Source organism: Ictalurus furcatus, chromosome 14 (genome assembly GCF_023375685.1).
Source record: "Ictalurus furcatus strain D&B chromosome 14, Billie_1.0, whole genome shotgun sequence".
In the NCBI taxonomy this organism is placed as follows: domain Eukaryota; kingdom Metazoa; phylum Chordata; class Actinopteri; order Siluriformes; family Ictaluridae; genus Ictalurus; species Ictalurus furcatus.
In genome coordinates, this window is record NC_071268.1 from 25,094,724 (window position 1) to 25,238,902 (window position 144,179).

The 144,179-nt window shown below is 42.0% G+C and overlaps 1 protein-coding gene and 20 gene segments (V, D, J or C); 9 read left to right on the plus strand and 12 right to left on the minus strand.

Annotated features, from left to right (window-relative positions):
- Positions 1 to 448: 448 nt before the first annotated feature.
- LOC128617754 (Ig kappa-b4 chain C region-like) lies at positions 449 to 4,205 on the minus strand. The segment is given in 3 exon segments: positions 449 to 1,060; positions 3,413 to 3,479; positions 4,147 to 4,205. Coding segments are annotated over 3 exon segments (498 nt in total).
- A 1,890-nt stretch (positions 4,206 to 6,095) lies between these two features.
- LOC128617755 (probable non-functional immunoglobulin kappa variable 6D-41) lies at positions 6,096 to 6,640 on the plus strand. The segment is given in 2 exon segments: positions 6,096 to 6,150; positions 6,273 to 6,640. Coding segments are annotated over 2 exon segments (417 nt in total).
- Positions 6,641 to 13,920: 7,280 nt separating this feature from the next.
- LOC128618632 (immunoglobulin kappa constant-like) lies at positions 13,921 to 16,112 on the minus strand. The segment is given in 2 exon segments: positions 13,921 to 15,233; positions 15,924 to 16,112. Coding segments are annotated over 2 exon segments (330 nt in total).
- A 706-nt stretch (positions 16,113 to 16,818) lies between these two features.
- LOC128617756 (probable non-functional immunoglobulin kappa variable 6D-41) lies at positions 16,819 to 17,373 on the plus strand. The segment is given in 2 exon segments: positions 16,819 to 16,882; positions 17,003 to 17,373. Coding segments are annotated over 2 exon segments (420 nt in total).
- A 9,190-nt stretch (positions 17,374 to 26,563) lies between these two features.
- On the minus strand, positions 26,564 to 27,117 carry LOC128618542 (Ig kappa-b4 chain C region-like). The segment is given in 1 exon segment: positions 26,564 to 27,117. A coding segment is annotated over 1 exon segment (240 nt).
- Positions 27,118 to 29,267: 2,150 nt separating this feature from the next.
- LOC128617757 (probable non-functional immunoglobulin kappa variable 6D-41) lies at positions 29,268 to 29,821 on the plus strand. The segment is given in 2 exon segments: positions 29,268 to 29,322; positions 29,439 to 29,821. Coding segments are annotated over 2 exon segments (432 nt in total).
- A 5,138-nt stretch (positions 29,822 to 34,959) lies between these two features.
- LOC128617759 (probable non-functional immunoglobulin kappa variable 6D-41) lies at positions 34,960 to 35,501 on the plus strand. The segment is given in 2 exon segments: positions 34,960 to 35,008; positions 35,131 to 35,501. Coding segments are annotated over 2 exon segments (420 nt in total).
- A 9,076-nt stretch (positions 35,502 to 44,577) lies between these two features.
- Positions 44,578 to 45,131, minus strand: LOC128618540 (Ig kappa-b4 chain C region-like). The segment is given in 1 exon segment: positions 44,578 to 45,131. A coding segment is annotated over 1 exon segment (240 nt).
- A 2,150-nt stretch (positions 45,132 to 47,281) lies between these two features.
- Positions 47,282 to 47,835, plus strand: LOC128617760 (probable non-functional immunoglobulin kappa variable 6D-41). The segment is given in 2 exon segments: positions 47,282 to 47,336; positions 47,459 to 47,835. Coding segments are annotated over 2 exon segments (426 nt in total).
- Positions 47,836 to 55,525: 7,690 nt separating this feature from the next.
- Positions 55,526 to 58,185, minus strand: LOC128618444 (Ig kappa chain C region, B allele-like). The segment is given in 3 exon segments: positions 55,526 to 56,805; positions 57,495 to 57,529; positions 58,037 to 58,185. Coding segments are annotated over 3 exon segments (435 nt in total).
- Positions 58,186 to 58,404: 219 nt separating this feature from the next.
- LOC128618370 (probable non-functional immunoglobulin kappa variable 6D-41) lies at positions 58,405 to 59,014 on the plus strand. The segment is given in 2 exon segments: positions 58,405 to 58,453; positions 58,578 to 59,014. Coding segments are annotated over 2 exon segments (423 nt in total).
- Positions 59,015 to 66,631: 7,617 nt separating this feature from the next.
- Positions 66,632 to 67,953, minus strand: LOC128617761 (Ig kappa-b4 chain C region-like). The segment is given in 2 exon segments: positions 66,632 to 67,173; positions 67,949 to 67,953. Coding segments are annotated over 2 exon segments (351 nt in total).
- Positions 67,954 to 69,024: 1,071 nt separating this feature from the next.
- Positions 69,025 to 69,574, plus strand: LOC128617762 (Ig kappa chain V region 3381-like). The segment is given in 2 exon segments: positions 69,025 to 69,079; positions 69,201 to 69,574. Coding segments are annotated over 2 exon segments (423 nt in total).
- A 5,451-nt stretch (positions 69,575 to 75,025) lies between these two features.
- Positions 75,026 to 78,069, minus strand: LOC128617763 (Ig kappa-b4 chain C region-like). The segment is given in 4 exon segments: positions 75,026 to 75,570; positions 76,269 to 76,303; positions 77,729 to 77,790; positions 78,064 to 78,069. Coding segments are annotated over 4 exon segments (414 nt in total).
- Positions 78,070 to 80,963: 2,894 nt separating this feature from the next.
- On the plus strand, positions 80,964 to 81,514 carry LOC128617764 (probable non-functional immunoglobulin kappa variable 6D-41). The segment is given in 2 exon segments: positions 80,964 to 81,027; positions 81,150 to 81,514. Coding segments are annotated over 2 exon segments (414 nt in total).
- An 8,519-nt stretch (positions 81,515 to 90,033) lies between these two features.
- LOC128617765 (uncharacterized) lies at positions 90,034 to 97,728 on the minus strand. The gene is made up of 3 exons (XM_053640921.1): positions 97,510 to 97,728; positions 93,076 to 93,137; positions 90,034 to 90,639 (listed from the first exon to the last, which is right to left on the minus strand). The coding sequence occupies exons 1-3, from the start codon at positions 97,726 to 97,728 to the stop codon at positions 90,267 to 90,269; spliced, it is 654 nt and encodes a 217-aa protein (XP_053496896.1). The 3' UTR covers positions 90,034 to 90,266.
- A 3,470-nt stretch (positions 97,729 to 101,198) lies between these two features.
- Positions 101,199 to 103,039, minus strand: LOC128618193 (immunoglobulin kappa constant-like). The segment is given in 3 exon segments: positions 101,199 to 101,661; positions 102,349 to 102,372; positions 102,888 to 103,039. Coding segments are annotated over 2 exon segments (330 nt in total).
- Positions 103,040 to 110,034: 6,995 nt separating this feature from the next.
- On the minus strand, positions 110,035 to 112,225 carry LOC128617766 (Ig kappa-b4 chain C region-like). The segment is given in 3 exon segments: positions 110,035 to 110,587; positions 111,295 to 111,379; positions 112,046 to 112,225. Coding segments are annotated over 3 exon segments (576 nt in total).
- Positions 112,226 to 120,836: 8,611 nt separating this feature from the next.
- Positions 120,837 to 125,281, minus strand: LOC128617767 (immunoglobulin kappa constant-like). The segment is given in 3 exon segments: positions 120,837 to 121,159; positions 122,649 to 122,747; positions 125,275 to 125,281. Coding segments are annotated over 3 exon segments (429 nt in total).
- Positions 125,282 to 133,944: 8,663 nt separating this feature from the next.
- Positions 133,945 to 135,804, minus strand: LOC128617768 (Ig kappa-b4 chain C region-like). The segment is given in 3 exon segments: positions 133,945 to 134,495; positions 135,234 to 135,318; positions 135,775 to 135,804. Coding segments are annotated over 3 exon segments (426 nt in total).
- A 332-nt stretch (positions 135,805 to 136,136) lies between these two features.
- LOC128618442 (probable non-functional immunoglobulin kappa variable 6D-41) lies at positions 136,137 to 136,774 on the plus strand. The segment is given in 2 exon segments: positions 136,137 to 136,191; positions 136,314 to 136,774. Coding segments are annotated over 2 exon segments (426 nt in total).
- Positions 136,775 to 144,179: the final 7,405 nt, after the last annotated feature.

The window sequence follows — 144,179 nt, forward strand, 5'->3', positions numbered from 1 at the left end:
CCAGAGTCCCTGCACTGGCTCCCGGACCGGTTCCGTGTCGATTTTAAAATTATGATGTTGACATACGAGGCATTACATGGCTTGGCTCCTCATTACATATCTGCTTTAAAATTCCTTACACGCAGACTGCACTCCTCACAGTGTAATCTGTTAACTGTTCCACTAACGAGCTTAAAATCTATGGGTGACAGGGCTTTTTCTGTTTATGCTGCTTCCCTTTGGAACGCTCTTCCACTGGAACTTAGTGAAGCTCAGACCTTTGGCATTTTTAAACTTCAATGTAAGACACACTTTTTAAACGTGCATTTGACTGTTGATGCCTACTTTTTTATTATTATTATTATTATTATTATTATTATTATTATTATTATGTATTTTTCATATACTGAGAGAGATGCATTGGTGATTTGTGTATGATGTGCATGATCAATAATGTGCAGCAAAAGTGTTTACTGATTCAAAAGGCTTTTATTAATAATTCAAAGCAGGACATTGCAGTGATACACACACTTAACACATATTTAGGTGATAAGAAGAAGAGCTGAGTTAAAGTGAGGAGTGTGTGAGCTCACATGTCAATAACTCAGATGAAATGATGAAAGTGGGACATTTGAGCAGTAAAGGCCACATGGAACACACTGAAGCAGTAGAAGGTGAGCTGAGTAACGTGTGTGTGAGCTCACAGCTCTCAGCACTGCTCTGTGTTCACTGTGCTCACCACAGGTGGTTGGTTGTCCTTGGAGGCCTCACAGGTCACCACCTTGTTCCTCCACTGCTCCGGGTGGAGGCTCAGCGTGCTGCTCCAGCTGTAGAGGCCGTCCGCGTTCAGAACTGCGGTGCTGCGGCTCTCCCCCGAGCTCCAGCTGCTCCCATCAACCTTCCAGCTCAGCCTCCAGTCCGAGGGGAAGCCCTTGTAGGCCACGCACACGAGTGTGACCTTCTCCTGCTGCAGCTCCACACTGGAGGGGGGCAACACCGTCACACTGGGCTGGGTGAGGCCTACACACACACACACACACACACACACACACACACACACAGTTGAGAAAGGAACGGACAGCTGTCAGTCACTCAGGCTTCCTTTCAGCTCGCTATGTGTGTTTCACTTCCCTTTATATCTTACAGAGCAGAACTGAGTTCAGTGGAGCATCACAAACGTTTCACATTCAATTCAAATACTTTTACATCTTAAATCTATAATGATTTATATTACTGTGATCACTGGAAGTTCAAATCTAACTGTACAGAATATTCAATAATCTGAAATATTACAATTATTTTATAATATGAATAAACGGCATTTAAAATACAACTTATTTATTATTTAAGTAAATTCAGTTTATGCTTCCACATTTAACTCGGTTTATGGACTCACAGTCTCTGAGATATTAAATATAGTTAAATATAGTTAGTGTAATTCAACAAAAAAAAGTCAGTAATATACACAAACAACAAATTCTATTGTGTTTGTAGATTTAAATTAAAATGAGCTACTCGCACTAAAGTCAGATACATTTTCTCAAACTTCTAAAATAAGAGAAATGAGAAACAAAATGAACACAATTTAATTTAGTCATTAATCTGAACACACTCCATTTCAGTCATTAATCTGAACACACTACATTTCGGTCATTAATCTGAACACACTCCGTTTCAGTCATTAATCTGAACACACTCTATTTCAGTCATTAATCTGAACACACTGCATTTCAGTCATTAATCTGAACACACTCCATTTCAGTCATTAATCTGAACACACTGCATTTCAGTCATTAATCTGAACACACTCTATTTCAGTCATTAATCTGAACACACTGCATTTCAGTCATTAATCTGAACACACTCCATTTCAGTCATTAATCTGAACACACTCTATTTCAGTCATTAATCTGAACACACTGCATTTCAGTCATTAATCTGAACACACTTCATTTCAGTCATTAATAAACAGATTACTTACGGCCCACAGACAGTTTGGTTCCTCCACCGAAAGTCCACCACAGTGATACAAACAGGTTTAGTGGCCGTACAAAAACCCTGCTGCTCTAAACTCACTGCTCTCTCCATCCATTTAAACCTCTTATTACAAAACAGCTACAAAACACCAACTTCTGTTCACATCAGCTGATTAATACACTAACTCTCTGACTGTTTTTATTACGTTTTAGTGTTTTTTCTCTTTTTAAACATCAAGATTGTCAGTCTAAACTGAGGATGCAGCTAGTGAGTAATTCACACAAATAAATTACACAAACTAAAAGCTGAAAATTCACAAAATGGAGATCTGCAATTGCACAGGTTTTACCCATAATGCCTCACTGAGTAAAAATGCTGACGTACTAATGATAACTTTGCAATATACGACTGAATGTGTGGAGCTAAAGTGAAAATAATTCTCCACTCCTTCTGTAGACTGATAGAAAGTTATGACATGATGTTTAAGTCCTACAATAATCTAATCATGAATTTACAGTCAACATATTACTGTGTATTTACTCACTGCCAACATTGATTCTGCTTCTTCCAACATAAATCCACTACAGTGAGAAACTCATTAACATTCAGTACAAACACCATCCAGTGAAAGTTTAAGCTTCTCTCTCTAATTCACTTATTTATGCATCTTAGACCTAAAAGTGTTTTCCAGAAAATCTCCATCTGACCCCAGAAGCTAAATTCACACAGTAACTCTGCAGTAGTGTGAGATTTACAGTAAGATTGGGGGAATGTGGTAAAGGCGTCTCCATACTTAGATGACACTTTGCATTGGCAGCACATGCTTCAGTGCTCTGGGAGTGTTTATAGCGCTGTGACTTTAACACTTCATGACTGAGAGCTGCTGCTACAGCAACTTCACCCACAGCTACCATGACTTTGATCCCCGTCTTCATCTGGACACTGATCCTCTGGACTCAAGGTCTGACACTGCTTCAGATTTTATCTCTACAATGATCTGTTCATACAAATACACTCATTGTTTCTATTATAATATTTCACTTACTTATATTATAAGGTGTATTATTATACATTTTTTTCAGAATGCAGAGGTCAAGTCACAGTAACCCAGACTCCTGCAGTGAAATCTGCTCTTCCAGGAGAAACAGTTACCATCAACTGTAGAACCAATCCGGCAGTGTATTATCACAGTTCATACGGCCACTTTTTACACTGGTATCAGCAGAAACCGGGAGAAGCTCCTAAACTCCTGATTAAGCTTGCGAATCAGCTACAGTCGGGTTTTCCAGCTCGTTTCAGTGGCAGTGGATCTGGATCTGATTTCACTCTGACCATCAGTGGAGTCCAGACTGAAGATGCAGGAGATTATTACTGTCAGAGTGACCACAGTGGTGGTGTGTTCACACAGTGTTATAGAGTCGTACAAAAACCTCCCTCAGTCAGATTGTAGAGAGACTGCACTGCTGCAGCTGGGAGCGACTGCAGGTGCTGAGTTGGAGGATGTGATACGACACAATGACACTCTGTGGAGGAGAGGAACCACACCACACTAACACACAACTCACATTAGAAATCTCTCAATAATCATCACACCACACTGCACACAGTCCATCACGTCCACTACTGTCAGATAAATAGTTTAGTAGTTTTCTAGATTGTTATTTGTGATAACTGAAACTGTTTGGATAATTTTCATTTTTTACAGACTCTGTCAGTAATCCTGCCCCCATTACAGTCTCTTATTCTGACCTGATATCAGCTAGAGGATTCAGTGATACTGTCTGTTCTGTCTTATTCCTCTGTTTTCTCTCATACACCTCTTGTACTGTCTCATCTTAACATTTCATTCTTTGAATGATGTTCCTGTCTAAAATGAATCTTCATATTGTTATTATCCAACAATCATCCTGCTTACTCCAGATACCTCCTCACTTACTCTCCTTTTAGACTGTAGCCCCCCTTCAGACAAGCCTCCAGTCCTCCTGCACCTTCTCCCTCTCTTTCACTCCTCTAACATGACCTTCTGCAACTGCCTTCCAACACACAATAGTTTAAACTTTTTCGGACTTGGTCTTCATCCATCCTTCATCAGCTTTAGGTATCAGCGTTACCCCACACTACTTTTCAGATTTTCACTTTGTATCCTGCACTCTTGTTCACCCTGCCCTGCCTGTCACCATCTATTCATACCTTTCCCCCACTTCCTGAAACCTCCACTCTTTCTCTTCTTCCTCCATGGATTCCAGCATTCTATGTTTCTGCACAGACCTCAGAATGTTTTGCAGACATCTCGTCATGGAAGTTTAGCTCATCAGCAGAAACTAAAATGCAGCAAGACTGAGCTGCTGTATATCCCTGGAGATGCATCCATATGATTTATGTGAACTCTATGGAGAACTCTTATGTCACACCATCTAACCAGACATGTGAACTCTGGGTAGATCTAGTAAAGGAACTCACTTTCCTCATATTGCATCACGACTCTTCTGTGTCCTGCCCACAGGTGGTAGAATGAACTCTAACGTGGTATGATTTCTCCAGCTGATGACCCAGCTTTGTCCAGGCCCCCTTACCATTTTTTTCTACCTGTTCCTGTCATTACAGACATTTTATGTCCAGTTTGTCTGACCTGCATCTTGCTCTGTTGTAATCCTAGTTTACTTTGCAGTTCGTCTATACACTCGTGTATGTGATATTAAGAATCTGAACCTTTAGGAGGAAAAATAATTTGATTACCTTCACTTTTATATTAGTGGTGTTGTAAGAAGAGGTATGAACACTCACCTGCACCTAATCCTAACCATAAACACCTTTGTTTTTGTTTGTTTGTTTTTTTTTTTTGGAGATTGTATGAGATGAAATTGAAACAATACATGTACCAGCTTCTGATTTTAATTCAAATCATTCACCTTTTATTTTTACACACTTGTGCACATTTAAGTATGGACACACTGTGACTATGAATAGCTACATCCACATTCAGTTCAGTAAGAGGTAGCACAATTCATTCTATGAATTTTGCATGATCAGGACCTTCAGAATGAGCTGAAAGTCATAAACTACGTTCCTGTAACTATCTGCTTACTAGTTCAGTCATGATTAACTCAGAGCAGTCTGTTGTCTCTGGGCCATGATGATGCTGACAGACCCATCACTACATCAGCAAGACAAAATAAAGATTCAATATGAATTACAGCTCTTTCTTCTCCCACTGTTATAAAGAGAGGAGAGTGAGAACTTCAGTAAAGGTCATCAGGAGATTTGAGTGACAGATACAAAGAAAAAATAAGGAGTGAAAAATGTCCTCCTCACTCAATAGTACATAAAGAGGCAGGTTTACTCAGTGAAACACACACACACACACACACACACACACACTTGCATGAACAGCTCGGAGTCCTAGAATAGATCAGCACTTCCAGCAGATGTTCATGGTTCTTCAGCCAAACTCACTCAAGCACAACACACAGTGCTGCACTCGACCTGCTGTTAAAGTTGCTGTTCATACCTGATATTAACATGATTAACATGATATTTACAAACATTTTTGCAATGAATAGATATTTTCTGGCTAGCGCTGTCAATTAGTTGGTCCTTTGTTGCTGTCCTGGACGCTTCAGGACACATTAGAGTTCACACTACAAATGTGATGTGGCCATATGCATCCCAGACCACCTCCGAATGTGGTTTGAGTGAACGAATCACAATGCGTCTTCAATATACATTCGACCCCGTTCATACCTATACTTAGCGCTGTCCACAGCTACACCACTGACATCACCTCAGACTGATAAGCGTGTTTTAAAGTGGACTACTGAATTCTTTTGGACTGAAACAAAATGAAAATAAAAAGGAATCTCTCATGATTTTTGACCATTTAGATTGTAACATTATCTCTATAATTCACTAAAAACTATTTTCCAGAAAATCTCCATCTGATCCCAGAAGCTAAATTCACACAGTAACTCTGTAGTAGTGTGAGATTTACAGTAAGATTGGGGGAATGTGGTAAAGGCGTCTCCATACTTAGAGGACACTTTGCATTGGCAGCACATGCTTCAGTGCTCTGAGAGTGTTTATAGCGCTGTGACTTTAACACTTCATGACTGAGAGCTGCTGCTACAGCAACTTCACCCACAGCTACCATGACTTTGATCCCGGTCTTCATCTGGACGCTGATCCTCTGGACTCAAGGTCAGACACTGCTTCAGATTTTATCTCTACAATGATCTGTTCATACAAATACACTCATTGTTTCTATTATAATATTTCACTAACTTAAAATTTATGTTACATTAAAAAAATTTTTTTTTCAGAATGCAGAGGTCAAGTCACAGTAACTCAGACTCCTGCAGTGAAATCTGCTCTTCCAGGAGAAACAGTCACCATCAACTGTAGAACCAATCCGGCAGTGCATTATCACAGTTCATACGGCCACTTTTTACACTGGTATCAGCAGAAACCTGGAGAAGCTCCTAAACTCCTGATTAAGTATGCGAATCAGCTACAGTCGGGATTTCCAGCTCGTTTCAGTGGCAGTGGATCTGGATCTGATTTCACTCTGACCATCACTGGAGTCCAGACTGAAGATACCGGAGATTATTACTGTCAGAGTTACCACAGTGGTGGTGTGTTCACACAGTGTTATAGCATCGTACAAAAACCTCCCTCAGTCAGATTGTAGAGAGACTGTACTGCTGCAGCTGGGAGCGACTGCAGGTGCTGAGTTGGAGGATGTGATACGACACAATGGCACTCTGTGGAGGAGAGGAACCACACCACACTAACTCACAACTCACATTAGAAATCTCTCAAAAATCATGATATGAATACTGAGTATTTAGTGTTATATTCAATTAAACATTCAATTAAATACCTTCAGCAAAGAAAGATTTAGGATTAGATCCGAAGGCCTTTTATCAGTCTTTACAAGGAATAGATTATATTAATATACATATGAATTTACCTTCTACCTCATTTGCTTGTATTATTTCTCTTTCTGGCCGCTTGCCGATAGAAAACCAGTAATGCCCCAAGTACCGCAATAGAATAATGGTGATGAATTCATCCAAATCTGGCTACCAGAACACAGACACAGCTCAATCATGGTGAGGCAGTATCTCGTGCAGGAACCACGGCTTAGAGTTGGTCTCCTTTGAGCCCAAAATTGAAATGGTGCACAAGCAATACATATGGTTAATTGTCTCCTAGGCATTGTTCTAAAAAATACTTCAATGAAGAATGTACTTTTCAGGTTTTCTAGATGGTTGTGGTTCTAGTTATCATAACTGAAACTGTTTGGTAGATTTCTTTTTTAGTCTCTATCACTTATCCTGCCGCCATTACTATCTCTGATATAAGTCACTGTTATTAATCTATTCTCAGCCTTAGTTTCTGTCTCTATGACATGACCTTCTTCAATTGCCTTCTGACACAAAATACTTTAACCATTTTGGCCCTCGTCCTCATCCATCCTTCCTCATCTCTAGGTATCAGCGTTACCCTGCTGTATTTTTCTGATTTTCATTTTGTATCCTGCACTCTTGCTCTCCCTGCCCTGCATATCACCCTCTATTTGTACTGTACCTCTCCCCCACTTCCTGAACCCTCCACTCTTTCTCTTCTTCCTCCATAAATTCCAACACCCTAGGTTTCTGCACAGATCTCAGCATGTCTAGCAGACATCTCGTCATGAATGACAGCTCATCAGCTGAAACGTCGGGATTACGCATGTAACCCTGTTCCCTGAGAAGGGAATGAGACGTTGCATTTAGCATAACAGTATGGGAATGCCCTTGCACGCATGACTGGTATCTGAAGCTTGGGTAAAATCATGCCTCTACTTATAGGCCTGCCATGATCAGGTGACATGGCAAATAAGCGCGTTGCATGATATATATATAGCACCTGTGAACCACTCTGCCAGCCTCTATTATCTGAAGGGAAGACGCAATTCACAGGCCTGCCCTGGTATGACAAAGCTATGCAACGTCTCGTTCCCTTCTCAGGGAACAGGGTTACATGCGTAACCCTGATGTTGCCTTTCAAAGGGAACTTCGACGTTGCATTTAGCATAACAGTATGGGAACGTAAATACCCACTCTGTCATACATAGGGTACGGCCTGTTCAATAGGACCCAAGCCCGAGGGTCACTGCAAGACACTCGAGCCCGGGGTGGAATGAATATCCAGGCTGTAATAACAAGTGAACGTGTGTGGTGTAGACCATCCCGCAGCAGCACACACATCCTGTAAGGATACCCCTTTGGAGAAAGCCTTCGAGGAGGCGACCGCCCTAGTGGAATGAGCTCTTATGCCCAGAGGTGTGGCGAGACCTCGTAAGCCATAGAGATTGCTTCCACTATCCAATTAGAGATGCGCTGCTTTGACACAGCATCACCTTTACTATCGCCGCCAAAGCAGACCAGCAGCTGCTCTGACTTACGCCACTGGCCGGAGCGGTGGACGTAAGTACAGAGAGCCCTTACTGGACAGAGCAGGTGCATCCTCTCTTGTTCCGGTGTGAGGAACAGAGGAGGGCAGAAGGCCTGCAACACCACAGGGTGGGCAGCCGATGTAGGCACTAGGCTATCCTAGGCCGGAATATAATCCGGTCTACAGGAAGGCCTTGGCTAGTCCAGGGGCAAAGTCAATGCAGGAACGGGCAACAGAGAGAGCTTTTAGATCTCACACTCATTTGAGAGATGTCAGGGCCAGTAGAAGAGCTAACTCTAGAGTCAGAAGCTTCACAGAGACTGACTCTAAGGGCTCGAATGAGGCCCCTGACAGACCTTCCAAGACCACAGAATGGTCCCAGGAAGGTATTTTCAGCCTGCAGATGGGCCTCAGCCGTCTGACACCACGCATGAACCTCGGAGTTAGAGGTTGTTGCCCCACAGAGGCTCCATCAACAGGGGCGTGGTTGGCCGAAATGGCGGCCACGTAAACCCTGATTGTAGAAGTAGCCAACCCTGCTGAGAAACGTTCTTGTAAGAACTCCAGGACTGTAGCTATTGCACAGTTCACTGGGTCTAGCTAACGTTCCTCACACCACAAGACAAAAAGCCGCCACTTGAGCGCATACAGGTTCCTTGTGGATGGTGCTGTAGCGTTTAACAACCTCAGTTATGAGACCAGAATCTATGAGTTGGTGCCCCTCAGGGGCCATGCCCACAGTTTCCATAGTTCTGGCCGAGGGTGATAAATCAGCCCTCCGGCTTGAGACAGTAGATCCCTGCGGATGGGAATCTCCCAAGGAGTGCCATCGAGCAGGGAAATTATCTCTGAGAACCATATTCGAGCTGGCCAATAAGGTGCTACTAGCAGCAGACGTAGACGGTCTTGGCGAACTCTCGCTAGAACTTGTGGGAACAGAGAGATAGGGGAGAAAGCATATAGACGTGACCTTGGCCACAAGTGCACCATGGCGTCCAGCCCCAGTGGTGCAGGAGGAGTGAGGGCGAACCACAGCGGGCAGTGTGTTGTCTCATCGGAGGTGAACACATCCACTTCCGCTTGTCCGAACCTCCGCCATATGGACTCCACCACTTGTTTAGGGAGCCTCCAACCACCGGGCCTCAGTCCCTGCCTCGACAGGATGTCTGCCCCTACATTCCGGCTACCCGGAATGTACATTGCACTCACTGACAAGAACTTTCCATCTGCCCAGAGAAGGATTAGCTGCGCCTGCCTGAACAGGGGGTGTGAACCTAACCCTCCCTAGTGGTTGATATATGAGACCACCGCTGTGTTGTCTGACACAACTAGCACATGGTGGCCTGTCAACTGAGGAAGAAAGAATTTCAGTGCTAGGAATACGGTCCGCATCTCTAGGTGATTTATATGCCACTCCAGATGAGGGCCGCTCCAACGACCGTGAGCTGGACAGCCATTTAAGACTGCACCCCAGCCTGTGAGGCACGTGTCTGTAATTACCGTCTTGCGGTAAGGAGACGCCCCTAGAGTGTGACCCGAGGCTAGAAACTATGGGCACCTCCAAATACTCAGAGCACGTAGGCATCGCCGCGTGACACTGATTACTCTCAGAGGTTTCATCCTCGGATGAAACCCCCGACTTTTCAGCCACCACTGAAACGGTCTCATGTGCAATAGGCCAATGGTATGATGTTGGCTGCTGCTGCCATAAGGCCCAACAGCCTCTCGTAAAGACTGGAGGGGATGCCCAGACCTAGCTTTATCTTGCTCAAAGTTGATAGGATCGATTGTACGCGTGTTGGGGATAGAAACGCCCTCATCATAGTAGAATCCCATATAACCCCTAGAAAAGTTGCCCTCTGCACTGGAGAAAGCATACTTTTCTTGAGGTTCAACCTGAGCCCCAAGCTCCTCATGTGGGCAAGAACAACATCTCAATTTTGAACTGCCTGTTCCCTGGATCGTGCTAGAATTAACCAGTCGTCCAGGTAGTTTAGTACGCGGATGCCCTGGAGTCGCAAGGGAGCCAGAGCAGCATCCATGCACTTTGTGAAGGTGTGAGGGGATAAAGCTAGCCCGAAGGGAACAACCCAAAATTGGTATGTGTTTTCTCCAAATGCAAACCTCAGGAACTTCCTGTGACTGGGCGATATTCCTATGTGGAAATATGCATCTTCCAGATCTATCGTCACAAACCAGTCCTCGGACTGAATATGTGGCACGATAAGTTTGAGCGTCAGCATCTTGAAACTTTATGTCCAAAGAGTACAGTTCAGATTATGCAGATCTAAAATTGGCCACATACTCCCATCTTCTCCCATCAGGAAATAATGGCTGTAAGAACCTCCTTCCCTTAGGGAACGGGTTACATGTTCTATGGCCCCTTTGTCCAAAAGGAAACTTACTTCCTGCGCTAACAGAGGGCTCTGCTCTGTGCTGACACCTGTGGTGAGCACACCTCTGAACCGGGGGGGTCAAGCTCTGAAGTGGACCTGGTAACCCTTTTCTATGGTAGACAGAACCCATGGGGACACATTTGGCAGTATTTTCCACGCTACCAAATGGTCTTTCAGTGATGTTAGCTTCCTTGCCTGCTTTGCTTTTATGATCATTCTTAGATCAGGCCTCTTAGCAGGCTGTGGCTGTGACCGCCCGGTCCCCCTGGCTTTCTGCGGGGGGAGGCGGGCCACCACACTCGTTTTCTGCATCTTCCTCGCACCAGCGCTGGCCCAGGCTCCACTCATAGAGGCCCGTGCGAACTCGACACGACGGGGAAGGAACTGGCAGAACGCTGGCGTTTGCTTTTTTGCTTCGCGAAACCTGTCGGCGATGGCATTAACCGCGTCGCCAGACAGGCCGGAAGGTTTAACAGGGGCATTCAGCAAGGAGACGTTATCTTTGTCCCCCATCCCTAGGAGGTTGAACCATAGGTGCCTCTCCGCCACAACCAGGCTACCCATTGAACGGCCGATATGACGGACCGTTTGTTTGGTCTCGCGGAGAGATAAATCTGTGGCATGGCGCAGCTCTGCAATGGCACCCTCTACCAACTCCTTGGAGTCAGCAAGGGTGTTTTGGCTTTCCATAGGGGAAGGAGGAGTCGCGACGCGACCTCTAAAGTCAGGCGGAGAGCCGGACCCGGAAGACAGCAAGAGATAGAGCAGCGCTTGTCTCCGGCTCCTCTTCCAAATCCATACAAGAACCGCACGACTTTAGCCGGCTGGCTGCCTTGGCAGCGGCCGGCCCAGATCCGCGAGGCTCTGAAACCCAACTCCCTTCCGACAAGAAGAGAGCGAGCCGAGAGCGTAGCTGCCTAATCGGGAAATGCACGCAATGCTGACAGTCAGACCCCTTGAGGGCTGCTGTAGCATGCTCTACGCCCAAACACTTCACACAGAAAGCGTGTCCGTCTCCTCCTATGATGAAATGGGAGCAAGGCGTAACACACTTCCTGAAATCCCTCTCGCTCATTATTTCACTCTCTTTTCTTTTCTTTTCTTTTTCTAAAAAAGGGATAGAAAAGTTTAGATATTGAGAAATACAGAGTAGAAATGAAGCGTTTCTTTTTTTTTTCTTTGTCACACGAACCACAGACGTGCAGTCTCACCGAAGATAATAAGGCTGGCAGCGTGGTTCACAGGTGCCATATATATATCATGCGACGCGCTTAATTTCCACATCACCTGATCATGGCAGTCCTATAAGTAGAGGCATGATTTTACACAAGCTTCAGATACCGGTCACGCGCGCAAGGGCATTCCCATACTGTTATGCTAAATGCAACGTCGAAGTTCCCTTTGAAAGGGAACCTCGAGGTTACGCATGTAACCCTGTTCCATGAGTAGGAAATGAGATGTTGCATACTGTTATGCTAAATGCTTTGAAAGGGAACTAAGTCTCAGACACACTGAGCTGCTGTATTTCCCTGGAGATCCTTCTCCATGTCAAGATTTTTTGATTTCCCAGAAGAACTATTGGATCACACCATCTGACAACACAGGAAACCTTGAGCTAGTTCTGAACAGCCGTTTAAACTTCTCTCCATATATTCCTAACCTGATTCGGACATGCAGGTTTCTCATTTACATCAGGAGGATCTGGTCAGTTCTATCCAAAGAGATCATTCAAGATCTTGTTCAGTCCTTTATTATCTTGATATTAGTCTACTGCAGTAAACACAAGTTTATACCTCTTGTATTTCTACTTAGAACAGCTGAACACAAATATATAGTTTGTAACCAGATCTTATATATATGCACTTAACATGTATGTATTATATTTACCTTAAGAACATACTATTTACAGGTACTGTGTGCTCACCTACACAAACACCATAATAAACTTCTACTCCTTAGTGCAGTTGCAGGCCCAATGCACGACTCATGTTTATTGTGGCCTAAAAACAAATTCGGTCTAAGAGCTAAATGAAGTAAAACTCACTCACGGGTTAGGAGTAACTGGCTGCACTCCGGTCACGGTGGCACAATGTCTTTGTTGTCAGTGTGAGGATTTCCAGTATTGCCAGAGGAAGTCTGAACTTCATGGCAACTCGACCACTGTATGTGAGATCCTTGGAGTCTCTGTGGCCTAGCCACAGCTTTTAAACTCACTTTGGTTTGCTGGGAGAGCTCGCCTCCGTTAATGTCTGTGTCACTCCGTGTGAGAAATGCTAATGGATACTGAGCTAACGAGGAGGCTGGATACCCGTTAGCTCAGTATCCATTAGCATTTCTGATTCAGTGTTAGATGTTTTGGATGGAAAGTCCAATGTCCTCCACTTTTGTCAAGTACAGTTAATCTCAAGTCATTGAACTAACAACCGCTATCTATACATGACGCAACTTTCAACACACTGTTAACCACAACTCTCTTGTTTTCTCTCTCTTCATGCCGTTCTCTCTCATTCTATCCTCCACATTACCAGCTTATTCCAGTCCTGATGAAGACCTTGACCTGAATGAAATTACGCATACAACAGAAATAAAATGAAAATATAAATGAAGTACTGCCCTGTCATAACCAAGCACAAACAAATACTAAATATAATAACATTTTCCATAACACCACAAACTGAGAACATCATACCCAACAGAAATGAAAGAGAATATATTATCTTTCCTCTCCTACTGGGCTACACTGAGATTCTGAGCTTTATTTGAGGAAAAATAACTCAATTTCAATCAGTTTTAATTTAATGATGTGGTTAGAAAAGGTATGAACACTAGTCTGTCCCTAATCCAACAGTAAATACTAATTTGAGTGACATGTTCAGACCACACTGAAAAAATACATATCCTGCCTTCTAATTTTAGTTCAAATCATTCACCTTTTATTTTTACACACTTTTGTACATTTAAGTATCGACACAGTGTAACTGTTTTTTACTCATTCAGCATGAGCTGAAAGTCATAAACTACATTCCTGTAAGTATCTGCTTACTAGTTCAGTCATGATTAACTCAGAGCAGTCTGTTGTCTCTGGGCCATGATGGTGCTGACAGACCCATCACTACATGAGCAAGACCAAATAAAGATTAAATACCAATTAGAGCTCTTTCTTCTCCTGCTGTTATAAAGAGAGGAGAGTGAGAACTTCAGTAAAGGTCATCAGGAGATTTGAGAGACAGCTGTAATTTCCACTGTTTTCTGGAGATTTCACAGTCGTGTCTTCATGCACTGGGTGTAACAACCTCATTCATTTCTGTGATTAACAGCCTACAAATCTGTCTGACAGACAGCCCTGTGTTCTCAACACACAGCAAGTGTTAAGAAGTGATGAGGGTGCGTGTAGTACATTACCTGCTCTGCTCATACATTACAGCGGAAGACTCCTTTCAGGACTTTCAAATTCAGGACATTTCCTAGAATATGTGCGTCATCTCAGAGAGAAAGATCAAGTCCTGTAGGAGCCTGATCTGACTGTGTGAACATGAACAATGAACAAGATTTCGGTCTTGAATAGGACTCTATTACTGCCTTAATATGTGTTTCCTTGTTTTTTTTAGCACTTTACTTTCTGGGTCGTTCTTCTTTTATATTTTTTTTAAAACTTGTTTTCCTTGTCCAGGTTATAATAGTTTAAATTCTTGTTTTGCCCTGTGCCTACCTGTGTTTATAACTTGAGTATGGATCTGAGAGAGGTTTCATCCTGATCAAGGTTGGTATTTCCTTTTAAAAACACAGAGAAAATATTTTTTTATGTTTTCTCTTGACTCAGTTTGTTCTTTAATGTATTTTATTGGATTGTGTTAAAATGTTTAAAAGGTTTATGCAAATTCTCACCAATCACAGAAATAAGAAATGAAAGTTCCATTGCATGAACACCTCTGAGTCCCAGAATAGATCAACACTTTCAGCAGATGTTCATGGTTCTTCAGCCAAACTCAGTCAAGCACAGCACAAGACACTTCACTAGTGAAAAAGGAGACATGCTTTCCACATTGAAGCTTTATTTCAGCATACCTACACCACTGACACCACCTCAGACTGCTAAGCGTGTTTTAAAGTGTACACTTGAATTCTAGTGGACTTCACAGCGGCTCTTTCGGAACGAGGCGATCTGAGTGGTGTCGTGGTGGGACACGGTACAGCCGAACACCTCGGCCTCTTCCCAGCGTTCTTTGCTGAGGGTCAGGGTGCTGCTGCGGCTGTAGATGCCGTTCTTCTGTTCTTCTGTACTGGTCAGAACCCCCTCGTTCACCTCGGCACCGTCTACGGTCCAGCTCAGCAGCGCCCCCTGTGGAGAATAGGCCGAGAGCAGGCAGAGCAGCGAGGCCGATCCTTCAGAGAGCTGCAGAGAGGAGGGAGGGAGCAGAGACACGGAGGGCTTCACCACCGGACCAGCTGCAGAACACACACACACACACACACACACACACACACACACAAAGATATTAATGTTAATGTGAACTCTATCATAATGAACATGGTGATATTTGGTCATTCAGTTTAATGGCTGTAGAACAGATGCAGTAGTTTATCTGCACATCGTACAACAGAACACAATTCTGATAACGTCATCCAACCAAACTGCAGCCGAACAAAACAATCTCCATCTTCTGATCAAAACACACTGTGCTAAAAATAACCATCACACCAGGGTAAAGTTATCTTTATCCAGTAAAGTTATCTTTGTTCAATTTTTTAGATTATCTTAATAATTATTTATGGCTTATCATTAATGGGAAATTAGCAATAAACGATTATTGTTCATTCTTCACTGTTACACAAATTTCCATTGTGATGATGAATTAGAGTAACGCAAAGCAACAATTACATCAACTAAAAGCTAACATTTCACCTGAATCTTAAAAAGAGATGAAGTGAATTTTACAAAATGACACGAAAGCAGAGTGTTTATAGAAGCAGCTCTCTCCTCTTCACATCACATTTCTCTATTTTATAGAAAAGATCTACAGTATGTGTTTTTATAAATGTCACATCATTTATTTTTAGTAAATCTATACATTTCATTGAATTGTGTAAATAAACTATTAAATCGATGAGGTTTTAGGAAAAAAAAAAGGCACTTACTTTTCATAATGAGTTTAGTTCCTCCACCGAAAGTGTTCCACAGTGATACAAACAGGTTTAGTGGCCGTACAAAAACCCTGCTGCTCTAAACTCACTGCTCTCTCCATCCATTTAAACCTCTTATTACAAAACAGCTACAAAACACCAACTTCTGTTCACATCAGCTGATTAATACACTAACTCTCTGACTGTTTTTATTACGTTTTAGTGTTTTTTCTCTTTTTAAACATCAAGATTGTCAGTCTAAACTGATGATGCAGCTAGTGAGTAATTCACACAAATAAATTACACAAACTAAAAGCTGAAAATTCACAAAATGGAGATCTGCAAATGGACAGGTTTTTTACCCATAATGCATCACTGAGTAAAACTGCTGATGTACTAATGATAAATTTGCAATATACGACTGAATGTGTGGAGCTAAAGTGAGAATAATTCTCCACTCCTTCTGTAGACTGATAGAAAGTTATGATATGATGTTCAAGTCCTACAATAATCTGATCATTAATTTACAGTCAACATATTAGTGTGTATTTACTCACTGCCAACATTGATGCTGCTTCTTCCACCATAAATCCACTACAGTGAGAAACTCATTAACATTCAGTACAAACACCATCCAGTGAAAGTTTAAGCTTCTCTCTCTAATTCACTTATTTATGCATCTTAGACCTAAAAGTATTTTCCAGAAAATCTCCATCTGACCCCAGAAGCTAAATTCACACAGTAACTCTGTAGTAGTGTGAGATTTACAGTAAGATTGGGGGAATGTGGTAAAGGCGTCTCCATACTTAGAGGACACTTTGCATTGGCAGCACATGCTTCAGTGCTCTGGGAGTGTTTATAGCGCTGTGACTTTAACACTTCATGACTGAGAGCTGCTGCTACAGCAACTTCACCCACAGCTACCATGACTTTGATCCCCGTCTTCATCTGGACACTGATCCTCTGGACTCAAGGTCAGACACTGCTTCAGATTTTATCTCTACAATGATCTGTTCATACAAATACACTCATTGTTTCTATTATAATATTTCACTAACTTAAAATTTATGTTACATTAAAAAATTTTTTTTCAGAATGCAGCGGTCAAGCCACAGTAACTCAGACTCCTGCAGTGAAATCTGCTCTTCCAGGAGAAACAGTCACCATCAACTGTAGAACCAGTCAGACAGTGAGCAAGGGCTCATCTGGTGACTATTTATTCTGGTATCAGCAGAAACCTGGAGAAGCTCCTAAACTCCTGATTAAGTATGCGAATCAGCTACAGTCGGGATTTCCAGCTCGTTTCAGTGGCAGTGGATCTGGATCTGATTTCACTCTGACCATCAGTGGAGTCCAGACTGAAGATGCAGGAGATTATTACTGTCAGAGTCACCATTCCATCACTGGCTACTGGTTCACACAGTGTTATAGAGTCGTACAAAAACCTCCCTCAGTCAGATTGTAGAGAGACTGCACTACTGCAGCTGGGAGCGACTGCAGGTGCTGAGTTGGAGGATGTGATACGACACAATGACACTCTGTGGAGGAGAGGAACCACACCACACTAACTCACAACTCACATTAGAAATCTCTCAATAATCATCACACCACACGGCACACAGTCCATCACGTCCACTACTGTAAGATAAATAGTTTAGTAGTTTTCTAGATTGTTATTTGTGATAACTGAAACTGTTTGGTGGATAATTTTCATTTCTTCCAGACTCTGTCACTAATCCTGCCCCCATTACAGTCTCTTATTCTGACCTGATATCAGCTAGAGGATTCAGTGATACTGTCTGTTCTGTCTTATTCCTCTGTTTTCTCTCATACACCTCTTGTACTGTCTCATCTTAACATTTCATTCTTTGAATGATGTTCCTGTCTAAAATGAATCTTCATATTGTTATTTTCCAACAATCATCCTGCTTAGTCCTGATACCTCCTCACTTACTCTCCTTTTAGACTGTAGGCTCCCTTCAGACAAGCCTCCAGTCCTCCTGCACCTTCTCCCTCTCTTTCACTCCTCTAACATGACCTTCTGCAACTGCCTTCCAACACACAATAGTTTAAACTTTTTCGGACTTGGTCTTCATCCATCCTTCATCAGATTTTGGCATCAGCGTTACCCCACTCTACTTTTCAGATTTTCACTTTGTATCCTGCACTCTTGTTCTCGCTGCCCTGCCTATCACCATCTATTTATACTTCTCCCCCACTTCCTGAAACCTCCACTCTTTCTCTTCTTCCTCCATGGCATCCAGCATTCTATGTTTCTGCACAGACCTCAGAATGTTTTGCAGACATCTCGTCATGGAAGTTTAGCTCATCAGCAGAAACTAAAATGCAGCAAGACTGAGCTGCTGTATATCCCTGGAGATGCATCCGTATGATTTATGTGAACTCTACGGAGAACTCTTATGTCACACCATCTGACCAGACACGTAAACTCTGGGTAGTTCTAGTAAAGTAACTCACTTTCCTCATATTGCATCACGACTCTTCTGTGTCCTGTCCCCAGGTGGTGGAATGAACTCTAACATGGTGTGATTTCTCCAGCTGATGACCCAGCTTTGTCCAGGCCCCCTTATCATTTTTTTCTACCTGTTCCTGTCATTACAGACATTTTATGTCCAGTTTGTCTGACCTGCCCTTTGCTCTGTTGTAATTCTAGTTTACTTTGCAGTTCGTCTATACACCCGTGTATGTGATATTAAGAATCTGAACCTTTCGGAGGAAAAATAATTTGATTACCTTCACTTTTATATTAGTGGTGTTGTAAGAAGAGGTATGAACACTCACCTGCACCTAATCCTAACCATAAACACCTTTGTTTTTGTTTGTTTTTTGGAGATTGTATGAGATGAAATTGAAACAATACATGTACCTGCTTCTGATTTTAATTCAAATCATTCACCTTTTAGGTGTACACACTTGTGCACATTTAAGTATGCACACACAGTGACTATGAATAGCTACATCCACATTCAGTTCAGTAAGAGGTAGCACAATTCATTCTATGAATGTTGCACGATCAGGACCTTCAGAATGAGCTGAAAGTCATAAACAACATTCCTGTAACTATCTGCTTACTGGTTCAGTCATGATTAACTCAGAGCAGTCTGTTGTCTCTGGGCTATGATGATGCTGACAGACCCATCACTACATGAGCAAGAATAAATAAAGATTCAGTATGAATTACAGCTCTTTTATCTCCCGCTGTTATAAAGAGAGGAGAGTGAGAACTTCAGTAAAGGTCATCAGGAGATTTGAGTGACAGATACAAAGAAAAAATAAGAAGTGAAAAATTACCTCCTCACTCAATAGTACATAAAGAGGTAGATTTACTCAGTGAAACACACACACACACACACACACACACACACACACACACACACACACACACACACAAACACACACACATTTGCATGAACAGCTCGGAGTCCTAGAATAGATCAGCACTTTCAGCAGATGTTCATGGTTCTTCAGCCAAACTCACTCAAGCACAACACACAGTGCTGCACTCGACCTGCTGTTAAAGTTGCTGTTCATACCTGATATTAACATGATTAACATGATATTTACAAACATTTTTGCAATGAATAGATATTTTCTGGCTAGCGCTGTCAATTAGTTGGTCCTTCGTTGCCGTCCTGGATGCTTCAGGACACATTAGAGTTCACACTACAAATGTGATGTGGCCATATGCATCCCAGACCACCTCCGAATGTGGTTTGAGTGAACGAATCACAATGCGTCTTCAATATACATTCGACCCCGTTCATACCTGTACTTAGCGCTGTCCACTTATAATCCAATCACCCAGGATGCGTGTTAATGCCAGGTGTTAACTGGACAAAAGGCAATTCACTAAAAGGAGACACGCTTTCCACATTGAAGCTTTATTCAGCACAGCTACACCACTGAGGATGTGATACGACACAATGACACTCTGTAGAGGAGAGGAACCACACCACACTAACTCACACCTCACATTAGAAATCTCTCAATAATCATCACACCACACGGCACACAGTCCATCACGTCCACTACTGTCAGATAAATAGTTTCCTCATGTTTTAAACTGTCATGGTGCAAACTGTGAAAAATAGTTCTATGTGCTATTAGTCTGTCTATATTCACTCCCTTTATATAAACACACTCTTCATCTAATATCCTGTAGATAGACGTGATCCCACCAGTCAGACACTCACACACACACACATAGCCGGTTCTAGACATTTGGAGGCCCCCCGCACTCCTCCTATGACAACATGTTTTTTCCCATTACTTTAAAATGTTAACTTAACTTGATTCAACTTTTTTTGCCATGATTTGTTCAGTAATTTATTTACAGTAACACACAAATCCACTATTTGAGATAACAAACAGTTTTGCCAACTCTATACAGTAACATGGAAAAAAAAAATACAAAACACCATTACATTGCCAACAAATAATAACAGATGAACACTTCCTGCACACCACTTCAGTAAATGAACATCAGTGCCTTTATGGTTTTTTCCTAGCTGGGTATGGACAGGATTTCCCCCTCCTATTGACCCAATATAGACTATAGATATAGTCATATTATGTGTTGTAGTGCAATACCTTAAATATGCACTATATACACAAATCAACTGCTAGTGGAAGTGAAAGAGACAAACTACTACACAGAAAGAATAGTTCATTTCTACATAAAATTGTATGCTTATTTTTTATTAAATATAACAATAATATTTATGATTTGAAAACTAAATGAAGTATTATGTTAGAGCAGTAATGTAAACATCAGCACAATTTAGTGCGCCGTCTTCTCTTCTATGAAGTTCTCCGCTGCTCCGGAGTCGATGAGTGCTGAAAGAACAAAAGAACGGCCTGAATGTTCTATCACAACTGGTACAAAAAATACGTGAGATGTACATGACTGTTTAGGACTCACCAGGGCATAACAAGGTGGGTTGTCAGTGCACCTCCCGTTCCCTCGGCGCCTCCTGTGCGGGCATTGGTGGACGGCGTGGGTGTCCTCACCGCAGTAGAAGCACCGGGACTCGTTACGTCTTCTCTCCCTCTCCTCCTCGCGGGTCCGTGCCCTTCCGAGCTGCATGGGTTCGCTCGCTGCGCCCGGCTCAGCTGGCAGTAAACCGTGCGGTATGGGACGGTTGGTACGGCGCAGACGATCCAGCCTTATAGTCAGATCCACGAGGTCATCAAAAGTTAGCTGTTCACCCCGACAGGCCAACTCTTGCAGTAACTCCGGATTGAGGCCACGGCGAAACGCGGTCTTAAGGGCTGGTTCGTTCCAGCCACTTCGGGCAGCGATAGTGCGAAATTCTAGCGCGTACTCTCTTGCGGTACGAGAGCCCTGTTTGAGTTGCATGAGCTCATCACCAGTCTCCCAGCCATCAGGAGAATGGTCAAAGGCGCGCTGGAACCAGGCGAGGAAGTCACCTAATGAGGGTCTGACACCGCCTAATCGCTCGCACTCCACTGTGGCCCACGCCAGGGCTGCACAATTTAGAAGATACACAGACAGTTGAGGAACTTTTTTTTTAATACTCTAGTGTGTTTGCTCTTTGATTTTGATTAAAACTTCTTTACTTTTACTTTAGTATTTTGCTCCCGATCCTGACACAATGTCATTGTACGTATGAATTCAGTGTCTGACAGTCTCGACGCGTCCACGGCGCTCACGCTCTTTTGAACTCAGAATAAACCAGCAAATGATCTATCCTGAAATGACTCTGATCGACAGAACAAGGCCCAGTTCATTTTTAGAGTACAGTACAATCACTCCAAAATAGATGATGATAACTCACACACCTGCATCACGAGCTGCACTTTCTTTGCGTGCCTGTTTAGCCTTTCGCTCAGCAGCCCCTGAAGGATGTGTTCGTTTCTGCGCCATCATAAGTCACTGACTTAAAGTCAGTCAGCTGCAGAAAAGTTTTTTGTACTAAAGTACTAAAGCCTGCTGCTGTTACACCAGTACCAAAGAAGGAAAATGCTGCCGTGGATGATTTTAACAATTTTCATCCCATCTCAAATCTTCCGGTTTTTTTATGCAAAACCGCAAAAATGCAAAAAACATACTTGAGCGTGTTGTTGCCTCTCAATTGTGTAATCATTTTGTAGGTACCTTCCAAAATACAGCTAAATAAATAAAGTGCTTAATACATATCTGGGTAAATTCAATGGAAACTACATTTCACATAATCCTTTTTTTGGGGGTGAATTGTAATTTGTTTTCCGTAGAGTAGTCTAAGCCAATATGTTTTCTGTGTAGTTACACTCTTAGCCAATCAGAGATCACCTTTGTTGGGGAGTGGAGAAAAGAGAGGAAGGAGTGGGGAAGAGATGTGAAGAGCACATGGAGGGAATGACACGCAGGAGCAGAGCAGGAAAAGAAACTGAGTTTAACGCCGAGGTGACGATTTGCAGATTTGTATTTGTAGACTAAAGTACTGTTACAGTAGTGGCACAAATATTATTTTGCAGCTAAGAGTCTTGTGCCACTCGCAGTTTGGTGACTTTGTGACCTGTAGTTTTAAGTGAAGTGCAGCTAGGTTATCAGCGTTTGTTGTTCTCTCTAGCTTTGAGCAAGTGCTAAGTATAAACTGTAACCCGTGGACATTTAAGCTAGTGCCTTTGTGAGAGACGGGCAGCTGTAAACGCCAGCCACATTTTTCACCGTGTTACTGGAGAAACGAGGACTGTGGAGGACTGTATTAGCTAGCAACTGTAACTACGGCCATGTAAGGAGGGACTCCACCGTCAGACCTGCGTTGCTGAACAGACTATTATCTGTTGAACCTTGCTTACAACTGCTGCATTCACCTAGCTCGTTACCTCTAACTCCGCAAATTTTCCTCTTCGAGATGCATGAGTAATGGAGAGTTTTGAGTAGCAGTTCATTATAGGAGCCAAGGAGTTTTTTTTTGCATTTGCACCATCTCATGGGCCGCAAAAAAAACCCCCAACAAACCCAAGCGCTTGGTAAAGTTTTGAACATTTACAAAAGTTTGAAAAGTTTAAATCCAAAACTATACTGTTAATTGTGTCAAAATTAGAAATTACATTCAACTGTAACCTGTTTAATGTTTGTTTAGCCAAAACCAGCTGAGGCATTGGTTAACTCTGGTATGTTCTTGTGAGAGGAAGCAATGTGTATTTGCATTTTTGAGACTAAGTCATGAGGTGATATCTTAAGAAAACATAAAAAGAGAAAAGATTGAATACAGCACAGAAGAAAAAAAAAACAGAATATAGGAAAATAAATGTATTTTTGTTATACATATTACTTGGCTGCTTTGAACTTTTCACTTTAATAAGGTTTGTAGATATTTGACATTCTTGACATTTGTTTCTGGGGAATACCCATACAGCTCATAGTGTGTGAGTGAAGTAGTTCCTCAGTGGAGGCACAGTGCTGTTATTTCTTGATTATTCCTTTGTAGTTACTTATGCCTGTGATATTACCATCTACTGGTAAAGAGAATTTAAGCCAATTCACGATCAACTGCTAAGGACTCAGGATCCTGTTAAGTAAAACCTATTAAAGTAGTAATCTCATCTAATATTACACTTCCAGTGCCAAGAAGGAGTTACAATCTTACAATTAATAAGCTCTTACAACCCCTTCAGTCAGGTTTTCGTAAATTTCACAGCACTGAAACGGCGTTGGTCAAAGTTACCAATGACTGGTTGTTGGCCTCTGATTCTGGAGGTACTTCTGTTCTTATTGTTCTTGATCGTAGAGCCGCCTTCGATACTGTGGATCATGGTCTTTTACTTACCTACCTTGAAAGTGTTTTTGGTGTGTCTGGGACAGTTTTAAAATGGTTTAAATCCTATTTTACTGACCATTCTCAGTTTATTTCTGTGGGTGGTTACAGGTATGACATTAGCTCTGTGCTCATTGGTGTTCCTCAGGGATCAGTTTTAGGCCCTTTACTTTTCAATATTTCTCTATCACCACTTGGGCATCTGCTGCGATCGCTCGGCCTCCATTATCACTTTTATGCTGATGATACCCAAATCTACATTCACTCAAAATCTGGTGAAAACATTGATGTTTGTTTTCTTTCTGATTGTATATCTGGGATAAAAACGTGGATAAATAATAATTTTCTGTGCCTGAATAGCGGGAAAACCGAAGTTATGCTTGTAGGTTCCCGTCATCAAATTCTCAAAGCTGGTCCACTGTCTCTGTTTGTTGATGGCTCTGTTCTAGAGACCCAAAGTAAAATGAGGAACCTTGGAGTAATTTTTGATACAAGCGTTACATTTGATTCTTTTGTTCAGAGCAAAAAAGCAGTTAAAGCATCCTTTTTTCACCTCAGAAATATAGCTCGACTGCGGCCTATGCTAAACTTCTCTGTGGCTGAAAAGCTGATTAACTCATTTGTTGTCACTCGGCTAGATTACTATAACGCCGTGATATAGAGGGAGTGTCTAAATCCACAATCAATAAACTGCAATACGTACAAAAGTCTGCTGCCAGGATCTGGGACCAGGAAATGCGATCATTTTACTCCTGTTCCAGAGTCCTTGCACTGGCTCCTGGACAGGTTCCGTGTCGATTTTAAAATTATGATGTTGACATACAAGGCATTACATGGCTTGGCTCCTCATTACATATCTACTTTAAAATTCCTTACACACTGACTGCGCTCCTCACAGTGTAATCTGTTAACTGTTCCACTAATGAGCTTAAAATCTGTGGGTGACAGGGCTTTTTCTGTTTATGCTGCTTCCCTTTGGAACGCTCTTCCACCGGAACTTAGTGAAGCTCAGACCTTTGGCATTTTTAAACCTCGACTTACGACACACTTTTTAAAACTTGCATTTGACTGTTGATGCCTACTTTTATTATTATTATTATTATTATTATTATTATTATTAACTTTTGTAATGTTTTTTTTACCGTGTACAGCTTATTTTGTGTACCGCTTCCAATCCCGAGGCTCTAGGCAATTGCCTACTCTGCCTTTAGGTAGTGCCGGCCTTGCACACACCTACCTATTCAATTGACACAACTCTTTTACATCGGTCTGTGTCTGTGTGTGTGATCTGTTGGTTTCCAGAAGTTTTGGGGCCCAAAACAAAACCATCCTCATCAAACACTCGTGTGCAGACTACCACTAATTATATTCACCATCTTGCTTGTGTAGTCAGAAACATCAACTGAACTCAATAAGATCAGCTGTGACTCTCTCAGGCAGGGTTTATCACCTTGTTATTTGTTTTAATCGTTTGAACATATAGCATGGGGTGCACGGTGGTTCAGTGGTTAACATGTTTGGATCACGCCACCAGGGTTGGGGGTTTGATTCCCACCGCTGCCCTGTGTGTGGAGTTTCCTCCGAGTACTCCGGTTTCCTCCCCCAGTCCAAAGACATGCATGGTAGGTTGATTGGCATGTCCAAAGTGTCTGTAGTGTATGAATGGGTGTGTGAATGTGTTCTGCAATGGATTGGTAAGCTGTCCTGGGTGTACCCCGCCTTGTGCTCCCTGGGATAGTCTCCAGGTTCCCTCTGACCCTGTGTGATAAGTGGTATAGATAATGGATCGACGGATGGATTAGCTACACTAGCATTTTTCTCAGTAGAGGGAGATTTCAGACTGGAGGATGAAATCTGAGTAAGGATCAGCTGTGAGACTCAGGGAATGTTACCTGCTCCCTGGTTTTGTTTTCCCTGGATCACATGAACCTATTTCAACAACAAAGATATTAGTGTTCCTCCTCACTTCTGTGTAATTTCTTGCTGTTTGAGGTACCATGTGCTTGATCAGTGTTCATGGTGTACTGATAGTGGCTGATTCACAGGTTCCTAACCCTGGTCTACCCATTGTCCACCCCAGTAACCCCAGTCCTGCACATTTCAGCGCTTCACTGTGTTACTGCAGACAAAAGACTCAAATGTGCAGGACAGGGAACACTCTAGGACCAGGGATTGGAAGCTGTGGGCTAACTAATACATTCTAGGTACATACTGATGTTTAAAGTGTAACGTGTCTCTTGGTATGGGGAAATTCACTATATAAGGAATACTTATGATTTTTTGTAACTGAATATTTATTTCACTTCAGTGTGAGTAACATACAGGGGAACAATCGTGATTAATACAGTAGGTGTAACAGCATTTCCAACACCATCACACCAGTCCCCAACTAGCAGTTGGGTGAAAGTAACATGAAATTTCCCACAAGCTCTTTTAAACAAAAATGCTTTACAACTTTAATCTCACTCAACCACATCCTCAGTGTAGATGCTTTCTCTCGATTAGTTCAGGCTGAAGACAATTCAGAATACAGGACACTTAGAAAATTATACAGCCAAAGGTTATATATATATATATATATATATATATATATATATATATATATATATATATATATATATATATATATGTGTGTGTGTGTGTGTGTGTGTGTGTGTGTGTATATATATATATATATATATATATATATATATATGTATGTATATGGTGTAAAACCAAGTGTTGTTATTATTATTATTATTATTATTATTATTATTATTATTATTATTATTATTATTATTATTATGTATTTTTTCATATACTGAGAGATGCATTGGTGATTTGTGTACGATGTGCATAATCAATAATGTGCAGCAAAAGTGTTTACTGATTCAAAAGGCTTTTATTAATAATTCAAAGCAGGACATTGCAGTGATACACACACTTAACACATATTTAGGTGATGAGAAGAAGATCTGAGTTAAAGTGAGGAGTGTGTGAGCTCACATGTCAATAACTCAGATGAAATGATGAAAGTGGGACATTTGAGCAGTAAAGGCCACATGGAACACACAGTGAAGCAGTAGAAGGTGAGCTGAGTAACGTGTGTGTGAGCTCACAGCTCTCAGCACTGCTCTGTGTTCACTGTGCTCACCACAGGTGGTTGGTTGTCCTTGGAGGCCTCACAGGTCACCACCTTGTTCCTCCACTGCTCGGGATGGAGGCTCAGTGTGCTACTCCAGCTGTAGAGGCCGTCCGCCTGCAGAACTGCGGTGCTGCGGCTCTCCCCCGAGCTCCAGCTGCTCCCATCAACCTTCCAGCTCAGCCTCCAGTCCGAGGGGAAGCCCTTGTAGGCCACACACATGAGTGTGACCTTCTCCTGCTGCAGCTGCACATTGGAGGGGGGCAACACTGTCACACTGGGCTGGGTGAGGCCTACACACACACACACACACACACACACACATACACACACACACACACACATACACACACACACACACAGTTGAGAAAGCAATGTCAGTCACAGGCTTCGTTTCATCTCGCTGTGTGTGTTTCACTTCCCTTTATATCTTACAGAGCAGAACTGAGTTCAGTGGAGCATCACAAAAGTTTCACATTCAATTCAAATACTTTTACATCTTAAATCTATAATGATTTATTTTACTGTGATCACTGGAAGTTCAAATCTAACTGTACAGAATATTCAATAATCGGAAATATTACAATTATTTTATAATATGAATAAACGGTATTTAAAATACAGCTTATTTATTATTTAAGTAAATTCAGTTTATGCTTCCACATTTAACTCTGTTTATGGACTCACAGTCTCTGAGATATTGAATATAGTTAAATATAGTTAATGTAACTCAACAAAAAAAGTCAGTAATATACACAAACAACAAATTCTATTTTGTTTGTAGATTTAAATTAAAATGAGCTACTCGAACTAAAGTCAGATACATTTTCTCAAACTTCTAAAATAAGAGAAATGAGAAACAAAATGAACACAATTTAATTTAGTCAATAATCTGAACACACTCCATTTCAGACATTAATCTGAACACACTGCATTTCAGTCATTAATCTGAACACACTCCATTTCAGTCAATAATCTGAACACACTCCATTTCAGTCAATAATCTGAACACACTCCATTTCAGTCATTAAACTGAACACACTCCATTTCAGTCAATAATCTGAACACACTCCATTTCAGTCAATAATCTGAACACACTCCATTTCAGTCAATAATCTGAACACACTCCATTTCAGTCAATAATCTGAACACACTCCATTTCAGTCATTAAACTGAACACACTCCATTTCAGTCAATAATCTGAACACACTCCATTTCAGTCAATAATCTGAACACACTCCATTTCAGTCATTAAACTGAACACACTCCATTTCAGTCAATAATCTGAACACACTCCATTTCAGTCAATAATCTGAACACACTGCATTTTAGTCATTAATCTGAACACACTCCATTTCAGTCATTAATCTGAACACACTCCATTTCAGTCATTAATCTGAACACACTCCATTTCCGTCATTAATCTGAACACACTCCATTTCCGTCATTAATCTGAACACACTCCATTTCAGTCATTAATCTGAACACACTCTATTTCGGTCATTAATCTGAACACACTCTATTCCGGTCATTAATAAACAGGTTACTTACGGCCCACAGACAGTTTGGTTCCTCCACCGAAAGTGTACCACAGTGATACAAACAGGTTTAGTGGCCGTACAAAAACCCTGCTGCTCTAAACTCACTGCTCTCTCCATCCATTTAAACCTCTTATTACAAAACAGCTACAAAACACCAACTTCTGTTCACATCAGCTGATTAATACACTAACTCTCTGACTGTTTTTATTAAGTTTTAGTGTTTTTTCTCTTTTTAAACATCAAGATTGTCAGTCTAAACTGAGGATGCAGCTAGTGAGTAATTCACACAAATAAATTACACAAACTAAAAGCTGAAAATTCACAAAATGTAGATCAGCAATTGCACAGGTTTTACCCATAATGCATCACTGAGTGAAAATGCTGATGTACTAATGATAAATTTGCAATATACGACTGAATGTGTGGAGCTAAAGTGAGAATAATTCTCCACTCCTTCTGTAGACTGATAGAAAGTTATGATATGATGTTTAAGTCCTACAATAATCTAAACATTAATTTACAGTCCAAAATATTAGTGTGTATTTACTCACTGCCAACACTGATGCTGCTTCTTCCACCATAAATCCACTACAGTGAGAAACTCATTAACATTCAGTACAAACACCATCCAGTGAAAGTTTAAGCTTCTCTCTCTAATTCACTTATTTATGCATCTTAGACCTAAAAGTGTTTTCCAGAAAATCTCCATCTGACCCCAGAAGCTAAATTCACACAGTAACTCTGTAGTAGTGTGAGATTTACAGTAAGATTGGGGGAATGTGGTAAAGGCATCTCCATACTTAGAGGACACTTTGCATTGGCAGCACATGCTTCAGTGCTCTGGGAGTGTTTATAGCGCTGTGACTTTAACACTTCATGACTGAGAGCTGCTGCTACAGCAACTTCACCCACAGCTACAATGACTTTGATCCCCGTCTTCATCTGGACACTGATCCTCTGGACTCAAGGTCAGACACTGCTTCATATTTTATCTCTACAATGATCTGTTCATACAAATACACTCAATGTCATAATATTTCATCTGCTTATATTATAAGGTGTATTATTATAATTTTTTTTTCAGAATGCAGAGGTCAAGCCACAGTAACTCAGACTCCTGCAGTGAAATCTGCTCTTCCAGGAGAAACAGTCACCATCAACTGTAGAACCAGTCAGACAGTGTATTATCACTCGGCCGGTTCATACAGCAATTATTTACACTGGTATCAGCAGAAACCTGGAGAAGCTCCTAAACTCCTGATTAAACTCGCAAATCAGCTACAGTCGGGTTTTCCAGCTCGTTTCAGTGGCAGTGGATCTGGATCTGATTTCACTCTGACCATCAGTGGAGTCCAGACTGAAGATGCAGGAGATTATTACTGTCAGAGTTACCATTATATCAGTAGCACCCAAGTGTTCACACAGTGTTATAGAGTCGTACAAAAACCTCCCCCAGTTAGATTGTAGAGAGACTGCACTGCTGCAGCTGGGAGCGACTGCAGGTGCTGAGTTGGAGGATGTGATACGACACAATGACACTCTGTGGAGGAGAGGAACCACACCACACTAACTCACAACCCACATTAGAAATCTCTCAATAATCATGAAATGAATACTGAGTATTTAGTATGTTATATTTCAGTTAAATACCTTCAAGATTTAGGATTAGATCTGAATACCTTTATCAGTATTTACAAGCAATAGATTATATTAATATACATATGAATTTATGTTCTACCTCATTTGCTTGTATTATTTCTCTTTCTTGCCGATAGAAAACCAGTAATGCCCCAAGCACCGCCATGGAATAATGGTGATGAACTCATCCAAATCTGGCTACCAGAACACAGACACAGCTCAGTCATGGTGAGGCATTATCTCGAGCAGGAACCACGGCTTAGAGTTGGTCTCCTTTGAGCCCAAAATTGAAATGGTGCACAAGCAATACATATGGTTAATTGTCTCCTAGGCATTGTTCTAAAAAATACTTCAATGAAGAATGTACTTTTGAGGTTTTCTAGATGGTTGTGGTTCTAGTTATCATAACTGAAACTGTTTGGTGGATTTCTTTTTTAGTCTCTATCACTTATCCTGCCGCCATTACTATCTCTGATATCAGTCACTGTTATTAATCTATTCTCAGCCTTAGTTTCTGTCTCTATAACATGACCTTCTTGAATTGCCTTCTGACACAAAATACTTTAACCATTTTGGCCCTCGTCCTCATCCATCCTTCCTCATCTCTAGGTATCAGCGTTACCCTGCTGTATTTTTCAGATGTATCCTGCACTCTTGCTCACCCTGCCCTGCATATCACCCTCTATTTGTACTGTATCTCTCCCCCACTTCCTGGACACTCCACTCTTTCTCTTCTTCCTCCATAAATTCCAACACCCTAGGTTTCTGCACAGATCTCAGCATGTCTAGCAGACATCTCATCATGATTGACAGCTCATCAGCTGAAACTGAGTCTCAGAAGCACTGAGCTGCTGTATTTCCCAGGAGATCCTTCCCCATGTCAAGATTTTTTGATCTGACAACACAGGAAACCTTGAGCTAGTTCTGAACAACCGTTTAAAACTCTCTCCTCATATTCCTAACCTGATTCGGTCATGCAGGTTAGATGTTAGATGTTTTGGATAGAAAGTCCAATGACTTCCACTTTTGTCAAGAATATTTCAACCCAATTTATTGAGCTAACAATTGCTCTCTATACATGATCCAACTTTCAACACACTGATAACCACAACGTCGTTGTTTTTTCTCTCTCTTCATGCCGTTCTCCCTCGTTCTCTCCTCCACATGACCAGCTTCTTCCAGTCCTGATGAAGACCTTGACCTGGATGAAACTATGCATTCAACATCACAATTAGTAATTTGTTGTTCCTCCTCTGGCTTTTATGATGGTCTGAATTCTTTGAGGCAGGGCCTTCACTAACGAAAAAATATTTTTTCCATCGAGCTGGTTTCAACTTTCTCGAAAGCAGTTGAAAGATGGATTGATATCCAGACTGTTTGCTGTCCATGTCATTTAGTTGAACTGAATGGGCTGAAATTCCCACAGCCATGCTCTAAAATCTATGGAAGGCCTTCCCAGAAGAGTGGAGGTTATTATAACAGCAAAGGTGGGGAACAATTGTGAGAATGTTACATATACATTACAGCGCAGTGAAATTCTTTTCTTTACATATCCCAAGAAGTTGCTGCCATACTCGCCTTCTGTGTCTCCCTCGCACTAGTGCTGGCCCGGGCTCCACTCGTGGATCCCTGGGTGAACTCGAGACAACAGGGAAGGAACTGGCTGAATGCTGCCATATGTCGAGCTCACTCAGCGGGTCTGCTTGGTAAGCCTGCAACACTGTCATTGTCTGCGGTGACCCACAAGCAAGACTACTACTGCATAGGCCTTGCCCACGAATGCCACGGTTGCCTTACAAGGTGGCTTGGATGGCAAAGCCAGCCCCACTAATTACCTGCCGTCAACAGAGAGAGGTATCTCGCAAGCGCCTCCTCCACCTTCAGCATAGCTAAATAGCCATGCCGTTCATTCCCCACAATGGCAGAATAATCCAACATCGTGGGGTTATAAATACAGCTTATGTGTGGTTTTCCCCCAGAAGCCTGATATTTTGTAATGCACTTCTGGAAGTAAGGGGAGTTTCTGCAGTGTGAGGGATTTACTTTCACTGGGGAAAAAAAAGGCTCATCCAGCCTTAGTAATTACTTCAAGCAGCTCTTTATATGCTGCTCTCAGTTTTTGGCACATCCTTCTGGCTCCTCGGTGTCAGAGAGAAATTATTACTATTATTTTTGTGTGTGTGTTTTTTTCCCTTTTGACTTTCCATAGCGGAAGGAGGAGTTGCAACACGAGCTCCAAAATCCAGCGGAGAGCTGGACCCGGAAGACAGAGCAAGAGATAGAGCAGCACTCGTCTCCGGCTCCTCTTCTGGATCCATAAGAGATCCCCCGAACCTTAGACGGCTAGCTGCCTCGGCAGCGGCCCACCCAGATCCGCGAGGCTTTGAAACCCAACTCGCTTCGGCTTCCGAGAAGAGTGCGAGTCGCGAGCCCAGCTGCTTAATGTAGGCGCTACCATGCGCAGCCTCTCGAGGCTGCCATCGCATGCTCCAACCCTAGACACTTCACCCAGAAAATGTGCACTATTCCTCGTGATGAAACAGGAGCAAGCCATAACACACTTCCTGAATTCTCTCACTCATGTTTCTCTCTCGCTCATTCCTTTTTTTCTTCTCTTTTTTTTAAAGGGATAGAAAAGTTCTGAGATTTTGAGAAAACATAGCGAGGAAATGAAGCGTCTTTTTGTTTCTTTACACAAACAACTGACATGCAGTCTATTGCTGAAAATAATAGAGGCTGATGACGCGGTTCACAGGTGCCATATTTATATCACGCGACGTGCTTAATTGCGTCGTCACCTGATCATGGCAGGCCTATAAATAGGCATGATTTTACACAAGCTTCAGATGCCGGTCGCGCGCGAGAGGCGCTCCCATAGTGTTATACTAAACGCAACGTCGAGTTCCCTTTGAAAGGGAACAAGGATTTATTTGGACAGTTATCTCGGATTTGGTTTCATTGAAGCAATGGACAAAGTGAGAACTGAGTGTGTAATCTGTGGTGAGAGACTAGCAAATGAAAGCATGAAGCCCTGCAAACTGAGGAGGCATCAGCGCACCAAACACCCAGAGATCGGTGGACAGGGTGCCAATCGGATGGATGCTTGTCACTGTTTAAATACTCTCTGTCGCAGTGAATTGAGCAGTCATCACAATAGTTCCTTCAGGAGCATTCAGGCTTGTAGTGTCTTGTCTTTTCCTTTCTTTCTTTCTTTTTGTTTTTCAGTATGTACATATGTGAGTTTGATGTTAATTGTGCACATGAGGAAAAAATGCTTTCTTTTTGTCTTTTTTATTTATTATTTATTTTTTTTACCCCGTCACCTAGAATAAAACTTGTTTGTAGCCTACAGTAAAATTTAAAGTTGTTCTTGTGTTTTTCTTTTCTTTTCTTTTTTTTCACATGGTCTCTCTCTCCTTTCTAACAGAGTTTTGAAATTTTACCTCACTAGCACAAGTCAGTATTGATGACACATTACTAATAATTTGGTATTATTGGAATGGAAACCTGTGTAGTAGGGGTAACGATACATCACGATGCAGCAATGTGCATTGCGGAAATGTGCGATTTATTTTGTGTAAATTATCCCTCTATTAGTTATGTATCGAGTGCAGTTGCACTGTTTGGACATCCATAAAATGAAAATGTATGGAGCATGCTGGTCACATGATCTCATGTTTCACCATTGCGAATCATCTGCGGTTGTGAAGTGACCGATAGCGCCTGATCACAACTCCCAACACTCATTATTTGTCAGTCCCTGCAGGATTTTGCGATCATAGAAATGAGCCCAAAATCACGGAAACTCCACAATATTCGGAGGAGGTTGCGACAAAATTTCCACAGATTTTCTGCAGATTTGGGCCAAGACACGTCATGTGACGACATCACAACACACATTCAGTCAAAGCCATCATCGATTCACATGCATCAGACAATATCGCAGCAAAAAGGTCTCATTTAACAACAAACATCACTGTGAAAGGCCGTGCAAAACAATTTTTTTGCAAGTATTTTTCTGCAAAAAAGCACAAACACTCCACAAATAAATTTTTTAAAAACCAGCAGCAAAATCGAGCATTTTTGGCCACAACAATCACGAAAAAAACTGCGAAATCCTGTTCAGACTGATGTGTGTTACACAACCAGGTTATAAGAGTTAAACAGAGCTCTTAAGTAGCCTTCAGACAACACCATCGACTCACCGTGCCCAAAGAAGAGGCTGCACTTTAGCCACCTTTGGAGCTCTGTCTCCGGGGTAAGATAACGCCTCAGGCGCTGCTACGGAGAGAATTTATCAGTTTATTTATTTTTAAGATAACCTGTAGTGCATTTTGCTTACCATATTAAACCTCTGTTCCTAGTCATTTTTGATTCATTTCGTTTCATCCAGACAAAAATGCACATTGTTTTGCCTTCTTTATTATTCAGAATTTAAAAAAAAAGGAATCTTTTAAGTCAGTTTTTTTCTTCATTAAAGTTTTGTTAGAAATCAAATTTAATCGAATCTTGGAGAATGTATCGTTACACCCCTACTTCCTAGTGTTGTTATTTTACAAGCCAGCAGCCAGGGAATTGTGAGAGATTTTTAAATAGTGTTGAGATTTCTAATTGAAATAAAAACAAGAGTGAACACCTTCCACAAAGAGAAGTGGTTATGTTGACAGATTTTGTGCAAACAGGAAACAGTTCATATGAAGTTGTTTTGATAAAGTATAAAGCATATAGTGTTGTACCTCTATTTAAAATGCTTGATTTAACAAGGAAAGCACCGTAAATACAAATTCTGAGAAATTAGGGGTTTTTTTTGTCGTACTGGTTTCAGTTCTGTGTGTATCATGTCCGTTGTGAAAATGATTTCTGCATTCAAATCCCATGCTTCAGTGCTCTGGGAGTGTTTATAGCGCTGTGACTTTAACACTTCATGACTGAGAGCTGCTGCTACAGCAACTTCACCCACAGCTACCATGACTTTGATCCCCGTCTTCATCTGGACGCTGATCCTCTGGACTCAAGGTCAGACACTGCTTCAGATTTTATCTCTACAATGATCTGTTCATACAAATACACTCATTGTTTCTATTATAATATTTCACTAACTTAAAATTTATGTTACATTAAAAAAATTTTTTTTTCAGAATGCAGCGGTCAAGCCACAGTAACTCAGACTCCTGCAGTGAAATCTGCTCTTCCAGGAGAAACAGTCACCATCAACTGTAGAACCAGTCAGACAGTGAGCAAGGGCTCATCTGGTGACTATTTATTCTGGTATCAGCAGAAACCTGGAGAAGCTCCTAAACTCCTGATTAAGTATGCGAATCAGCTACAGTCGGGTTTTCCAGCTCGTTTCAGTGGCAGTGGATCTGGATCTGATTTCACTCTGACCATCAGTGGAGTCCAGACTGAAGATGCAGGAGATTATTACTGTCAGAGTCGGCATGAAATCTCTGGCTACTGGTTCACACAGTGTTATAGAGTCGTACAAAAACCTCCCTCAGTCAGATTGTAGAGAGACTGCACTGCTGCAGCTGGGAGCGACTGCAGGTGCTGAGTTGGAGGATGTGATACGACACAATGACACTCTGTGGAGGAGAGGAACCACACCACACTAACTCACAACTCACATTAGAAATCTCTCAATAATCATCACACCACACGGCACACAGTCCATCACGTCCACTACTGTAAGATAAATAGTTTAGTAGTTTTCTAGATTGTTATTTGTGATAACTGAAACTGTTTGGTGGATAATTTTCATTTCTTTCAGACTCTGTCACTAATCCTGCCCCCATTACAGTCTCTTATTCTGACCTGATATCAGCTAGAGGATTCAGTGATACTGTCTGTTCTGTCTTATTCCTCTGTTTTCTCTCATACACCTCTTGTACTGTCTCATCTTAACATTTCATTCTTTGAATGATGTTCCTGTCTAAAATGAATCTTCATATTGTTATTATCCAACAATCATCCTGCTTAGTCCTGATACCTCCTCACTTACTCTCCTTTTAGACAGTAGCCTCCCTTCAGACAAGCCTCCAGTCCTCCTGCACCTTCTCCCTCTCTTTCACTCCTCTAACATGATCTTCTGCAACTGCCTTCCAACACACAATAGTTTAAACTTTTTCAAACTTGGTCTTCATCCATCCTTCATCAGCTTTAGGTATCAGCGTTACCCCACTCTACTTTTCAGATTTTCACTTTGTATCCTGCACTTTTGTTCTCGCTGCCCTGCCTGTCACCATCTATTCATACCTTTCTCCCACTTCCTGAAACCTCCACTCTTTCTCTTCTTCCTCCATGGATTCCAGCATTCTATGTTTCTGCACAGACCTCAGAATGTTTTGCAGACATCTCATCAAGGAAGTTTAGATCATCAGCAGAAACTAAAATGCAGCAAGACTGAGCTGCTGTATATCCCTGGAGATGCATCCGTATGATTTATGTGAACTCTACGGAGAACGTTTATTCCACACCATCTGACCAGACACGTAAACTCTGGGTAGTTCTAGTAAAGTAACTCACTTTCCTCATATTGCATCACGACTCTTCTGTGCCATTTCTTTCTACCTGTTCCTGTCATTACAGACATTTTATGTCCAGTTTGTTTGACCTGCCCTTTGCTCTGTTGTAATCCTAGTTTACTTTGCAGTTCGTCTATACACTCGTGTATGTGATATTAAGAATCTGAACCTTTAGGAGGAAAAATAATTTGATTACCTTCACTTTTATATTAGTGGTGTTGTAAGAAGAGGTATGAACACTCGCCTGCACCTAATCCTAACCATAAACACCTTTGTTTTTGTTTGTTTTTTTGGAGATTGTATGAGATGAAATTGAAACAATACATGTACCAGCTTCTGATTTTAATTCAAATCATTCACCTTTTAGGTGTACACACTTGTGCACATTTAAGTATGCACACACAGTGACTATGAATAGCTACATCCACATTCAGTTCAGTAAGAGGTAGCACAATTCATTCTATGAATGTTGCACGATCAGGACCTTCAGAATGAGCTGAAAGTCATAAACAACATTCCTGTAACTATCTGCTTACTGGTTCAGTCATGATTAACTCAGAGCAGTCTGTTGTCTCTGGGCTATGATGATGCTGACAGACCCATCACTACATGAGCAAGACTAAATAAAGATTCAATATCAATTAGAGCTCTTTCTTCTCCCGCTGTTATAAAGAGAGGAGAGTGAGAACTTCAGTAAAGGTCATCAGGAGATTTGAGTGACAGATACAAATAAGAAAAAAGAACCGAAAAATGTCCTCTCCCAACAGTACATAAAGAGGCAGATTTACTCAGTGAAACACACACACACACACACACACACACACACACACATTTGCATGAACCTCTCGGTGTCCTAGAATAGATCAGCACTTTCAGCAGATGTTCATGGTTCTTCAGCCAAACTCACTCAAGCACAACACACAGTGCTGCACTCGACCTGCTGTTAAAGTTGCTGTTCATACCTGATATTAACATGATTAACATGATATTTACAAACATTTTTGCAATGAATAGATATTTTCTGGCTAGCGCTGTCAATTAGTTGGTCCTTCGTTGCCGTCCTGGATGCTTCAGGACACATTAGAGTTCACACTACAAATGTGATGTGGCCATATGCATCCCAGACCACCTCCGAATGTGGTTTGAGTGAACGAATCACAATGCGTCTTCAATATACATTCGACCCCGTTCATACCTGTACTTAGCGCTGTCCACTTATAATCCAATCACCCAGGATGCGTGTTAATGCCAGGTGTTAACTGGACAAAAGGCAATTCACTAAAAGGAGACACGCTTTCCACATTGAAGCTTTATTCAGCACAGCTACACCACTGAGGATGTGATACGACACAATGACACTCTGTAGAGGAGAGGAACCACACCACACTAACTCACACCTCACATTAGAAATCTCTCAATAATCATCACACCACACGGCACACAGTCCATCACGTCCACTACTGTCAGATAAATAGTTTCCTCATGTTTTAAACTGTCATGGTGCAAACTGTGAAAAATAGTTCTATGTGCTATTAGTCTGTCTATATTCACTCCCTTTATATAAACACACTCTTCATCTAATATCCTGTAGATAGACGTGATCCCACCAGTCAGACACTCACACACACACACATAGCCGGTTCTAGACATTTGGAGGCCCCCCGCACTCCTCCTATGACAACATGTTTTTTCCCATTACTTTAAAATGTTAACTTAACTTGATTCAACTTTTTTTGCCATGATTTGTTCAGTAATTTATTTACAGTAACACACAAATCCACTATTTGAGATAACAAACAGTTTTGCCAACTCTATACAGTAACATGGAAAAAAAAAATACAAAACACCATTACATTGCCAACAAATAATAACAGATGAACACTTCCTGCACACCACTTCAGTAAATGAACATCAGTGCCTTTATGGTTTTTTCCTAGCTGGGTATGGACAGGATTTCCCCCTCCTATTGACCCAATATAGACTATAGATATAGTCATATTATGTGTTGTAGTGCAATACCTTAAATATGCACTATATACACAAATCAACTGCTAGTGGAAGTGAAAGAGACAAACTACTACACAGAAAGAATAGTTCATTTCTACATAAAATTGTATGCTTATTTTTTATTAAATATAACAATAATATTTATGATTTGAAAACTAAATGAAGTATTATGTTAGAGCAGTAATGTAAACATCAGCACAATTTAGTGCGCCGTCTTCTCTTCTATGAAGTTCTCCGCTGCTCCGGAGTCGATGAGTGCTGAAAGAACAAAAGAACGGCCTGAATGTTCTATCACAACTGGTACAAAAAATACGTGAGATGTACATGACTGTTTAGGACTCACCAGGGCATAACAAGGTGGGTTGTCAGTGCACCTCCCGTTCCCTCGGCGCCTCCTGTGCGGGCATTGGTGGACGGCGTGGGTGTCCTCACCGCAGTAGAAGCACCGGGACTCGTTACGTCTTCTCTCCCTCTCCTCCTCGCGGGTCCGTGCCCTTCCGAGCTGCATGGGTTCGCTCGCTGCGCCCGGCTCAGCTGGCAGTAAACCGTGCGGTATGGGACGGTTGGTACGGCGCAGACGATCCAGCCTTATAGTCAGATCCACGAGGTCATCAAAAGTTAGCTGTTCACCCCGACAGGCCAACTCTTGCAGTAACTCCGGATTGAGGCCACGGCGAAACGCGGTCTTAAGGGCTGGTTCGTTCCAGCCACTTCGGGCAGCGATAGTGCGAAATTCTAGCGCGTACTCTCTTGCGGTACGAGAGCCCTGTTTGAGTTGCATGAGCTCATCACCAGTCTCCCAGCCATCAGGAGAATGGTCAAAGGCGCGCTGGAACCAGGCGAGGAAGTCACCTAATGAGGGTCTGACACCGCCTAATCGCTCGCACTCCACTGTGGCCCACGCCAGGGCTGCACAATTTAGAAGATACACAGACAGTTGAGGAACTTTTTTTTAATACTCTAGTGTGTTTGCTCTTTGATTTTGATTAAAACTTCTTTACTTTTACTTTAGTATTTTGCTCCCGATCCTGACACAATGTCATTGTACGTATGAATTCAGTGTCTGACAGTCTCGACGCGTCCACGGCGCTCACGCTCTTTTGAACTCAGAATAAACCAGCAAATGATCTATCCTGAAATGACTCTGATCGACAGAACAAGGCCCAGTTCATTTTTAGAGTACAGTACAATCACTCCAAAATAGATGATGATAACTCACACACCTGCATCACGAGCTGCACTTTCTTTGCGTGCCTGTTTAGCCTTTCGCTCAGCAGCCCCTGAAGGATGTGTTCGTTTCTGCGCCATCATAAGTCACTGACTTAAAGTCAGTCAGCTGCAGAAAAGTTTTTTGTACTAAAGTACTAAAGCCTGCTGCTGTTACACCAGTACCAAAGAAGGAAAATGCTGCCGTGGATGATTTTAACAATTTTCATCCCATCTCAAATCTTCCGGTTTTTTTATGCAAAACCGCAAAAATGCAAAAAACATACTTGAGCGTGTTGTTGCCTCTCAATTGTGTAATCATTTTGTAGGTACCTTCCAAAATACAGCTAAATAAATAAAGTGCTTAATACATATCTGGGTAAATTCAATGGAAACTACATTTCACATAATCCTTTTTTTGGGGGTGAATTGTAATTTGTTTTCCGTAGAGTAGTCTAAGCCAATATGTTTTCTGTGTAGTTACACTCTTAGCCAATCAGAGATCACCTTTGTTGGGGAGTGGAGAAAAGAGAGGAAGGAGTGGGGAAGAGATGTGAAGAGCACATGGAGGGAATGACACGCAGGAGCAGAGCAGGAAAAGAAACTGAGTTTAACGCCGAGGTGACGATTTGCAGATTTGTATTTGTAGACTAAAGTACTGTTACAGTAGTGGCACAAATATTATTTTGCAGCTAAGAGTCTTGTGCCACTCGCAGTTTGGTGACTTTGTGACCTGTAGTTTTAAGTGAAGTGCAGCTAGGTTATCAGCGTTTGTTGTTCTCTCTAGCTTTGAGCAAGTGCTAAGTATAAACTGTAACCCGTGGACATTTAAGCTAGTGCCTTTGTGAGAGACGGGCAGCTGTAAACGCCAGCCACATTTTTCACCGTGTTACTGGAGAAACGAGGACTGTGGAGGACTGTATTAGCTAGCAACTGTAACTACGGCCATGTAAGGAGGGACTCCACCGTCAGACCTGCGTTGCTGAACAGACTATTATCTGTTGAACCTTGCTTACAACTGCTGCATTCACCTAGCTCGTTACCTCTAACTCCGCAAATTTTCCTCTTCGAGATGCATGAGTAATGGAGAGTTTTGAGTAGCAGTTCATTATAGGAGCCAAGGAGTTTTTTTTTGCATTTGCACCATCTCATGGGCCGCAAAAAAAACCCCCAACAAACCCAAGCGCTTGGTAAAGTTTTGAACATTTACAAAAGTTTGAAAAGTTTAAATCCAAAACTATACTGTTAATTGTGTCAAAATTAGAAATTACATTCAACTGTAACCTGTTTAATGTTTGTTTAGCCAAAACCAGCTGAGGCATTGGTTAACTCTGGTATGTTCTTGTGAGAGGAAGCAATGTGTATTTGCATTTTTGAGACTAAGTCATGAGGTGATATCTTAAGAAAACATAAAAAGAGAAAAGATTGAATACAGCACAGAAGAAAAAAAAAACAGAATATAGGAAAATAAATGTATTTTTGTTATACATATTACTTGGCTGCTTTGAACTTTTCACTTTAATAAGGTTTGTAGATATTTGACATTCTTGACATTTGTTTCTGGGGAATACCCATACAGCTCATAGTGTGTGAGTGAAGTAGTTCCTCAGTGGAGGCACAGTGCTGTTATTTCTTGATTATTCCTTTGTAGTTACTTATGCCTGTGATATTACCATCTACTGGTAAAGAGAATTTAAGCCAATTCACGATCAACTGCTAAGGACTCAGGATCCTGTTAAGTAAAACCTATTAAAGTAGTAATCTCATCTAATATTACACTTCCAGTGCCAAGAAGGAGTTACAATCTTACAATTAATAAGCTCTTACAACCCCTTCAGTCAGGTTTTCGTAAATTTCACAGCACTGAAACGGCGTTGGTCAAAGTTACCAATGACTGGTTGTTGGCCTCTGATTCTGGAGGTACTTCTGTTCTTATTGTTCTTGATCGTAGAGCCGCCTTCGATACTGTGGATCATGGTCTTTTACTTACCTACCTTGAAAGTGTTTTTGGTGTGTCTGGGACAGTTTTAAAATGGTTTAAATCCTATTTTACTGACCATTCTCAGTTTATTTCTGTGGGTGGTTACAGGTATGACATTAGCTCTGTGCTCATTGGTGTTCCTCAGGGATCAGTTTTAGGCCCTTTACTTTTCAATATTTCTCTATCACCACTTGGGCATCTGCTGCGATCGCTCGGCCTCCATTATCACTTTTATGCTGATGATACCCAAATCTACATTCACTCAAAATCTGGTGAAAACATTGATGTTTGTTTTCTTTCTGATTGTATATCTGGGATAAAAACGTGGATAAATAATAATTTTCTGTGCCTGAATAGCGGGAAAACCGAAGTTATGCTTGTAGGTTCCCGTCATCAAATTCTCAAAGCTGGTCCACTGTCTCTGTTTGTTGATGGCTCTGTTCTAGAGACCCAAAGTAAAATGAGGAACCTTGGAGTAATTTTTGATACAAGCGTTACATTTGATTCTTTTGTTCAGAGCAAAAAAGCAGTTAAAGCATCCTTTTTTCACCTCAGAAATATAGCTCGACTGCGGCCTATGCTAAACTTCTCTGTGGCTGAAAAGCTGATTAACTCATTTGTTGTCACTCGGCTAGATTACTATAACGCCGTGATATAGAGGGAGTGTCTAAATCCACAATCAATAAACTGCAATACGTACAAAAGTCTGCTGCCAGGATCTGGGACCAGGAAATGCGATCATTTTACTCCTGTTCCAGAGTCCTTGCACTGGCTCCTGGACAGGTTCCGTGTCGATTTTAAAATTATGATGTTGACATACAAGGCATTACATGGCTTGGCTCCTCATTACATATCTACTTTAAAATTCCTTACACACTGACTGCGCTCCTCACAGTGTAATCTGTTAACTGTTCCACTAATGAGCTTAAAATCTGTGGGTGACAGGGCTTTTTCTGTTTATGCTGCTTCCCTTTGGAACGCTCTTCCACTGGAACTTAGTGAAGCTCAGACCTTTGGCATTTTTAAACCTCGACTTACGACACACTTTTTAAAACTTGCATTTGACTGTTGATGCCTACTTTTATTATTATTATTATTATTATTATTATTATTATTAACTTTTGTAATGTTTTTTTTACCGTGTACAGCTTATTTTGTGTACCGCTTCCAATCCCGAGGCTCTAGGCAATTGCCTACGCTGCCTATAGGTAGTGCCGGCCATGCACACACCTACCTATTCAATTGACACAATTCTTTTACACCGGTCTGTGTTTGTGTGTGTGATCTGTTGGTTTCCAGAACGTTTGGGGCCAAAACAAAACCTTCCTCATCAAACGCTCGTGTGCAGAATCTATTATTAATTAAATTCAACCATCTTGCTTGTGTAGTCAGAAACATCAAGTGAACTCACTAAGATCAGCTGTGACTCTCTCAGGCAGGGTTTATCACCTTGTTATTTGTTTTAATCGTTTGAACATATAGCATGGGGTGCACGGTGGTTCAGTGGTTAACATGTTTGGATCACGCCACCAGGGTTGGGGGTTTGATTCCCACCGCTGCCCTGTGTGTGGAGTTTCCTCCGAGTACTCCGGTTTCCTCCCCCAGTCCAAAGACATGCATGGTAGGTTGATTGGCATGTCCAAAGTGTCTGTAGTGTATGAATGGGTGTGTGAATGTGTTCTGCAATGGATTGGTAAGCTGTCCTGGGTGTACCCCGCCTTGTGCTCCCTGGGATAGTCTCCAGGTTCCCTCTGACCCTGTGTGATAAGTGGTATAGATAATGGATCGACGGATGGATTAGCTACACTAGCATTTTTCTCAGTAGAGGGAGATTTCAGACTGGAGGATGAAATCTGAGTAAGGATCAGCTGTGAGACTCAGGGAATGTTACCTGCTCCCTGGTTTTGTTTTCCCTGGATCACATGAACCTATTTCAACAACAAAGATATTAGTGTTCCTCCTCACTTCTGTGTAATTTCTTGCTGTTTGAGGTACCATGTGCTTGATCAGTGTTCATGGTGTACTGATAGTGGCTGATTCACAGGTTCCTAACCCTGGTCTACCCATTGTCCACCCCAGTAACCCCAGTCCTGCACATTTCAGCGCTTCACTGTGTTACTGCAGACAAAAGACTCAAATGTGCAGGACAGGGAACACTCTAGGACCAGGGATTGGAAGCTGTGGGCTAACTAATACATTCTAGGTACATACTGATGTTTAAAGTGTAACGTGTCTCTTGGTATGGGGAAATTCACTATATAAGGAATACTTATGATTTTTTGTAACTGAATATTTATTTCACTTCAGTGTGAGTAACATACAGGGGAACAATCGTGATTAATACAGTAGGTGTAACAGCATTTCCAACACCATCACACCAGTCCCCAACTAGCAGTTGGGTGAAAGTAACATGAAATTTCCCACAAGCTCTTTTAAACAAAAATGCTTTACAACTTTAATCTCACTCAACCACATCCTCAGTGTAGATGCTTTCTCTCGATTAGTTCAGGCTGAAGACAATTCAGAATACAGGACACTTAGAAAATTATACAGCCAAAGGTTATATATATATATATATATATATATATATATATATATATATATATATATATATATATATATATATATATATATGTGTGTGTGTGTGTGTGTGTGTGTGTGTGTGTATATATATATATATATATATATATATATATATATGTATGTATATGGTGTAAAACCAAGTGTTGTTATTATTATTATTATTATTATTATTATTATTATTATTATTATTATTATTATTATGTATTTTTTCATATACTGAGAGATGCATTGGTGATTTGTGTACGATGTGCATAATCAATAATGTGCAGCAAAAGTGTTTACTGATTCAAAAGGCTTTTATTAATAATTCAAAGCAGGACATTGCAGTGATACACACACTTAACACATATTTAGGTGATGAGAAGAAGATCTGAGTTAAAGTGAGGAGTGTGTGAGCTCACATGTCAATAACTCAGATGAAATGATGAAAGTGGGACATTTGAGCAGTAAAGGCCACATGGAACACACAGTGAAGCAGTAGAAGGTGAGCTGAGTAACGTGTGTGTGAGCTCACAGCTCTCAGCACTGCTCTGTGTTCACTGTGCTCACCACAGGTGGTTGGTTGTCCTTGGAGGCCTCACAGGTCACCACCTTGTTCCTCCACTGCTCGGGATGGAGGCTCAGTGTGCTACTCCAGCTGTAGAGGCCGTCCGCCTGCAGAACTGCGGTGCTGCGGCTCTCCCCCGAGCTCCAGCTGCTCCCATCAACCTTCCAGCTCAGCCTCCAGTCCGAGGGGAAGCCCTTGTAGGCCACACACATGAGTGTGACCTTCTCCTGCTGCAGCTGCACATTGGAGGGGGGCAACACTGTCACACTGGGCTGGGTGAGGCCTACACACACACACACACACACACACACACATACACACACACACACACACATACACACACACACACACAGTTGAGAAAGCAATGTCAGTCACAGGCTTCGTTTCATCTCGCTGTGTGTGTTTCACTTCCCTTTATATCTTACAGAGCAGAACTGAGTTCAGTGGAGCATCACAAAAGTTTCACATTCAATTCAAATACTTTTACATCTTAAATCTATAATGATTTATTTTACTGTGATCACTGGAAGTTCAAATCTAACTGTACAGAATATTCAATAATCGGAAATATTACAATTATTTTATAATATGAATAAACGGTATTTAAAATACAGCTTATTTATTATTTAAGTAAATTCAGTTTATGCTTCCACATTTAACTCTGTTTATGGACTCACAGTCTCTGAGATATTGAATATAGTTAAATATAGTTAATGTAACTCAACAAAAAAAGTCAGTAATATACACAAACAACAAATTCTATTTTGTTTGTAGATTTAAATTAAAATGAGCTACTCGAACTAAAGTCAGATACATTTTCTCAAACTTCTAAAATAAGAGAAATGAGAAACAAAATGAACACAATTTAATTTAGTCAATAATCTGAACACACTCCATTTCAGACATTAATCTGAACACACTGCATTTCAGTCATTAATCTGAACACACTCCATTTCAGTCAATAATCTGAACACACTCCATTTCAGTCAATAATCTGAACACACTCCATTTCAGTCATTAAACTGAACACACTCCATTTCAGTCAATAATCTGAACACACTCCATTTCAGTCAATAATCTGAACACACTCCATTTCAGTCAATAATCTGAACACACTCCATTTCAGTCAATAATCTGAACACACTCCATTTCAGTCATTAAACTGAACACACTCCATTTCAGTCAATAATCTGAACACACTCCATTTCAGTCAATAATCTGAACACACTCCATTTCAGTCATTAAACTGAACACACTCCATTTCAGTCAATAATCTGAACACACTCCATTTCAGTCAATAATCTGAACACACTGCATTTTAGTCATTAATCTGAACACACTCCATTTCAGTCATTAATCTGAACACACTCCATTTCAGTCATTAATCTGAACACACTCCATTTCCGTCATTAATCTGAACACACTCCATTTCCGTCATTAATCTGAACACACTCCATTTCAGTCATTAATCTGAACACACTCTATTTCGGTCATTAATCTGAACACACTCTATTCCGGTCATTAATAAACAGGTTACTTACGGCCCACAGACAGTTTGGTTCCTCCACCGAAAGTGTACCACAGTGATACAAACAGGTTTAGTGGCCGTACAAAAACCCTGCTGCTCTAAACTCACTGCTCTCTCCATCCATTTAAACCTCTTATTACAAAACAGCTACAAAACACCAACTTCTGTTCACATCAGCTGATTAATACACTAACTCTCTGACTGTTTTTATTAAGTTTTAGTGTTTTTTCTCTTTTTAAACATCAAGATTGTCAGTCTAAACTGAGGATGCAGCTAGTGAGTAATTCACACAAATAAATTACACAAACTAAAAGCTGAAAATTCACAAAATGTAGATCAGCAATTGCACAGGTTTTACCCATAATGCATCACTGAGTGAAAATGCTGATGTACTAATGATAAATTTGCAATATACGACTGAATGTGTGGAGCTAAAGTGAGAATAATTCTCCACTCCTTCTGTAGACTGATAGAAAGTTATGATATGATGTTTAAGTCCTACAATAATCTAAACATTAATTTACAGTCCAAAATATTAGTGTGTATTTACTCACTGCCAACACTGATGCTGCTTCTTCCACCATAAATCCACTACAGTGAGAAACTCATTAACATTCAGTACAAACACCATCCAGTGAAAGTTTAAGCTTCTCTCTCTAATTCACTTATTTATGCATCTTAGACCTAAAAGTGTTTTCCAGAAAATCTCCATCTGACCCCAGAAGCTAAATTCACACAGTAACTCTGTAGTAGTGTGAGATTTACAGTAAGATTGGGGGAATGTGGTAAAGGCATCTCCATACTTAGAGGACACTTTGCATTGGCAGCACATGCTTCAGTGCTCTGGGAGTGTTTATAGCGCTGTGACTTTAACACTTCATGACTGAGAGCTGCTGCTACAGCAACTTCACCCACAGCTACAATGACTTTGATCCCCGTCTTCATCTGGACACTGATCCTCTGGACTCAAGGTCAGACACTGCTTCATATTTTATCTCTACAATGATCTGTTCATACAAATACACTCATTGTTTCTATTATAATATTTCACTAACTTAAAATTTATGTTACATTAAAAAAAATTTTTTTTCAGAATGCAGAGGTCAAGTCACAGTAACTCAGACTCCTGCAGTGAAATCTGCTCTTCCAGGAGAAACAGTCACCATCAACTGTAGAACCAGTCCGGCAGTGTATCATCACAGTTCATACGGCCATTATTTATACTGGTATCAGCAGAAACCTGGAGAAGCTCCTAAACTCCTGATTAAGTTTGCGAATCAGCTACAGTCGGGTATTCCAGCTCGTTTCACTGGCAGTGGATCTGGATCTGATTTCACTCTGACCATCAGTGGAGTCCAGACTGAAGATGCAGGAGATTATTACTGTCAGAGTTTCCATTATATCAGTAGCACCTACCAGTTCACACAGTGTTATAGAGTCGTACAAAAACCTCCCTCAGTCAGATTGTAGAGAGACTGCACTGCTGCAGCTGGGAGCGACTGCAGGTGCTGAGTTGGAGGATGTGATACGACACAATGACACTCTGTGGAGGAGAGGAACCACACCACACTAACTCACAACTCACATTGGAAATCTCTCAATAATCATGATGTAAATACTGAGTATTTAGTATGTTATATTTCAGTTAAATACCTTCAGTTAAATAGATTCAAGATTTAGGATTAGATCTGAAGGCCTGTATCAGTCTTCACAAGCAATAGATTATATTAATATACATATGAATTTACCTTCTACCTCATTTGCTTGTATTATTTCTCTTTCTGGCCGCTTGCCGATAGAAAACCAGTAATGCCCCAAGTACCACCATGGAATAATGGTGATGAACTCATCCAAATCTGGCTACCAGAACACAGACACAGCTCAGTCATGGTGAGGCAGTATCTCGTGCAGGAACCACGGCTTAGAGTTGGTGTCCTTTGAGCCCAAAATTGAAATGGTGCACAAGCAATACATATGGTTAATTGTCTCCTAGGCATTGTTCTAAAAAATACTTAAATGAAGAATGTACTTTTCAGGTTTTCTAGATGGTTGTGGTTCTAGTTATCATAACTGAAACTGTTTGGTGGATTTCTTTTTTAGTCTCTATCACTTATCCTGCCACCATTACTATCTCTGATATAAGTCACTGTTATTAATCTATTCTCAGCCTTAGTTTCTGTCTCTATGACATGACCTTCTTCAATTGCCTTCTGACACAAAATACTTTAACCATTTTGGCCCTCGTCCTCATCCATCCTTCCTCATCTCTAGGTATCAGCGTTACCCTGCTGTATTTTTCAGATTTTCACTTTGCATCCTGCACTCTTGCTCTCCCTGCCCTGCATATCACCCTCTATTTGTACTGTACCTCTCCCCCACTTCCTGAACCCTCCACTCTTTCTCTTCTTCCTCCATAAATTCCAACACCCTAGGTTTCTGCACAGATCTCAGCATGTCTAGCAGACATCTCGTCATGAATGACAGCTCATCAGCTGAAACGTCGGGATTACGCATGTAACCCTGTTCCCTGAGAAGGGAATGAGATGTTGCATTTAGCATAACAGTATGGGAATGCCCTTGCATGCATGACTGGTATCTGAAGCTTGGGTAAAATCATGCCTCTACTTATAAGCCTGCCATGATCAGGTGACATGGCAAATAAGCGCGTTGCATGATATATATATAGCACCTGTGAACCACTCTGCCAGCCTCTATTATCTGAAGGGAAGACGCAATTCACAGGCCTGCCCTGGTATGACAAAGCTATGCAATGTCTCGTTCCCTTCTCAGGGAACAGGGTTACATGCGTAACCCCGATGTTGCCTTTCAAAGGGAACTTCGACGTTGCATTTAGCATACCAGTATGGGAACGGAAATACCCACTCTGTCATACATAGGGTACGGCCTGTTCAATAGGACCCAAGCCCGAGGGTCACTGCAAGACACTCGAGCCCGGGGTGAAATGAATATCCAGGCTGTAATAACAAATGAAAGTGTGTGGTGTAGACCATCCCGCAGCAGCACACACATCCTGTAAGGATACCCCTTTGGAGAAAGCCTTCGAGGAGGCGACCGCCCTAGTGGAATGAGCTCTTATGCCCAGAGGTGTGGCGAGACCGTGCACCTCGTAAGCCATAGAGATTGCTTCCACTATCCAATTAGAGATGCGCTGCTTTGACACAGCATCACCTTTACTATCGCCGCCAAAGCAGACCAGCAGCTGCTCCGACTTACGCCACTGGCCGGAGCGGTGGACGTAAGTACAGAGAGCCCTTACTGGACACAGCAGGTGCATCCTCTCTTGTTCCGGTGTGAGGAACAGAGGAGGGCAGAAGGCCTGCAACACCACAGGGTGGGCAGCTGATGTAGGCACTAGGCTATCCTAGGCCGGAATATAATCCGGTCTAGGATACAGGAAGGCCTTGGCTAGTCCAGGGGCAAAGTCAATGCAGGAACGGGCAACAGAGAAGAGCTTGTAGATCTCCCACTCGCTTGAGAGATGTCAGGGCCAGTAGAAGAGCTACCTTTAGAGTCAGAAGCTTCTCAGAGGCTGACTCTAAGGGCTCAAATGAGGCCCCTGACAGACCTTCCAAGACCACAGAAAGGTCCCAGGAAGCTATTCGCAGCCTGCAGATGGGCCTCAGCCATCTGACACCACGCATGAACCTCGAAGTTAGAGGTTGTTGCCCCACAGAGGCTCCTTCAACAGGGGCGTGGTTGGCCGAAATGGCGGCCACGTAAACCCTGATTGTAGAAGTAGCCAACCCTGCTGAGAAACGTTCTTGTAAGAACTCCAGGACTGTAGCTGTTGCGCAGTTCACTGGGTCTAGCTGACGTTCCTCACACCACAAGACAAAAAGCCGCCACTTGAACGCATACAATTTCCTTGTGGATGGTGCTCTAGCGTTTAACATGGTCTCTACAACCTCAGTTGTGAGACCAGAATGTATGAGCTGGTGCCCCTCAGGGGCCATGCCCACACTTTCCATTTCTGGCCGAGGGTGATAAATCAGCCCTCCGGCTTGAGACAGTAGATCCCTGCGGATGGGAATCTCCCAAGGAGTGCCGTCAAGCAGGGAAATTATCTCCGAGAACCATATTTGAGCTGGCCAATAAGGTGCTACTAGCAGCAGACGTAGACGGTCTTGGTGAACTCTCGCTAGAACTTGTGGGATCAGAGAGATAGGGGGGAAAGCATATAGGTGTGACCTTGGCCACATGTGCACCATGGCGTCCAACCCCAATGGTGCAGGAGGAGTGAGGGCGAACCACACCGGGCAGTGTGTTGTCTCCTCGGAGGTGAACACATCCACTTCCGCTTGTCCGAACCTCCGCCATATGGACTCCACCACTTGTGGATGGAGCCTCCAACCCCCGGGCCTCAGCCCCTGCCTCGACAGGATGTCTGCCCCTACATTCCGGCTACCCGGAATGTACATTGCACTCACTGACAAGAATTTTCCCTCTGCCCAAGGAAGGATTAGTTGCACCTGCCTGAACAGGGGGAGTGAACGTAACCCTCCCTGGTGGTTGATATATGAGACCACCGCTGTGTTGTCCGACACAACTAGCACATGGTGGCCTCTCAACTGAGGAAGAAAGAATTTCAGTGCTAGGAATACGGCCCGCATCTCTAGGCGATTTATATGCCACTCCAGATGAGGGCCGCTCCAAAGACCGTGAGCTGGACAGCCATTTAAGAATGCACCCCAGCCCGTGAGGGACCCGTCTGTAATTACCATCTTGCGGTAAGGAGACGCCCCTAGAGTGTGACCCAAGGCTAGAAACTGCGGGCGCCTCCAAATACTCAAGCAAGTAGGCATCACCGCGTGACACTGATTGCTCTCAGAGGTTTCATCCTCGGATGAAACCCCCGGCTTTTCAGCCACCACTGAAACGGTCTCATGTGCAATAGGCCCAATGGTATGACGTTGGCTGCTGCTGCCGTAAGGCCCAACAGCCTCTCGTAAAGACTGGAGGAGATGCCCAGACCTAGCTTTATCTTGCTCAAAGTTGATAGGATCGATTGTACGCGTGTTGGGGATAGAAACGCCCTCATCGTAGTAGAATCCCATATAACCCCTAGAAAAGTTGTTTTCTGCACTGGAGAAAGCATACTTTTCTTGAGGTTCAACCTGAGCCCCAAGCTCCTTATGTGGGCGAGAACAACATCTCAATTTTGAACTGCCTGTTCCCTGGATCGTGCTAGAATTAACCAGTCCTCCAGGTAGTTTAGTACGCGGATGCCCTGGAGTCGCAAGGGAGCCAGAGCAGCATCCATGCACTTTGTGAAGGTGCGAGGGTATAAAGCTAGCCCGAAGGGAAGAACCCGAAATTGGTATGTGTTTTCTCCAAACGCAAACCTCAGGAACTTCCTGTGACTGGGCGATATTCCTATCTGGAAATATGCATCTTTCAGATCTATCGTCACAAACCAGTCCTCGGACTGAATCTGTGGCACGATAAGTTTGAGCGTCAGCATCTTGAACCTGTATGTCCAAAGAGTACGGTTCAGATGACGCAGATATAAAATTGGCCGTATACTCCCATCTTTTTTGCGGACCAGGAAATAACGGCTGTAAAAACCTCCCTCCCTTACTGAACGGGGTACATGTTCTATGGCCCCTTTGTCCAAAAGGAAACTTACTTCCTGCGCTAACACAGGGCTCTGCTCTGTGCTGACAACTGTGGTGAGCACACCTCTGAACCGGGGGGGTCGAGCCCTGAACTGGACCTGGTAACCCTTTTTTGTGGTAGACAGAACCCATGGGGACACTTTTGGCAGTAGTTTTCACGCTACCAAATGGTCTTTCAGTGATGTTAGCTTTTCCACATTTCATTGGAGGGAAAGCATCAGATTTCCTAAGGGGTAACTGCCCTAGCAACCTAGGGCAGTTACCCCAAATCAGGACCGTTCCTTCCTTGCCTGCTTTGCCATTATGATCATTCTTAGATCAGGCCTCTTAGCAGGCTGTGGCTGTGACCGCCCGGTCCCCCTGGCTTTCTGCGGGGGGAGGCGGGCCACCACACTCGTCTTCTGTGTCTCCCTCGCACCAGCGCTGGCCCGGGCTCCACTCATGGAGGCCCGTGTGAACTCGACACGACGGGGAAGGATTATCTTTGTCCCCCATCCCTGAGAGTTTGAGCCATAGGTGCCTCTCCACCACAACCAGGCTACCCGTTGAACGGTCGATATGACGGGCCGTTTGTTTGGTCTCACGTAGAGATAAATCTGTGGCGCGGCGCAGCTCTGCCACTGCCTCGGGCCACTGCCCTCCCTAAATTACCTGCCGTTGATGGAGAGACGTGGCTCGCAAGCGCCTCCTCCACCTTTGGCATCGCTAAATAGCCATCCTGCTCACTCCCCATGACGGCTGAGTAATCAGACGTTGCAGGGTTATAAACACAGCTAGTGTATGGTGTTCTCCAGAAGCGTGATATCTCATCATGCACTTCCGGAAAAAAGGGGAGTTTTCTGAGGTGTGAGGGAGCTTTATATTTATTTTCACTGGAGAGGAAGCACTCATCCAGCCTGCTAAGAGCCACTTCCTCTTCCCCGGGCCAGTCTATATTCAACTTTTCAATCACCCTAGTGATCACCTCAAGCAGCTCTTTACATGCTTGAGAGCTGCTGTCGGTTTTTGGTGCAATGGCACCCTCTACCGACTCCTTGGAGTCAGCAAGGGTGTTTTGGCTTTCCATAGGGGAATGAGGAGTCGCGACGCGAGCTCTAAAGTTAGGCGGAGAGCTGGACCCGGAAGACAGCAAGAGATAGAGCAGCGCTCGTCTCCGGCTCCTCTTCCAAATCCATACAAGAACCGCACGACCTTAGCTGGCTGGCTGCCTTGGCAGCAGCCGGCCCAGATCCGCGAGGCTCTGAAACCCAACTCCCTTCCGACAAGAAGAGAGCAAGCCGAGGGCGTAGCTGCCTAATCGGGAAATGCACACAGTGCTGACAGTCAGACCCCTTGAGGGCTGCTGTAGCATGCTCTACGCCCAAACACTTCACACAGAAAGCGTGTCCGTCTCCTCCCATGATGAAATGGGAGCAAGGCGTAACACACTTCCTGAAATCCCTCTCGCTCATTATTTCACTCTCTTTTCTTTTCTTTTCTTTTTCTAAAAAAGGGATAGAAAAGTTTAGATATTGAGAAATACAGAGTAGAAATGAAGCGTTTCTTTTTTTTTCCTTTGTCACACGAACCACAGACATGCAGTCTCACTGAAGATAATAAGGCTGGCAGCGTGGTTTACAGGTGCCATATATATATCATGCGACGCGCTTAATTTCCACATCACCTGATCATGGCAGTCCTATAAGTAGAGGCATGATTTTACACAAGCTTCAGATACCGGTCACGCGCGCAAGGGCGTTCCCATACTGTTATGCTAAATGCAACGTTGAAGTTCCCTTTGAAAGGGAACGTCGAGGTTACGCATGTAACCCTGCTCCATGAGTAGGAAACGAGATGTTGCATACTGTTATGCTAAATGCTTTGAAAGGGAACTAAGTCTCAGACACACTGAGCTGCTGTATTTCCCTGGAGATCCTTCTCCATGTCAAGATTTATTGATCTCCCAGAAGAACTATTGGATCACACCTTCTGACAACACAGGAAACCTTGAGCTAGTTCTGAACAACCGTTTAAACTTCTCTCCTTATATTCCTAACCTGATTCGGACATGCAGGTTTCTCATTTACATCAGGAGGATCTGGTCAGTTCTGTCCACAGAGATCATTCAAGATCTTGTTCAGTCCTTTATTATCTTGATATTAGTCTACTGCAGTCTACACAAGTTTCTACCTCTTGTATTTCTACTTAAAACAGCTGAACACAAATATATAGTTTGTAACCAGATCTTATTTATATGCACTTAACATGTATGTATTATATTTACCTTAAGAACATACTATTTACAGGTACTGTGGGCTCACCTACGCAAACACCATAATAAACTTCTACTCCTTAGTGCAGTTGCAGGCCCAATGCACGACTCATGTTTATTGTGGCCTAAAAACAAATTCGGTCTAAGAGCTAAATGAAGTAAAACTCACTCACGGGTGAGGAGTAACTGGCTGCACTCTGGTCACGGTGGCACAATGTCTTTGTTGTCAGTGTGAGGTTTTTCCAGTATTGCCAGAGGAAGTCTGAACTTCATGGCAACTCGACCGCTGTATGTGAGATCCTTGGAGTCTCTGTGGCCTAGCGACAGCTTTTAAACTCACTTTGGTTTGCTGGGAGAGCTCGCCTCCGTTAATGTCTGTGTCACTCCGTGTGAGAAATGCTAATGGATACTGAGCTAACAGGTATCCAGCCTCCTGGCTGATTCAGTGTTAGATGTTTTGGATGGAAAGTCCAATGTCCTCCACTTTTGTCAAGTACAGTTAATCTCAAGTCATTGAACAAACAACCGCTATCTATACACGACGCAACTTTCAACACACTGTTAACCACAACGCTCTTGTTTTCTCTCTCTTCACGCCGTTCTCTCTCATTCTATCCTCCACATGACCAGCTTCTTCCAGTCCTGATGAAGACCTGGACCTGAATGAAATTACACATACAACAGAAATACAATGAAAATATAAATGAAGTACTGCCCTGTCATAACCAAGCACAAACAAATACTAAATATAATAACATTTTCCATAACACCACAAACTGAGAACATCATACCCAACAGAAATGAAAGAGAAAATGTTATCTTTCCTCTCCTACTGGGCTACACTGAGATTCTGAGCTTTATTTGAGAAAAAATAACTCAATTTCAATCAGTTTTAATTTAATGATGTGGTTAGAAAAGGTATGAACACTAGTCTGTCCCTAATCCAACAGTAAATACTAATTTGAGTGACAATGTTCAGACCACACTGAAAAAATACATATACTGCCTTCGAATTTTAGTTCAAATCATTCACCTTTTATTTTTGCACACTTGTATACATTTAAGTATCGACACAGTGTAGCTTTTTTTTACTCATTCAGAATGAGCTGAAAGTCATAAACAACATTCCTGTAACTATCTGCTTACTAGTTCAGTCATGATTAACTCAGAGCAGTCTGTTGTCTCTGGGCGATGATGATGCTGACAGACCCATCACTACATGAGCAAGACTAAATAAAGATTAAATATCAATTAGAGCTCTTTCTTCTCCAGCTGTTATAAACAGAGGAGAGTGAGAACTTCAGTAAAGGTCATCAGGAGATTTGAGAGACAGCTGTAATTTCCACTGTTTTCTGGAGATTTCACAGTCGTGTCTTCATGCACTGGGTGTAGCAACCTCATTCATTTCTGTGAATAACAGCCTACAAATCTGTCTGACAGACAGCCCTGTGTTCTCAACACACAGCAAGTGTTAAGAAGCGATGAGGGTGTGTGTAGTAAATTACCTGCTCTGCTCATACATTACAGTGGAAGACTCCTTTCAGGACTTTCAAATTCAGGACATTTCCTAGAACATGTGCGTCATCTCAGAGAGAAAGATCAAGTCCTGTAGGAGCCTGATCTGACTGTGTGAATATGAACAATGAACAAGATTTCGGTCTTGAATAGGACTCTATTACTGCCTTAATATGTGTTTCCTTGTTTTTTTTAGCACTTTACTTTCTGGGTCGTTCTTCTTTTATATGTTTTTTTAAAACTTGTTTTCCTTGTCCAGGTTATAATAGTTTAAATCCTTGTTTTGCCCTGTGCCTACCTGTGTTTATAACTTGAGTATGGATCTGAGAGAGGTTTCATCCTGATCAAGGTTGGTATTTCCTTTTAAAAACACAGAGAAAATATTTTTTTTATGTTTTCTCTTGACTCAGTTTGTTCTTTAATGTATTTTATTGGATTGTGTTAGAATTTTTTTTAAAGGTTTATGCAAATTCTCACCAATCACAGAAATAAGAAATGAAAGTTCTATTGCATGAACACCTCTGAGTCCCAGAATAGATCAACACTTTCAGCAGATGTTCATGGTACTTCAGCCAAACTCACTCAAGCACAGCACAAGACACTTCACTAGTGAAAAAGGAGACATGCTTTCCACATTGAAGCTTTATTTCAGCATAGCTACACCACTGACACCACCTCAGACTGCTAAGCGTGTTTTAAAGTGTACACTTGAATTCTAGTGGACTTCACAGCGGCTCTTTCGGAACGAGGCGATCTGAGTGGTGTCGTGGTGGGACACGGTACAGCCGAACACCTCGGCCTCTTCCCAGCGTTCTTTGCTGAGGGTCAGGGTGCTGCTGCGGCTGTAGATGCCGTTCTTCTGTTCTTCTGTGCTGGTCAGAACCCCCTCGTTCACCTCGACACCGTCTACAGTCCAGCTCAGCAGCGCCCCCTGTGGAGAATAGGCCGAGAGCAGGCAGAGCAACGAGGCCGATCCCTCAGAGAGCTGCAGAGAGGACGGAGGGAGCAGAGACACGGAGGGCTTCACCACCGGACCAGCTGCAGAACACACACACACACACACACACACACACACACACACAATGATATTAATGTTAATGTGAACTCTATCATAATGAACATGGTGATATTTGGTCATTCAGTTTAATGGCTGTAGAACAGATGCAGTAGTTTATCTGCACATCGCACAACAGAACACGATTCTGATAACGTCATCCAACCAAACTGCAGCCGAACAAAACAATCTCCATCTTCTGATCAAAAGAACACTGTGCTAAAAATAACCATCATACCAGGGTAAAGTTATCTTTATCCAGTAAAGTTATCTTTGTTCAATTTTTTAGATTATCTTAATAATTATTTATGACTTATCATTAATGGGAAATTAGCAATAAACGATTATTGTTCATGCTTCACTGTTACACAAATTTCCATTGTGATGATGAATTAGAGAAACGCAAAGCAACAATTACATCAACTAAAAGCTAACATTTCACCTGAATCTTAAAAAGAGATGAAGTGAATTTTACAAAATGACACGAAAGCAGAGTGTTTATAGAAGCAGCTCTCTCCTCTTCACATCACATTTCTCTATTTTATAGAAAAGATCTACAGTATGTGTTTTTATAAATGTCACATCATTTATTTTTAGTAAATCTATACATTTCATTGAATTGTGTAAATAAACTAAAGAATCTTTGAGGTTTTAGAAAGCAAAAGGCACTTACTTTTCACAATGAGTTTAGTTCCTCCACCGAAAGTCCTCCACAGTGATACAAACAGGTTTAGTGGCCGTACAAAAACCCTGCTGCTCTAAACTCACTGCTCTCTCCATCCATTTAAACCTTTTATTACAAAACAGCTACAAAACACCAACTTCTGTTCACATCAGCTGATTAATACACTAACTCTCCAACTGTTTTTATTACGTTTTAGTGTTTTTTTCCTCTTTTTGAACATCAAGATTGTCAGTCTAAACTGAGGATGCAAGTAGTGAGTAAGTCACACAAATAAATTACACAAACTAAAAGCTGAAAATTCACAAAATGGAGATCTGCAATTGCACAGGTTTTACCTATAATGCATCACTGAGTAAAAATGCTGATGTACTAATGATAAATTTGCAATATACGACTGAATGTGTGGAGCTAAAGTGAGAATAATTCTCCACTCCTTCTGTAGACTGATAGAAAGTTATGATATGATGTTCAAGTCCTACAATAATCTAATCATTAATTTACAGTCAACATATTAGTGTGTATTTACTCACTGCCAACATTGATGCTGCTTCTTCCACCATAAATCCACTACAGTGAGAAACTCATTAACATTCAGTACAAACACCATCCAGTGAAAGTTTAAGCTTCTCTCTCTAATTCACTTATTTATGCATCTTAGACCTAAAAGTGTTTTCCAGAAAATCTCCATCTGACCCCAGAAGCTAAATTCACACAGTAACTCTGTAGTAGTGTGAGATTTACAGTAGGATTGGGGGAATGTGGTAAAGGCGTCTCCATACTTAGAGGCCACTTTGCATTGGCAGCACATGCTTCAGTGCTCTGGGAGTGTTTATAGCGCTGTGACTTTAACACTTCATGACTGAGAGCTGCTGCTACAGCAACTTCACCCACAGCTACCATGACTTTGATCCCCGTCTTCATCTGGACACTGATCCTCTGGACTCAAGGTCAGACACTGCTTTAGATTTTATCTCTACAATGATCTGTTCATACAAATACACTCATTGTTCCTGTTATAATATTTCACTTACTTTTAATATAAGTGCAATATCAGATATATTTTTTTTTCAGAATGCAGAGGTCAAGCCACAGTAACTCAGACTCCTGCAGTGAAATCTGCTCTTCCAGGAGAAACAGTCACCATCAAATGTAGAATCAGTCAGGGAGTGTCTTCTCACAGCTCATACGGCAACCGGTTATACTGGTATCAGCAGAAACCCGGAGAAGCTCCTAAACTCCTGATTAAGTTTGCAAATCAGCAACATTCGGGTTCTCCAGCTCGTTTCAGTGGCAGTGGATCTGGATCTGATTTCACTCTGACCATCAATGGAGTCCAGACTGAAGATGCAGGAGATTATTACTGTCAGAGTCACCATTTCATCTCTGGCTACTGGTTCACACAGTGTTATAGAGGCGTACAAAAACCTCCCTCAGTCAGATTGTAGAGAGACTGCACTGCTGCAGCTGGGAGCGACTGCAGGTGCTGAGTTGGAGGATGTGATATGACACAATGACACTCTGTGGAGGAGAGGAACCACACCACACTAACTCACAACTCACATTAGAAATCTCTCAATAATCATCACACCACACGGCACACAGTCCATCACGTCCACTACTGTAAGATAAATAGTTTCCCAGTTTTCTCAGTCATGGTGCTACAGGTCAGATCTTCAGAAAGAACAACAGCATTGGAGATAACAGATCAATATCTACAGTGAAGGCTGGTTGTGATATTGAATAAAGACTAAATTAAATTTTACTCCTCTTCACTAACTTGCTTTTACTGTTATGAAACCATTAGAGAGGAGCCTTATAACATTCACTGTGACACTCATTGAGTCTCACTGCATAAGTATAAATAATGAAGTCATTTAATAAGTTTATAAGTTTATTAAGTCATTTAATAAGTCATTTAATAATGACTTATTAAAAGGCGGATAAACGTCAATCGTAATCATGCCCTGCCTCTTCTGAATCGCAAATATTTTAAATTGAAAAGCTGTTCCTGCCATTACCCAGTTCTTTATTTCAAACCACACAAAAACCCTAATTCTGTTGTTTGTCCTTTTGTGTAATTTTACTGGACAATGTGTGCTTACTGTTCTTATTTCTTATAAATCCGTAAAATTAATTTTAAAAGAAAACAAACAAAAAAAATCATCATCAAGAAAGTAATCCACTTTGTTCACAAAGATATCAGCCACACTCTTTACTGATACGAGTTTTTTTTTTTTTTCCTCATGTCTGCTAGTGGTGTAAAAAACAAAACAAAAAAAACGTGTTTTTTTTTTATATATATATTTAAATGTGTTTATTTATTTATTTATTTGTTTCCATTTTGTGTATGTACTGTTTGTATGTATGTCTGTATGTGTGTGTTTGTGTGTATATGTATGTGTGTATGATATCACTCTACTCATATTTACTCCCTTCATTTAAACAGAGTCTTCCTCCAATTTGTCCTGCTCTGATGTTACTGCAACTCCTGCTGTTGGGTCTGATCCAACCAGTCTCTCTTTCTTTTTCTCTCTCTCTCTCTCTCTCTCTCACTCACACTCACACACACACACACACACACACACACACACACACACCTGTTCAATCAACACAATTTTGGGTCTTTCACACCAGTGGTTACCAACCCAGGGGTCGTGACCCCCACTAGGGCTCGATAAAGATTTACGAGGGGTCACCAAGCTCACTCTAGTTGGAGAGTTACAACAGGAAGAAATAAAATGTAAAACAGCACAATAAATAAATCCATTTTGAATATTCTAATAATAGTGTGTAAGATATATGAAAAGAGAAGCCATTTCCTTAACATCTTAACATTGCTCTTTCTAAAACAACAGGGTGACTGCTCAAACAATGAATATAGCAAAGTGCCAGGGAGAAGAGAAAAATCTATGTGCTAAAAACAGAACAAGGATTTATTTGGACAGTTATCTCGAATTTGGTTTCATTGAAGCAATGGGCAAAGTGAGAATTGAGGGTATAATCTGTGCTGAGAGACTAGCAAGGCATCAGAGCACCAAACACCCAGAGATGGTGGGTCAATCCAGAAAATTTTACCTTAGGAAATAAGAACTTGTTATATCATATTGGTCCCAGAAGATCAGAGATGCTTTGACTAAAGCTGGAAATCAAAAGAGACAGGCACCGGTTGCGTCCTAATTGTCCAAAAATCTGCACACCATCGGAGAAACTCTGATCAAACCCGCTTGTGTAAAAATGGCAGAAATAATATACGGGACACAGGTGGCTTCTGAACTGTACGTCTGTCCAATAATACAGTAAAAGACAGAATCAACAGAATGGCAGCTGATGTGGAGAACAGGTTGGAGGAAAAGTTAAAGATGCACCAATTTTCTATCCAACTTGATGAAACTTCCACTGTGGCAGATGAAGCAGTACTCATTGCATATGTGCAGTACATTGAAGACCCAGAAATAAAGCAGGAATTTCTTTTGTCTACAAATTTATCAACAACGACATGAGGAGAAGATATTTTCCATGCAATTGATACGTACTTCACCAAGAAAAACATTCCCGATAATCATTTAGTCGCATGCTGAAAAGGCTCCTGACTGTCTTGTGTTTCACTGTATGATACACCGTCAAGCCCTGGCCAGAAAACACCTTCTGATGAGCTGAATGAAACGCTCAAAATGGTTGTAAAAATAGTCAACTTTATTAAAGCTGTGTGAAGATGAGGCGCATTGACACTCCTCCTTCATACCGAAGTGCACTGGCTATCAAGGGGCCAAGGGTTGGTTCGTTTTATTGAACTGAAAGAAAAAATAAATGAGTTCCTGAGACTGAACAAATAAATAACTGCGAGTTTTTTAAGTTACATTGTCTTTAGTGCCGTTATGATTGCGATATGGTGGTGCCATTTTATATATTTTGGACTGTAGTTGTTTATTTCTGTGCTTCACCTGGAATAACCTGCAGCGTGTAACTTCGAATCAATGCCTCGGCTCGGCTGCGTGTGTGGATCGTGTGTGAGGATTGTACGACTTTGTGCTCTGGAGTTTCACTAGCTCTGGCCTTGCGAGTGTGCACTCACCGACCATGGCGCTAAGGTACACTACACGCCAGCTATTGAATCTAAAACAGAACTGATATTGCCTAGCCAAAGACTCTTACAATCTCTGTCGAGATGCTGGTCTGCTACGTCCTAAGCGATATATCCATCGGGGCTTGAGGAGCAGTCTTGCTGTCTCATCCTCTCCTAACATCAATGTCCCTATCTGTCGCCGTAAGACCAACAAACTGCTCCATACTGGTGTTGATCACAGCAATTTAATATCGGTTCCCAGCGTGGAGATTAAACCACTGTCGTCTCCGCTTCAGACCCAAGCTTATGCTGCATTATTCAATGCTGCTTTTGTCGGATTTTCTTAGAGATAAAAAGCTGGACTTTTTGTTTTTAACTGAAACATGGCATAAAGAAAATGATGGGTTCCTGTTTAACCAGATCACTCCAGCGGGCTTTGGAGTATTAGATCTCCCGAGGCTATCTGGCAGAGACAGAGGCATTATTGTGGTTTACAACCTGAAGTTCAACACAAGCGCTGTGTCTGTTCCCCAGTTTTCATCATTTGAATGCCTGGTCTTGAGTATTTCCGCTCCTGTATCCACCATCATCGCTACAGTCTATAAACCACCTAAGACTAAGACACATGCAGCTTTTATGTCAGAGTTTGCGGACTTCCTATCGATGTTGAGTATGAAGTTTGACAGAATTGTAATTGTGGGAGATTTTAACATTCATGTGGACTGTAGTGACTCTGTGGCGGCTAAGGAATTTCTGTCGCTAATTGATTGTTTTAACTTCACACAGTTTGTAACTGACCCTACTCATAACAAGGGTCATACGCTGGATCTTGTGATTGCTAATGGCTCATTTGTACCGCAGTTTTCATCTATTGACATTGGACTGTCATTGGATCATTCAGCTGTCTTTTTTAACCTCGAACTGTATCTTCAAGTGAGCCTACCATCCGAACAGTAACCTTCCGGAAGTGGAAGACTCCAGTTCTGTGGTTTCCATCCTAAGTGATCTTCATCCCTCATCACTGGAGGAGAAAGTTCTGCAGCTAAATTCCACTCTTGCTGCTAATCTTGACACTTTTGCTCCTCTAAGGTCACGTAAGGTCACATTCATCCGCTCTGCTCCCTGGTATAATGACAATCTGCGCTCTAGAAAGGCTGTATGTCGGAAAATGGAGCGAAAATGGCGCCTTACTGGACTGAATGTGTACTATCAAGCGTGGAAGGATCTTCTGGGGGATTATCGTGCATTACTGGAGACTGAAAGATCCTCTTACTTCTCTCAGCCTATTGTAAATAATCAAAATAATCTCTGACACTTGTTCCAAACCATAAAGAGATTGCTTCAAGTTAATGCTATTACCACTTTGCCTGTTTCTCAGCAGCTCTGTGATTCTTTTCTACAGTTTTTTAATTCTAAGATTGTTAATGTTTGCAAAGAAATTCCTGTTAACCCTGACTGTGCCACTTCAATCCTTCGTCCATCTGGGTTCACTGGTGCTTCTTTCACTCATTTCTCACTGCTTAATTCTGAGGCTCTCACAAGGGAGGTATCCAGCATGAAATCTACCACTTGCTTGCTGGATCCAATTCCTACGAATTTATTCAAATTGTGCTTCGCTGTGTGGTGCCCTACTATCCTCAGCATTATAAATGAATCACTGGAGACTGGGGTCGTTCCAGCAGTACTAAAGACTGCTGCTGTTACACCTGTACCAAAGAGAGAAAATGTTTCTGTGGATGATTTTAACAATTTTCGTCCCATCTCAAATCTTCCGTTTTTGGCAAAAATACTTGAGCGTGTTGTTGCCTCTCAACTCTGTACTTATCTTACAACCAATAACCTCTTTGAGCCCCTTCAGTCAGGTTTTCGAAATTTCACAGCACTAAAACGGCGTTGGTCAAAGTCACCAATGACTTGTTGATGGCCTCTGATTCTGGAGCTACCTCACTTCTTATTTATCTTGACCTTAGAGCTGCCTTCGATACTGTGGATCATGGTCTTTTACTTACCCGCCTTGAAAGTGTTTTTGGTGTGTCCGGGACAGTTTTAAACTGGTTTAAATCCTATTTTACTGACCGTTCCCAGTTTATTTCTATGTGTGGCTTTAGGTCTGACACTTGCTCGGTGCTCACTGGTGTTCCTCAAGGTTCAGTTCTAGGCCCTCTACTCTTCAATATTTATCTATCTCCACTTAGGCATCTGCTGCGATCGCTCGGCCTCCATTATCACTTTTATGCCGACGATACCCAAATCTACATTCACTCTAAATCTGGTGAAAACATTGATGCTTGTTATCTTTCTGACTGTATTTCTGAGATAAAAACATGGATGAACAATAACATTCTGTGCCTGAACAGCGGGAAAACTGAGGTTATGCTTATAGGTTCCTGTCATCAAATTCGCAAAGCGGCTCCACGGTCTCTGTTTGTTGATGGCTCTCTTTTAGAGACCCAAAGTAAGATGAGGAACCTTGGTGTAATTTTTGACCGCAGCCTCACTTTTGATTTTTTTGTTCAGTGCACAGTGAAGGCATCCTTTTTTCACCTCAGAAATATAGCCAGACCACGCCCAATGCTAAACTTATCTGTCGTTGAAAAGTTGATTAATTCATTTGTTGTCACACGGCTGGATTACTGTAATGCCGTTTTAGAAGGAGTTTCTAAAACCGCAATGAACAAACTGCAATATGTTCAGAACTCTGCCGCCCGGATCCTGACGGGAACCAGGAAATGTGACCATATTACTCCTGTTTTGAAGTCCTTACACTGGCTCCTGGTCAGGTTCTGTGTCGATTTCAAGATCATGATGTTGACATACAAGGCATTACATGGATTGGCTCCGCAATACTTATCCGGCTTATTAATCCCTTACACCCCAAATCGCAGACTGCGCTCCTCACAGTGTAATCTGTTAACTGTTCCACAAACACACCTAAAATCTATGGGTGACAGGGCTTTTTCTGTCTATGCTCCTTCACTTTGGAACTCTCTTCCTCTTGAACTCACGGAAGCCCGGACTTTAGGCATTTTTAAAGCTCTTCTCAAGAGACACTTTTTAAAACTTGCATTCGACTGCTGATGTCTTTTTAGATTGTTTTATAATTATTTTTATTATTAATGTTGTTGTTTTTGTTCTTATTAACTTTTATTTGTTTTATTTTTCTGTGGACTGTGATTTTATGTACAGCGCTTTGAGAAGCTGCTTTAAAGGTGCTTTATAAAATAAAGTTTATTATTTAAAAAATAAAATTATTATTATCATTATTATATAATAAAATTATTATTATTATTATTATTATTATTATTATTATTATTATTATTATTATGAACAACCAGAAACTGCTTGACGAAATGACCAATGAAATTCTTATTAGAACATCATACCTGTCTGATATTTTCAACCTAGACAATGAAAAAAAAAAGGCGCATGCAGAGTGCAGATGCAAACGTCCTGGAATGCAGAAAATCATTGATGCATTTGTGTATGAAGTGGAATTCAGAAAGACTAAACTGATAAAACAGGACCTACAACACTTTCCATCACTTCTCAAACAAACTGAGGGAAATTTACCTGAATCCTTGAGTAAAGAGTTCACACGCCACATGGAATTGCGACAGGAGGAGATGAAGTCACGATTCTAGGATGTTGATCAACATGTCACTAAATGCGCATGGGTAATGGATCCATTCACCACAAAGAAGGAAGATGTGGATATTTAGAAGGGGGGGATGAGCTCTTGGATGTTAAGAGAAATTCTCTTCTGAAGAGATTCTTTAAAGAACACGGGTACAAACGGTTCTGGCTCGTGAAAGGACCTGGCTTCGCGTCTAAGCTTGCACACCATGCCACAACCAGACTCATCCTGCCATTTGCCACAATATATCTGGGTAAGGATAATGAATGTTAAAATAGGGGTCTCCTGGAAAAAAGGTTGGGAACCACTGATTTACACGCATCTGTGTCTGCGTGTGTAATCTGTTAGTTTCCAGAACTTTGGGGTTCCCAAAGTAAAAATCTTGTTCTTGCTTAGTCAGAACGAGAGTCAGTTCTACTGAAGTCACTGGGATCAGCTGTGACTCTCTCAGGCAGGGTTTCATCACCTTGCCTTTGTTGTTGTTGTCCGTTTGTTGTTATTTCTTTTAAACTTGTGAACATATAGCAATACCTTCATTAGCATTTTGCTCAGTAGAGGGAGATTTCAGACTGGAGGATGAACTCTGAGTCAGGATCAGCTGTGAGACTCAGGTAATGTTACCTGCTCACTGGTTTTATTTACCCTGGATCACATGAAGCTATTTTAACAACAAAGATATTAGTGTTCCTCCTCACTTATGTGTAATTTCTTGCTGTTTGAGGTACCACGTGCTTGATCAGTGTTCATGGTATACTGATATTGGCTGATTCACAGGTTCCTAACCCTGGTTTACCCATTGTCCACCCCAGTAACCAGGGATTGGAAGCTGTGGGCTAACTAATACATTCTAGGTACAATATGATGTTTAAAATGTAACGTGTCTCTTGGTATGGGGAATTTCACTATATAAGGAATAATTGTGATTTTTTTGTAACTGAATATTTATTTCACTTCAGTGTGAGTAACATACAGGGGTACAGACGTGATTAATACAGTAGGTGTAACAGCATTTCCAACACCATCACACCAGTCCCCAACTAGCAGGTGGGTGAACGTCACATGAAATTTCCCACGACCTCTTTTACACAAAAATGCTTTACAACTTTAATCTCACTCAACCACATCCTCAGTGTAGATGCTTTCTCTCCATTAGTTCAGGCTGAAGACAATTCAATATACAGGACACTTAGAAAATTCTACAGCCAAAGGTTATATAGTTATATTTTATATACTATATGGTGTAAAACCAAGTGTTATTATTATTATTATTATTATTATTATTATTATTATTATTATTATTATTATTATGTATTTTTCATATACTGAGAGATGCATTGGTGATTTGTGTACGATGTGCATAATCAATAATGTGCAGCAAAAGTGTTTACTGATTCAAAAGGCTTTATTAATAATTCAAAGCAGGACATTGCAGTGATACACACACTTAACACATATTTAGGTGATGAGAAGAAGATCTGAGTTAAAGTGAGGAGTGTGTGAGCTCACATGTCAATAACTCAGATGAAATGATGAAAGTGGGACATTTGAGCAGTAAAGGCCACATGGAACACACAGTGAAGCAGTAGAAGGTGAGCTGAGTAACGTGTGTGTGAGCTCACAGCTCTCAGCACTGCTCTGTGTTCACTGTGCTCACCACAGGTGGTTGGTTGTCCTTGGAGGCCTCACAGGTCACCACCTTGTTCCTCCACTGCTCGGGATGGAGGCTCAGCGTGCTGCTCCAGCTGTAGAGGCCGTCCGCCTGCAGAACTGCGGTGCTGCGGCTCTCCCCCGAGCTCCAGCTGCTCCCATCAACCTTCCAGCTCAGCCTCCAGTCCGAGGGGAAGCCCTTGTAGGCCACACACACGAGTGTGACCTTCTCCTGCTGCAGCTCCACACTGGAGGGGGGCAACACCGTCACACTGGGCTGGGTGAGGCCTACACACACACACACACACACACACACACACACACACACACACACACACACACACACACACACAGTTGAGAAAGGAATAGACAGCTGGTCAGTCACAGGCTTCGTTTCATCTCGCTGTGTGTGTTTCACTTCCCTTTATATCTTACAGAGCAGAACTGAGTTCAGTGGAGCATCACAAACGTTTCACATTCAATTCAAATACTTTTACATCTTAAATCTATAATGATTTATTTTACTGTGATCACTGGAAGTTCAAATCTAACTGTACAGTATATTCAATAATCGGAAATATTACAATTATTTTATAATATGATTAAACGGTATTTAAAATACAACTTATTTATTATTTAAGTAAATTCAGTTTATGCTTCCACATTTAACTCTGTTTATGGACTCACAGTCTCTGAGATATTAAATATACTTAAATATAGTTAATGTAACTCAACAAAAAAAGTCAGTAATATACACAGACAAGAAATTCTATTTTGTTTGTAGATTTAAATTAAAATGAGCTACTCGCACTAAAGTCAGATACATTTTCTCAAACTTCTAAAATAAGAAAAATGAGAAACAAAATGAACACAATTTAATTTAGTCATTAATCTGAACACAGTCCATTTCAGTCATTAATCTGAACACACTGCATTTCAGTCATTAATCTGAACACACTGCATTTCAGTCATTAATCTGAACACACTCCATTTCAGTCAATAATCTGAACAGACAGCATTTCAGTCATTAATCTGAACACACTCCATTTCAGTCAATAATCTGAACACACTCCATTTCAGTCATTAAACTGAACATACTCCATTTCAGTCAATAATCTGAACACACTGCATTTCAGTCATTAATCTGAACACACTCCATTTCCGTCATTAATCTGAACACACTCCATTTCCGTCATTAATCTGAACACACTCCATTTCCGTCATTAATCTGAACACACTCTATTTCAGTCATTAATAAACAGGTTACTTACGGCCCACAGACAGTTTGGTTCCTCCACCGAAAGTGTACCACAGTGATACAAACAGGTTTAGTGGCCGTACAAAAACCCTGCTGCTCTAAACTCACTGCTCTCTCCATCCATTTAAACCTCTTATTACAAAACAGCTACAAAACACCAACTTCTGTTCACATCAGCTGATTAATACACTAACTCTCTGACTGTTTTTATTACGTTTTAGTGTTTTTTCTCTTTTTAAACATCAAGATTGTCAGTCTAAACTGAAGATGCAGGTAGTGAGTAATTCACACAAATAAATTACACAAACTAAAAGCTGAAAATTCACAAAATGTAGATCTGCAATTGCACAGGTTTTACCCATAATGCATCACTGAGTAAAAATGCTGATGTACCAATGATAAATTTGCAATATACGACTGAATGTGTGGAGCTAAAGTGAGAATAATTCTCCACTCCTTCTGTAGACTGATAGAAAGTTATGATATGATGTTTAAGTCCTACAATAATCTAATCATTAATTTACCATCCAAAATATTAGTGTGTATTTACTCACTGCCAACACTGATGCTGGTTCTTCCACCATAAATCCACTACAGTGAGAAACTCATTAACATTCAGTACAAACACCATCCAGTGAAAGTTTAAGCTTCTCTCTCTAATTCACTTATTTATGCATCTTAGACCTAAAAGTGTTTTCCAGAAAATCTCCATCTGACCCCAGAAGCTAAATTCACACAGTAACTCTGTAGTAGTGTGAGATTTACAGTAAGATTGGGGGAATGTGGTAAAGGCGTCTCCATACTTAGAGGACACTTTGCATTGGCAGCACATGCTTCAGTGCTCTGGGAGTGTTTATAGCGCTGTGACTTTAACACTTCATGACTGAGAGCTGCTGCTACAGCAACTTCACCCACAGCTACCATGACTTTGATCCCCGTCTTCATCTGGACACTGATCCTCTGGACTCAAGGTCAGACACTGCTTCATATTTTATCTCTACAATGATCTGTTCATACAAATACACTCATTGTTTCTATTATAATATTTCACGTACTTATATTATAAGGTGTATTATTACACATTTTTTTCAGAATGCAGAGGTCAAGTCACAGTAACTCAGACTCCTGCAGTGAAATCTGCTCTTCCAGGAGAAACAGTCACCATCAACTGTAGAACTAATCCACAGGTGTACCAAAGTTGGGGTTATCAACCTTTAGCTTGGTTTCAGCAGAAACCTGGAGAAGCTCCTAAACTACTGATCATAAAAGCAAATCAGCTACAGTCGGGTATTCCAGCTCGTTTCAGTGGCAGTGGATCTGGATCTGATTTCACTCTGACCATCAGTGGAGTCCAGACTGAAGATGCAGGAGATTATTACTGTCAGAGTTTCCATTATATCAGTAGCACCAACCTGTTCACACAGTGTTATAGAGTCGTACAAAAACCTCCCTCAGTCAGATTGTAGAGAGACTGCACTGCTGCAGCTGGGAGCGAATGCAGGTGCTGAGTTGGAGGATGTGATATGACATAATGACACTCTGTGGAGGAGAGGAACCACACCACACTAACTCACAACTCACATTAGAAATCTCTCAGTAATCATCACACCACACTGCACACAGTCCATCACGTCCACTACTGTAAGATAAACAGTTTCCTGATTTTCTAGACTGTCATGGTGCAAACTGTGAAAAATAGTTCTATGTGATATTAGTCTAGCTATATTCACTCCCTTTATATAAACACACTCTTCATCTAATATCCTGTAGATAGACGTGATCCCACCAGTCCCACGCACACACACACACACACACACACACACACACCGAGCCAGTTCTAGACATTTGGAGGCCCTCCCCCGCACATTACTTTAAAATGTTAACTTAACTTGATTCAACTTTTTTTTTGCCGTAATTTATTCAGTAATTCATTTACAGTACCACACGAATCCACTATTTGAGATAACGAACAGTTTTGCCAACTCTATACAGTAACATGGAAAAAAAATATACAAAAAACCATTACATTGCCAACAAACAATAACAAATGAACACTTTCTGCACACCACTTCGGTAAATGAACATCAGTGTCTTTATGGTTTTTTCCTAGCTGGGTATGGACAGGATTTCCCCCTCCTATTGGCCCTATATAGACTATAGATATAGTCATATTATGTGTTGTAGTGCAATACCTTAAATATGCACTATATACACAAATCAACTGCTAGTGGAAGTGAATGAGACAAACTACTACACAGAAAGAAAAGTTCATTTCTTCATAAAATTTGTCTGCTTATTTTTTATTAAATATAACAATAATATTTATGATTTGAAAACTAAATGAAGTATTATGTTAGAGCAGTAATGTAAACATCAGCGCAATTTAGAAGATACACAGACAGTTGAGGAACTTTTTTTTAATACTTTAGTGTGTTTACTCTTTGATTTTTATTAAAACTTCTTTACTTTTACTTTAGTATTTTTCTCCCGATCCCGACGCAATGTCATTGTACGTACGAATTCAGAGTGTCTGACAGTCTCGACGCGTCCACGCCGCTCACGCTCTTTTGAACTCAGAATAAACCAGCAAATGATCTATCCTGAAATGACTCTGATTGACAGAACAAGGCCCAGTTCATTTTTAGAGTACAGTACAATCACTCCAAAATAGATGATGATAACTCACACACCTGCATCACGAGCTGCACTTTCTTTGCGTGCCTGTTTAGCCTTTCGCTCAGCAGCTCAGAAGGATGTGTTCGTTTCTACGCCACCATAAGTCACTGACTTAAAGTCAGTCGGCTGCAGAAAAGTTTATTTTACTAAAGTACTAAAGCCTGCTGCTGTTACACCAGTACCAAAGAAGGAAAATGCTGCCATGGATGATTTTAACAATTTTCGTCCCATCTCAAATATTCCATTTTTTTTTGCAAAAATACTTGAGCGTGTTGTTGCCTCTCAATTGTATAATCATCTTGTAGGTACCTTCCAAAATACAGCTAAATAAATAAAGTGCTTAATACATATCTGGGTAAATTCAATGAAAACTACATTTCACATAATCCTTTTTTGGGGGGTGAATTGTAATTTGTTTTCCGTAGAGCAGTCTAAGCCAATATGTTTTCTGTGTAGTTACACTCTTAGCCAATCAGAGATCACCTTTGTTGGGGAGTGGAGAAAAGAGAGGAAGGAGTGGGGAAGAGATGTGAAGAGCACATGGAGGGAATGACACGCAGGAGCAGAGCAGGAAAAGAAACTGAGTTTAACGCCGAGGTGACGATTTGCAGATTTGTATTTGTAGACTAAAGTACTGTTACAGTAGTGGCACAAATATCATTTTGCAGCTAAGAGTCTTGTGCCACTCGCAGTTTGGTGACTTTGTGACCTGTAGTTTTAAGTGAAGTGCAGCTAGGTTATCAGCGTTTGTTGTTCTCTCTAGCTTTGAGCAAGTGCTAAGTATAAACTGTAACCCGTGGACATTTAAGCTAGTGCCTTTGTGAGAGACGGGCAGCTGTAAACGCCAGCCGCAGTTTTCACCGTGTTACTGGAGAGACGAGGACTGTGGAGGACTGTTAGTTAGCAACTGTAACTACGGCCATGTAAGGAGGGACTCCACCGCCAGACCTGCGTTGCTGAACAGACTATTATCTGTTGAACCTTGCTTACAACTGCTGCATTCACCTAGCTCGTTACCTCTAACTCCACAAATTTTCCTCTTCGAGATGCATGAGTAATGGAGAGTTTTGAGTAGCAGTTCATTATAGGAGCCAAGGAGGTGTTTTTTGTATGTGCACCATCTCATGGGCCACAAAAAAAACCCCCAAAAAACCCAAGCGCTTGGTAAACTTTTGAACATTTACAAAAGTCTGAACAGTTTAAATCCAAAACTATACTGTTAATTGTGTCAAAATTAGAAATTACATTCAACTGTAACCTGTTTAATGTTTGTTTAGCCAAAACCAGCTGAGGCATTGGTTAACTCTGGTATGTTCTTGTGAGAGGATGAAATGAGTATTTGCATTTTTGAGACTAAGGCATGAGGTGATATCTTAAGAAAACATAAAAAGAGAAACGATTGAATACAGCACAGAAAAAAACAGAATATAGGAAAATAAATTTATTTTTGTTATACATATTACTTGGTTGCTTTGAACTTTTCACTTTAATAAGGTTTGTAGATATTTGACATTCATGACATTTGTTTCTGGGGAATACCCATACAGCTCATAGTATGTGAGTGAAGTAGTTCCTCAGTGGAGGCACAGCGCTGTTATTTCTTGATTATTCCTTTGTAGTTACTTATGCCTGTGATAATACCATCTACTGGTAAAGAGAATTTAAGCCAATTCACCATCAACTGCTAAGTACTCAGGATCCTGTTAAGTAAAACCTTTTAAAGTAGTAATCTCATCTAATATTACACTTCCAGTGCCAAGAAGGAGTTACAATCTTACAATTAATAAGCTCTTAGAACCCCTTCAGTCAGGTTTTCGTAAATTTCACAGCACTGAAACGGCGTTGGTCAAAGTTACCAATGACTTGTTGATGGCCTCTGATTCTGGAGGTACTTCTGTTCTTATTGTTCTTGATCTTAGAGCCGCCTTCGATACTGTGGATCATGGTCTTTTACTTACCTACCTTGAAAGTGTTTTTGGTGTGTCTGGGACAGTTTTAAACTGGTTTAAATCCTATTTTACTGACCATTCTCAGTTTATTTCTGTGGGTGGTTACAGGTATGACACTAGCTCTGTGCTCACTGGTGTTCCTCAGGGATCAGTTTTAGGTCCTTTACTTTTCAATATTTCTCTATCTCCACTTGGGCATCTGCTGCGATCGCTCGGCCTCCGTTATCACTTTTATGCTGATGATACCCAAATCTACATTCACTCAAAATCTGGTGAAAACATTGATGTTTGTTTTCTTTCTGACTGTATTTCTGAGATAAAAACGTGGATAAATAAGAATTTTCTGTGCCTGAATTGCGGGAAAACCGAAGTTATGCTTGTAGGTTCCCGTCATCAAATTCTCAAAGCTGGTCAACTGTCTCTGTTTGTTGATGGCTCTGTTCTAGAGACCCAAAGTAAAATGAGGAACCTTGGAGTAATTTTTGATACCAGCGTTACATTTGATTCTTTTGTTCAGAGCAAAAAAGCAGTTAAAGCATCCTTTTTTCACCTCAGAAATATAGCTCGACTGCGGCCTATGCTAAACTTCTCTGTGGCTGAAAAGCTGATTAACTCATTTGTTGTCACTCGGCTAGATTACTATAACGCCGTGATATAGAGGGAGTGTCTAAATCCACAATCAATAAACTGCAATACGTACAAAAGTCTGCTGCCAGGATCTGGGACCAGGAAATGCGATCATATTACTCCTGTTCCAAAGTCCTTGCACTGGCTCCCGGACAGGTTCCGTGTCGATTTTAAAATTATGATGTTGACATACAAGGCATTACATGGCTTCACTCCTCATTACATATCTGCTTTAAAATTCCTTACATGCAGACTGCGCTCCTCACAGTGTAATCTGTTAACTGTTCCACTAACGAGCTTAAAATCTATGGGTGACAGGGCTTTTTCTGTTTATGCTGCTTCCCTTTGGAACGCTCTTCCTCTCGAACTTAGCGAAGCTCAGACCTTTGGCATTTTTAAACCTGAACTTAAGACACACTTTTTTAACCTTGGATATGACTGCTGATGCCTACTTTTATTATTATTATTATTATTATTATTATTATTAACTTTTATATTTTTTTATTTTTCTGTGTACTGCTTATTTTGTGTACCGCTTCCAATCCCGAGGCTCTAGGCAATTGCCTACTCTGCCTATAGGTAGTGCCTGCCTTGCACACACCTACCTATTCAATTGACACAATTCTTTTACATCGGTCTGTGCGTGTGATCTATTGGTTTCCAGAACTTTTGGGGCCAAAACAAAACCTTCCTCATCAAATGCTCGTGTGCAGAATCTATCATTAATTAAATTCAACCATCTTGCTTGTGTAGTCAGAAACATCAACTGAACTCACAAAGATCAGCTGTGACTCTCTCAGGCAGGGTTTATTACCTTGTTTTTTGTTTTAATCGTTTGAAAATATAGCATGGGGTGCACGGTGGTTGAGTGGTTAGCATGTTTGGATCACGCCACCAGGGTTGGGGGATCGATCCCCGCCGCTGCCCTGTGTGTGTGTGGAGTTTCCTCCGAGTACTCCTCATATTGCCTAACTCACAGGTTCCTAACCCTGGTCTACCCATTGTCCACCCCAGTAACCCCAGTCCTGCACATTTCAGCGCTTCAGTGTGTTACTGCAGACAAAACACTAAAATGTGCAGGACAGGGAACACTCCAGGACCAGGGATTGGAAGCTGTGGGCTAACTAATACATTCTAGGTACATACTGATGTTTAAAGTGTAACGTGTCTCTTGGTGTGGGGAAATTCACTATATAAGGAATACTTATGATTTTTTGTAAATGAATATTTATTACACTTCAGTGTGAGTAACATACAGGGGAACAGTCGTGATTAATACAGTAGGTGTAACAGCATTTCCAACACCATCACACCAGTCCCCAACTAGCAGATTGGTGAAAGTAACATGAAATTTCCCACAAGCTCTTTTAAATTAAAATGCTTTACCACTTTAATCTCACTCAACCACATCCTCAGTGTAGATGCTTTCTCTCCATTAGTTCAGGCTGAAGACAATTCAATATACAGGACACTTAGAAAATTCTACAGCCAAAGGTTATATAGTTATATTTTATATACTATATGGTGTAAAACCAAGTGTTATTATTATTATTATTATTATTATTATTATTATTATTATTATGTATTTTTCATATACTGAGAGATGCATTGGTGATTTGTGTACGATGTGCATAATCAATAATGTGCAGCAAAAGTGTTTACTGATTCAAAAGGCTTTTATTAATAATTCAAAGCAGGACATTGCAGTGATACACACACTTAACACATATTTAGGTGATAAGAAGAAGATCTGAGTTAAAGTGAGGAGTGTGTGAGCTCACATGTCAATAACTCGAATGAAATGATGAAAGTGGGACATTTGAGCAGTAAAGGCCACATGGAACACACAGTGAAGCAGTAGAAGGTGAGCTGAGTAACGTGTGTGTGAGCTCACAGCTCTCAGCACTGCTCTGTGTTCACTGTGCTCACCACAGGTGGTTGGTTGTCCTTGGAGGCCTCACAGGTCACCACCTTGTTCCTCCACTGACACGGGTGGAGGCTCAGAGTGCTGCTCCAGCTGTAGAGGCCGTCCGCCTGCAGAACTGCGGTGCTGCGGCTCTCCCCCGAGCTCCAGCTGCTCCCATCAACCTTCCAGCTCAGCCTCCAGTCCGAGGGGAAGCCCTTGTAGGCCACACACACGAGTGTGACCTTCTCCTGCTGCAGCTCCACACTGGAGGGGGGCAACACCGTCACACTGGGCTGGGTGAGGCCTACACACACACACACACACACACACACACACAGTTGAGAAAGGAACGGACAGCTGTCAGTCACTCAGGCTTCATTTCAGCTCGCTGTGTGTGTTTCACTTCCCTTTATATCTTACAGAGCAGAACTGAGTTCAGTGGAGCATCACAAACGTTTCACATTCAATTCAAATACTTTTACATCTTAAATCTATAATGATTTATATTACTGTGATCAGTGGAAGTTCAAATCTAACTGTACAGAATATTCAATAATCTGAAATATTACAATTATTTTATAAAGAATAAACGGCATTTAAAATACAACATATTTATTATTTAAGTAAATTCAGTTCATGCTTCCACATTTAACTCTGTTTATGGACTCACAGTCTCTGAGATATTAAATATAGTTAAATATAGTTAGTGTAACTCAACAAAAAAAGTCAGTAATATACACAAACAACAAATTCTATTTTGTTTGTAGATTTAAAATAAATTGAGCTACTCGCACTAAAGTCAGATACATTTTCTCAAACTTCTAAAATAAGAAAAATGAGAAACAAAATGAACACAATTTAGTTTAGTCATTAATCTGAACACACTCCATTTCAGTCATTAATCTGAACACAATCCATTTCAGTCATTAATCTGAACACACTCCATTTCAGTCATTAATCTGAACACACTCTATTTCAGTCATTAATAAACAGGTTACTTACGGCCCACAGACAGTTTAGTTCCTCCACCGAAAGTCCTCCACAGTGATACAAACAGGTTTAGTGGCCGTACAAAAACCCTGCTGCTCTAAACTCACTGCTCTCTCCATCCATTTAAACCTCTTATTACAAAACAGCTACAAAACACCAACTTCTGTTCACATCAGCTGATTAATACACTAACTCTCTGACTGTTTTATTACGTTTTTGTGTTTTTTCTCTTTTTAAACATCAAGATTGTCAGTCTAAACTGAGGATGCAGCTAGTGAGTAATTCACACAAATAAATTACACAAACTAAAAGCTGAAAATTCACAAAATGGAGATCTGCAGATGCACAGGTTTTACCCACAATGCATCACTGAGTAAAAATGCTGATGTACTAATGATAACTTTGCAATATACGACTGAATGTGTTGAGCTAAAGTGAGAATAATTCTCCACTCCTCTGTAGACTGATATAAAGTTATGATATGATGTTTAAGTCCTACAATAATCTAATCATTCATTTACAGTCAAAATATTAGTGTGTATTTACTCACTGCCAACATTGATGCTGCTTCTTCCACCATAAATCCACTACAGTGAGAAACTCATTAACATTCGGTACAAACACCATCCAGTGAAAGTTTAAGCTTCTCTCTCTAATTCACTTATTTATGCATCTTAGACCTAAAAGTGTTTTCCAGAAAATCTCCATCTGACCCCAGAAGCTAAATTCACACAGTAACTCTGTAGTAGTGTGAGATTTACAGTAAGATTGGGGGAATTTGGTAACGGTGTCTCCATACTTAGAGGACACTTTGCATTGGCAGCACATGCTTCAGTGCTCTGGGAGTGTTTATAGCGCTGTGACTTTAACACTTCATGACTGAGAGCTGCTGCGACAGCAACTTCACCCACAGCTACCATGACTTTGATCCCGGTCTTCATCTGGACACTGATCCTCTGGACTCAAGGTCAGACACTGATTCATATTTTATCTCTACAATGATCTGTTCATACAAATACACTCATTGTTTCTATTATAATATTTCACTTACGTAAAATTTATGTTACATTACAAATATTTTTTTCAGAATGCAGAGGTCAAGCCACAGTAACTCAGACTCCTGCAGTGAAATCTGCTCTTCCAGGAGAAACAGTTACCATCAACTGTAGAACCAATCCAGCAGTGTATCATCACAGTTCATATGGTGACCTATTACACTGGTATCAGCAGAAACCTGGAGAAGCTCCTAAACTCCTGATTAAACTTGTGAATCAGCTACAGTCGGGTTTTCCAGCTCGTTTCAGTGGCAGTGGATCTGGATCTGATTTCACTCTGACCATCAGTGGAGTCCAGACTGAAGATGCAGGAGATTATTACTGTCAGAGTTACCATGCCATCTCTGGCTACTGGTTCACACAGTGTTATAGAGTCGTACAAAAACCTCCCTCAGTCAGATTGTAGAGAGACTGCACTGCTGCAGCTGGGAGCGACTGCAGGTGCTGAGTTGGAGGATGTGATACGACACAATGACACTCTGTGGAGGAGAGGAACCACACCACACTAACTTACAACTCACATTAGAAATCTCTCAATAATCATGATATGAATACTGAGTATTTAGTTTGTTAAATTTCAATTAAATACTATCAGCAAATAAAGATTTAGGATGAGATCTGAAGGCCTTTATCAGTCTTTACAAGGAATAGATTATATTAATATACATATGAATTTACCTTCTACCTCATTTGCTTGTATTATTTCTCTTTCTGGCCGCTTGCCGATAGAAAACTAGTAATGCCACATGTACCGCCATGGAATAATGGTGATGAACTCATCCAAATCTGGCTACCAGAACACAGACACAGCTCAGTCATGGTGAGGCAGTATCTCGAGCAGGAGCCACGGCTTACTGTTGGTCTCCTCTGAGCCCAAAATTGAAATGGTGCACAAGTAATACATATTGTTAATTGTCTCCTAGGCATTGTTCTAAGAAAACTTAAATGAAGCTGTTTACTGTTTGACCACATCTGATGCATCACACATTGACATTACTGGCCCTGAAGTGTATACAGTGTCAGTTGCATAAGTATTCACGCTCCTTGCCCATTTACACATTTTGTAGTGTTACAACCTGGAACTGAATGCACTTTACTGGGACTAAACGTCCAATTTAAAAAATTGTAAAAATTATGATTGTACAAATATTCATCCCCACTGCTGAGAAATCCTTAAATTTGTTCTGATGCAACCAGTTCCCATCAGAAGTGATATAATTAGTTGAATAGCGTCCATCAGTGGCACATGAACTCAATATAAATCCAGCAGTTCCTGAAAGGACCCAGAGTTGGTTAGAGAACGTACTTAAACAGCATCCTAAGACGAACAAGTTCATTATGGAAGCCATATGAAATCCTTGGAAGACCTTGGAACAATGTTCATAGTGAAGCATGATGGTGGTAGCATTATGTTGACAGTTACCTTTGGCCTCTTGGCTGCATCCTGATTAATGCCCTTCTTTTCCTGGTCTCTGATTATTGGTGGAAATCCTCCTCTAGGCAGAGTCTTATTAGTGCCATATTTGTATTAATTCATAAGAATGGATTTAATTGTGCTCTGTGGTATGTTCAAACTTTGGGATGTTTTTACCAAACCAAGATCGATACTTTTCCAGTGAGACCATGTGGATCTCTAATTGCAATTATGTGCTATTTTGTTTAGATTCATGACATTTATTCACAACAAAGAACATTTCAGTTCTAGGTTGTAACACCAGAAAATGAAAAGCTCAAGGGTTGGTGAATACTTACAGAATGCAAGGCAGTGTATAAGCACACATTTACTTGGACAGATGTCATCTATCTTGCTACTGCCAGTTACACACATAATTCTCTTTTCTGTATATATTTGAGAAAATTCTCTACTGCTGGTCTGATATGATCTCTGTTCAGACCAAACACATACAGTGGGAATAAAGTCTACACACCCCTGTTAAAATGGTAGGTTTTTGTGATATAAAAAAAATTAAATCAACATCAATCATTTCAGAAGCTTTTTCTATCTTTATTGTGATACTGCAGCATATCAATTAAAGTGAAAAACACCAAGAATCATCTTCCTCGGAAAAAAAAAAAATAAAAAATGTGCAATAACCTGGTTGTGTAAGTTTGCACACCCCTAAATTAATAGTTCGTTAAAGCACCTTTAAATTTTATCACAGCATTCAATCTTTTTGGGTAAGAGTCATTATAAAATATAATGTTTATTAATGTTTATTAAAAATAGTCAGTTTGGCACGTCTTGACTTAGCAATATTTTTCCTTTCTTTCTTGCAAAGGCATTCTACCTCTGTCAGATTGACTGGACATCCACCGCAGTTTCGATTGGATTTAGATCTGGACTCTGGCTGAAGCCATTCCTTTGTTGATTTGGGGGTGTGCTTTGGGTTGTTGTCATGCTGAAAGGTGAAATTCATTTTGATCTTGGGTGTTTTATCAGAAGACTTAAGGTTTTTTGGCAAAATTGACTGGTATTTGGAGCCATACATGATTCCCTCCTCCCTGATTAAAGCCCCAGTTCCAGCTGGAAATAAGCAGCCCCAAAGCATGACGCTGCTGCCTACCTACTTCACTGAGGGGATGGAGTTCTTTTGGTGATGTGGTTTTTTGTTTGTTTCTTTCTTTTGTTTTTGGATGAAATATATTTTTTGGTATTGTTGCCAAAAAGTTCAGCTTTGGTCTCGTCAGATCCGAACACATTATTCCACACAGTTCTGGGAGATTGGATGTATTTCTTTGTAATCTTTAGTCAGGCTTAGATGATGTTTTTTTGGTGTTGTTGTTAAAAGTGGTATCTATCTTGCCACCCTACCCCATTGCCCAGACACATGAAGAATTTTGTGAGATTGTTGTCACATGTAGGGAGCAACCAGTACTTGCCAGAAATTGCTGCAGTTCTTTTAATGTTGTTGTAGGCGTCTTGGTAGCCTTCCTGACCAGTTTGCTCATCACTTTTAGAGGGACTTCATGTCATTGTTCTGCCATATTTTCTCCACTGGTTGATTATTGTCTTTATACTGTTCCATGGTATATCCACTGCCTTCTGTAACCCTCTTCTGATTGATATTTTTCAAGAATGAGAACCCGTTCCTGCTTTGTAAGCTCGTTGAGGCCCATGGTTTTTCCTGTTGGATGTTACCAGGAAATCCTATAGGTACTTTATTTGGGTTTAATCAGTCACTTTAATTGACATAAGGTGTATACTAATTAGCATACACGAGTTTGAATGTGACTGGTTGATTCTGAACACTGCCACATTCCCAGTTATATAAAAGGGTGTGCACACTAATGCAAGATGGGTATTGGATGTTTTTAATTTTTTTTCCTTAACTCTAAAACATTTGTGGTTGTTTGTCAATTGATTTTTATATGTTGCAATGTCACAATGAAGATGAAAAAGGCTCTGACATGGTTTAACTTCATTTAAAAAAAATTTAAATAACAAAACCCCGCCATTTTATCAAGCGTGTGTAGATTTTTTATATCCATATGTCGTTTCCATGCTGTCATACTCACATTTGAAACAACTGACAAATTAGTTTCCATACTTAGAGGACACTTTGCATTGGCAGCACATGCTTCAGTGCTCTGGGAGTGTTTATAGCGCTGTGACTTTAACACTTCATGACTGAGAGCTGCTGCTACAGCAACTTCACCCACAGCTACCATGACTTTGATCCCCGTCTTCATCTGGACGCTGATCCTCTGGACTCAAGGTCAGACACTGCTTCATATTTTATCTCTACAATGATCTGTTCATACAAATACACTCATTGTTTCTATTATAATATTTCACTTACTAATATTATAAGGTGTATTATTATTTATTTTTTTTCAGAATGCAGCGGTCAAGTCACAGTAACTCAGACTCCTGCAGTGAAATCTGCTCTTCCAGGAGAAACAGTCACCATCAACTGTAGAACCAGTCAGGCAGTGTACAAGGACTCACATGGTGAAAGGTTATACTGGTATCAGCAGAAACCTGGAGAAGCTCCTAAACTTCTGATTAAGTTTGCGAATCAGCTACAGTCGGGTTTTCCAGCTCGTTTCAGTGGCAGTGGATCTGGATCTGATTTCACTCTGACCATCAGTGGAGTCCAGACTGAAGATGCAGGAGATTATTACTGTCAGAGTACCCACAGTGGCAATGTGTTCACACAGTGTTATAGAGTCGTACAAAAACCTCCCTCAGTCAGATTGTAGAGAGACTGCACTGCTGCAGCTGGGAGCGACTGCAGGTGCTGAGTTGGAGGATGTGATACGACACAATGACACTCTGTGGAGGAGAGGAACCACACCACACTAACTCACAACTCACATTAGAAATCTCTCAATAATCATCACACCACACAGCACACAGTCCATCACGTCCAATACTGTAAGATAAATAGTTTCCTGATGTTTTAAACTGTCATGGTGCAAACTGTAAAAAATAGTTCTATGTGATATTAGTCTATCTATATTCACTCCCTTTATATAAACTCACTCTTCCTCCAATATCCTGTAGATAGACGTGATCCACCAGTCACACACACACAGACACACAGAGCTGGTTCTAAACATTTGTAGGCCCTAGGCAAAATTTATATTGGAGGCCCCCCGCACTCCTCCTATGACAACATGTTTTTTTCCCATTACTTTAAAATGTTAACTTAACTTGATTCAACTTTTTTTTTTTGCTATAATTTATTAAGTAATTTATAGTAACACACAAATCCATTATTTGAGATAACGAACAGCTTTGCCAACTCTATACAGTAACATGAGAAAAAAAATACAAAACACCATTACATTGCCAGCAAATAATAACAGATGAACACTTCCTGCACACCACTTCAGTAAATGAACATCAGTGCCTTTATGGTTTTTAACAAGCTGGGTAAGGACAGGATTTCCCCCTCCTATTGAACCTATATAGACTATAGATATAGTCATATTATGTGTTGTAGTGCAATACCTTAAATATGCACTATATACACAAATCAACTGCTAGTGGAAGTGAAAGAGACAATCTACTACACAGAAAGAATAGTTCATTTCTACATAAAATTGTATGCTTATTTTTTATTAAATATAACAATAATATTTATGATTTGAAAACTAATTGAAATATTATGTTAGAGCAGTAATGTAAACATCAGCACAATTTAGAAGATACACAGACAGTTGAGGAACGTTTTTTAAAATACTTTAGGGTGTTTACTCTTTGATTTTGAATACAAACTTCTTTACTTTTACTTTAGTATTTTTCTTTCGATCCCGATGCAATGTCATTGTACGTGCGAATTCAAAGTGTCTGACAGTCTCGACGCGTCCACGGTGCTCACGCTCTTTTGAACTCAGAATAAACCAGCAAATGATCTATCCTGAAATGACTCTGATCGACAGAACAAGGCCCAGTTCATTTTTAGAGTACAGTACAATCACTCCAAAATAGATGATGATAACTCACACACCTGCATCACGAGCTGCACTTTCTTTGCGTGCCTGTTTAGCCTTTCGCTCAGCAGCCTCTGAAGGATGTGTTCGTTTCTACGCCATCATAAGTCACTGACTTAAAGTCAGTCAGCTACAGAAAAGTTTTTTGTACTAAAGTACTAAAGCCTGCTGCTGTTATACCAGTACCAAAGAAGGAAAATGCTGCCGTGGATGACTTTAACAATTTTCGTACCATCTCAAATCTTCCGGGTTTTTTTTGCAAAAATACTTGAGCTTGTTGTTGCCTCTCAATTGTGTAATCATCTTGTAGGTACCTTCCAAAATACAGCTAAATAAATAAAGTGCTTATTACATATCTGGGTAAATTCAATGAAAACTACATTTCACATAATCCTTTTTTCGGGGGTGAATTGTAATTTGTTTTCCGTAGAGTAGTCTAAGCCGATATGTTTTCTGTGTAGTTACACTCTTAGCCAATCAGAGATCACCTTTGTTGGGGAGTGGAGAAAAGAGAGGAAGGAGTGGGGAAGAGATGTGAAGAGCACATGGAGGGAATGACACGCAGGAGCAGAGTAGGAAAAGAAACTAAGTTTAACGCAGAGGTAACGATGTAGATTTGTATTTGTAGACTAAAGTACTGTTACAGTAGTGGCACAAATATCATTTTGCAGCTAAGAGTCTTGTGCCACTCGCAGTTTGGTGACTTTGTGACCCGTAGTTTTAAGTGAAGTGCAGCTAGGTTATCAGCGTTTGTTGTTCTCTCTAGCTTTGAGCAAGTGCTAAGTATAAACTGTAACCCGTGGAAATTTAAGCTAGTGCCTTTGTGAGAGACGGGCAGCTGTAATCGCCAGCCGGGTTCACCGTGTTACTGGAGAGACAAGGACTGTGGAGGATTGTGTTAGTTAGCAACTGTAACTACGGCCATGTAAGGAGGGCCAGACCTGCGCTGCTGAATAGACTATTATCTGTTGAACCTTGCTTACAATTGCTGCATTCAACTAGCTCGTTACCTCTAACTCCGCAAATTTTCCTCTTCGAGATGCATGAGTAATGGAGAGTTTTGAGTAGCAGTTCATTATAGGAGCCCAGGAGGGTTTTTTTTGTATGTGCACCATCTCATGGGCTGCAAAAAAAAACCCCAAAAAACCCAAGCGCTTGGTAAAGTTTTGAACATTTACAAAAGTTTGAACAGTTTAAATCCAAAACTATACTGTTAATTGTGATAAAATTAGAAATTACATTCAACTGTAACCTGTTAAATGTTTGTTTAGCCAAACTCTGGTATATTCTTGTGAGAGGAAGAAATGAGTATTTGCATTTTTGAGACTAAGGCATGAGGTGATATCTTAAGAAAACATAAAAAGAGAAACGATTGAATACAGCACAGAAAAAAAACAGAATATAGGAAAATATATTTATTTTTGTTATACATATTACTTGGCTGCTTTGAACTTTTCACTTTAATAAGGTTTGTAGATATTTGACATTCATGACATTTGTTTCTGGGGAATACCCATACAGCTCATAGTATGTGAGTGAAGTAGTTCCTCAGTGGAGGCACCGCGCTGTTATTTCTTGATTATTCCTTTGTAGTTACTTATGCCTGTGATAATACCATCTACTGGTAAAGAGAATTTAAGCCAATTCACCATCAACTGCCTAGTACTCAGGACCCTGTTAAGTAAAACCTTTTAAAGTAGTAATCTCATCTAATATTACACTTCCAGTGCCAAGAAGGTGTTACAATCTTACAATTAATAACCTCTTAGAACCCCTTCAGTCAGGTTTTCGTAAATTTCACAGCACTGAAACGGCGTTGGGCAAAGTTACCAATGACTTGTTGATGGACTCTGATTCTGGAGCTACTTCTGTTCTTATTCTTCTTGATCTTAGAGCCGCCTTCGATACTGTGGATCATGGTCTTTTACTTACCTACCTTGAAAGTGTTTTTGGTGTGTCTGGGACAGTTTTAAACTGGTTTAAATCCTATTTTACTGACCATTCCCAGTTTATTTCTGTGGGTGGTTACAGGTATGACACTAGCTCTGTACTCACTGGTGTTCCTCAGGGATCAGTTTTAGGCCCTTTACTTTTCAATATTTCTCTATCTCTACTTGGGCATCTGCTGCGATCGCTTGGCCTCCATTATCACTTTTATGCTGATGATACCCAAATCTACATTCACTCAAAATCTGGTGAAAACATTGATGTTTGTTTTCTTTCTGACTGTATTTCTGAGATAAAAACGTGGATAAATAATAATTTTCTGTGCCTGAATAGCAGGAAAACGTCAGGGTTATGCATGTAACCCTGTTCCCTGAGATGGGAACAAGACGTTGCATTTAGCATAACAGTATGGGAACACCTTGCATGCGTGACTGGTATCTGAAGCTTGTGTAAAATCATGCCTCTACTTATAGGCCTGCCATGATCAGGTGACGTGGCAAATAAGCGCGTCGCATGATATATATATGGCACCTGTGAACCACTCTGCCAGCCTCTATTAACTGAATCGAAGACGCAATTCACAGGCCTGCCCTGGTATGACAAAGCTATGCAACATCTCGTTCCCTTCTCAGGCAACAGGGTTACATGCGTAACGCCGACGTTCCCTTTCAAAGGGAACTTCGACGTTGCATTTAGCATAACATTATGGGAATACCTACTCCGTCATACCGAGGGTACGGCCTGCTCAAAAATAACGAATGAATGTGTGCACACCTGCAGGGAACCACCCTGCAGCCGCACACACATCCTGCAAGGATACCCCTTTGGACAAAGACTTCGAGGAGGCGACCGCCCTAATGGACTGAGCTCTTATGCCCAGAGGCGTGGCGAGACCGTGTGTTGTAAGCCCTAGAGATTGTTTCCACTATCCAATTAGAGATGCACTGCTTTGACACAACATCACCTTTCCTGTCACTGCCAAAGCAGACCAGTAGCTGCTCCGACTTACCCCACTGGCCGGAGCGGTGGATGTAAGTACGGAGAGCCCTTACTGGACACAGCCGGTACATCCTCTCTTGTTCCGGTGTGAAGAACAGAGCAGGGCAGAAAGCCTGCAACACCACAAGGTGGGCAGCCAATGTAGGCACTTTAGGAATATAATCCAGCCTAGGATACAGGAAGGCCTTGGCAAATCCAGGGGTAAAGTCGACGCAGGTAGGGGCAACAGAGAGAGCTTGTAGACCTCCCACTCGCTTGAGAGATGTCAGGGCCAGTAAAAGAGCTAACATTAGAGTCAGAAGCTTCTCAGAGGCTGACTCTTAGGGCTCAAATGGGACCCGTGACAGACCTTCCAAGATCCCAGCAAGCTCCCAGGAAGGTTTGCGGGGCACGCAGATGGGCCTCAGCCGTCTGACACCACGGATAAACCTCGAAGTTAGAGGATGTTGCCCCACAGAGGCTCCATGAACCTGGGCGTGGCTGGCCGAAACAGCGGCCACGTAACCCTGATTGTAGAAGGAGCCACCCTGCTGAGAAACGTTCTCGTAAGAACTCCAGGACTGTAGCTATTGCGCAGTTCACTGGGTCTAGCTCACGTTCCTCCCACAACAAGACAAAAAGCCGCCACTTGAGCGCATACAATTGCCTTGTGGATGGTGCTATAGCATTTAACATGGTCTCTACAACCTCAGTTGCAAGACCAGAATCAATGAGCTGGTGCCCCTCAGGGACCAGACCCACAGTTTCCATAGTTCTGGCTGAGGGTGATAAATCAGCCCTCCAGCTTGAGACAGTAGATCCACTCTAAGGGCTCAAATGGGGCACCTGACAGACCTTCCAGGACCACAGAAGGTCCCAGGAAGGTATGTGTGGCCTGCAGATGGGCCTCAGACGCCTGACACCATGCATGAACCTCGAAGTTAGAGATTGTTACCCCACAGAACCTCCATCAACAGGGGCGTGGCTGGCCGAAACAGCGGCCAAGTAACAATGATTGTAGAAGGAGCCCACCCCGCTGAGAAATGTTCTTGTAAGAACTCCAGGACTGTAGCTATTGCACAGTTCACTGGGTCTAGCTGACATTCCTCACACCACAAGACAAAAAGTAGCCACATGAGTGCATACAATTTCCTTGTGGATGGTGCTCTAGCATTTAACATGGTTTCTACAATCTCAGTTGTGAGACCAGTGTCTATGAGCTGGTGCCCCTCAGGGGCCAGACCCACAGTTTCCATAGTTCTGGCCGAGGGTGATAAATCAGCCCGCCGGCTTGAGACAGTAGATCCCCTCTAAGGGCTCAAATGGGGCACCCGGCAGACCTTCCAGGACCACAGAAGTTCCCAGGAAGGTATGCACGGCCTGCAGATGTGCCTCAGCCGCCTGAGACCACGCATAAACCTCGAAGTTAGAGATTCTTGCCCCACAGAAGCTCCATCAACAGGGGCGTGGCCGGCCGAAATGGCGGCCACGTAACCCTGATTGTAGAAGGAGCTCACCCCTCTGAGAAATGTTCTTGTAGGAGCTCCAGGACTGTAGCTATTGCGCAGTTTACTGGGTCTAGAGTGGATCCCTGCAGACGGGAATCTCCCAAGGAGTACCATCTCGCAGGGATATTATCTCTCAGAACTATATTCCAGCTGGCCAAAAAGGTGCTACTAGCAGTCTGTCTTGGCAAACTCTCGCTAGAGCTTGTGGGAACAGAGTGATGGGGGGAGCAGCATACAGATGTGAACTCAGCCACATGTGCACCATGGCGTCCAGCCCTAATTGTATGGGAGGAGTGAGGGCAAACCACAGCGGGCGATGTGTTGTCTCCTCAGAGGCGAACACACGCCATCCCGCTTGGCCAAACCTCGCCGTATGGACTCCACCCCAATAGTCTCCCAAGATCCAGCTTGATCTTGCTCAGTGTTGATAGGATTGACACTACACATGTTGGGGATAGAAATGCCCTCATCGTAGTAGAATCCTATAACCCCAAGAAAAGTTGTCCACTGCACCGGGGAAAGCATACTTTTCTGAGATTCAACCTGAGCCCCAGGCTCTTCATGTGGGTGAGAACAACATCTCGATGTTGAACCGCCAGTTCCCTGGATCATGCTAGAATTAAACAGTCGTCCAGGTAGTTTGGTACACAGATGCCCTGGAGTCACAATGGAGCCAGAGAGACACTTGCACTTTGTGAAGGTGCGAGGGGATAAAGCTACCGATATTCCTATGTGGAAATATGCACCTTTTAGATCTATCGCCACAAACCAGTTCTCGGACTGAATCTGTGGCACGATAAGTTTGAGTGTCGGCATCTTGAACCTGTATGTCCGAAGAGTACAGTTCAGATGACGCAGATCTAAAATTGGCCGCATACTCACACTTTTTTGCGGAACAGGAAATAATGGCTGTAAACCTCCCACCCTTCGGGAACGGGGTACATGTTCTATGGCCCCAATTATCCAAAAGGGAACTTACTTCCTGCGCTAACGTCGGGCTCTGGTCTGTGCTGACTGCTGTGGTGAGCACACCTGTGAATGGGGGGGGGGGGCGTCGAGCTATAACTATGATCCGCGAGGCTCTGAAACCCGACTCGCTTCAGCTTCCAGGAAAAGAGCGAATCACAAGCCAAGCTGCTTAATGTAGGCATTACCATGCGCAGGCTCTCAAGGCTGCCATCGCATACTACACCGCTAACACTTCACCCAGAAAGTGTGCACTTTTCCCCTTGATGAAACGGGAGCAAGCCGTAACACACTTCTTGAATTCTTACTCGCTCATTACTTACCTCTCTTTTCCTCTAAAAAAGGGATAGAAAAGTTAAGAGATTTTGAGAAAATAACGAGTAGAAATGAAGCGTTTTTGTCACACAAACAACAGACATGTAATCTCGCTGAAGATAATAAGGCTGGCAGCATGGTTCACAGGTGCCATATATATATCATGCAATATATAGCCTACGCTGCCTATAGGTAGTGCCGGCCTTGCACACACCTAACTATTCAATTGACACAATTCTTTTACACCGGTCTGTGTCTGTGTGTGTGATCTGTTGGTTTCCAGAACTTTTGGGGCCAAAACAAAACCATCCTCATCAAATGCTCGTGTGCAGAATCTATCATTAATTATATTCAACCATCTTGCTTGTGTACTCAGAAACATCAACTGAACTCACTAAGATCAGCTGTGACTCTCTCAGGCAGGGTTGATCACCTTGTTTTTTTTGTTTTAATCGTTTGAACATATAGCATGGGGTGCACGGTGGTTTAGTGGTTAGCATGTTCGGATCACACTGACAGGGTTGGGAGTTCGAGTCCCACTGCTGCCCTGTGTGTGGAGTTTCTTCCGAGTACTCTGGTTTCCTCCCCCAGTCCAAAGACATGCATGGTAGGCTGATTGGCATGTAGAAAATGTCTGTAGTGTATGAATGGGTGTGTGAATTTGCCCTGCAATGGATTGGTAAGCTGTCCTGGGTGTACCCTGCCTTGTGCTCCCTGGGATAGTGTCCAGGTTCCCTCCGACCCTGTGTTATAAGTGGTATAAATAATGGCTGGATTAGCTACACTAGCATTTTGCTCAGTAGAGGGAGATTTCAGACTGGAGGATGAACTCTGAGTCAGGATCAGCTGTGAGACTCATGGAATGTTACCTGCTCACTGGTTTTGTTTCCCCTGGATCACATGAACCTATTTCAACAACAAATGTATTAGTGTTTGTCCTCACTTCTGTGTAATTTCTTGCTGTTTGAGGTACCACGTGCTTGATCAGTGTTCATGGTGTCCTCATATTGCCTAACTCACAGGTTCCTAACCCTGGTCTACCCATTGTCCACCCCAGTAACCCCAGTCCTGCACATTTCAGCGCTTCAGTGTGTTACTGCAGACAAAACACTAAAATGTGCAGAACAGGGAACACTCCAGGACCAGGGATTGGAAGCTGTGGGCTAACTAATACATTCTAGGTACATACTGATGTTTAAAGTGTAACGTGTCTCTTGGTATGTGGAAATTCACTATATAAGGAATACTTATGATTTTTTTAACTGAATATTTATTTCACTTCAGTGTGAGTAACATACAGGGGTACAATCATACAATCACTTTAATCTCACTCAAACACATCCTCAGTGTAGATGCTTTCTCTCGATTAGTTCAGGCTGAAGACAATTCAATATACAGGACACTTAGAAAATTATACAGCCAAAGGTTATATAGTTATATTTTATATACTATATGGTGTAAAACCAAGTGTTATTATTATTATTATTATTATGTATTTTTCATATACTGAGACAGATGCATTGGTGATTTGTGTACGATGTGCATAATCAATAATGTGCAGCAAAAGTGTTTACTGATTCAAAAGGCTTTTATTAATAATTCAAAGCAGGACATTGCAGTGATACACACACTTAACACATATTTAGGTGATAAGAAGAAGAGCTGAGTTAAAGTGAGGAGTGTGTGAGCTCACATGTCAATAACTCAGATGAAATGATGAAAGTGGGACATTTGAGCAGTAAAGGCCACATGGAGCACACAGTGAAGGAGTAGAAGGTGAGCTGAGTAACGTGTGTGTGAGCTCACAGCTCTGAGCACTGCTCTGTGTTCACTGTGCTCACCACAGGTGGTTGGTTGTCCTTGGAGGCCTCACAGGTCACCACCTTGTTCCTCCACTGACACGGGTGGAGGCTCAGCGTGCTGCTCCAGCTGTAGAGGCCGTCCGCCTGCAGAACTGCGGTGCTGCGGCTCTCCCCCGAGCTCCAGTTGCTCCCATCAACCTTCCAGCTCAGCCTCCAGTCCGAGGGGAAGCCCTTGTAGGCCACACACACGAGTGTGACCTTCTCCTGCTGCAGCTCCACACTGGAGGGGGGCAACACCGTCACACTGGGCTGGGTGAGGCCTAGACACACACACACACACACACACACACACAGTTGAGAAAGGAACGGACAGCTGTCAGTCACTCAGGCTTCGTTTCAGCTCGCTGTGTGTGTTTCACTTCCCTTTATATCTTACAGAGCAGAACTGAGTTCAGTGGAGCATCACAAACGTTTCACATTCAATTCAAATACTTTTACATCTTAAATCTATAATGATTTATATTACTGTGATCACTGGAAGTTCAAATCTAACTGTACAGAATATTCAATAATCTGAAATATTACAATTATTTTATAAATAATAAACAGCGTTTAAAATACAATTTATTTATTATTTACGGAAATTCAGTTCATGCTTCCACATTTAACTCTGTTTATGGACTCACAGTCTCTGAGATATTAAATATAGTTAAATATAGTTACTGCAATTCAACAAAAAAAGTCAGTAATATACACAAACAATGAAATCTATTTTGTTTGTAGATTTAAATTAAATTGAGCTACTCGCACTGAAGTCAGATACATTTTCTGAAACTTCTAAAATAAGAAAAATGAGAAACAAAATGAACACAATTTAATTTAGTCAATAATCTGAACACACTCCATTTCAGTCATTAATCTGAACACACTCTATTTCAGTCCGTAATCTGAACACACTCCATTTCAGTCATTAATCTGAACACACTCCATTTCAGTCATTAATCTGAACACACTCCATTTCAGCCATTAATCTGAACACACTCCATTTCAGTCAATAATCTGAACACACATCATTTCAGTCATTAATCTGAACACACTCTATTTCAGTCATTAATCTGAACAATGCATTTCAGTCATTAATCTGAACACACTCCATTTCAGTCATTAATCTGAACACACTCCATTTCAGTCATTAATCTGAACACACTCCATTTCCGTCATTAATCTGAGCACACTCCATTTCAATCATTAATCTGAACACACTCTATTTCAATCATTAATCTGAACACACTCCATTTCAGTCATTAATCTGAACACACTCTATTCCGGTCATTAATAAACATGTTACTTACGGCCCACAGACAGTTTGGTTCCTCCACCGAAAGTCCACCACAGTGATACAAACAGGTTTAGTGGCCGTACAAAAACCCTGCTGCTCTAAACTCACTGCTCTCTCCATCCATTTAAACCTCTTATTACAAAACAGCTACAAAACACCAACTTCTGTTCACATCAGCTGATTAATACACTAACTCTCTGACTGTTTTTATTACATTTTTGTGTTTTTTCTCTTTTTAAACATCAAGATTGTCAGTCTAAACTGAGGATGCAGCTAGGGAGTGATTCACACAAATAAATTACACAAACTAAAAGCTGAAAATTCACAAAATGTAGATCTGCAAATGCACAGGTTTTACCCATAATGCATCACTGAGTAAAAATGCTGATGTACTAATGATAAATTTGCAATATACGACTGAATGTGTGGAGCTAAAGTGAAAATAATTCTCCACTCCTTCTGTAGACTGATAGAAAGTTATGATATGTTTTTATGTCCTACAATAATCTAATAATTAATTTACAGTCAACATATTAGTGTGTATTTACTCACTGCCAACACTGATGCTGCTTCTTCCACCATAAATCCACTACAGTGAGAAACTCATTAACATTCAGTACAAACACCATCCAGTGAAAGTTTAAGCTTCTCTCTCTAATTCACTTATTTATGCATCTTAGACCTAAAAGTATTTTCCAGAAAATCTCCATCTGACCCCAGAAGCTAAATTCACACAGTAACTCTGTAGTAGTGTGAGATTTACAGTAAGATTGGGGGAATGTGGTAAAGGCGTCTCCATACTTAGAGGACACTTTGCATTGGCAGCACATGCTTCAGTGCTCTGGGAGTGTTTATAGCGCTGTGACTTTAACACTTCATGACTGAGAGCTGCTGCTACAGCAACTTCACCCACAGCTACCATGACTTTGATCCCCGTCTTCATCTGGACACTGATCCTCTGGACTCAAGGTCTGACACTGCTTCAGATTTTATCTCTACAATGATCTGTTCATACAAATACACTCATTGTTTCTATTATAATATTTCACTAACTTAAAATTTATGTTACATTAAAAAAAAATTTTTTTCAGAATGCAGAGGTCAAGTCACAGTAACTCAGACTCCTGCAGTGAAATCTGCTCTTCCAGGAGAAACAGTCACCATCAACTGTAGAACCAATCCGGCAGTGCATTATCACAGTTCATACGGCCACTTTTTACACTGGTATCAGCAGAAACCTGGAGAAGCTCCTAAACTCCTGATTAAGTATGCGAATCAGCTACAGTCGGGATTTCCAGCTCGTTTCAGTGGCAGTGGATCTGGATCTGATTTCACTCTGACCATCACTGGAGTCCAGACTGAAGATACCGGAGATTATTACTGTCAGAGTTACCACAGTGGTGGTGTGTTCACACAGTGTTATAGCATCGTACAAAAACCTCCCTCAGTCAGATTGTAGAGCGACTGCACTGCTGCAGCTGGGAGCGACTGCAGGTGCTGAGTTGGAGGATGTGATACGACACAATGGCACTCTGTGGAGGAGAGGAACCACACCACACTAACTCACAACTCACATTAGAAATCTCTCAAAAATCATGATATGAATACTGAGTATTTAGTGTTATATTCAATTAAACATTCAATTAAATACCTTCAGCAAAGAAAGATTTAGGATTAGATCTGAAGGCCTTTTATCAGTCTTTACAAGGAATAGATTATATTAATATACATATGAATTTACCTTCTACCTCATTTGCTTGTATTATTTCACTTTCTGGCCGCTTGCCGATAGAAAACCAGTAATGCCCCAAGTACCGCAATGGAATAATGGTGATGAATTCATCCAAATCTGGCTACCAGAACACAGACACAGCTCAATCATGGTGAGGCAGTATCTCGTGCAGGAACCACGGCTTAGAGTTGGTCTCCTTTGAGCCCAAAATTGAAATGGTGCACAAGCAATACATATGGTTAATTGTCTCCTAGGCATTGTTCTAAAAAATACTTCAATGAAGAATGTACTTTTCAGGTTTTCTAGATGGTTGTGGTTCTAGTTATCATAACTGAAACTGTTTGGTGGATTTCTTTTTTAGTCTCTATCACTTATCCTGCCGCCATTACTATCTCTGATATAAGTCACTGTTATTAATCTATTCTCAGCCTTAGTTTCTGTCTCTATGACATGACCTTCTTCAATTGCCTTCTGACACAAAATACTTTAACCATTTTGGCCCTCGTCCTCATCCATCCTTCCTCATCTCTAGGTATCAGCGTTACCCTGCTGTATTTTTCTGATTTTCATTTTGTATCCTGCACTCTTGCTCTCCCTGCCCTGCATATCACCCTCTATTTGTACTGTACCTCTCCCCCACTTCCTGAACCCTCCACTCTTTCTCTTCTTCCTCCATAAATTCCAACACCCTAGGTTTCTGCACAGATCTCAGCATGTCTAGCAGACATCTCGTCATGAATGACAGCTCATCAGCTGAAACGTCGGGATTACGCATGTAACCCTGTTCCCTGAGAAGGGAATGAGACGTTGCATTTAGCATAACAGTATGGGAATGCCCTTGCACGCATGACTGGTATCTGAAGCTTGGGTAAAATCATGCCTCTACTTATAGGCCTGCCATGATCAGGTGACATGGCAAATAAACGCGTTGCATGATATATATATAGCACCTGTGAACCACTCTGCCAGCCTCTATTATCTGAAGGGAAGACACAATTCACAGGCCTGCCCTGGTATGACAAAGCTATGCAACGTCTCGTTCCCTTCTCAGGGAACAGGGTTACATGCGTAACCCTGATGTTGCCTTTCAAAGGGAACTTCGACGTTGCATTTAGCATAACAGTATGGGAACGTAAATACCCACTCTGTCATACATAGGGTACGGCCTGTTCAACAGGACCCAAGCCCGAGGGTCACTGCAAGACACTCGAGCCCGGGGTGAAATGAATATCCAGGCTGTAATAACAAATGAAAGTGTGTGGTGTAGACCATCCCGCAGCAGCACACACATCCTGTAAGGATACCCCTTTGGAGAAAGCCTTCGAGGAGGCGACCGCCCTAGTGGAATGAGCTCTTATGCCCAGAGGTGTGGCAAGACCTCGTAAGCCATAGAGATTGCTTCCACTATCCAATTAGAGATGCGCTGCTTTGACACAGCATCACCTTTACTATCGCCGCCAAAGCAGACCAGCAGCTGCTCTGACTTACGCCACTGGCCGGAGCGGTGGACGTAAGTACAGAGAGCCCTTACTGGACAGAGCAGGTGCATCCTCTCTTGTTCCGGTGTGAGGAACAGAGGAGGGCAGAAGGCCTGCAACACCACAGGGTGGGCAGCCGATGTAGGCACTAGGCTATCCTAGGCCGGAATATAATCCGGTCTACAGGAAGGCCTTGGCTAGTCCAGGGGCAAAGTCAATGCAGGAACGGGCAACTTTTAGATTGAGCTTTTAGATCTCACACTCATTTGAGAGATGTCAGGGCCAGTAGAAGAGCTAACTCTAGAGTCAGAAGCTTCACAGAGACTGACTCTAAGGGCTCGAATGAGGCCCCTGACAGACCTTCCAAGACCACAGAATGGTCCCAGGAAGGTATTTTCAGCCTGCAGATGGGCCTCAGCCGTCTGACACCACGCATGAACCTCGGAGTTAGAGGTTGTTGCCCCACAGAGGCTCCATCAACAGGGGCGTGGTTGGCCGAAATGGCGGCCACGTAAACCCTGATTGTAGAAGTAGCCAACCCTGCTGAGAAACGTTCTTGTAAGAACTCCAGGACTGTAGCTATTGCACAGTTCACTGGGTCTAGCTAACGTTCCTCACACCACAAGACAAAAAGCCGCCACTTGAGCGCATACAGGTTCCTTGTGGATGGTGCTGTAGCGTTTAACAACCTCAGTTATGAGACCAGAATCCATGAGTTGGTGCCCCTCAGGGGCCATGCCCACAGTTTCCATAGTTCTGGCCGAGGGTGATAAATCAGCCCTCCGGCTTGAGACAGTAGATCCCTGCGGATGGGAATCTCCCAAGGAGTGCCGTCGAGCAGGGAAATTATCTCTGAGAACCATATTCGAGCTGGCCAATAAGGTGCTACTAGCAGCAGACGTAGACAGTCTTGGCGAACTCTCGCTAGAACTTGTGGGAACAGAGAGATAGGGGAGAAAGCATATAGACGTGACCTTGGCCACATGTGCACCATGGCGTCCAGCCCCAGTGGTGCAGGAGGAGTGAGGGCGAACCACAGCGGGCAGTGTGTTGTCTCATCGGAGGTGAACACATCCACTTCCGCTTGTCCGAACCTCCGCCATATGGACTCCACCACTTGTTTAGGGAGCCTCCAACCACCGGGCCTCAGTCCCTGCCTCGACAGGATGTCTGCCCCTACATTCCGGCTACCCGGAATGTACATTGCACTCACTGACAAGAACTTTCCATCTGCCCAGAGAAGGATTAGCTGCGCCTGCCTGAACAGGGGGTGTGAACCTAACCCTCCCTAGTGGTTGATATATGAGACCACCGCTGTGTTGTCTGACACAACTAGCACATGGTGGCCTGTCAACTGAGGAAGAAAGAATTTCAGTGCTAGGAATACGGTCCGCATCTCTAGGTGATTTATATGCCACTCCAGATGAGGGCCGCTCCAACGACCGTGAGCTGGACAGCCATTTAAGACTGCACCCCAGCCTGTGAGGCACGTGTCTGTAATTACCGTCTTGCGGTAAGGAGACGCCCCTAGAGTGTGACCCGAGGCTAGAAACTATGGGCACCTCCAAATACTCAGAGCACGTAGGCATCGCCGCGTGACACTGATTACTCTCAGAGGTTTCATCCTCGGATGAAACCCCCGACTTTTCAGCCACCACTGAAACGGTCTCATGTGCAATAGGCCAATGGTATGATGTTGGCTGCTGCTGCCATAAGGCCCAACAGCCTCTCGTAAAGACTGGAGGGGATGCCCAGACCTAGCTTTATCTTGCTCAAAGTTGATAGGATCGATTGTACGCGTGTTGGGGATAGAAACGCCCTCATCATAGTAGAATCCCATATAACCCCTAGAAAAGTTGCCCTCTGCACTGGAGAAAGCATACTTTTCTTGAGGTTCAACCTGAGCCCCAAGCTCCTCATGTGGGCAAGAACAACATCTCAATTTTGAACTGCCTGTTCCCTGGATCGTGCTAGAATTAACCAGTCGTCCAGGTAGTTTAGTACGCGGATTCCCTGGAGTCGCAAGGGAGCCAGAGCAGCATCCATGCACTTTGTGAAGGTGTGAGGGGATAAAGCTAGCCCGAAGGGAACAACCCGAAATTGGTATGTGTTTTCTCCAAATGCAAACCTCAGGAACTTCCTGTGACTGGGCGATATTCCTATGTGGAAATATGCATCTTCCAGATCTATCGTCACAAACCAGTCCTCGGACTGAATATGTGGCACGATAAGTTTGAGCGTCAGCATCTTGAAACTTTATGTCCAAAGAGTACAGTTCAGATTATGCAGATCTAAAATTGGCCACATACTCCCATCTTCTCCCATCAGGAAATAACGGCTGTAAGAACCTCCTTCCCTTAGGGAACGGGGTACATGTTCTATGGCCCCTTTGTCCAAAAGGAAACTTACTTCCTGCGCTAACAGAGGGCTCTGCTCTGTGCTGACACCTGTGGGGAGCACACCTCTGAACCGGGGGGGTCGAGCTCTGAAGTGGACCTGGTAACCCTTTTCTATGGTAGACAGAACCCATGGGGACACATTTGGCAGTATTTTCCACGCTACCAAATGGTCTTTCAGTGATGTTAGCTTCCTTGCCTGCTTTGCTTTTATGATCATTCTTAGATCAGGCCTCTTAGCAGGCTGTGGCTGTGACCGCCCGGTCCCCCTGGCTTTCTGCGGGGGGAGGCGGGCCACCACACTCGTTTTCTGCATCTTCCTCGCACCAGCGCTGGCCCAGGCTCCACTCATAGAGGCCCGTGCGAACTCGACACGACGGGGAGGGAACTGGCTGAACGCTGGCGTTTGCTTTTTTGCTTCGCGAAACCTGTCGGCGATGGCATTAACCGCGTCGCCAGACAGGCCGGAAGGTTTAACAGGGGCATTCAGCAAGGAGACGTTATCTTTGTCCCCCATCCCTAGGAGGTTGAGCCATAGGTGCCTCTCCGCCACAACCAGGCTACCCATTGAACGGCCGATATGATGGACCGTTTGTTTGGTCTCGCGGAGAGATAAATCTGTGGCATGGCGCAGCTCTGCAATGGCACCCTCTACCGACTCCTTGGAGTCAGCAAGGGTGTTTTGGCTTTCCATAGGGGAAGGAGGAGTCGCGACGCGACCTCTAAAGTCAGGCGGAGAGCCGGACCCGGAAGACAGCAAGAGATAGAGCAGCGCTTGTCTCCGGCTCCTCTTCCAAATCCATACAAGAACCGCACGACTTTAGCCGGCTGGCTGCCTTGGCAGCGGCCGGCCCAGATCCGCGAGGCTCTGAAACCCAACTCCCTTCCGACAAGAAGAGAGCGAGCCGAGAGCGTAGCTGCCTAATCGGGAAATGCACGCAATGCTGACAGTCAGACCCCTTGAGGGCTGCTGTAGCATGCTCTACGCCCAAACACTTCACACAGAAAGCGTGTCCGTCTCCTCCTATGATGAAATGGGAGCAAGGCGTAACACACTTCCTGAAATCCCTCTCGCTCATTATTTCACTCTCTTTTCTTTTCTTTTCTTTTTCTAAAAAAGGGATAGAAAAGTTTAGATATTGAGAAATACAGAGTAGAAATGAAGCGTTTCTTTTTTTTTTCTTTGTCACACGAACCACAGACATGCAGTCTCACTGAAGATAATAAGGCTGGCAGCGTGGTTCACAGGTGCCATATATATATCATGCGACGCGCTTAATTTCCACGTCACCTGATCGTGGCAGTCCTATAAGTAGAGGCATGATTTTACACAAGCTTCAGATACCGGTCACGCGCGCAAGGGCATTCCCATACTGTTATGCTAAATGCAACGTCGAAGTTCCCTTTGAAAGGGAACCTCGAGGTTACGCATGTAACCCTGTTCCATGAGTAGGAAATGAGATGTTGCATACTGTTATGCTAAATGCTTTGAAAGGGAACTAAGTCTCAGACACACTGAGCTGCTGTATTTCCCTGGAGATCCTTCTCCATGTCAAGATTTTTTGATTTCCCAGAAGAACTATTGGATCACACCATCTGACAACACAGGAAACCTTGAGCTAGTTCTGAACAACCGTTTAAACTTCTCTCCATATATTCCTAACCTGATTTGGACATGCAGGTTTCTCATTTACATCAGGAGGATCTGGTCAGTTCTATCCAAAGAGATCATTCAAGATCTTGTTCAGTCCTTTATTATCTTGATATTAGTCTACTGCAGTAAACACAAGTTTATACCTCTTGTATTTCTACTTAGAACAGCTGAACACAAATATATAGTTTGTAACCAGATCTTATTTATATGCACTTAACATGTATGTATTATATTTACCTTAAGAACATACTATTTACAGGTACTGTGTGCTCACCTACACAAACACCATAATAAACTTCTACTCCTTAGTGCAGTTGCAGGCCCAATGCACGACTCATGTTTATTGTGGCCTAAAAACAAATTCGGTCTAAGAGCTAAATGAAGTAAAACTCACTCACGGGTTAGGAGTAACTGGCTGCACTCCGGTCACGGTGGCACAATGTCTTTGTTGTCAGTGTGAGGATTTCCAGTATTGCCAGAGGAAGTCTGAACTTCATGGCAACTCGACCACTGTATGTGAGATCCTTGGAGTCTCTGTGGCCTAGCCACAGCTTTTAAACTCACTTTGGTTTGCTGGGAGAGCTCGCCTCCGTTAATGTCTGTGTCACTCCGTGTGAGAAATGCTAATGGATACTGAGCTAACGAGGAGGCTGGATACCCGTTAGCTCAGTATCCATTAGCATTTCTGATTCAGTGTTAGATGTTTTGGATGGAAAGTCCAATGTCCTCCACTTTTGTCAAGTACAGTTAATCTCAAGTCATTGAACTAACAACCGCTATCTATACATGACGCAACTTTCAACACACTGTCAACCACAACGCTCTTGTTTTCTCTCTCTTCATGCCATTCTCTCTCATTCTATCCTCCACATTACCAGCTTATTCCAGTCCTGATGAAGACCTTGACCTGAATGAAATTACGCATACAACAGAAATACAATGAAAATATAAATGAAGTACTGCCCTGTCATAACCAAGCACAAACAAATACTAAATATAATAACATTTTCCATAACACCACAAACTGAGAACATCATACCCAACAGAAATGAAAGAGAATATATTATCTTTCCTCTCCTACTGGGCTACACTGAGATTCTGAGCTTTATTTGAGGAAAAATAACTCAATTTCAATCAGTTTTAATTTAATGATGTGGTTAGAAAAGGTATGAACACTAGTCTGTCCCTAATCCAACAGTAAATACTAATTTGAGTGACATGTTCAGACCACACTGAAAAAATACATATCCTGCCTTCTAATTTTAGTTCAAATCATTCACCTTTTATTTTTACACACTTTTGTACATTTAAGTATCGACACAGTGTAACTGTTTTTTACTCATTCAGCATGAGCTGAAAGTCATAAACTACATTCCTGTAAGTATCTGCTTACTAGTTCAGTCATGATTAACTCAGAGCAGTCTGTTGTCTCTGGGCCATGATGGTGCTGACAGACCCATCACTACATGAGCAAGACTAAATAAAGATTAAATATCAATTAGAGCTCTTTCTTCTCCTGCTGTTATAAAGAGAGGAGAGTGAGAACTTCAGTAAAGGTCATCAGGAGATTTGAGAGACAGCTGTAATTTCCACTGTTTTCTGGAGATTTCACAGTCGTGTCTTCATGCACTGGGTGTAACAACCTCATTCATTTCTGTGATTAACAGCCTACAAATCTGTCTGACAGACAGCCCTGTGTTCTCAACAAACAGCAAGTGTTAAGAAGTGATGAGGGTGTGTGTAGTACATTACCTGCTCTGCTCATACATTACAGCGGAAGACTCCTTTCAGGACTTTCAAATTGAGGACATTTCCTAGAATATGTGCGTCATCTCAGAGAGAAAGATCAAGTCCTGTAGGAGCCTGATCTGACTGTGTGAACATGAACAATGAACAAGATTTCGGTCTTGAATAGGACTCTATTACTGCCTTAATATGTGTTTCCTTGTTTTTTTTAGCACTTTACTTTCTGGGTCGTTCTTCTTTTATATTTTTTTTAAAACTTGTTTTCCTTGTCCAGGTTATAATAGTTTAAATTCTTGTTTTGCCCTGTGCCTACCTGTGTTTATAACTTGAGTATGGATCTGAGAGAGGTTTCATCCTGATCAAGGTTGGTATTTCCTTTTAAAATCACAGAGAAAATATTTTTTTATGTTTTCTCTTGACTCAGTTTGTTCTTTAATGTATTTTATTGGATTGTGTTAAAATGTTTAAAAGGTTTATGCAAATTCTCACCAATCACAGAAATAAGAAATGAAAGTTCTATTGCATGAACAGCTCTGAGTCCCAGAATAGATCAACACTTTCAGCAGATGTTCATGGTTCTTCAGCCAAACTCAGTCAAGCACAGCACAAGACACTTCACTAGTGAAAAAGGAGACATGCTTTCCACATTGAAGCTTTATTTCAGCATAGCTACACCACTGACACCACCTCAGACTGCTAAGCGTGTTTTAAAGTGTACATTTGAATTCTAGTGGACTTCACAGCGGCTCTTTCGGAACGAGGCGATCTGAGTGGTGTCGTGGTGGGACACGGTACAGCCGAACACCTCGGCCTCTTCCCAGCGTTCTTTGCTGAGGGTCAGGGTGCTGCTGCGGCTGTAGATGCCGTTCTTCTGTTCTTCTGTACTGGTCAGAACCCCCTCGTTCACCTCGGCACCGTCTACGGTCCAGCTCAGCAGCGCCCCCTGTGGAGAATAGGCCGAGAGCAGGCAGAGCAGCGAGGCCGATCCTTCAGAGAGCTGCAGAGAGGAGGGAGGGAGCAGAGACACGGAGGGCTTCACCACCGGACCAGCTGCAGAACACACACACACACACACACACACACACACACACAAAGATATTAATGTTAATGTGAACTCTATCATAATGAACATGGTGATATTTGGTCATTCAGTTTAATGGCTGTAGAACAGATGCAGTAGTTTATCTGCACATCGTACAACAGAACACAATTCTGATAACGTCATCCAACCAAACTGCAGCCGAACAAAACAATCTCCATCTTCTGATCAAAACACACTGTGCTAAAAATAACCATCACACCAGGGTAAAGTTATCTTTATCCAGTAAAGTTATCTTTGTTCAATTTTTTAGATTATCTTAATAATTATTTATGGCTTATCATTAATGGGAAATTAGCAATAAACGATTATTGTTCATTCTTCACTGTTACACAAATTTCCATTGTGATGATGAATTAGAGTAACACAAAGCAACAATTACATCAACTAAAAGCTAACATTTCACCTGAATCTTAAAAAGAGATGAAGTGAATTTTACAAAATGACACGAAAGCAGAGTGTTTATAGAAGCAGCTCTCTCCTCTTCACATCACATTTCTCTATTTTATAGAAAAGATCTACAGTATGTGTTTTTATAAATGTCACATCATTTATTTTTAGTAAATCTATACATTTCATTGAATTGTGTAAATAAACTAATAAATCGATGAGGTTTTAGGAAAAAAAAAGGCACTTACTTTTCATAATGAGTTTAGTTCCTCCACCGAAAGTCCACCACAGTGATACAAACAGGTTTAGTGGCCGTACAAAAACCCTGCTGCTCTAAACTCACTGCTCTCTCCATCCATTTAAACCTCTTATTACAAAACAGCTACAAAACACCAACTTCTGTTCACATCAGCTGATTAATACACTAACTCTCTGACTGTTTTTATTACGTTTTAGTGTTTTTTCTCTTTTTAAACATCAAGATTGTCAGTCTAAACTGAGGATGCAGCTAGTGAGTAATTCACACAAATAAATTACACAAATTAAAAGCTGAAAATTCACAAAATGGAGATCTGCAAATGCACAGGTTTTTTACCCATAATGCATCACTGAGTAAAACTGCTGATGTACTAATGATGAATTTGCAATATACGACTGAATGTGTGGAGCTAAAGTGAGAATAATTCTCCACTCCTTCTGTAGACTGATAGAAAGTTATGATATGATGTTTAAGTCCTACAATAATCTGATCATTAATTTACAGTCAACATATTAGTGTGTATTTACTCACTGCCAACATTGATGCTGCTTCTTCCACCATAAATCCACTACAGTGAGAAACTCATTAACATTCAGTACAAACACCATCCAGTGAAAGTTTAAGCTTCTCTCTCTAATTCACTTATTTATGCATCTTAGACCTAAAAGTATTTTCCAGAAAATCTCCATCTGACCCCAGAAGCTAAATTCACACAGTAACTCTGTAGTAGTGTGAGATTTACAGTAAGATTGGGGGAATGTGGTAAAGGCGTCTCCATACTTAGAGGACACTTTGCATTGGCAGCACATGCTTCAGTGCTCTGGGAGTGTTTATAGCGCTGTGACTTTAACACTTCATGACTGAGAGCTGCTGCTACAGCAACTTCACCCACAGCTACCATGACTTTGATCCCCGTCTTCATCTGGACACTGATCCTCTGGACTCAAGGTCTGACACTGCTTCAGATTTTATCTCTACAATGATCTGTTCATACAAATACACTCATTGTTTCTATTATAATATTTCACTTACTTATATTATAAGGTGTATTATTACAATTTTTTTTTTTCAGAATGCAGAGGTCAAGTCACAGTAACTCAGACTCCTGCAGTGAAATCTGCTCTTCCAGGAGAAACAGTCACCATCAACTGTAGAACCAATCCTCAGGTGTACCAAGGTTGGGATTATCAACCTTTAGCTTGGTATCAGCAGAAACCTGGAGAAGCTCCTAAACTACTGATCATAAAAGCAAATCAGCTACAGTCGGGTATTCCAGCTCGTTTCAGTGGCAGTGGATCTGGATCTGATTTCACTCTGACCATCAGTGGAGTCCAGACTGAAGATGCAGGAGATTATTACTGTCAGAGTTACCATTATATCAGTAGCACCAACCTGTTCACACAGTGTTATAGAGTCGTACAAAAACCTCCCTCAGTCAGATTGTAGAGAGACTGCACTGCTGCAGCTGGGAGCGACTGCAGGTGCTGAGTTGGAGGATGTGATACGACACAATGACACTCTGTAGAGGAGAGGAACCACACCACACTAACTCACACCTCACATTAGAAATCTCTCAATAATCATCACACCACACGGCACACAGTCCATCACGTCCACTACTGCAAGATAAATAGTTTCCTGATGTTTTAAACTGTCATGGTGCAAACTGTGAAAAATAGTTCTATGTGCTATTAGTCTGTCTATATTCACTCCCTTTATATAAACACACTCTTCATCTAATATCCTGTAGATAGACGTGATCCCACCAGTCAGACACTCACACACACACACATAGCCGGTTCTAGACATTTGGAGGCCCCCCGCACTCCTCCTATGACAACATGTTTTTTCCCATTACTTTAAAATGTTAACTTAACTTGATTCAACTTTTTTGCCATGATTTGTTCAGTAATTTATTTACAGTAACACACAAATCCACTATTTGAGATAACAAACAGTTTTGCCAACTCTATATAGTAACATGAGAAAAAAAATACAAAACACCATTACATTGCCAACAAATAATAACAGATGAACACTTCCTGCACACCACTTCAGTAAATGAACATCAGTGCCTTTATGGTTTTTTCCTAGCTGGGTATGGACAGGATTTCCCCCTCCTATTGACCCAGTATGGACTATAGATATAGTCATATTATGTGTTGTAGTGCAATACCTTAAATATGCACTATATACACAAATCAATTGCTAGTGGAAGTGAAAGAGACAAACTACTACACAGAAAGAATAGTTCATTTCTACATAAAATTGTATGCTTATTTTTTATTAAATATAACAATAATATTTATGATTTGAAAACTAAATGAAGTATTATGTTAGAGCAGTAATGTAAACATCAGCACAATTTAGTGCGCCGTCTTCTCTTCTATGAAGTTCTCCGCTGCTCCGGAGTCGATGAGTGCTGAAAGAACAAAAGAACGGCCTGAATGTTCTATCACAACTGGTACAAAAATACGTGAGATGTACATGACTGTTTAGGACTCACCAGGGCATAACAAGGTGGGTTGTCAGTGCACCTCCCGTTCCCTCGGCGCCTCCTGTGCGGGCATTGGTGGACGGCGTGGGTGTCCTCACCGCAGTAGAAGCACCGGGACTCGTTACGTCTTCTCTCCCTCTCCTCCTCGCGGGTCCGTGCCCTTCCGAGCTGCATGGGTTCGCTCGCTGCGCCCGGCTCAGCTGGCAGTAAACCGTGCGGTATGGGACGGTTGGTACGGCGCAGACGATCCAGCCTCATAGTCAGATCCACGAGGTCATCAAAAGTTAGCTGTTCACCCCGACAGGCCAACTCTTGCAGTAACTCCGGATTGAGGCCACGGCGAAACGCGGTCTTAAGGGCTGGTTCGTTCCAGCCACTTCGGGCAGCGATAGTGCGAAATTCTAGCGCGTACTCTCTTGCGGTACGAGAGCCCTGTTTGAGTTGCATGAGCTCATCACCAGTCTCCCAGCCATCAGGAGAATGGTCAAAGGCGCGCTGGAACCGGGCGAGGAAGTCACCTAATGAGGGTCTGACACCGCCTAATCGCTCGCACTCCACTGTGGCCCACGCCAGGGCTGCACAATTTAGAAGATACACAGACAGTTGAGGAACTTTTTTTTTAATACTCTAGTGTGTTTGCTCTTTGATTTTGATTAAAACTTCTTTACTTTTACTTTAGTATTTTGCTCCCGATCCTGACACAATGTCATTGTACGTGCGAATTCAAAGTGTCTGACAGTCTCGACGCGTCCACGGCGCTCACGCTCTTTTGAACTCAGAATAAACCAGCAAATGATCTATCCTGAAATGACTCTGATCGACAGAACAAGGCCCAGTTCATTTTTAGAGTACAGTACAATCACTCCAAAATAGATGATGATAACTCACACACCTGCATCACGAGCTGCACTTTCTTTGCGTGCCTGTTTAGCCTTTCGCTCAGCAGCCCCTGAAGGATGTGTTCGTTTCTGCGCCATCATAAGTCACTGACTTAAAGTCAGTCAGCTGCAGAAAAGTTTTTTGTACTAAAGTACTAAAGCCTGCTGCTGTTACACCAGTACCAAAGAAGGAAAATGCTGCCTTGGATGATTTTAACAATTTTCGTCCCATCTCAAATCTTCCGGTTTTTTTATGCAAAACCGCAAAAATGCAAAAAACATACTTGAGCGTGTTGTTGCCTCTCAATTGTGTAATCATCTTGTAGGTACCTTCCAAAATACAGCTAAATAAATAAAGTGCTTAATACATATCTGGGTAAATTCAATGGAAACTACATTTCACATAATCCTTTTTTTGGGGGTGAATTGTAATTCATTTTCCGTAGAGTAGTCTAAGCCAATATGTTTTCTGTGTAGTTACACTCTTAGCCAATCAGAGATCACCTTTGTTGGGGAGTGGAGAAAAGAGAGGAAGGAGTGGGGAAGAGATGTGAAGAGCACATGGAGGGAATGACACGCAGGAGCAGAGCAGGAAAAGAAACTGAGTTTAACGCCGAGGTGACGATTTGCAGATTTGTATTTGTAGACTAAAGTACTGTTACAGTAGTGGCACAAATATTATTTTGCAGCTAAGAGTCTTGTGCCACTCACAGTTTGGTGACTTTGTGACCTGTAGTTTTAAGTGAAGTGCAGCTAGGTTATCAGCGTTTGTTGTTCTCTCTAGCTTTGAGCAAGTGCTAAGTATAAACTGTAACCCGTGGACATTTAAGCTAGTGCCTTTGTGAGAGACGGGCAGCTGTAAACGCCAGCCGCAGTTTTCACCATGTTACTGGAGAAACGAGGACTGTGGAGGACTGTATTAGCTAGCAACTGTAACTACGGCCATGTAAGGAGGGACTCCACCGCCAGACCTGCGTTGCTGAACAGACTATTATCTGTTGAACCTTGCTTACAACTGCTGCATTCACCTAGCTCGTTACCTCTAACTCCGCAAATTTTCCTCTTCGAGATGCATGAGTAATGGAGAGTTTTGAGTAGCAGTTCATTATAGGAGCCAAGGAGTTTTTTTTTGCATTTGCACCATCTCATGGGCCGCAAAAAAAAACCCCAACAAACCCAAGCGCTTGGTAAAGTTTTGAACATTTACAAAAGTTTGAAAAGTTTAAATCCAAAACTATACTGTTAATTGTGTCAAAATTAGAAATTACATTCAACTGTAACCTGTTTAATGTTTGTTTAGCCAAAACCAGCTGAGGCATTGGTTAACTCTGGTATGTTCTTGTGAGAGGAAGCAATGTGTATTTGCATTTTTGAGACTAAGTCATGAGGTGATATCTTAAGAAAACATAAAAAGAGAAAAGATTGAATACAGCACAGAAGAAAAAAAAACAGAATATAGGAAAATAAATGTATTTTTGTTATACATATTACTTGGCTGCTTTGAACTTTTCACTTTAATAAGGTTTGTAGATATTTGACATTCTTGACATTTGTTTCTGGGGAAAACCCATACAGCTCATAGTGTGTGAGTGAAGTAGTTCCTCAGTGGAGGCACAGTGCTGTTATTTCTTGATTATTCCTTTGTAGTTACTTATGCCTGTGATAATACCATCTACTGGTAAAGAGAATTTAAGCCAATTCACCATCAACTGCTAAGGACTCAGGATCCTGTTAAGTAAAACCTATTAAAGTAGTAATCTCATCTAATATTACACTTCCATTGCCAAGAAGGAGTTACAATCTTACAATTAATAAGCTCTTACAACCCCTTCAGTCAGGTTTTCGTAAATTTCACAGCACTGAAATGGCGTTGGTCAAAGTTACCAATGACTTGTTGATGGCCTCTGATTCTGGAGGTACTTCTGTTCTTATTGTTCTTGATCGTAGAGCCGCCTTCGATACTGTGGATCATGGTCTTTTACTTACCTACCTTGAAAGTGTTTTTGGTGTGTCTGGGACAGTTTTAAAATGGTTTAAATCCTATTTTACTGACCATTCTCAGTTTATTTCTGTGGGTGGTTACAGGTATGACATTAGCTCTGTGCTCACTGGTGTTCCTCAGGGATCAGTTTTAGGTCCTTTACTTTTCAATATTTCTCTATCTCCACTTGGGCATCTGCTGCGATCACTCGGCCTCCATACTTTTATGCTGATGATACCCAAATCTACATTCACTCAAAATCTGGTGAAAACATTGATGTTTGTTTTCTTTCTGACTGTATTTCTGAGATAAAAACGTGGATAAATAATAATTTTCTGTGCCTGAATATCGGAAAAACCGAAGTTATGCTTGTAGGTTCCCGTCATCAAATTCTCAAAGCTGGTCCACTGTCTCTGTTTGTTGATGGCTCTGTTCTAGAGACTCAGTGTAAAATGAGGAACCTTGGAGTAATTTTTGATACCAGCGTTACATTTGATTCTTTTGTTCAGAGCAAAAAAGCAGTTAAAGCATCCTTTTTTCACCTCAGAAATATAGCTCGACTGCGGCCTATGCTAAACTTCACTGTGGCTGAAAAGCTGATTAACTCATTTGTTGTCACTCGGCTAGATTACTATAACGCCGTGATATAGAGGGAGTGTCTAAATCCACAATCAATAAACTGCAATACGTACAAAAGTCTGCTGCCAGGATCTGGGACCAGGAAATGCGATCATTTTACTCCTGTTCCAGAGTCCTTGCACTGGCTCCTGGACAGGTTCCGTGTCGATTTTAAAATTATGATGTTGACATACAAGGCATTACATGGCTTGGCTCCTCATTACATATCTGCTTTAAAATTCCTTACACACTGACTGCGCTCCTCACAGTGTAATCTGTTAACTGTTCCACTAATGAACTTAAAATCTATGGGTGACAGGGCTTTTTCTGTTTATGCTGCTTCCCTTTGGAACGCTCTTCCACTGGAACTTAGTGAAGCTCAGACCTTTGGCATTTTTAAACCTCGACTTACGACACACTTTTTAAAACTTGCATTTGACTGTTGATGCCTACTTTTATTATTATTATTATTATTATTATTAACTTTTGTAATGTTTTTTTTTACTGTGTACAGCTTATTTTGTGTACCGCTTCCAATCCCGAGTACTCCGGTTTCCTCCCCCAGTCCAAAGACATGCATGGTAGGCTGATTGGCATGTCCAAAGTGTCTGTAGTGTATGAATGGGTGTGTGAATGTGCTCTGCAATGGATTGGTAAGCTGTCCTGGGTGTACCCCGCCTTGTGCTCCCTGGGATAGTCTCCAGGTTCCCTCTGACCCTGTGTGATAAGTGGTATAGATAATGGATGGACGGATGGATTAGCTACACTAGCATTTTTCTCAGTAGAGGGAGATTTCAGACTGGAGGATGAAATCTGAGTAAGGATCAGCTGTGACACTAAAGGCATTCAGCATAAAAAAAGGCATTCAGAATGTTACCTGCTCCCTGGTTTTGTTTTCCCTGGATCACATGAATCTATTTCAACAACAAAGATATTAGTGTTCCTCCTCACTTCTGTGTAATTTCTTGCTGTTTGAGGTACCATGTGCTTGATCAGTGTTCATGGTGTACTGATAGTGGCTGATTCACAGGTTCCTAACCCTGGTCTACCCATTGTCCACCCCAGTAACCCCAGTCCTGCACATTTCAGCGCTTCAGTGTGTTACTGCAGACAAAAGACTCAAATGTGCAGGACAGGGAACACTCCAGGACCAGGGATTGGAAGCTGTGGGCTAACTAATACATTCTAGGTACATACTGATGTTTAAAGTGTAACGTGTCTCTTGGTGTGGGGAAATTCACTATATAAGGAATACTTATGATTTTTTGTAACTGAATATTTATTTCACTTCAGTGTGAGTAACATACAGGGGAACAATCGTGATTAATACAGTAGGTGTAACAGCATTTCCAACACCATCACACCAGTCCCCAACTAGCAGATGGGTGAAAGTAACATGAAATTTCCCACAACCTCTTTTACACAAAAATGCTTTACAACGTTAATCCCACTCAACCACATCCTCAGTGTAGATGCTTTCTCTCCATTAGTTCAGGCTGAAGACAATTCAAAATACAGGACACTTAGAAAATTATACAGGTTATATAGTTATATTTTATATATATATGGTGTAAAACCAAGTGTTATTATTATTATTATTATTATTATTATTATTATTATTATTATGTATTTTTCATATACTGAGAGATGCATTGGTGAATAGTGTATGATGTGCATAATCAATAATGTGCAGCAAAAGTGTTTACTGATTCAAAAGGCTTTTATTAATAATTCAAAGCAGGACATTGCAGTGATACACACACTTAACACATATTTAGGTGATAAGAAGAAGAGCTGAGTTAAAGTGAGGAGTGTGTGAGCTCACATGTCAATAACTCAGATGAAATGATGAAAGTGGGACATTGGAGCAGTAAAGGCCACATGGAACACACAGTGAAGCAGTAGAAGGTGAGCTGAGTGATGTGTGTGTGAGCTCACAGCTCTCAGCACTGCTCTGTGTTCACTGTGCTCACCACAGGTGGTTGGTTGTCCTTGGAGGCCTCACAGGTCACCACCTTGTTCCTCCACTGCTCCGGGTGGAGGCTCAGCGTGCTGCTCCAGCTGTAGAGGCCGTCCGCCTGCAGAACTTCGGTGCTGCGGCTCTCCCCCGAGCTCCAGCTGCTCCCATCAACCTTCCAGCTCAGCCTCCAGTCCGAGGGGAAGCCCTTGTAGGCCACGCACACGAGTGTGACCTTCTCCTGCTGCAGCTCCACACTGGAGGGGGGCAACACCGTCACACTGGGCTGGGTGAGGCCTACACACACACACACACACACACACACACACACAGTTGAGAAAGGAATAGACAGCTGTCAGTCACTCAGGCTTCGTTTCAGCTCGTTGTGTGTGTTTCACTTCCCTTTATATCTTACAGAGCAGAACTGAGTTCAGTGGAGCATCACAAACGTTTCACATTCAATTCAAATACTTTTACATCTTAAATCTATAATGATTTATTTTACTGTGATCACTGGAAGTTCAAGTCCAACTGTACAGTATATTCAATAATCTGAAATATTATTTATAAACTGATTTTATAATATGAATAAACGGCATTTAAAATACAACTTATTTATTATTTAAGTAAATTCAATTCATGCTTCCACATTTAACTCTCTTTATGGACTCACAGTCTCTGAGATATTAAATATATTTAAATATAGTTAGTGTAATTCAACAAAAAAGTCAGTATTATACACAAACAACAAATTCTATTTTGTTTGTAGATTTAAATTAAAATGAGCTACTCGCACTAAAGTCAGATACATTTTCTGAAACTTCTAAAATAAGAAAAATGAGAAACAAAATGAACACAATTTAATTTAGTCATTAATCTGAACACACTCCATTTCAGTCATTAATCTGAACACACTCCATTTCAGTCATTAATCTGAACACACTTCATTTCAGTCATTAATCTGAACACACTCCATTTCAGTCATTAATAAACAGGTTACTTACGGCCCACAGACAGTTTAGTTCCTCCACCGAAAGTCCACCACAGTGATACAAACAGGTTTAGTGGCCGTACAAAAACCCTGCTGCTCTAAACTCACTGCTCTCTCCATCCATTTAAACCTCTTATTACAAAACAGCTACAAAACACCAACTTCTGTTCACATCAGCTGATTAATACACTAACTCTCTGACTGTTTTTATTACGTTTTTGTGTTTTTTCTCTTTTTAAACATCAAGATTGTCAGTCTAAACTGAGGATGCAGCTAGTGAGTAAATCACACAAATAAATTACACAAACTAAAAGCTGAAAATTCACAAAATGTAGATCTGCAAATGCACAGGTTTTACCCATAATGCCTCACTGAGTAAAACTGCTGATGTACTAATGATAAATTTTCAATATACGACTGAATGTGTGGAGCTAAAGTGAGAATAATTCTCCACTCCTTCTGTAGACTGATAGAAAGTTATGATATGATGTTTAAGTCCTACAATAATCTAATCATTCATTTACAGTCAAAATAATAGTGTGTATTTACTCACTGCCAACACTGATGCTGCTTCTTCCACCATAAATCCACTACAGTGAGAAACTTATTAACATTCAGTACAAACACCATCCAGTGAAAGTTTAAGCTTCTCTCTCTAATTCACTTATTTATGCATCTTAGACCTAAAAGTGTTTTCCAGAAAATCTCCATCTGACCCCAGAAGCTAAATTCACACAATAACTCTGTAGTAGTGTGAGATTTACAGTAAGATTGGGGGAATGTGGTAAAGGCGTCTCCATACTTAGAGGACACTTTGCATTGGCAGCACATGCTTCAGTGCTCTGGGAGTGTTTATAGCGCTGTGACTTTAACACTTCATGACTGAGAGCTGCTGCTACAGCAACTTCACCCACAGCTACCATGACTTTGATCCCCGTCTTCATCTGGACACTGATCCTCTGGACTCAAGGTCAGACACTGATTCATATTTTATCTCTACTATGATCTGTTTATACACATACAAAAATTCTTTCTAGTATATAATTTCACTTACTTATATTGTAAGTAGTATTTTATTTTTATTTTTATTTTTCAGAATGCAGAGGTCAAATCACAGTAACTCAGACTCCTGCAGTGAAATCTGCTCTTCCAGGAGAAACAGTCACCATCAACTGTCGAACCAGTCAGGCAGGGACTAATGATGACTGGTTACACTGGTATCAGCAGAAACCTGGAGAAGCTACTAAACTCCTGATTCAATATGCGAATAGGCTACAGTCAGGTTTTCCAGCTCGTTTCAAAGGCAGTGGATCTCGATCTGATTTCACTCTGACCATCACTGGAGTCCAGACTGAAGATGCAGGAGATTATTTCTGTCAGAGTTACCATTATATCAGTAGCACCGACCTGTTCACACAGTGTTATAGAGTCGTACAAAAACCTCCCTCAGTCAGATTGTAGAGAGACTGCACTACTGCAGCTGGGAGCGACTGCAGGTGCTGAGTTGGAGGATGTGATACGATACAATGACACTCTGTGGAGGAGAGGAACCACACCACACTAACTCACAACTCACATTAGAAATCTCTCAATAATCATGATATGAATACTGAGTATTTAGTATGTTATATTTCAGTTAAATACCTTCAAGATTTAGGATTAGATCTGAATACCTCTATCAGTCTTTACAAGCAATAGATTATATTAATATACATATGAATTTACCTTCTACCTCATTTGCTTGTATTATTTCTCTTTCTGGCCGCTTGCCAATAGAAAACCAGTAATGCCACATGTACCGCCATGGAATAATGGTATCTCAAGCAGGAACCACGGCTTAGAGTTGGTCTCCTTTGAGCCCAAAATTGAAATGGTGCACAAGCAATACATATGGTTAATTCTAAAAAAATACTTAAATGAAGAATGTACTTTTCAGGTTTTCTAGATGGTTGTGGTTCTAGTTATCATAACTGAAACTGTTTGGTGGATTTCTTTTTTAGTCTCTATCACTTATCCTGCTGCCATTACTATCTCTGATATCAGTCACTGTTATTAATCTATACTCAGCCTTAGCTTTGTAACATGACCTTCTTCAATTGCCTTCTGACACAAAATACTTTAGCCATTTGGCCCTCGTCCTCATCCATCCTTCCTCATCTCCAGGTATCAGCGTTACCCTGCTGTATTTGTCAGATTTTCACTTTGTATCCTGCACTCTTGCTCTCCCTGCCCTGTATATCACCCTCTATTTGTACTGTATCTCTCCCCCACTTCCTGAACCCTCCACTGTTTCTCTTCTTCCTCCATAAATTCCAACACCCTAGGTTTCTGCACAGATCTCAGCATGTCTAGCAGACATCTCATCATGAATGACAGCTCATCAGCTGAAACGTCGGGGTTACGCATGTAACCCTGTTCCCTGAGAAGGGAACGAGACGTTGCATTTAGCATAACAGTATGGGAACGACCTTGCACGCATGACCGGTATCTGAAACTTGTGTAAAATCATGCCTCTACTTATAGGCCTGCCATTATCAGGTGACGTGGCAAATAAGTGCGTCGCATGATATACATAGCACTTGTGAACCACTCCGCCAGCCTCTATTATCTGAAGCGAAGACGCAATTCACAGGCCTGCCCTGGTATGACAAAGCTATGCAACGTCTCGTTCCCTTCTCAGGGAACAGGGTTACGATCCCTTTCAAAGGGAACTTCGACGTTGCATTTAGCATAACAGTGTGGGAACGGAAATACCCACTCCGTCATACCGAGGGTACGGCCTGTTCAAAAGGACCCAAGCCCGAGGGTCACTGCAAGACACTCGAGCCCGGGGTGGAATGAATATCCAGGCTGTAATAACAAATGAACGTGTGTGTTGTAGACCATCCCGCAGCAGCACACACATCCTGTAAGGATACCCCTTTGGACAAAGCCTTCGAGGAGGCGACCGCCCTAGTGGAATGAGCTCTTATGCCCAGAGGTGTGGCGAGACCGCGCGCCTCGTAAGCCATAGAGATTGCTTCCACTATCCAATTAGAGATGCGCTGCTTTGACACAGCATCACCTTTACTATCGCCGCCAAAGCAGACCAGCAGCTGCTCCGACTTACACCACTGGCCGGAGCGGTGGACGTAAGTACAGAGAGCCCTTACTGGACACAGCAGGTGCATCCTCTCTTGTTCTGGTGTGAGGAACAGAGGAGCGCAGAAGGCCTGCAACACCACAGGGTGGGTAGTCGATGCAGGCACTTTAGGAATATAATCCAGCCTAGGATACAGGAAGGCCTTGGCTAGTCCAGGGGCAAAGTCAATGCAGGAACGGGCAACAGAGAGAGCTTGTAGATCTCCCACTCGCTTGAGAGATGTCAGGGCCAGTAGAAGAGCTACCTTTAGAGTCAAAAACTTCTCAGAGGCTGACTCTAAGGGCTCAAATGGGGCCCCTGACAGACCTTCCAAGACCACAGAAAGGTCCCAGGAAGGTATATGCAGCCTGCAGATGGGCCTCAGCTGTCTGACACCACGCATGAACCTCGAAGTTAGAGGTTGTTGCCCCACAGAGACTCCATCAACAGGGCTGGTTGGCCGAAATGGCGGTCACGTAAACCCTGATTGTAGAAGTAGCCAACTCTGCTGAGAAACGTTCTTGTAAGAACTCCAGGACTGTAGCTGTTGCGCAGTTCACTGGGTCTAGCTGACGTTCCTCACACCACAAGACAAAAAGCCGCCACTTGAGCGCATACAATTTCCTTTTGGATGGTGCTCTAGCGTTTAACATGGTCTCTACAACCTCAGTTGTGAGACCAGAATGTATGAGCTGGTGCCCCTCAGGGGCCATGCCCACAGTTTCCATAGTTCTGGCCGAGGGTGATAAATCAGCCCTCCGGCTTGAGACAGTAGATCCCTGCGGATGGGAATCTCCCAAGGAGTGCCGTCGAGCAGGGAAATTATCTCCGAGAACCATATTCGAGCTGGCCAATAAGGTGCTACTAGCAGCAGACGTAGACGGTCTTGGCGAACTCTCGCTAGAACTTGTGGGAACAGAGAGATAGGGGGGAAAGCATATAGGCGTGACCTTGGCCACATGTGAACCATGGCGTCCAGCCCCAATGGTGCAGGAGGAGTGAGGGCGAACCACACCGGGCAGTGTGTTGTCTCCTCGGAGGTGAACACATCCACTTCCGCTTGTCCGAACCTCAGCCATGTGGACTCTACCACTTGTGGATGGAGCCTCCAACCCCCGGGCCTCAGCCCCTGCCTCGACAGGATGTCTGCCCCTACATTCCGGCTACCCGGAATGTACATTGCACTCACTGACAAGAATTTTCCCTCTGCCCAAGGAAGGATTAGTTGCACCTGCCTGAACAGGGGGAGTGAACGTAACCCTCCCTGGTGGTTGATATATGAGACCACTGCTGTGTTGTCTGACACAACTAGCACATGGTGGCCTCTCAACTGAGGAAGAAAGAATTTCAGTGCTAGGAATACGGCCCGCATCTCTAGGCGATTTATATGCCACTCCAGATGAGGGCCGCTCCAAAGACCGAGAGCTGGACAGCCATTTAAGAATGCACCCCAGCCCGTGAGGGACGCGTCTGTAATTACCGTCTTGCGGTAAGGAGACGCCCCTAGAGTGTGACCCGAGGCTAGAAACTGCGGCACCTCCAAATACTCAAGCAAGTAGGCATCACTGCGTGAAACTGATTGCTCTCAGAGGTTTCATCCTCGGATGAAACCCCCGGCTTATCAGCCACCACTGAAACGGTCTCATGTGCAATAGGCCCAATGGTATGACGTTGGCTGCTGCTGCCGTAAGGCCCAACAGCCTCTCGTAAAGACTGGAGGAGATGCCCAGACCTAGCTTTATCTTGCTCAAAGTTGATAGGATCGATTGTACGCGTGTTGGGGATAGAAACGCCCTCATCGTAGTAGAATCCCATATAACCCCTAGAAAAGTTGTTTTCTGCACTGGAGAAAGCATACTTTTCTTGAGGTTCAACCTGAGCCCCAAGCTCCTTATGTGGGCGAGAACAACATCTCAATTTTGAACTGCCTGTTCCCTGGATCGTGCTAGAATTAACCAGTCGTCCAGGTAGTTTAGTACGCGGATGCCCTGGAGTTGCAAGGGAGCCAGAGCAGCATCCATGCACTTTGTGAAGGTGCGAGGGTATAAAGCTAGCCCGAAGGGAAGAACCCGAAATTGGTATGTGTTTTCTCCAAACGCAAACCTCAGGAACTTCCTGTGACTGGGCGATATTCCTATCTGGAAATATGCATCTTTCAGATCTATCGTCACAAACCAGTCCTCGGACTGAATCTGTGGCACGATAAGTTTGAGCGTCAGCATCTTGAACCTGTATGTCCAAAGAGTACGGTTCAGATGACGCAGATATAAAATTGGCCGTATACTCCCATCTTTTTTGCGGACCAGGAAATAACGGCTGTAAAAACCTCCCTCCCTTAGGGAACGGGGTACATGTTCTATGGCCCCTTTGTCCAAAAGGAAACTTACTTCCTGCGTTAACACAGGGCTCTGCTCTGTGCTGACAACTGTGGTGAGCACTCCTCTGAACCGGGGGGTCGAGCCCTGAACTGGACCTGGTAACCCTTTTTTGTGGTAGACAGAACCCATGGGGACACTTTTGGCAGTAGTTTTCAAGCTACCAAATGGTCTTTCAGTGATGTTAGCTTTTCCACATTTCGTTGGAGGGAAAGCATCAGATTTCCTAAGGGGTAACTGCCCTAGCAGTTGATGGAGAGACGTGGCTCGCAAGCGCCTCCTCCACCTTTGGCATCGCTAAATAGCCATCCTGCTCACTCCCCATGACGGCTGAGTAATCAGACGTTGCAGGGTTATAAACACAGCTAGTGTATGGTGTTCTCCAGAAGCGTGATATCTCATCGTGCACTTCCGGAAAAAAGGGGAGTTTTCTGAGGTGTGAGGGAGCTTTATATTTATTTTCACTGGAGAGGAAGCACTCATCCAGCCTGCTAAGAGCCACTTCCTCTTCCCCGGGCCAGTCTATATTCAACTTTTCAATCGCCCTAGTGATCACCTCAAGCAGCTCTTTATATGCTTGAGAGCTGCTGTCGGTTTTTGGTGCAATGGCACCCTCTACTGACTCCTTGGAGTCAGCAAGGGTGTTTTGGCTTTCCATAGGGGAATGAGGAGTCGCGACGCGAGCTCTAAAGTTAGGCGGAGAGCTGGACCCGGAAGACAGCAAGAGATAGAGCAGCGCTCGTCTCCGGCTCCTCTTCCAAATCCATACAAGAACCGCACGACCTTAGCCGGCTGGCTGCCTTGGCAGCGGCCGGCCCAGATCCGCGAGGCTCTGAAACCCAACTCCCTTCCGACAAGAAGAGAGCAAGCCGAGAGCGTAGCTGCCTAATCGGGAAATGCACACAGTGCTGACAGTCAGACCCCTTGAGGGCTGCTGTAGCATGCTCTACGCCCAAACACTTCACACAGAAAGCGTGTCCGTCTCCTCCCATGATGAAATGGGAGCAAGGCGTAACACACTTCCTGAAATCCCTCTCGCTCATTATTTCACTCTCTTTTCTTTTCTTTTCTTTTTCTAAAAAAGGGATAGAAAAGTTTAGATATTGAGAAATACAGAGTAGAAATGAAGCGTTTCTTTTTTTTTCCTTTGTCACACGAACCACAGACATGCAGTCTCACTGAAGATAATAAGGCTGGCAGCGTGGTTTACAGGTGCCATATATATATCATGCGACGCGCTTAATTTCCACGTCACCTGATCATGGCAGTCCTATAAGTAGAGGCATGATTTTACACAAGCTTCAGATACCGGTCACACGCGCAAGGGCGTTCCCATACTGTTATGCTAAATGCAACGTTGAAGTTCCCTTTGAAAGGGAACGTCGAGGTTACGCATGTAACCCTGTTCCATGAGTAGGAAACGAGATGTTGCATACTGTTATGCTAAATGCTTTGAAAGGGAACTAAGTCTCAGACACACTGAGCTGCTGTATTTCCCTGGAGATCCTTCTCCATGTCAAGATTTTTTGATTTCCCAGAAGAACTATTGGATCACACCATCTGACAACACAGGAAACCTTGAGCTAGTTCTGAACAACCGTTTAAACTTCTCTCCTTATATTCCTAACCTGATTCGGACATGCAGGTTTCTCATTTACATCAGGAGGATCTGGTCAGTTCTGTCCACAGAGATCATTCAAGATCTTGTTCAGTCCTTTATTATCTTGATATTAGTCTACTGCAGTCTACACAAGTTTCTACCTCTTGTATTTCTACTTAAAACAGCTGAACACAAATATATAGTTTGTAACCAGATCTTATTTATATGCACTTAACATGTATGTATTATATTTACCTTAAGAACATACTATTTACAGGTACTGTGGGCTCACCTACACAAACACCATAATAAACTTCTACTCCTTAGTGCAGTTGCAGGCCCAATGCACGACTCATGTTTATTGTGGCCTAAAAACAAATTCGGTCTAAGAGCTAAATGAAGTAAAACTCACTCACGGGTGAGGAGTAACTGGCTGCACTCTGGTCACGGTGGCACAATGTCTTTGTTGTCAGTGTGAGGATTTCCAGTATTGCCAGAGGAAGTCTGAACTTCATGGCAACTCGACCGCTGTATGTGAGATCCTTGGAGTCTCTGTGGCCTAGCCACAGCTTTTAAACTCACTTTGGTTTGCTGGGAGAGCTCGCCTCCGTTAATGTCTGTGTCACTCCGTGTGAGAAATGCTAATGGATACTGAGCTAACAGGTATCCAGCCTCCTGGCTGATTCAGTGTTAGATGTTTTGGATGGAAAGTCCAATGTCCTCCACTTTTGTCAAGTACAGTTAATCTCAAGTCATTGAACTAACAACCGCTATCTATACACGACGCAACTTTCAACACACTGTTAACCACAACGCTCTTGTTTTCTCTCTCTTCACGCCGTTCTCTCTCATTCTATCCTCCACATGACCAGCTTCTTCCAGTCCTGATGAAGACCTTGACCTGAATGAAATTACGCATACAACAGAAATACAATGAAAATATAAATGAAGTACTGCCCTGTCATAACCAAGCACAAACAAATACTAAATATAATAACATTTTCCATAACACCACAAACTGAGAACATCATACCCAACAGAAATGAAAGAGAATATATTATCTTTCCTCTCCTACTGGGCTACACTGAGATTCTGAGCTTTATTTGAGGAAAAATAACTCAATTTCAATCAGTTTTAATTTAATGATGTGGTTAGAAAAGGTATGAACACTAGTCTGTCCCTAATCCAACAGTAAATACTAATTTGAGTGACATGTTCAGACCACATTGAAAAAATACATATCCTGCCTTCTAATTTTAGTTCAAATCATTCACCTTTTATTTTTACACACTTGTGTACATTTAAGTATCGACACAGTGTAACTGTTTTTTACTCATTCAGCATGAGCTGAAAGTCATAAACTACATTCCTGTAAGTATCTGCTTACTAGTTCAGTCATGATTAACTCAGAGCAGTCTGTTGTCTCTGGGCCATGATGATGCTGACAGACCAATCACTACATGAGCAGGACTAAATAAAGATTAAATATGAATTGGAGCTCTTTCTTCTCCCGCTGTTATAAACAGAAGAGAGTGAGAACTTCAGTAAAGATCATCAGGAGATTTGAGAGACAGCTGTAATTTCCACTGTTTTCTGGAGATTTCACAGTCGTGTCTTCATGCACTGGGTGTAACAACCTCATTCATTTCTGTGAATAACAGCCTACAAATCTGTCTGACAGACAGCCCTGTGTTCTCAACACACAGCAATTGTTAAGAAGTGATGAGGGTGTGTGTAGTACATTACCTGCTCTGCTAATACATTACAGTGGAAGACTCCTTTCAGGACTTTCAAATTCAGGACATTTCCTAGAACATGTGTGTCATCTCAGAGAGAAAGATCAAGTCCTGTAGGAGCCTGATCTGACTGTGTGAACATGAACAAGATTTCGGTCTTGAATAGGACTCTATTACTGCCTTAATATGTGTTTCCTTGTTTTTTAGCACTTTATTTTCTGGGTCGTTCTTCTTTTATATGTTTTTTAAAAACTTATTTTCCTTGTCCAGGTTATAATAGTTTAAATTCTTGTTTTGCCCTGTGCCTACCTGTGTTTATAACTTGAGTATGGATCTGAGAGAGGTTTCATCCTGATCAAGGTTGGTATTTCCTTTTAAAAACACAGAGAAAATATTTTTTTATGTTTTCTCTTGACTCAGTTTGTTCTTTAATGTATTTTATTGGATTGTGTTAGAATTTTTTAAAGGTTTATGCAAATTCTCACCAATCACAGAAATAAGAAACGAAAGTTCCATTGCATGAACACCTCTGAGTCCCAGAATAGATCAACACTTTCAGCAGATTTTCATGGTTCTTCAGCCAAACTCACTCAAGCACAGCACAAGACACTTCACTAGTGAAAAAGGAGACATGCTTTCCACATTGAAGCTTTATTTCAGCATAGCTACACCACTGACACCACCTCAGACTGCTAAGCGTGTTTTAAAGTGTACACTTGAATTCTAGTGGACTTCACAGCGGCTCTTTCGGAACGAGGCGATCTGAGTGGTGTCGTGGTGGGACACGGTACAGCCGAACACCTCGGCCTCTTCCCAGCGTTCTTTGCTGAGGGTCAGGGTGCTGCTGCGGCTGTAGATGCCGTTCTTCTGTTCTTCTGTACTGGTCAGAACCCCCTCGTTCACCTCGGCACCGTCTACGGTCCAGCTCAGCAGCGCCCCCTGTGGAGAATAGGCCGAGAGCAGGCAGAGCAACGAGGCCGAGCCCTCAGAGAGCTGCAGAGAGGAGGGAGGGAGCAGAGACACGGAAGGCTTCACCACCGGACCAGCTGCAGCACACACACACACACACACACACACAATGATATTAATGTTAATGTGAACCCTATCACACTGAACATGGTGATATTTGGTCATTCAGTTTAATGGCTGTAGAACAGATGCAGTAGTTTATCTGCACATCGTACAACAGAACACAATTCTGATAACGTCATCCAGCCAAACTGCAGCCGAACAAAACAATCTCCATCTTCTGATCAAAACACACTGTGCTAAAAATAACCATCACACCAGGGTAAAGTCATCTTTAACCACTCAAGTCATCTTTGTTCAATTTTTTAGATCATCTTAATAATTATTTATGGCTTATCATTAATGGGAAATTAGCAATAAACGATTATTGTTCATGCTTCACTGTTACACAAATTTCCATTGTGATGATGAATTAGAGTAACACAAAGCAACAATTACATCAACTAAAAGCTAACATTTCACCTGAATCTTAAAAAGAGATGAAGTGAATTTTACAAAATGACACGAAAGCAGAGCGTTTATAGAAGCAGCTCTCTCCTCTTCACATCACATTTCTCTATTTTATAGAAAAGATCTACAGTATGTGTTTTTATAAATGTCACATCATTTATTTTTAGTAAATCTATACATTTCATTGAATTGTGTAAATAAACTAATAAATCGATGAGGTTTTAGGAAAAAAAAAAAGGCACTTACTTTTCACAATGAGTTTAGTTCCTCCACCGAAAGTGTTCCACAGTGATACAAACAGGTTTAGTGGCCGTACAAAAACCCTGCTGCTCTAAACTCACTGCTCTCTCCATCCATTTAAACCTCTTATTACAAAACAGCTACAAAACACCAACTTCTGTTCACATCAGCTGATTAATACACTAACTCTCTGACTGTTTTTATTACGTTTTTGTGTTTTTTCTCTTTTTAAACATCAAGATTGTCAGTCTAAACTGAGGATGCAGCTAGTGAGTAATTCACACAAATAAATTACACAAACTAAAAGCTGAAAATTCACAAAATGTAGATCAGCAATTGCACAGGTTTTACCTATAATGCATCACTGAGTAAAAATGCTGATGTACTAATGATAAATTTGCAATATACGACTGAATGTGTGGAGCTAAAGTGAGAATAATTCTCCACTCCTTCTGTAGACTGATAGAAAGTTATGATATGATGTTCAAGTCCTACAATGATCTAATCATTAATTTACAGTCAACATATTAGTGTGTATTTACTCACTGCCAACATTGATGCTGCTTCTTCCACCATAAATCCACTACAGTGAGAAACTCATTAACATTCAGTACAAACACCATCCAGTGAAAGTTTAAGCTTCTCTCTCTAATTCACTTATTTATGCATCTTAGACCTAAAAGTGTTTTCCAGAAAATCTCCATCTGACCCCAGAAGCTAAATTCACACAGTAACTCTGTAGTAGTGTGAGATTTACAGTAGGATTGGGGGAATTCATCTCTGGCTACTGGTTCACACAGTGTTATAGAGGCGTACAAAAACCTCCCTCAGTCAGATTGTAGAGAGACTGCACTGCTGCAGCTGGGAGCGACTGCAGGTGCTGAGTTGGAGGATGTGATATGACACAATGACACTCTGTGGAGGAGAGGAACCACACCACACTAACTCACAACTCACATTAGAAATCTCTCAATAATCATCACACCACACGGCACACAGTCCATCATGTCCACTACTGTAAGATAAATAGTTTCCCAGTTTTCTCAGTCATGGTGCTACAGGTCAGATCTTCAGAAAGAACAACAGCATTGGAGATAACAGATCAATATCTACAGTGAAGGCTGGTTGTGATATTGAATAAAGACTAAATTAAATTTTACTCCTCTTCACTAACTTGCTTTTACTGTTATGAAACCATTAGAGAGGAGCCTTATAACATTCACTGTGACACTCATTGAGTCTCACTGCATAAGTATAAATAATGAAGTACACACTTATTAAAAGGCGGATAAACATCAATCGTAATCATGCCCTGCCTCTTCTGAATCGCAAATATTTTAAATTGAAAAGCTGTTCCTGCCATTACCCATTTCTTTATTTCAAACCACACAAAAACCCTAATTCTGTTGTTTGTCCTTTTGTGTAATTTTACTGGACAATGTGTGCTTACTGTTCTTATTTCTTATAAATCCGTAAAATTAATTTTAAAAGAAAACAAACAAAAAAAATCATCATCAAGAAAGTAATCCACTTTGTTCACAAAGATATCAGCCACACTCTTTACTGATACGAGTTTTTTTTTTTTTCCTCATGTCTGCTAGTGGTGTAAAAAACAAAACAAAAAAAACGTGTTTTTTTATATATATATTTAAATGTGTTTATTTATTTATTTGTTTGTTTCCATTTTGTGTATGTACTGTTTGTATGTATGTCTGTATGTGTGTGTTTGTGTGTATATGTATGTGTGTATGATATCACTCCTCATATTTACTCCCTTCATTTAAACAGAGTCTTCCTCCAATTTGTCCTGCTCTGATGTTACTGCAACTCCTGCTGTTGGGTCTGATCCAACCAGTCTCTCTTTCTTTTTCTCTCTCTCTCTCTCTCTCTCTCTCTCTCTCTCTCTCTCTCACTCACACTCACACACACACACACACACACACACACACACACACACACACACACACCTGTTCAATCAACACAATTTTGGGTCTTTCACACCAGTGGTTACCAACCCAGGGGTCGTGACCCCCACTAGGGCTCGATAAAGATTTACGAGGGGTCACCAAGCTCACTCTAGTTGGAGAGTTACAACAGGAAGAAATAAAATGTAAAACAGCACAATAAATAAATCCATTTTGAATATTCTAATAATAGTGTGTAAGATATATGAAAAGAGAAGCCATTTCCTTAACATCTTAACATTGCTCGTTCTAAAACAACAGGGTGACTGCTCAAATAATGAATATAGCAAAGTGCCAGGGAGAAGAGAAAAATCTATGTGCTAAAAACAGAACAAGGATTTATTTGGACAGTTATCTCGAATTTGGTTTCATTGAAGCAATGGGCAAAGTGAGAATTGAGGGTATAATCTGTGCTGAGAGACTAGCAAGGCATCAGAGCACCAAACACCCAGAGATGGTGGGTCAATCCAGAAAATTTTACCTTAGGAAATAAGAACTTGTTATATCATATTGGTCCCAGAAGATCAGAGATGCTTTGACTAAAGCTGGAAATCAAAAGAGACAGGCACCGGTTGCGTCCTAATTGTCCAAAAATCTGCACACCATCGGAGAAACTCTGATCAAACCCGCTTGTGTAAAAATGGCAGAAATAATATACGGGACACAGGTGGCTTCTGAACTGTACGTCTGTCCAATAATACAGTAAAAGACAGAATCAACAGAATGGCAGCTGATGTGGAGAACAGGTTGGAGGAAAAGTTAAAGATGCACCAATTTTCTATCCAACTTGATGAAACTTCCACTGTGGCAGATGAAGCAGTACTCATTGCATATGTGCAGTACATTGAAGACCCAGAAATAAAGCAGGAATTTCTTTTGTCTACAAATTTATCAACAACGACATGAGGAGAAGATATTTTCCATGCAATTGATACGTACTTCACCAAGAAAAACATTCCCGATAGTCATTTAGTCGCATGCTGAAAAGGCTCCTGACTGTCTTGTGTTTCACTGTATGATACACCGTCAAGCCCTGGCCAGAAAACACCTTCTGATGAGCTGAATGAAACGCTCAAAATGGTTGTAAAAATAGTCAACTTTATTAAAGCTGTGTGAAGATGAGGCGCATTGACACTCCTCCTTCATACCGAAGTGCACTGGCTATCAAGGGGCCAAGGGTTGGTTCGTTTTATTGAACTGAAAGAAAAAATAAATGAGTTCCTGAGACTGAACAAATAAATAACTGCGAGTTTTTTAAGTTACATTGTCTTTAGTGCCGTTATGATTGCGATATGGTGGTGCCATTTTATATATTTTGGACTGTAGTTGTTTATTTCTGTGCTTCACCTGGAATAACCTGCAGCGTGTAACTTCGAATCAACGCCTCGGCTCGGCTGCGTGTGTGGATCGTGTGTGAGGATTGTACGACTTTGTGCTCTGGAGTTTCACTAGCTCTGGCCTTGCGAGTGTGCACTCACCGACCATGGCGCTAAGGTACACTACACGCCAGTTATTGAATCTAAAACAGAACTGATATTGCCTAGCCAAAGACTCTTACAATCTCTGTCGAGATGCTGGTCTGCTACGTCCTAAGCGATATATCCATCGGGGCTTGAGGCGCAGTCTTGCTGTCTCATCCTCTCCTAACATCAATGTCCCTATCTGTCGCCGTAAGACCAACAAACTGCTCCATACTGGTGTTGATCACAGCAATTTAATATCGGTTCCCAGCGTGGAGATTAAACCACTGTCGTCTCCGCTTCAGACCCAAGCTTATGCCGCATTATTCAATGCTGCTTTTGTCGGATTTTCTTAGAGATAAAAAGCTGGACTTTTTGTTTTTAACTGAAACATGGCATAAAGAAAATGATGGGTTCCTGTTTAACCAGATCACTCCAGCGGGCTTTGGAGTATTAGATCTCCCGAGGCTATCTGGCAGAGACAGAGGCATTATTGTGGTTTACAACCTGAAGTTCAACACAAGCGCTGTGTCTGTTCCCCAGTTTTCATCATTTGAATGCCTGGTCTTGAGTATTTCTGCTCCTGTATCCACCATCATCGCTACAGTCTATAAACCACCTAAGACTAAGACACATGCAGCTTTTATGTCAGAGTTTGCGGACTTCCTATCGATGTTGAGTATGAAGTTTGACAGAATTGTAATTGTGGGAGATTTTAACATTCATGTGGACTGTAGTGACTCTGTGGCGGCTAAGGAATTTCTGTCGCTAATTGATTGTTTTAACTTCACACAGTTTGTAACTGACCCTACTCATAACAAGGGTCATACGCTGGATCTTGTGATTGCTAATGGCTCATTTGTACCGCAGTTTTCATCTATTGACATTGGACTGTCATTGGATCATTCAGCTGTCTTTTTTAACCTCGAACTGTATCATTCAAGTGAGCCTACCATCCGAACAGTAACCTTCCGGAAGTGGAAGTCTCCAGTTCTGTGGTTTCCATCCTAAGTGATCTTCATCCCTCATCACTGGAGGAGAAAGTTCTGCAGCTAAATTCCACTCTTGCTGCTAATCTTGACACTTTTGCTCCTCTAAGGTCACGTAAGGTCACATTCATCCGCTCTGCTCCCTGGTATAATGACAATCTGCGCTCTAGAAAGGCTGTATGTCGGAAAATGGAGCGAAAATGGCGCCTTACTGGACTGAATGTGTACTATCAAGCGTGGAAGGATCTTCTGGGGGATTATCGTGCATTACTGGAGACTGAAAGATCCTCTTACTTCTCTCAGCCTATTGTAAATAATCAAAATAATCTCTGACACTTGTTCCAAACCATAAAGAGATTGCTTCAAGTTAATGCTATTACCACTTTGCCTGTTTCTCAGCAGCTCTGTGATTCTTTTCTACAGTTTTTTAATTCTAAGATTGTTAATGTTTGCAAAGAAATTCCTGTTAACCCTGACTGTGCCACTTCAATCCTTCGTCCATCTGGGTTCACTGGTGCTTCTTTCACTCATTTCTCACTGCTTAATTCTGAGGCTCTCACAAGGGAGGTATCCAGCATGAAATCTACCACTTGCTTGCTGGATCCAATTCCTACGAATTTATTCAAATTGTGCTTCGCTGTGTGGTGCCCTACTATCCTCAGCATTATAAATGAATCACTGGAGACTGGGGTCGTTCCAGCAGTACTAAAGACTGCTGCTGTTACACCTGTACCAAAGAGAGAAAATGTTTCTGTGGATGATTTTAACAATTTTCGTCCCATCTCAAATCTTCCGTTTTTGGCAAAAATACTTGAGCGTGTTGTTGCCGCTCAACTCTGTACTTATCTTACAACCAATAACCTCTTTGAGCCCCTTCAGTCAGGTTTTCGAAATTTCACAGCACTAAAACGGCGTTGGTCAAAGTCACCAATGACTTGTTGATGGCCTCTGATTCTGGAGCTACCTCACTTCTTATTTATCTTGACCTTAGAGCTGCCTTCGATACTGTGGATCATGGTCTTTTACTTACCCGCCTTGAAAGTGTTTTTGGTGTGTCCGGGACAGTTTTAAACTGGTTTAAATCCTATTTTACTGACCGTTCCCAGTTTATTTCTATGTGTGGCTTTAGGTCTGACACTTGCTCGGTGCTCACTGGTGTTCCTCAAGGTTCAGTTCTAGGCCCTCTACTCTTCAATATTTATCTATCTCCACTTAGGCATCTGCTGCGATCGCTCGGCCTCCATTATCACTTTTATGCCGACGATACCCAAATCTACATTCACTCTAAATCTGGTGAAAACATTGATGCCTGTTATCTTTCTGACTGTATTTCTGAGATAAAAACATGGATGAACAATAACATTCTGTGCCTGAACAGCGGGAAAACTGAGGTTATGCTTATAGGTTCCTGTCATCAAATTCGCAAAGCGGCTCCACTGTCTCTGTTTGTTGATGGCTCTCTTTTAGAGACCCAAAGTAAGATGAGGAACCTTGGTGTAATTTTTGACCGCAGCCACACTTTTGACTTTTTTGTTCAGGGCACTGTGAAGGCATCCTTTTTTCACCTCAGAAATATAGCCAGACCACGCCCAATGCTAAACTTATCTGTCGTTGAAAAGTTGATTAATTCATTTGTTGTCACACGGCTGGATTACTGTAATGCCATTTTAGAAGGAGTTTCTAAAACCGCAATGAACAAACTGCAATATGTTCAGAACTCTGCCGCCCGGATCCTGACGGGAACCAGGAAATGTGACCATATTACTCCTGTTTTGAAGTCCTTACACTGGCTCCTGGTCAGGTTCTGTGTCGATTTCAAGATCATGATGTTGACATACAAGGCATTACATGGATTGGCTCCACAATACTTATCTGGCTTATTAATCCCTTACACCCCAAATCGCAGACTGCGCTCCTCACAGTGTAATCTGTTAACTGTTCCACAAACACACCTAAAATCTATGGGTGACAGGGCTTTTTCTGTCTATGCTCCTTCACTTTGGAACTCTCTTCCTCTTGAACTCACGGAAGCCCGGACTTTAGGCATTTTTAAAGCTCTTCTCAAGAGACACTTTTTAAAACTTGCATTCGACTGCTGATGTCTTTTTAGATTGTTTTATAATTATTTTTATTATTAATGTTGTTGTTTTTGTTCTTATTAACTTTTATTTGTTTTATTTTTCTGTGGACTGTGATTTTATGTACAGCGCTTTGAGAAGCTGCTTTAAAGGTGCTTTATAAAATAAAGTTTATTATTTAAAAAATAAAATTATTATCATTATTATTATATAATAAAATTATTATTATTATTATTATTATTATTATTATTATTATTATTATGAACAACCAGAAACTGCTTGACGAAATGACCAATGAAATTCTTATTAGAACATCATACCTGTCTGATATTTTCAACCTAGACAATGAAAAAAAAAGGCGCATGCAGAGTGCAGATGCAAACGTCCTGGAATGCAGAAAATCATTGATGCATTTGTGTATGAAGTGGAATTCAGAAAGACTAAACTGATAAAACAGGACCTACAACACTTTCCATCACTTCTCAAACAAACTGAGGGAAATTTACCTGAATCCTTGAGTAAAGAGTTCACACGTCACATGGAATTGCGACAGGAGGAGATGAAGTCACGATTCTAGGATGTTGATCAACATGTCACTAAATGCGCATGGGTAATGGATCCATTCACCACAAAGAAGGAAGATGTGGATATTTAGAAGGGGGGGATGAGCTCTTGGATGTTAAGAGAAATTCTCTTCTGAAGAGATTCTTTAAAGAACACGGGTACAAACGGTTCTGGCTCGTGAAAGGACCTGGCTTCGCGTCTAAGCTTGCACACCATGCCACAACCAGACTCATCCTGCCATTTGCCACAACATATCTGGGTAAGGATAATGAATGTTAAAATAGGGGTCTCCTGGAAAAAAGGTTGGGAACCACTGATTTACACGCATCTGTGTCTGCGTGTGTAATCTGTTAGTTTCCAGAACTTTGGGGTTCCCAAAGTAAAAATCTTGTTCTTGCTTAGTCAGAAGGAGAGTCAGTTCTACTGAAGTCACTGGGATCAGCTGTGACTCTCTCAGGCAGGGTTTCATCACCTTGCCTTTGTTGTTGTTGTCCGTTTGTTGTTATTTCTTTTAAACTTGTGAACATATAGCAATACCTTCATTAGCATTTTGCTCAGTAGAGGGAGATTTCAGACTGGAGGATGAACTCTGAGTCAGGATCAGCTGTGAGACTCAGGTAATGTTACCTGCTCACTGGTTTTATTTACCCTGGATCACATGAAGCTATTTTAACAACAAAGATATTAGTGTTCCTCCTCACTTCTGTGTAATTTCTTGCTGCTTGAGGTACCACGTGCTTGATCAGTGTTCATGGTATACTGATATTGGCTGATTCACAGGTTCCTAACCCTGGTTTACCCATTGTCCACCCCAGTAACCAGGGATTGGAAGCTGTGGGCTAACTAATACATTCTAGGTACAATATGATGTTTAAAATGTAACGTGTCTCTTGGTATGGGGAATTTCACTATATAAGGAATAATTGTGATTTTTTTGTAACTGAATATTTATTTCACTTCAGTGTGAGTAACATACAGGGGTACAGACGTGATTAATACACTAGGTGTAACAGCATTTCCAACACCATCACACCAGTCCCCAACTAGCAGATGGGTGAAAGTAACATCTGGAGAGGAACCACACCACACTAACTCACAACCCACATTAGAAATCTCTCAATAATCCTGATATGAATACTGAGTATTTAGTTTGTTAAATTTCAATTAAATACCTTCAGCAAAGAAAGATTTAGGATTAGATCTGAAGGCCTTTATCAGTCTTTACAAGGAATAGATTATATTAATATACATATGAATTTACCTTCTACCTCATTTGCTTGTATTATTCCTCTTTCTCGCCGCTTGCCAATAGAAAACCAGTAATGCCCCATGTACCGCCATGGAATAATGGTGATGAACTCATCCAAATCTGGCTACCAGAACACAGACACAGCTCAGTCATGGTGAGGCAGTATCTCGAGCAGGAGCCACGGCTTAGAGTTGGTCTCCTCTGAGCCCAAAATTGAAATGGTGCACAAGCAATACATATGGTTAATTGTCTCCTAGGCATTGTTCTAAAAAATACTTAATTTAAGAATGTACTTTTGAGGTTCTCTAGATGATTGTGGTTCTAGTTATCATAAATGAAGTTGTTTGGTGGATTTCTTTTTTAGTCTCTATCACTTATCCTGCCGCCATTACTATCTCTGACATCAGTCACTGTTATGAATCTATGCTCAGCCTTAGTTTCTGCCTCATATCTTTTTCTTGTACTCCTATAACATGACCTTCTACAACTGCCTTCTGACACAAAATAAACATTTTGGCCCTCGTCCTCATCCATCCTTCCTCATCTCTAGGTATCAGCGTTACCCTGCTGTATTTTTCAGATTTTCACTTTGTATCCTGCACTCTTGCTCTCCCTGCCCTGCATATCACCCTCTATTTGTACTGTACCTCTACCCCACTTCCTGAATCCTCCACTCTTTCTCTTCTTCCTCCATAAATTGCAGCACCTTCTGTTTCTGCACAGATCTCAGCATGTCTAGCAGACATCTCATCATGAATGACAGCTCATCAGCTGAAACTAAGTCTCAGAAACACTGAGCTGCTGTATTTCCCTGGAGATCCTTCCCCGTGTCAAGATTTATTGATCTTCCAGAAGAACTATTGCATCATACCATGTGACAACACAGGACACCTTGAGCTAGTTCTGAACAACCGTTTAAACTTCTCTCCTCATATTCCTAACCTGATTCGGTCATGCAGGTTTCTCATTTATATCAGGAGGATCTGGTCAGTTCTGTCCACAGAGGTCATTCAAGATCTTGTCCAGTCCTTTATTATCTTGATATTAGTCTACTGCAGTCTACACAAGTTTCTACCTCTTGTATTTGTACTCAAAACAGCTGAACACAAATATGTACTTTGCTACCAGATCTTATTTATATGCACTTAACATGTATGTATTATATTAACCTTAAGAACATACTATTTACAGGTACAGTGTGCTCACCTACACAAACACCATAAAAAACTTCTACTCCTTAGTGCAGTTGCAGGCCCAATGCACGACTCATGTTTATTCAGGCCTAAAAACAAATGGCCGCTTCGGTCACTGTAAGAGCTAAATGAAGTAAAACTCATTCACGGGTGAGGAGTAACTGGCTGCACTCCGGTCACGGTGGCACAATGTCTTTGTTGTCAGTGTGAGGATTTCCAGTATTGTCAGAGGAAGTCTGAACTTCATGGCAACTCGACCACTGTATGTGAGATCCTTGGAGTCTCTGTGGCCTAGCCACAGCTTTTAAACTCACTTTGGTTTGCTGGGAGAGCTCGCCTCCGTTAATGTCTGTGTCACTCCGTGTCAGAAATGCTAATGGATACTGAGCTAACGGGTATCCAGCCTCCTGGCTGATTCAGTGTTAGATGTTTTGGATGGAAAGTCCAATGTCCTCCACTTTTGTCAAGTACAGTTAATCTCAAGTTATTGAACTAACAACCGCTATCTATTCACGACGCAACTTTCAACACACTGTTAACCACAACGCGATTGTTTTCTCTCTCTTCATGCTGTTCTCTCTCATTCTATCCTCCACATGACCAGCTTCTTCCAGTCCTGATGAAGACCTTGACCTGAATGAAATTACGCATACAACAGAAATACAATGAACATATAAATGAAGTACTGCCCTGTCATAACCAAGCACAAACAAATACTAAATATAATAACATTTTCCATAACACCACAAACTGAGAACATCATACCCAAAAGAAATGAAAGAGAATATATTATCTTTCCTCTCCTACTGGGCTACACTGAGATTCTGAGCTTTATTTGAGGAAAAATAACTCAATTTCAATCAGTTTTAATTTAATGACATGGTTAGAACAGGTATGAACACTAGTCTGTCCCTAATCCAATAGTAAACACTAATTTGAGTGACAATGTTCAGACCACACTGAAAAATTACATATCCTGCCTTCTAATTTTAGTTCAAATCATTCACCTTTTATTTTTACACACTTTTGTACATTTAAGTATCGACACAGTGTAACTTTTTTTTACTCATTCAGAATGAGCTGAAAGTCATAAACAACATTCCTGTAACTATCTGCTTACTAGTTCAGTCATGATGCACACACCTACCTATTCATTTGACACAATTCTTTTACACTGGTCTGTGTCTGTGTGTGTGATCTGTTGGTTTCCAAAACTTTTGGGGCCCAAAACAAAACCATCCTCATCAAACGCTCGTGTGCAAACTATCATTAATTATATTCAACCATCTTGCTTGTGTAGTCAGAAACATCAACGGAACTCAATAAGATCAGCTGTGACTCTCTCAGGCAGGGTTTATTACCTTGTTTTTTGTTTTAATCGTTTGAACATATAGCATGGGGTGCACGGTGGTTTAGTGGTTAGCATGTACGGATCACGCCGCCAGGGTTGGGGGTTCGATTCCCACCGCTGCCCTGTGTGTGGAGTTTCCTCCCCCAGTCAAATACATGCATGGTAGGCTGATTGGCATGTCCAAAGTGTCTGTAGTGTATGAATGGGTGTGTGAACGTGCTCTGCAATGGATTGGTAAGCTGTCCTGGGTGTACCCCGCCTTGTGCTCCCTGGGATAGTCTCCGGGTTCCCTCCGACCCTGTGTTATAAGTGGTATAGATAATGGGTGGACGGCTGGATTAGCTACACTAGCATTTTTCTCAGTAGAGGGAGATTTCAGACTGGAGGATGAACTCTGAGTCAGGATCAGCTGTGAGACTCAGGGAATGTTACCTGCTTCCTGGTTTTGATTCCCCTGGATCACATGAACCTATTTCAACAACAAAGATATTACCGTTTCTCCTCACTTCTGGGTAATTTCTTGCTGTTTGAGGTGCCACGTGCTTGATCAGTGTTCATGGTGTACTGATATTGGCTGACTCACAGGTTCCTAACCCTGGTCTACCCATTGTCCACCCCAGTAACCCCAGTCCTGCACATTTCAGCGCTTCAGTGTGTTACTGCAGACAAAACACTAAAATGTGCAGGACAGGGAACACTCCAGGACCAGGGATTGGAAGCTGTGGGCTAACTAATACATTCTAGGTACATACTGATGTTTAAAGTGTAACGTGTCTCTTGGTGTGGGGGAATTCACTATATAAGGAATACTTGTGATTTTTTTGTAACTGAATATTTATTACACTTCAGTGTGAGTAACATACAGGGGAACAGTCGTGATTAATACAGTAGGTGTAACAGCATTTCCAACACCATCACACCAGTCCCCAACTAGCAGATGGGTGAAAGTAACATGAAATTTCCCACAACCTCTTTTAAATTAAAATGCTTTACCACTTTAATCTCACTCAACCACATCCTCAGTGTAGATGCTTTCTCTCCATTAGTTCAGGCTGAAGACAATTCAATATACAGGACACTTAGAAAATTCTACAGCCAAAGGTTATATAGTTATATATTATATACTATATGGTGTAAAACCAAGTGTTATTATTATTATTATTATTATTATTATTATTATTATTATTATGTATTTTTCATATACTGAGAGATGCATTGGTGATTTGTGTACGATGTGCATAATCAATAATGTGCAGCAAAAGTGTTTACTGATTCAAAAGGCTTTTATTAATAATTCAAAGCAGGACATTGCAGTGATACACACACTTAACACATATTTAGGTGATAAGAAGAAGAGCTGAGTTAAAGTGAGGAGTGTGTGAGCTCACATGTCAATAACTCGAATGAAATGATGAAAGTGGGACATTTGAGCAGTAAAGGCCACATGGAACACACAGTGAAGCAGTAGAAGGTGAGCTGAGTAACGTGTGTGAGCTCACAGCTCTCAGCACTGCTCTGTGTTCACTGTGCTCACCACAGGTGGTTGGTTGTCCTTGGAGGCCTCACAGGTCACCACCTTGTTCCTCCACTGCTCCGGGTGGAGGCTCAGCGTGCTGCTCCAGCTGTAGAGGCCGTCCGCCTGCAGAACTGCGGTGCTGCGGCTCTCCCCCGAGCTCCAGCTGCTCCCATCAACCTTCCAGCTCAGCCTCCAGTCCGAGGGGAAGCCCTTGTAGGCCACACACACGAGTGTGACCTTCTCCTGCTGCAGCTCCACACTGGAGGGGGGCAACACCGTCACACTGGGCTGGGTGAGGCCTACACACACACACACACACACACACAATTGAGACAGGAATAGACAGCTGTCAGTCACTCAGGCTTCATTTCAGCTCGCTGTGTGTGTTTCACTTCCCTTTATATCTTACAGAGCAGAACTGAGTTCAGTGGAGCATCACAAACGTTTCACATTCAATTCAAATACTTTTACATCTCAAATCTATAATGATTTATATTACTGTGATCACTGGAAGTTCAAATCTAACTGTACAGAATATTCAATAATCTGAAACATTACAATTATTTTATAATATGAATAAACGGCATTTAAAATACAACTTATTTATTATTTAAGTAAATTCAATTTATGCTTCCACATTTAACTCTGTTTATGGACTCACAGTCTCTGAGATATTAAATATAGTTAAATGTAGTTAGTGTAACTCAACGAAAAAAAAAAAGTCAGTATTATACACAAACAACAAATTCTATTTTGTTTGTAGATTTAAATTAAAATGAGCTACTCGCACTAAAGTCAGATACATTTTCTCAAACTTCTGAAATAAGAAAAATGAGAAACAAAATGAACACAATTTAATTTAGTCAATAATCTAATCGACACTAATCGACACTCCATTTCAGTCATTAATTTGAACACACTCCATTTCAGTCATTATTCTGAACACACTCCATTTCAGTCCTTAATCTGAACACACTTCATTTCAGTCATTAATCTGAACACACTCTATTTCAGTCATTAATAAACAGGTTACTTACGGCCCACAGACAGTTTAGTTCCTCCACCGAAAGTGTTCCACAGTGATACAAACAGGTTTAGTGGCCGTACAAAAACCCTGCTGCTCTAAACTCACTGCTCTCTCCATCCATTTAAACCTCTTATTACAAAACAGCTACAAAACACCAACTTCTGTTCACATCAGCTGATTAATGCACTAACTCTCCGACTGTTTTTATTACGTTTTAGTGTTTTTTCTCTTTTTAAACATCAAGATTGTCAGTCTAAACTGAGGATGTAGCTAGTGAGTAATTCACACAAATAAATTACACAAACTAAAAGCTGAAAATTCACAAAATGGAGATCTGCAATTGCACAGGTTTTACCCATAATGCCTCACTGAGTAAAAATGCTGATGTACTAATGATAAATTTGCAATATACGACTGAATGTGTGGAGCTAAAGTGAGAATAATTCTCCACTCCTTCTGTTGACTGATAGAATGTTATGATATGATGTTTAAGTCCTACAATAATCGAATCATTAATTTACCATCCAAAATATTAGTGTGTATTTACTCACTGCCAACACTGATGCTGCTTCTTCCACCATAAATCCACTACAGTGAGAAACTCATTAACATTCAGTACAAACACCATCCAGTGAAAGTTTAAGCTTCTCTCTCTAATTCACTTATTTATGGATCTTAGACCTAAAAGTGTTTTCCAGAAAATCTCCATCTGACCCCAGAAGCTAAATTCACACAGTAACTCTGTAGTAGTGTGAGATTTACAGTAAGATTGGGGGAATGTGGTAAAGGCGTCTCCATACTTAGAGGACACTTTGCATTGGTAGCACATGCTTCAGTGCTCTGGGAGTGTTTATAGCGCTGTGACTTTAACACTTCATGACTGAGAGCTGCTGCTACAGCAACTTCACCCACAGCTACAATGACTTTGATCCCCGTCTTCATCTGGACACTGATCCTCTGGACTCAAGGTCAGACACTGCTTCATATTTTATCTCTACAATGATCTGTTCATAGAAATACACTCATTGTTTCTATTATAATATTTCACTAACTTAAAATTTATGTTACATTAAAAAAAAATTTTTTTCAGAATGCAGAGGTCAAGTCACAGTAACTCAGACTCCTGCAGTGAAATCTGCTCTTCCAGGAGAAACAGTCACCATCAACTGTAGAACCAGTCCGGCAGTGTATCATCACAGTTCATACGGCCATTATTTATACTGGTATCAGCAGAAACCTGGAGAAGCTCCTAAACTCCTGATTAAGTTTGCGAATCAGCTACAGTCGGGTATTCCAGCTCGTTTCAGTGGCAGTGGATCTGGATCTGATTTCACTCTGACCATCAGTGGAGTCCAGACTGAAGATGCAGGAGATTATTACTGTCAGAGTTACCATTATATCAGTAGTACCCACCTGTTCACACAGTGTTATAGAGTCGTACAAAAACCTCCCTCAGTCAGATTGTAGAGAGACTGCACTGCTGCAGCTGGGAGCGACTGCAGGTGCTGAGTTGGAGGATGTGATACGACACAATGACACTCTGTGGAGGAGAGGAACCACACCACACTAACTCACAACTCACATTGGAAATCTCTCAATAATCATGATATAAATACTGAGTATTTAGTATGTTATATTTCAGTTAAATACCTTCAGTTAAATAGATTCAAGATTTAGGATTAGATCTGAAGGCCTGTATCAGTCTTCACAAGCAATAGATTATATTAATATACATATGAATTTACCTTCTACCTCATTTGCTTGTATTATTTCTCTTTCTGGCCGCTTGCCGATAGAAAACCAGTAATGCCCCAAGTACCACCATGGAATAATGGTGATGAACTCATCCAAATCTGGCTACCAGAACACAGACACAGCTCAGTCATGGTGAGGCAGTATCTCGTGCAGGAACCACGGCTTAGAGTTGGTCTCCTTTGAGCCCAAAATTGAAATGGTGCACAAGCAATACATATGGTTAATTGTCTCCTAGGCATTGTTCTAAAAAATACTTAAATGAAGAATGTACTTTTCAGGTTTTCTAGATGGTTGTGGTTCTAGTTATCATAACTGAAACTGTTTGGTGGATTTCTTTTTTAGTCTCTATCACTTATCCTGCCGCCATTACTATCTCTGATATAAGTCACTGTTATTAATCTATTCTCAGCCTTAGTTTCTGTATCTATGACATGACCTTCTTCAATTGCCTTCTGACACAAAATACTTTAACCATTTTGGCCCTCGTCCTCATCCATCCTTCCTCATCTCTAGGTATCAGCGTTACCCTGCTGTATTTTTCAGATTTTCACTTTGCATCCTGCACTCTTGCTCTCCCTGCCCTGCATATCACCCTCTATTTGTACTGTACCTCTCCCCCACTTCCTGAACCCTCCACTCTTTCTCTTCTTCCTCCATAAATTCCAACACCCTAGGTTTCTGCACAGATCTCAGCATGTCTAGCAGACATCTCGTCATGAATGACAGCTCATCAGCTGAAACGTCGGGATTACGCATGTAACCCTGTTCCCTGAGAAGGGAATGAGACGTTGCATTTAGCATAACAGTATGGGAATGCCCTTGCATGCATGACTGGTATCTGAAGCTTGGGTAAAATCATGCCTCTACTTATAAGCCTGCCATGATCAGGTGACATGGCAAATAAGCGCGTTGCATGATATATATATAGCACCTGTGAACCACTCTGCCAGCCTCTATTATAAGAAGGGAAGACGCAATTCACAGGCCTGCCCTGGTATGACAAAGCTATGCAACGTCTCGTTCCCTTCTCAGGGAACAGGGTTACATGCGTAACCCCGATGTTGCCTTTCAAAGGGAACTTCGACGTTGCATTTAGCATAACAGTATGGGAACGGAAATACCCACTCTGTCATACATAGGGTACGGCCTGTTCAACAGGACCCAAGCCCGAGGGTCACTGCAAGACACTCGAGCCCGGGGTGAAATGAATATCCAGGCTGTAATAACAAATGAAAGTGTGTGGTGTAGACCATCCCACAGCAGCACACACATCCTGTAAGGATACCCCTTTGGAGAAAGCCTTCGAGGAGGCGACCGCCCTAGTGGAATGAGCTCTTATGCCCAGAGGTGTGGCGAGACCGCGCACCTCGTAAGCCATAGAGATTGCTTCCACTATCCAATTAGAGATGCGCTGCTTTGACACAGCATCACCTTTACTATCGCCGCCAAAGCAGACCAGCAGCTGCTCCGACTTACGCCACTGGCCGGAGCGGTGGACGTAAGTACAGAGAGCCCTTACTGGACACAGCAGGTGCATCCTCTCTTGTTCCGGTGTGAGGAACAGAGGAGGGCAGAAGGCCTGCAACACCACAGGGTGGGCAGCCAATGTAGGCACTAGGCTATCCTAGGCCGGAATATAATCCGGTCTAGGATACAGGAAGGCCTTGGCTAGTCCAGGGGCAAAGTCAATGCAGGAACGGGCAACAGAGAAGAGCTTGTAGATCTCCCACTCGCTTGAGAGATGTCAGGGCCAGTAGAAGAGCTACCTTTAGAGTCAGAAGCTTCTCAGAGGCTGACTCTAAGGGCTCAAATGAGGCCCCTGACAGACCTTCCAAGACCACAGAAAGGTCCCAGGAAGCTATTCGCAGCCTGCAGATGGGCCTCAGCCATCTGACACCACGCATGAACCTCGAAGTTAGAGGTTGTTGCCCCACAGAGGCTCCTTCAACAGGGGCGTGGTTGGCCGAAATGGCGGCCACATAAACCCTGATTGTAGAAGTAGCCAACCCTGCTGAGAAACGTTCTTGTAAGAACTCCAGGACTGTAGCTGTTGCGCAGTTCACTGGGTCTAGCTGACGTTCCTCACACCACAAGACAAAAAGCCGCCACTTGAACGCATACAATTTCCTTGTGGATGGTGCTCTAGCGTTTAACATGGTCTCTACAACCTCAGTTGTGAGACCAGAATGTATGAGCTGGTGCCCCTCAGGGGCCATGCCCACACTTTCCATTTCTGGCCGAGGGTGATAAATCAGCCCTCCGGCTTGAGACAGTAGATCCCTGCGGATGGGAATCTCCCAAGGAGTGCCGTCAAGCAGGGAAATTATCTCCGAGAACCATATTTGAGCTGGCCAATAAGGTGCTACTAGCAGCAGACGTAGACGGTCTTGGTGAACTTTCGCTAGAACTTGTGGGAACAGAGAGATAGGGGGGAAAGCATATAGGTGTGACCTTGGCCACATGTGCACCATGGCGTCCAACCCCAATGGTGCAGGAGGAGTGAGGGCGAACCACACCGGGCAGTGTGTTGTCTCCTCGGAGGTGAACACATCCACTTCCGCTTGTCCGAACCTCCGCCATATGGACTCCACCACTTGTGGATGGAGCCTCCAACCCCCGGGCCTCAGCCCCTGCCTCGACAGGATGTCTGCCCCTACATTCCGGCTACCCGGAATGTACATTGCACTCACTGACAAGAATTTTCCCTCTGCCCAAGGAAGGATTAGTTGCACCTGCCTGAACAGGGGGAGTGAACGTAACCCTCCCTGGTGGTTGATATATGAGACCACCGCTGTGTTGTCCGACACAACTAGCACATGGTGGCCTCTCAACTGAGGAAGAAAGAATTTCAGTGCTAGGAATACGGCCCGCATCTCTAGGCGATTTATATGCCACTCCAGATGAGGGCCGCTCCAAAGACCGTGAGCTGGACAGCCATTTAAGAATGCACCCCAGCCCGTGAGGGACGCGTCTGTAATTACCATCTTGCGGTAAGGAGACGCCCCTAGAGTGTGACCCGAGGCTAGAAACTGCGGGCGCCTCCAAATACTCAAGCAAGTAGGCATCACCGCGTGACACTGATTGCTCTCAGAGGTTTCATCCTCGGATGAAACCCCCGGCTTTTCAGCCACCACTGAAACGGTCTCATGTGCAATAGGCCCAATGGTATGACGTTGGCTGCTGCTGCCGTAAGGCCCAACAGCCTCTCGTAAAGACTGGAGGAGATGCCCAGACCTAGCTTTATCTTGCTCAAAGTTGATAGGATCGATTGTACGCGTGTTGGGGATAGAAACGCCCTCATCGTAGTAGAATCCCATATAACCCCTAGAAAAGTTGTTTTCTGCACTGGAGAAAGCATACTTTTCTTGAGGTTCAACCTGAGCCCCAAGCTCCTTATGTGGGCGAGAACAACATCTCAATTTTGAACTGCCTGTTCCCTGGATCGTGCTAGAATTAACCAGTCCTCCAGGTAGTTTAGTACACGGATGCCCTGGAGTCGCAAGGGAGCCAGAGCAGCATCCATGCACTTTGTGAAGGTGCGAGGGTATAAAGCTAGCCCGAAGGGAAGAACCCGAAATTGGTATGTGTTTTCTCCAAACGCAAACCTCAGGAACTTCCTGTGACTGGGCGATATTCCTATCTGGAAATATGCATCTTTCAGATCTATCGTCACAAACCAGTCCTCGGACTGAATCTGTGGCACGATAAGTTTGAGCGTCAGCATCTTGAACCTGTATGTCCAAAGAGTACGGTTCAGATGACGCAGATATAAAATTGGCCGTATACTCCCATCTTTTTTGCGGACCAGGAAATAACGGCTGTAAAAACCTCCCTCCCTTACTGAACGGGGTACATGTTCTATGGCCCCTTTGTCCAAAAGGAAACTTACTTCCTGCGCTAACACAGGGCTCTGCTCTGTGCTGACAACTGTGGTGAGCACACCTCTGAACCGGGGGGGTCGAGCCCTGAACTGGACCTGGTAACCCTTTTTTGTGGTAGACAGAACCCATGGGGACACTTTTGGCAGTAGTTTTCACGCTACCAAATGGTCTTTCAGTGATGTTAGCTTTTCCACATTTCGTTGGAGGGAAAGCATCAGATTTCCTAAGGGGTAACTGCCCTAGCAACCTCATGTCCCCTGATACGTCCCTCCGTGGCCCATCAGGACCGTTCCTTCCTTGCCTGCTTTGCCATTATGATCATTCTTAGATCAGGCCTCTTAGCAGGCTGTGGCTGTGACCGCCCGGTCCCCCTGGCTTTCTGCGGGGGGAGGCGGGCCACCACACTCGTCTTCTGCGTCTCCCTCGCACCAGCGCTGGCCCGGGCTCCACTCATGGAGGCCCGTGTGAACTCGACACGACGGGGAAGGATTATCTTTGTCCCCCATCCCTGAGAGTTTGAGCCATAGGTGCCTCTCCACCACAACCAGGCTACCCGTTGAACGGTCGATATGACGGGCCGTTTGTTTGGTCTCACGTAGAGATAAATCTGTGGCGCGGCGCAGCTCTGCCACTGCCTCGGGCCACTGCCCTCCCTAAATTACCTGCCGTTGATGGAGAGACGTGGCTCGCAAGCGCCTCCTCCACCTTTGGCATCGCTAAATAGCCATCCTGCTCACTCCCCATGACGGCTGAGTAATCAGACGTTGCAGGGTTATAAACACAGCTAGTGTATGGTGTTCTCCAGAAGCGTGATATCTCATCATGCACTTCCGGAAAAAAGGGGAGTTTTCTGAGGTGTGAGGGAGCTTTATATTTATTTTCACTGGAGAGGAAGCACTCATCCAGCCTGCTAAGAGCCACTTCCTCTTCCCCGGGCCAGTCTATATTCAACTTTTCAATCACCCTAGTGATCACCTCAAGCAGCTCTTTACATGCTTGAGAGCTGCTGTCGGTTTTTGGTGCAATGGCACCCTCTACCGACTCCTTGGAGTCAGCAAGGGTGTTTTGGCTTTCCATAGGGGAATGAGGAGTCGCGACGCGAGCTCTAAAGTTAGGCGGAGAGCTGGACCCGGAAGACAGCAAGAGATAGAGCAGCGCTCGTCTCCGGCTCCTCTTCCAAATCCATACAAGAACCGCACGACCTTAGCTGGCTGGCTGCCTTGGCAGCAGCCGGCCCAGATCCGCGAGGCTCTGAAACCCAACTCCCTTCCGACAAGAAGAGAGCAAGCCGAGGGCGTAGCTGCCTAATCGGGAAATGCACACAGTGCTGACAGTCAGACCCCTTGAGGGCTGCTGTAGCATGCTCTACGCCCAAACACTTCACACAGAAAGCGTGTCCGTCTCCTCCCATGATGAAATGGGAGCAAGGCGTAACACACTTCCTGAAATCCCTCTCGCTCATTATTTCACTCTCTTTTCTTTTCTTTTCTTTTTCTAAAAAAGGGATAGAAAAGTTTAGATATTGAGAAATACAGAGTAGAAATGAAGCGTTTCTTTTTTTTTCCTTTGTCACACGAACCACAGACATGCAGTCTCACTGAAGATAATAAGGCTGGCAGCGTGGTTTACAGGTGCCATATATATATCATGCGACGCGCTTAATTTCCACGTCACCTGATCATGGCAGTCCTATAAGTAGAGGCATGATTTTACACAAGCTTCAGATACCGGTCACGCGCGCAAGGGCGTTCCCATACTGTTATGCTAAATGCAACGTTGAAGTTCCCTTTGAAAGGGAACGTCGAGGTTACGCATGTAACCCTGCTCCATGAGTAGGCAACGAGATGTTGCATACTGTTATGCTAAATGCTTTGAAAGGGAACTAAGTCTCAGACACACTGAGCTGCTGTATTTCCCTGGAGATCCTTCTCCATGTCAAGATTTATTGATCTCCCAGAAGAACTATTGGATCACACCTTCTGACAACACAGGAAACCTTGAGCTAGTTCTGAACAACCGTTTAAACTTCTCTCCTTATATTCCTAACCTGATTCGGACATGCAGGTTTCTCATTTACATCAGGAGGATCTGGTCAGTTCTGTCCACAGAGATCATTCAAGATCTTGTTCAGTCCTTTATTATCTTGATATTAGTCTACTGCAGTCTACACAAGTTTCTACCTCTTGTATTTCTACTTAAAACAGCTGAACACAAATATATAGTTTGTAACCAGATCTTATTTATATGCACTTAACATGTATGTATTATATTTACCTTAAGAACATACTATTTACAGGTACTGTGGGCTCACCTACACAAACACCATAATAAACTTCTACTCCTTAGTGCAGTTGCAGGCCCAATGCACGACTCATGTTTATTGTGGCCTAAAAACAAATTCGGTCTAAGAGCTAAATGAAGTAAAACTCACTCACGGGTGAGGAGTAACTGGCTGCACTCTGGTCACGGTGGCACAATGTCTTTGTTGTCAGTGTGAGGATTTCCAGTATTGCCAGAGGAAGTCTGAACTTCATGGCAACTCGACCGCTGTATGTGAGATCCTTGGAGTCTCTGTGGCCTAGCGACAGCTTTTAAACTCACTTTGGTTTGCTGGGACAGCTCGCCTCCGTTAATGTCTGTGTCACTCCGTGTCAGAAATGCTAATGGATACTGAGCTAACAGGTATCCAGCCTCCTGGCTGATTCAGTGTTAGATGTTTTGGATGGAAAGTCCAATGTCCTCCACTTTTGTCAAGTACAGTTAATCTCAAGTCATTGAACAAACAACCGCTATCTATTCACGACGCAACTTTCAACACACTGTTAACCACAACGCTCTTGTTTTCTCTCTCTTCACGCCGTTCTCTCTCATTCTATCCTCCACATGACCAGCTTCTTCCAGTCCTGATGAAGACCTGGACCTGAATGAAATTACACATACAACAGAAATACAATGAAAATATAAATGAAGTACTGCCCTGTCATAACCAAGCACAAACAAATACTAAATATAATAACATTTTCCATAACACCACAAACTGAGAACATCATACCCAACAGAAATGAAAGAGAATATGTTATCTTTCCTCTCCTACTGGGCTACACTGAGATTCTGAGCTTTATTTGAGAAAAAATAACTCAATTTCAATCAGTTTTAATTTAATGATGTGGTTAGAAAAGGTATGAACACTAGTCTGTCCCTAATCCAACAGTAAATACTAATTTGAGTGACAATGTTCAGACCACACTGAAAAAATACATATACTGCCTTCGAATTTTAGTTCAAATCATTCACCTTTTATTTTTGCACACTTGTGTACA

Bases quoted from the DNA above. Each gene is read 5' to 3' on its own strand.
- LOC128617765 (XM_053640921.1), bottom strand. From the start codon at position 97,728: ATGGGGGACAAAGATAACGTCTCCTTGCTGAATGCCCCTGTTAAACCT. The intron at 93,138-97,509 runs GTGGCCCGCCTC...TCTCCTCCACAG, and splicing joins AGATGCAGAAAACGAGTGTG to AGTGCCATTGTGTCGTATCA. The intron at 90,640-93,075 runs GTGCAGTCGCTC...AGTGACTGACAG, and splicing joins AGTCGCTCCCAGCTGCAGCA to CTGTCCGTTCCTTTCTCAAC.